The sequence below is a fragment of the Hemiscyllium ocellatum genome, chromosome 35 (genome assembly GCF_020745735.1).
Source record: "Hemiscyllium ocellatum isolate sHemOce1 chromosome 35, sHemOce1.pat.X.cur, whole genome shotgun sequence".
Classification (NCBI taxonomy): domain Eukaryota; kingdom Metazoa; phylum Chordata; class Chondrichthyes; order Orectolobiformes; family Hemiscylliidae; genus Hemiscyllium; species Hemiscyllium ocellatum.
In genome coordinates, this window is record NC_083435.1 from 27,673,607 (window position 1) to 27,817,785 (window position 144,179).

Here is a 144,179-nt window from a genome sequence, read left to right on the forward strand (position 1 = left end):
TGTGATCACTTTCACCAAAGTGTTTTCCCACTGCGCGATCTGGCACCTGTCTTGGCTCATTGCCAAGCACCAGATCCAAAATCGCCTCTCCCCTCGTCAGTCTGTCTATATACTGAATGAGGAAACCCTCCTGAACACACCTGACAAAAACAGCTCCATCCAAATCATCTCTACTTAGGAGGTTCCAGTCGACATTGGGAAAGTTGAAATCACCCATAACAACAACCTTGCTACTTCTGCATTTTTCCAGAATGTGCCCGCCTATGAGATCTTCAATCTCTCCACTGCTGTTAGGTGATATGTAGAAAATCCCTAATGCAGTGGTTGTTCCCTTGCTGTTCCTAACTTCCACCCATACTGACTCAGTAGACAAACCTTCCTCAACAACCTTTGTTTCTGTACCTGTAATGCACTCTCTGATTAGCAATGCTGCACTCCCTCCTCTTTTTCCACCCTCCCTGTTCTTTTTAAACATTCTAAACCCTGGAACATCAAACAACTATTCCTGCCCCAGTGTAACCCACGTCTCCGTTATGGCCACAACATTGTAGCCCCAAGTACTGATCCATGCTGTAGTTTGTCACTCTTATTTCAGATACTCCTTGAATTAAAGCAGACACACTTTAACCAACCCCTTTGTTTCATCGCATGAAAAACCTTCCTGATAGATTCAGTACATCCTGTCACTACCCCATCTGCAACTGACCTCCTCTCTGACATGTGGTTCTGATTACCATCCCCCTGCCAAACTAGTTTAAACACTCCCGAATCACATGAGCTAATCTCCCACCCAGGACATTTAGGCCCCTTAAGTTCAGGTGCAACCCATCCTTCATGTACAGGTTCCACCTTCCCCAGAAGGTATCCCAATGGTCTAGGTATCTGAAGCCCTCCCTCCTGCACCAGCCTAGCAGCCACGTGTTAAGCTGCATTCGCTGACTGTTCCTCATCTCACTATCTTGTGGCACTGGTAGTAAACCTGAGATCACTACTCTACTCATCCAGCTCTTCAGTTTCCAACTTAACTCTCTGTAGTCATTTTCTGATCCTGAATCCCTTTCCTGGCTATATCATTGGTACCAATATGTACCACTTGTTTCGAGGAATAGGGAGGGTTTTAGGGGCTAGAGTAGTTTACAAAGACACAGCAGCAGATTGGTGAAGAGGATTCTGTACTCTTGAACGAGCATTTCAAAATTAAGGTATTGCTGGACTGAGAGCCAAAGACAGAGTGTTGAGTGAATAGAATGTGCTTCTGCGTTTGGAGACTTCAAACCCTGTTATGTAAACCCACTAAATACACGCAGACTTTCAAATCCAACAACCAAAGAGAAATAATTTCCCACAAACAATGACTTCCAGTCCCAGTCAATGTGGGTTATTGCACTCGAAATGGAAAATCATTTGTTCTGAGCAGTAACCAAATGCTAAATCTGTCTAATAAATCTTAAACGAATCTTTTAAACAAGTGTGGAAGGTTAAATTGTGATAAAGGTGCTTGGCGGAGAGTCTCAGAATCTGCTGAGTGATTTTACAAAATGTAATCATCCGAAGTATCAGATAAATGAGTTTTGATGGTAATTCTTTGAAACCAGAAAATATTTGACAGGAGTTCCAACAACAGGTAAGGAGGAGATGCTCTTGAGCAAGAAATAAATGATGATTAATGTCCCTGTCTAAGTCACAATCGACTGGAATATTTTCAGATCAATGTTTTTTTTCTATTTATTGCAGTGAAAGCTTTAAACCCTCAGTGGAAAATAAACTCAGCGCAACGCGACGGCGGATGGAGAAGTGGTTCACAAGCCATTAAATACTTAACAAGTGTAGTCGCTGTTATAATGTGGGAAACATTGCAGCCAGATTGAACAAACCAGGATCCCATGAATAGCAATGATTCATTAATGCTGTTTGCCCCAGCACTCACACAAACTTCTGCTGTTCAGAAGTATGGAAAGCGAGATGGTCAACAAATTCTTACCCGCCAGGTGAAACTGTAGGAAAAAAACCTTTCGTGGCCTCCTAGAATTTGAAACTTGGCCAGACACCTCCCTCTTTCACCCCCATGGGAAAAGCCTCCAAGTACTGCAGAAGCCCTGAGCAGATTCTTCCCAAACACTATCCTTCTCCTTGGGTTTCCAGGCAGGCATTGTCCACAGCAAGGGAAAGACAAGGTATTAGTGAGACAGGGAGAAGGAAGAGCAATAGTTGGAGCAAGGGGGAGGGAAAGAGATAGATAGAGAGAGGCAAGACTGTTGAAAGCAATGAGTGCTGCATCACGTGATCTTTTGTTTTCAGACGAGACATTGAAGCCCTCTAGACTGGATGTCAACTATTGCCACTCTGTCAACAATGAATTGGGGACTTCACCCCAGACATTCTGAGCAATATCTATGCTTCAAACAACAACACAAAGCAGGTTATCTGGTCATTGTCACATTTTTGCTGCTTGTTCCAAAGGTCTTTCAATGTCGACAAGTGCACTTTGCAAATGTCCTGAGGTGGCCAAATCTCGGTTCTTTTTTCTTTGTCCCAAACTACAAACCTGGAATAATCGGCTGACAAGAGAGAGGATGCTGCCCGAATCCCGTGAGGAGACACAGAGTCCAAATTCCCCACTGACTGTCCATTCCTTTCTATGATCCAAATAAACCTGTTGGACTATCACTTGGTGTTGTGTGATTTTTTAACTTTGTACACCCCACTCCAACACCGGCACCTCGGTTAGCCTGGGTGACTGGGCGGGCTCAGACCTCAGCTGCAGTTTTTCTTTCCCTGGAGAGGGGCGGGGAGGGGTTGGGGGATGGGCGGGGAGAGGAGGGGGTTGGAGCGTGTTTGAACGGCGCCGCAGTGTGAAACGCTGCATCTGTCCTGCCGCTCTCCTCAGCTTTCCGGTGGCGCTGGAAGCGGCTCAGAGCAGCGGGCGGCCGTGGGCGGCGGTGAGCAGCGCGGTCAGCCAGAGCAGAGCCCGGTGCAAGGAGGGCTCCCAGGCCGCTTGGGAGACGCAGCCTTCCGCCCCCTTCCTGCACTGGACTTTCTCACACAGCAGCCCGGTGTAGGGAGCGGGGCACCGGCACCTCCCGTTCTCCTCACACACACCTCCGTTCTCACACCGTGTTAGCAAGTTATCGCACACTCCCCCTGCGAGAGAGGAAACAAAAAAAAATACACAATCAGGTCAGGCCGTTGAAAATTTGCCCACATTAAAGACTTACAATTTTACAGCAAGATTTTTATTAACGAGAAGAGAACACACACTGGTGAATATAATAAAGAATAAGCAGTAAACTCCAGCAAATAAGAGAAAGGTCAGGAAGAAGTGGATTGACAAAGGTTGGAAAAAGATGGAATTCTTAAAATACGTCCAGGAGTGTTTTTCTTCAACGCCTACATGTTGAAAGGCCGATAAGAGATGCGTTAACGCTGAACGTAAGTTTTAGGTTAGATTCCCTACAGTGTGGAAACAGGCCCTTCGGCCCAACAAGTCGACACCGACCCTCCAAAGAGTAGCTCAACCCCTTCTGACGAATGCACCTAACAACTATGGACAATATAGCATAGCCAATTCACCTGGCCTGCATATCTTTGGAATGTGGGAGGAAACCAGAGTACCCAGAGTAAACCCACACAGACAAGGGGAGAATGTGCAAACTCCACACAGCCAGTCACCCTAGGCTGGGATTGAACCTAGGACTCTGAGGTAGCCAACTGTAGAAGTGTCTGCAGGGGAGCATTTTGGAGATAGTGACCATAACTCATTATGATGTAAAGTCGTGATGGAAATGGTCAAACATAGACCAGAAGTAAATCTTTTGAATTGAGGGGAGGCTGATTTAATACGATAAAGGAAAATCTCGCTAAAGTGAAATGGGAGCAACAACTTGCAGGAAAATCTACACTGGACCGGTGGCAGTATTTCAAAAAAAAGAAAATATTGAAAGTGCAGGGCCAATTGTGAAGATGAAAAATGGGACCAAAAACTCCAGAGAATCCCTGTAGATGCTGAGGGCTCAGAAAATGGGGAGAGGTTACCCACAACAAAACATTGGAAGTGAAGAAGGAGTGTGAGAAAACATTGGTGGGTAATGTTAAAAATGGCAAAACACCAGGTTTTAGTCCAACAGATTTATTTTGAGACACTAGCTTTCGGAGCACTACTCCTCCGTCAGGTGATTGCGGAAAACACCTTATGATGGAGCAGCCCTCTGAAAACCCGTGCCTCCAAATAAAACTATAACCTGGTGTTGTGTGATTTTTTTACTTTGCCCACCCCAGTCCAACAGCGGCACCTCCAACTCTTGGTGGGTGATATAAAGGAAAATATAAAGGCATTTCATAAGTATATTGGGTAATAGCCTGGGAAAGAATAGTGCCCATTAGGGACCTAAGTGCCAGACAGTGGGTGGAGTAGGTGAGATTTTTAAATAGTTACATCTGTATTCATCTGATAGAGAAGAATGATGTAGATATAGAAATCAGAGAAGAGGACTGTGATATGCTTGATCAACTGGATGCAGGTTTGCTTGCTGGGCTGGAAGGTACATTTTTAGATGTTTCATCACCCTATTAGGTAACACCTTCAATGGGCCTCTGGGCAAAACCCTGCTGCTGATTCCTACTTTCTATTTACATGTTTGGGCTTTCTTTTGGTTGGTGATGTCATTTCCTGTTCTTTGTCTCGGGGGTAGTAGATGGGGTCTAAATCAACGTGTTTGTTGATGAGAATTCCAGTTGGAATGCCATGCTTTTAGGAATTTTCGTGTGTGTCTCTGTTTGGCTTGTCCTCGGATGGATGTGTTGTCCCAGTTGAAATGGTGTCCTTTCTTATCTGTATGCAAGGATACTAGTGAGAGAGGAGCATGTCATTTTGTGGCTAGTTGAAGCTTTTGTATCCTGCTAGCTAGTTTTTTGCTGTTTGTCCAATGTAGTGTTTGTTACAGTGCTTGCACGGTAATTTGTGCTTGTTCTTCTCAAAACTCGCTATGCTTGAACAAATTGCAATTGATAGGAAGGAGGTTATAGCTAGTTTAAGATTGTATAAATTGCCAGGCCCAGATGAAATGTATCCAGGCTGCTGTGGGAGGCAAGGGAAGAATTATATTAGATTTCAGATCCTCTCGGGACACAGGAGAGACACCACAGAACTGGAGGACATCTAATGTGGTACCATTGTAGATAAGCAGGAGGCTGGAAGAACACAGCAAGCCAGGCAGCATCAGGAGAAGTTTATTAGTTTCAGGTGTAACCCTTCTTCAGGACTCCTAAGGAAAGGCTTAGATGACAGTGTGTTAGAGATAGGCTGGTTATATAAAATAAAAAGACTTGTAGATTTAATCCTGAAAAGAAAAGAGATGATGCATTTTGACAGGACTAAAAGCACAAACACACAATGAATGGCAGTACTCCGGGAAGTACAGAGAATTAGCTGTACGGTACCATGAGACAGTTTATTCAGGCAATGAGACAATGGAAGGAAATGTTTATGATGCAAGTGAGATGAAACATTTGTGGTGGTGTCAGTGCAGGAGAGGGCCAATCAGTGGTTTTCAGTGAGTGAGTGGGAAGTGCATGAAGAATAAGTCATTCTGGAGGATGAGGTAAAGTGAGCTGTTGCATTAACATGATGATAACATAGCAGTACAGTACTGAGAGCTGCAGTCTGGGTGAGCATTGGTGACTTGGAAATGCAAAGGCAGAGGCAGTGTTGGCAAGTATGAGGCAGGTTGTGGATATAGGAGTGGATCTTTGTGGTGGTGGCCTGGGAAAAGGACAGGTTCCTTCTCCCTCCATGCCTTAGAGTCATAGAGTCACAAAGTCATGTAACAGACCCTTCATCTCAATTTATCCATTCCAACCACATTTCCTAAACTGGAACCATCCCATTTGCTGCACTTGGCTCATATCCCTCTAAACCCTTCCTAACCATGTGTCTATCCAATGTCTTTCAAATGTCGTAATTACCTGCCACTACCACTTCTTCTAGCTGCTCATTCCATAAATGTACTACCATCTGTCTGAAAAAGTTGCCACTCAAAGTCCCCCTTGAATCTTTTCCCTCTCACCTTAAAACCGTGCCCTGGGGAAAAGACCTTGGCTATTCCAGCTACCATCACCATTGACCATGAAGCAGTCAGACAAACTTTCCCTTCCTCTGGGCCAATAGTCAAAGATTGAAATTGCAATACCCCAGTGCAAGGGGTATAGCTCCTGACTTGCAGTCTCGGAAGTGGTGTTGTTGTTGGGCTTTAAATATAGCATGGAGTAGGGGAAGCCAAAGGTTATGCACAATGATGAGCATTTCCACCCTCTCTGGCTGTGCGATTTACAGAGAAAAGTGCCCAAATGTACAATTGCATAATTAATGCTGCGATGGGCTGAGGATTGCTGTTTTGAATCATGATGGACTGGGTGCCAGGAAGCTCACTGGGCCAACTGCTTTATCGGAAAATGATAGAACTTTGCCAATATTTCTAGATTGAATTATGGCACTGCCCACCAGCTGAAAGAAATCCTCGTTTGATTTGTTGTCATGTATCATACATGCACTACCTTTAAAGCAAATGTTTCAGAAGAAAATGTGCACTATATGTGGAAAATGTTGGTAGATAGAACGCGTTTGGACTTTCCAATTACGTTTGATGAATTACTACTTGGTGGACTCATGACTAAACAGAGTGAAGATTCTGAGGACAGGTCAGACAGACAGCTACTGCAAGGAGACAATAAGATTGGTGACCAAAAAAACCTGGGTTTGAAGAAGCTGAGGTACAAACTGGATGTTTGAAAGCATTCTATTTCTTCTGAAAACTCAATCAAATTTTTGGGAGATCTTACCTTGCTCTGAATTGGTGCCCTCAAGTGATGAAATACTTGGCCTTGTGTGAGTCAGCTTTGGGTCTGCTGCATGTATCAGGAGAAATCAGCAATATCAGTCACAGATGGAGAACAATGCCTGACCTCAGTACAGCATCTCTCACAGAGACAGGCATACCCAAACACACAAGATAGACAGACACACTCATGGACAGACATATTCGCTTACAGACACAAGGACAAAGATGTGCTCACACAGACAAACACAGGCACAGAAAAACAGGCAATGATCAATCAATCAATTAATCAAACTTGACACTGAGGAGTCAGTGGCAATATAGGGCAGATGATCAAAACTCAGTGAAAGAGTGAAATTTGAAAGAATTTCTTTGAGCAGCTGAAGCAGGTGAAGAGATTGTGAAGGTGAAGGAGGGAATTCAAAGGTTTTGTGGCCAGGCCACACAGTTTCTAGATGTATTTCTGATCCCATGTCGTACACTTTGTCGGTGTGATGAGTTAAGGTCATTTGTAGCTATAATTGTTCTCTGTCAGTATGTGAAGTTAGAGCCATCCTCAGTTATTGTGGCTCCTTCATGGTCAGTGTGTGGAGTTATGGTCACTTTGGGTCTAAGTGGAGAGTTATAGTCACTCCAATCAGTATTGGGGAATCAAGGCTAGTGTGGGGAGCTATGGTCACTCTGTCAGTGTGGAGTGTTATCGGTCATTCTCAGCTGGGGTGTTGGTTTGATTGTTGAAGTGATGGATGGTTGCAAACAGGTGAAGCCTGGAAAACCCTTGGAAAAAATGTGAACAGGTAGAATTGATCAATTTTGCAGCCCTGAAGCTGGGATTGTAACAGATTCCTTTTGGTCCTGGTGTCAGACTTTCTACAACAACTCCCCCTACTTCATTTTCACTGTTCTCACTACAATGGTTAAGAAGCCCTTTCTTCTGAGCAGAGACATACATCATATATCACAAATTCACTGCTCCATTACTCGAAGAAATTACATCAGATACAGGGTGGTCTGGTGGCTCAGTGGTTAGTAGTGCTGCCTCACAGTACCACAGTCCTGGATTTGATTCCAGCCTCAGACAAGTGTCTGTGCGGAGTTTGCACATTCTCCCCCTATATCTGCATGGGGGTTAAATGAATTCACCATGCTAAAGTGTCCAGTTGCTCAGGAATGTGTGGGTTAGATGCATTGGTTAGGGTAAACATAGAAAATAGAATAAGGGAATGGGTCTGCGTGGTTTACTCTTTGGAGGGTTCGAGTGGACTTGTTGGGCCAAATAGCCTGTTTCCATACTATAGTGATGCTATGATTGAGATACATCAAATAAAGAGATTTCTGATCCCAGTGTCTATTAAGCTTCTTCGGTTCATCACAATCCCTGTCCACCCCTATACCTGTGACATAATCACTCCCTGTTTATGCCTGTACCCAAAATTGGAGGTGTAGTGGACGGTGAAGAAGGTTACCTCAGAGTACCAAGGATCTTGATCAAATGGGCCAATGGGCTGAGGAGTAGGAAATGGTGTTTTATTTGGACAAAAGTGAGGTGCTGTAGTTTGGAAAGGAAAACCAGGGCAGAACTAATACACTTAATGGTAAAGTAATGATGTTGTCAGGGTTGAAGGGTTAGTAGGCTGGTGCTGTTTTCCCCGGAGCATCGGAGGCTGAGGGATGACCTTGTAGAGGCATGGATCGGACAAATAGACACTTTTCTTTGTGACAGGGAACTCCAGGAATAGAGGGCATAAGTTTAGAGTTAGAGGGAAAAGATTTAAAAGGGACCTAAGGGGCAACTTCTTCATGCAGAGAATGATGTATGTATGGAATGAGTTGCCAGAGGAAGTGGTGGAGCCTGGTACAATTACAACATTTAAAATTCATCTAGTTGGTTATATGAACAAGAAGAGGTTGGAGGCACATGGGCCAAATGCTGGCAGATGGGATTAGATTAGGTTAGGATACATGGTCAGCGTGGATGTGTTAGACCATAGGATCTGTTTCTGTGTTGTACATCTCTATGCTCTATGTCACACAGTCAATCTCTGTTCACCTGTACATTTGTCACAGTGTCACTCCCTGTTCGCCTCTACGCCTGTTACAGAGTCACTTCCTCTTCACTCTTACACCTAGAATCAGAGAATTTTGCAGGACAGGAGGCCATTAAACCCATTGTGTCTATACTGACTGCCAAAAGAGCTATCCATCTCGACCTACTCTCCAGTCCTATCTCTGTAATCCTCTAAATCCATTATATATCCAGTTGTCTTGTGGAATCCACCTCCGTCACTTTCCCAGGCAGTGCTCTCCAAAGGGAGAAAGTGAGGACTGCAAATGCTGAAGATTAGAGTAGACAGTGTGGTGCTAAAAAAGCACAGCCAGTCAGGCAGCATCCGAGGACCAGGAGGATCGATGTTTTGGACACCTTCCTGATGAAGAGCTTATGCCTGAAATGTCGATTCTCCTGCTCCTTAGATGCTGCCTGACTGGCTGTGCTTTGTCAGCACCACATACTCGACAGTGCTTTCCAAATCTCACAACTCTGAGTAAAGAAATTCCTCCATATCTCACTCCTGGCTATCTTGCTGACGATGTTGAAATTGTGACCCCGAGTCCCTGACATACCAATTAGTGGAAACAGAATATCCTTCTTTACTCTGACAAAATTGTTCAAAATTCTGAACACCTCAATAAGGTCACCTCTTAGTCTTCTTTGCTCCAAGGCAAATACATTTGATTTCTCTAATCTTTTCTTGTATCAAAATTCCTCACTCGTGCTGTCATTCTAGTAAATCTCCTTTGTAGTCACTCCTTTGCAGTGCCCAGAACTGAACACAATACTGAAAATATGGTCTGACCAATGATTTGTGGAACTGTAGTATCACTATGCTTCTACTTATAAAGTATCACTATGACTCAATAAAACTTCTTAACTGTTTCAGCTTGACTGGTCACCTTCAGAGAATATGCACGTGAGTCTTTCTACTCCTGTACTTCCCTCAAAGTTATACCATTGAGCGTGTATTTTCTCTAAATGTTTCTTCTATCAAAATGTATTATCTCGCATTTTGTCTGCATTGAATTTCATCTGCTGGGTGTCTGCACATTTGGACAATTTGTCAATGTTTTTTTGAAGTCGCCCAGTGTCATTCTCACTATGCTCCCTCACTTAGCTTCATCTGCAAATTTAAAGATTTTGCCCTCAACCCCCATTTATAAACTTATCATAAAATCAGATTAAGGAAGGGTCTCAACCTGGGTCCCTGGAGAACATCACTTTCAATCTGTCTCCAATCTGAGAAATGCCCAGCTAAAGCTACATGGATTCCCATCATTTAGCTAACTTCTAATCCATGTTGTCAATGACCCATCAATCCTAAACATTTCCAACTTGCTTATCAACCTGCCAAATAGCATGTATCAAATTCTTTCTGTAAATCCAAATGTACAACATCCACAGCACTAGCTTCATCCACGACCTGTGTCACCTTACCAAATAACTCATCTAAATTTGTCTCACATGACCTGCACTTGACAAAGCAATGTTGACTGTCTACTATTAACAGATTTTTCTTGAACTGTATATTTATCTTATCCTGTATTATAACATCCATCAGTTTTCCCATTACGGATGCCAAGCTGACTGCTCTGTAGTATCCTAGGTTAACCTTTGCCTCTTTCTTAAACAACAATCAGACCTTGGGTGCATGGTTCCCTGAATGTAGTGCCACAGGTAGACAGGGTGGTCAGAACAATGAGTGTAGGGGTTCAGATGTCATGTTTCAATTGTGCAGAACATTGTTTAGGCCATATTTAGAATACTGTGTTCAATTCTGTTGCAAAGATGTTGTTAAACTTGAGAAGGTGCAGGAAAGATTAACAAGGATGTTGTGGTTCTGTTCGCCGAGCTGGGAATTTGTGTTGCAGACGTTTCGTCCCTTGTCTAGGTGACATCCTCAGTGCTTGTAAGTCTCCTGTGAGGTGCTTCTGTGATGTTTCCTCCGGCATTTATAGTGGTTTGTCTCTGCCGCTTCTGGTTGTCGGTTCCAGCTGTCTGCTGCAGTGGCCGGTGTATTGGATCCAGGTCGATGTGCTTATTGATTGAATCTGTGGATGAGTTCCATGCTCTAGGAATTCCCTGGCTGTTCTCTGTTTGGCTTGTCCTATAACAGTAGTGTTGTCCCAGTCAAACTCATGTTGCTTTTCATCTGCTTGTGTGGCTACTCAGGATAGCTGGTATGTCATTTCGTGGCTAGTTGGTGTTCATGGATACGGATCATTAGCTGTCTGTTATTTTGACTGGGACAACACTACTATTATAGGACAAGCCAAACAGAGAACAGCCAGGGAATTCCTAGAGGCATGGCACTCATCCACAGATTCTATCAACAAACACATCGACCTGGACCCAATATACTGACAACCGGAAGCAGCAGAGACAAACCACGATAAATGCCAGTGGAAACATCACAGAAGTGCTTCACAGGAGGCTCCCAAGCACTGAGGATGTCACCTAGACAAATGAAACATCTGCAACACAAATTCCCAGCTCAGCGAACAGAACCACAACAACGAGCATCTGAGCTACAAATCTTCTCCCAAAACTTTGATTAACAAGGATGTTGCCTTGACTTGAGGGTTTGAGTTACAGAAAGAGGCTGAATATAAACTGGGGATTTTTTTCCCTGGAGTATCGGAGACTGAGCGATGACCATAAAGAGATTACAAAATCATGAGGGGCATGGATAGAGTGAATAGCTAAAGTTCTTTTCCTAGCATTGACATGTGCAGAACTAGCGGGGATAGGTTTAAGGTAGAAGAGAAAGATTTATAAAAGGACTTGAGACGTAACTTTTTAATGCAAAGGATGGTGCATGTCTGGAACAAGGTACCAGAGGAAGTGGTGGAGGTGGGTACATTTACAATCTGCATGGGGGTATGAATAGGAAGAGTTTAGAGGGATATGAGCCAAATGTTGGCAAATGGGACTAAGTCAGATTGGTACTAAGTCTTGTCAGTATGGATGACTTGAAGTGCAGAGTCTGTTTCCATGCTGTATGACTCTAGGACTCTATAGTGATGTCACATTTGCAATTCTCAAGTCCTCAGGCACTATTCCTGTGTTCGGAGAAGTCTGTTACACCTGTGCAGAGTCACTCCCTGTTCACTTCTATGCCTCTTACACAGTCACTTCCTATTCACTCCTACAACTGTGATACAGTCACTCCCTGCTCACTCCTATACTTCTTACACAATCACACCCTCTCCAATCCTCCACCTATTTCTCAGTCAGTAAGGGATGTGGGAAGTTTGAGGGCATCAGTTTGTTCCTGATACGGAAATGAGCTTGAGATCCAAGTCATATTTACAACTTACAGCCACTGATGTCATTGTCAGGGATACCTGGAGAGTGAAACAGAAACAAAAATAATTAGAAAGTTGAATGGTTAAGAATCTTTATTGATAAATCAAACAAATATAACCAATATTGTAGAGTGTATATGAGGTTGAAGTTGACCTCTCAAATGCCCTGACAACCTCAGAGGGTTCCATGAGGACAGCATGATCAGTTTGGGCCTGTACTGTAGAGTATCGAAGAACGTAAGGTGACCTTCTCGAAACATAAACATTCTTAGAGGACTTGACAGAAGAGATGTGGAGAGGTTGTTTCCCCTTTTGGGAGAGTCTGGAAGCAGAGGGCATTAACCCAGAGTGAGGGGTTGCACATTTAAGAAGTGAGGCGGATTTCATTCTCTGGCAGATGAGTGAATCTGTTGAATTCTACAGAGGGGTGTTGAGGCCGGGGTCATTGAGTATATACTATGGTGAGATAGTTGTTTTTTATGGGGAAATCAAGAGTAATGGAAAAAAGTGGGAAAGTAGTATCAAGGATGATCAGATCATCCACCTCACTGAATGGTGGAACATACTCAATAGGCTGAATGGCCTACCTTTGTCTGATGGCTACTGGTATTCACATGTGAAGCAGCATGCCCTCGGTGAGATGAGGTTGATTGTAAGTGTGAGGTTAGTGGGTAAGCACATTGTCATGAGATATGAATAATGTGTAAGTGCATAAGGTTAGCACTTCAGAGTGTCACATAGAATGCTTGGCTGTGTCATTAGCTTTTTTTACAGATCTCTACATATTTTACAAACAGCTGTCTCTCTGGTGTGTGTGTGTGTGTGTGTTCTCAATAAGATTTCATCCCATTTAACCCATGCAACAATTTTGACCTCACCCTCATAATTTCACTTTGGTCACGATCTCTACATTACACTGACAGAGGGCTTTAAAATCAGGAAGATTCTTAATGAGTAAATCAGGCTAAAATGTTTCCAGTGACAGGAATGGTCATTGGATAAACATATGGATGAGAATGGAATAGTGTAAGTTAGATGGACTTCAGATTGGTTTCACAGGTCGGCGCAATGTCGAGGGCCAAAGGGCCTGTACTTTTCTATGCTCGATGAGAGTTGATAACCAGAGAAGCCAGATTAATTGTAGTTCATTACATAAACATCATTTATTTTGACACAGTGAGTTATGATTGATCTACAATACAAATGTTTGAAAGGGTGTGGAAGGAAATTGGATAATAGCTTTCAGAAGGGATTTAGAAAAATACTTGACAAAGGAAGCAATTGCAAGGCTGTCATGAAAGACCTTATTGAAGTTTATAACATAATAAGGAGTATGGATAGACCTAATGGAAGTTGTCTTTTCCAAAGGATAGGGAATCTCAAGACTAGTGATCACATTTTAAGGTGAGAGGAGAGAGATTTTAAAAAGACATGGGAGGCAACTTTTTCACACAGAGGATGGTTCTGGTGTGGAATGCACTTCCTTAGGAAGTCATGGAGATGGGGACAATTACAACATTTAAAAGACATTTGGGTAAATACATAAATAGGAAAGATTTGGAGGGATAGGGCCGGGGCAGGCAGGTAGGAATAGTTTAATTTGGAATTCTGTTCGGCATGGACTGGTTGGACCGAATGGTCTGTTTCCATGCCGACTCAATGAGGGGACTAGGATTTATTGCTGCCTCACAGCACCTGGGATCCAGGTTCGATTCCAGCTTTGGGTGACTGTCTGTGTGGAGTTTGCAATTTCTCCCTGTGTCTGCGTGAGTTTCCTCTGGGTGCTCTGGTTTCCTCCCACAATCTAAAGATGTGCAGGTCAGGTGAATTGGTAATGCTAAATTGCCTGTAATGTTAGATGCATTAGAGTCAAAAATAGAGGGTGCTGGAAAAGCACTGCAAGTCAGGCAGCATCCGAGGAGCAGGAAAATTGATGTTTCGGGCAAAAGCCCTTAATCAGGAATGAGGCTGGGAGCCTCAGGGCTGGAGACATAAATGGGAACTGGGGGGATAGGACTGGGAAGAAGGTAGCTGAGAATGCAATAAGTGGATGGAGGTGGGGGTAAAGGTGATCGGGTCGGAGGGAAGGGTGGAGTGGATAGGTGGGAAGGAAGATTGACAGGTGGGACAGGTCATGAAGATGGTGCTGAGCTGGAAGGTTGGAATGGAGGTAAGGTGGCGGGGGAGAGGAAATGAGGAAACTGGTGAAGTCCACATTGATGCCATGGGGTTGGAGGGTCCTAAGGCAGAAGATGAGGCGTTCTTCTTCCAGGCGTTGGATGGTGAGGGAGTGGCGATGGAGGAGGCCCAGGACCTGCATATCCTCAGCAGAGTGGGAAGGGGAGTTGAAATGTTCGGCCATGGGGTGGTGGGGTTGATTGGTGCGGGTATCCTGGAAACGTTCTCTGAAGCGCTCTGAGAGAAAGCATCCAGTCTGCCCAGTGTAGAGTAGACCACATCGGGAGCAATGGATACAATAAATGACATGTGTGGAAGTGCAGGTGAAACCTTGATGGATGTGGAAGGCTCTTTTGGTGTCTTGGACAAAAGTGAGGGGGGGGGGAGGTGTTGGCGCAGGTTTTGCTATTCCTGCGGTGACAGGGGAAGGTGCTAGGAGGGGAGGGTGGGTTGTTTGGGGGTGTGGACCTGACCAGGTAGTCACGGAGAGAACACTCTTTACGGAAAGTGGATAAGGGTGAGGACGGAAAATATATGTCTGGTGATGGGGTCTGTTTGGAGGTGGAGGAATTGTTGGCTAATGATGTAATTTATGTGGAGGTTCGTGGGGTGGAAGGTGAGTACCAGGGGGTTTCTGTCCTTGTTGCAGTTGGAGGGGTGGGGTGTGATGGCGGAGGTGCGAGACACGGATGAGATGAGCTGGAGGGCATCTTCAACCACATGGGAGGGGAAATTGTGGTCTTTAAAGAAGGAGGCATCTGATGTGTTCTGTGGTGGAACTGGTCCTCCTAGGAGCAAATGCGGCAGAGCCGGAGGAACTGGGAATACGGGATGGCATTTTTGCAGGAGGTAGGGTGGGAGGAGGTGTAATCCAGGGAGCTGTGGGAGTCAGTGGGTTTGTAAAAAAAGTCAGTGTTGAGTTGGTCATCATTGATGGAGATGGAGAGGTCCAGGAAGGGGAGGGAGGTGTCAGAGATGATCCAGGTGAATTTAAGGTCAGGGTGGAATGTGTTGGTGAAGTTGATGAACTACTCAACCTCCTGGCGGGAGCACGAGGTGGCGCCATTGCAGTCATCAATGTAGTGGAGGAAGAGGTGGGGAGTGGTGCCGGTGTAACTGCGGAAGATGGACTGTTCTACGTAGCCGACAAAGAGACAGGCATAGCTGGGGCCCATACGGGTGCTCATGGCTACCCGTTTGGTTCTGGAGGAATTTGGACGATTCGAAGGAGATCTGGATTGTTTGGTGCACTAGTCAGGGGTAAATATAGGATGGGGGGAATGGGCCTGGGTGGGTTACTCTTCGGAAGGTTGGTATGGACTTGTTGGGCGGAAGGGCCAGTTTCTGTACTGCAGGGAATCTAATCAACTATCAGCATCGTGACGGGCTGAATGGTCTCTGCCTGAGCTTTCTGACTCTGTAATTGTGAAAGTGCACACTCTAAGTCTCCGTTTACACATTAACATAATTACAAATGCCCACCGCATTGTGTTTGGAATTGATGCCTTGCCGGAGGGAAAGGGCTGACAACGCGAAATATGAAGTGAGACTCCCCCTCCCCCACAGGGGCTAGGCTGAGCCGGAGAGACGTTCATTACTCACAGACATTGGCCGTCCCTTTGGGGATGGGGAGGTACGAGCCCGCTCTCCACCGTCGGCCATGAAAACCTTTCTTGCATCGACCACAGTCCGGCCCCGTGGTGTTGTGCTCACACTCACAGGTCAGCTTCCCTTTCTTCATGACACAGTTGTTGGCGTGAAGGTTACACTTGCACCTGACAACACACAACAGCAAAAAGCCACCGGTCAGCTCTGTTTATATAAAAAAAACCCAGAAGTCCGCTCATCCTTCATCGACTTCAGTCTGCAGTCACATTTTTCATCCCGGGTAGCGTGTGTTTGAAATTCGCAGCAAGGACAGGTTGGTTGAGAGCGAGAGATAGAGTTTACAATCAGTTCAGCCATCCTCAGACCTTTAAAGCAATGATCTGCATTTATACAGGGCCTGCAACATCCGCGCTTCGTTGTTGATGATACCCTCAGGTTTTTGGAACTGCCAGGTTATTGTATTTCTCCCTTAAAAATCATCATCACGCTTTGCATTTGTCTAGCACCTTTCATGCAGTAATCCATAGCTTACTGGGAGAGGACAGAACAAGCTCTCATGGAATGCCTACAGCGTGGAAGAGGCCATTCAGCTCATCCCATCTACTGTCCAAGAGTTAAAAATCACACAACACCAGGTTATAGTCCTGTGTATGACTTTGTACACCCCAGTCCAACACCGGCATCTCCAAATCATGACTGTCCAAGAGAGCATGGCACCCAGACCCATCCCACATTTCCCATCGCCTGCACATCTTTGGACTGTGGGAGGAAACCGGAGCACACGGAGGAAACCTACGTGGAGAACGTGCAAACTCCACACAGACAGTCATCCCGAATCAAATCTGGGTTCCTGGTGCCTGAGGCAGTGGTGCTAACCACTGAGCCACCACACCACCCATATGACTATTAGTGGTCATGTGTTCAGCAGTCTGGATCCTAAGATTTGGAATTACCTCTCTCATTCCAAGTCTCCCTCTTCTTTCCTCCGACTGTCAAGACTGTCTTCATTTGGCCAAGCTTTTAGACAATGCCCACTTCTGTGTGTAAAAAGTGAGGTCTGCAGATGCTGGAGATCAGAGCTGAAAATGTGTTGCTGGTTAAAGCACAGCAGGTCAGGCAGCATCCAAGGAACAGGCAAGTCGACGTTTCGGGCCAGAGCCCTTCAAAGGGCTCTGGCCCGAAACGTCGACTTGCCTGTTCCTTGGATGCTGCCTGACCTGCTGTGCTTTAACCAGCAACACATTTTCAGCAATGCGCACTTCTCTGTCTTGGTGTCACATTTTGCCTGGTTAAGATTCCCATGAAGCACTTCATCCCATTTCACTACCACAGGGAAGGTAAGGGCGTTATCTAAATGCTGTTCAGTAAATTTGGAAAGGGTGAACCTTCTGCACAAACTCTCTGCAATGAAATAAGGTACACAGGTGAAGCCTGTTTCCCCTGTTGGGGAGTTCACAAACCAGGGGTCATAGATTCAAGCTGACTGGCGGAAGAATTAGAGGGACATGAGGAAAAGCATTACTTTACAGAGATACTTGGAATTTGCAGCCTCACAGCGCCAGGGACCGGAGTTCGATTCCCGCCTTGTGCGACTGTTTGTGTGGAGTTTGCACATTCTCCCCGAGTCTGCTTGTGATTTCTTTGGGTGTTCCAGTTTCCTCCCACAGTCCAAAGATGTGCAGGTCAGGTAGTCTGGCCATGCTAAATTGCCCATAGTGTTAGGTGCATTAGTCAGAGGGAAATGGGTCTGTGTGAGTTACTCTTCAGAGGGTCAGTGTGGACTTGTTGGGCCGAAGGGCCTGTTTCCACACTGTAGGGAATCTAATATAATTTAATCTCAATTTGATGGTAGAGGCAATGACCCTAAACTCTTTTATAAAAAAAACACCAGATCTGCACTTTACAACGCAATATGCTGCAGGACTATGGGCTGTATGCTGGACGATGGAATGAGAAAGGGCATCTGGATATCTTTGGGTTGGCATTGCCAAGATGAGCTGAATGGATCCCTTCTGTGCTGTATCATTTCTTTTGTTCTGTGGCGCTAAATGTAGGAAAGCTGCCCATGAGTAACTCCAAGTTAGCAGAATCTAGCGAACAATCAAGTCAAGATATTAAAGAAAAAGCTGAAGGTTCTGTATCTGAACATAATTAGCAACCATAACAAAGTAAATCAACTGATAGTGTACATTGAAGTAAATGAATATGATCTGATAGTTATGGAGGCAAGGGACCATAAGACATAGGAGCAAATATATGGGCCATTTTGCACATTGAGTCATCTCAGCCATTGCTGATAAATTGCTCTATCCCATTCTCCCACCTTCTCCCCATAATCTTTCATCTCCTTAACAATCCCCTTATCTATCTCTGTTTTAAATATACTCAATGACCTGGCCCCCATGGCCTTCTGTGCCAGTAAGTTCCAAAGATGGAGAAAGTTCCACTCTCTGGCTGATGGAGTTTCTCCTCATCTCCATTCTCTAGGGTCTTCCCTTTACTCTAAGGCTGTGCCCTTGAGTCCTAGACTCTTAGGCCAATAGAAATATTTTCCCAACATTCACTCTATCCAGACCATTCTGTAAGTTTCAATCAGATACCACCCCCATCCTTCTAAACTCCATTGAGCATAGACCCAGAGTCCTCACATATTCCTGATGAAAGGCTCCTGCCCGGAACGTCAATTTTCCTGCTCCTCGGATGCTGCCTGACCTGCTGTGCATTTCCAGCACCACTCTAATCTCGACTCCTCACATGTTAAGCCTTGAATTCCTGGGATCACTCTCGTGAACCTCCTCTGGCCCCGCTCCTGGGCATGTACATCCCTCCTGACATATGGGACCCAAAATTGCTCATAACATTCTAAATGTGGTCTGACCGGAGCCTTAAAAAGCCCCAGAAGTACATCCCTGCTTTTATACTTTCATCCTCTCAAAACAAATGCCAACATTGTATTTGCTTTCCCAACTACTGACTCAACCTGCAAGTTAACCTTCAGAGAATCCTGCACGAGGACAGCCAAGTCTTATTGCACTTCAGACATTGTTTTGGAAGATGGGAATTGGTTCTTGTTACATTACAGAGAAAGTAGAGCACTGTTTAATGGATCTCTAGTAAGTGTTAAGTTTTGTTCTTACGTTTTTGCATACTATACAAATTGGTGTTAAAGTTAATTAAATATGTAAAATGCAAGTAAGTAAATAATTGAATAATTAGAACCAATTAAAGAAGGCAGGACAGCTGATGCGACAAGACTGAAGCATTTGGGAGCTGCAGGATGCCATTGTGATCCATGGCAAGAACATCTGCAGGAAATGCTTGAAATCCAAGCAGCCTGGCTCAGTGTTTATAATCTGGAGGCTGAACTATGGAACTCCGAAGTATCAGGAAGAGGGAATGTCGCCTGGATGTTTGCACTGGGAGGTAGTCACACCACTGGGGATAAGGACTCCCGATTTGGTCAGGAATAGGAAAGTGTGACCGTGAGTGAGGCAAGTAACAAGAGAGAGGGCAGAGGTACAATCTCTGCAATTGCCCGGTTCTACTTCCTTCCCAAGCACTGACCTCTACAACGCTGAAGCCAAACGCCAACTCGAGGACACCTCTTCCTACCGCCCCCTCGACCGTGATCCCACCTCCCCCCCCATCACCAAACCATCATCTCCCAGACTATATAGAACCTCATCACCTCAGGAGATCTCCCGCCCACAGCTTCCAACCTCATTGTCCGGGAACCCCGCACTGACCAATTCTACCTCCTTCCCAAGATCCACAAGCCTGACCACCCTGGCCGACCCATTGTCTCAGCATGCTCCTACTCCACTGAACAAATTTCTACCTACATCGACACTGTCATATCCCCCCTAGTCCAGGAACTCCCCACAGACGTTCGAGACACCACCCATGCCCTCCACCTTCTCCAAGACTTACGTTTCCCCGGCCCCCAATGCCTCATCTTCACCATGGATATCTAATCCCTCTACACCTCCACCCGCCATGACCAGGGCCTCCAAGCCCTCATTTCTTCCTCTCCCGACGTCTCCAACAGTACCCTTCCACCGAAACTCTCATTCGTTTGGCCGAACTGGTCCTCACCCTTAACAATTTCTCCTTCGAACCTTCCCACTTCCTCCAGACCAAAGGAGTGGCCATGGGCACCTATATGGGCCCCAGCTATGCCTGTCTCTTTGTTGGCTACGTCGAACAGTCGATCTTCCGTAATCACACCGGCACCACTGCCCACCTCTTCCTCCGTTACATTGATGACTGCATTGGCGCCACCTCATGCTCCTGCAAGGAGGTTGAGCAATTCATCAACTTCACCAACACATTCCACTCTGACCTTAAATTTACCTGGACCATCTCTGACACCCCCCTCCCCTTTCTGGACCTCTCCACCTCCATTAATGACAACCGACTTGACACCGACATTTTTTACAAATCCACCGACTCACATAGGTACCTGGATTACACCGCTTCCCACCTTACCTCCTGCAAAAATGCCAACCCGTGTTCCCAATTCCTCTGCCTCCACCGTATCTGCTCCCAGGAGGACCAGTTCCACCACAGAACACACCAGATGGCCTCCTTCTTTAGAGACCACAATTTCCTTTCCCACGTGGTTCAAGATGCCCTCCAACGCATCTCGTCCACATCCCGCACCTCCGCCCTCAAACCCTACCCGCCAACCGTAACAAGGACAGAATTCCCCTGGTGCTCACCTTCCACCCTACCAACCTTCGCATAAACCAAATCATCCATCGACATTTCCGCCACCTCTAAAAACACCCCACCACCAGGGATATATTTCCCTCCCCACTCCTTTCTACCTTCCACAAAGACCATTCTCTCTGTGACTACCTGGTCAGGTCCACGCCCCCCTACAACCCACCCTCCCATCCTGGCACCTTCCCCTGCCACCACAGGAATTGCAAAGCCTGTGCCCACACCTCCATCACCTCTATCCAAGGCCCTAAAGGAGCCTTCCACATCCATCAAAGTTTTACCTGCACATCCATCAATATCATTTATTGTACCCGTTGCTCCCGATGCAGTCTCCTCTACATTGGGGAGACTGGACGCCTCCTAGCAGAGTGCTTTAGGGAACATTTCGGGACACCCGCACCAACCAACCACACCACACTGTGGCCCAACATTTCAACTCCCCCTCCCACTCTGCCGAGGACATGGAGGTCCTGGGCCTCCTTCACCGCTGCTCCCTCACCACCAGACGCCTGGAGGAAGAACGCTTCATCTTCCGCCTCAGAACACTTCAACCCCAGGGCATCAATGTGGACTTCAACAGTTTCCTCATTTCCCCTTCCCCCACCTCACCCCAGTTCCAAACTTCCAGCTCAGCATTGTCCGCATGACTTGTCCTACCTGTCTATCTTCTTTTCCACCTATCCATTCCACCCTCCCCCCGCCCGACCTATCACCTTCATCCCCTCCACCACTCACCTATTGTACTCTATGCTACTTTCTCCCCACCCCCACCCTCCGCTCACTTATCTCTTCAGGCTCTCTGCCTGTATTCCTGATGAAGGGCTTTTGCCCGAAACGTCGATTTTACTGCTCCTCGGATGCTGCCTGAACTGCTGTGCTCTTCCAGCACCACTCTAATCTAGACTCTGGTTTCCAGCATCTGCAGTCATTGTTTTTACCTTTGAGATTCTCTCAGCCTGTTGACTGAGAGTGGGGTTTGTAGTGAATGTGCAAACCGACTATCATGCTGTGGTACAGGATGACATTCAAGTGGAGGGATCAACCAGACCTGTAGTAGATGAGGTAATAACATAATGAGGAACTTGACACCTTTCTATGCAGAGAGAGGAGTCATGATCCATGGAAATACCAGCAACACAGGTAGAATCAGGAAAATGTTTCTGCACAGAAAATATGAGGAGTGAGACACAAAGGAGACCATCAAAAGTTATAATCTCTAAAGTATTGCCTGAGCTATTGCAAATTAGATTGGGGTCCCTAAAAGTAGGGAGATGAATATGTGGCTCAAAGACCAGTGTTGGAAAAATGGGTTCCAGTTTGTAAGCATCTGACACAGTACCAGGGAATCTGGGGGCTTAATCTTTAGATAGGCCAAACCTGCTGGGGCCAATATCACTGTGAACTGCATTACTGGAGAAATGGAGACAATTTCAAATTAAAAATTACGGGCATGGCATAAAATGCAGAAAAATATTAAAGGATAGAACCAAAACAGAAGTTGCTGGAAAAGCTTAGCAGGCCTGGCAGCATCTGTGGAGAGAAATCAGGGTCAACATTTCATATTGAGAGACCCTTCTTCAGAACTGGAGGGATGGAGTGAAGTTATGCAAGGAGAATAGTAATATGGGAAATAAGGATTGGAAAGTGGCAGGAATGGGCACAGAAAAAAAAGCTAAGGAATGCACCACCAACAATCAAAAAAGATATTGCAAAGATGTTACAAGCTCTGCATCTGAATGTAATTAGCAATCATAACAAAGTAAATATATTGTAAGTACACACTGAAGTAAATGAATACTATCTGACAGTTGTGAAGACATGGCTTCTAGATGATGGGAATTGTGTCCTGAATATTGAGAGGTATGTAATATTCAAGGAATGAGGAAGCTAAGTGAAGCTGGAAATGCAGCACTGCAGATGGAGATACCATTAATGGAGATGACCTTGGTTCAGGAGATCATGGTGGAGGATTGGTGTGAGTGGAGATGAGAAAGGGTTGGGGAAAGAATTTGGAGTGGGAGTGATCTACAGGCCACCTAACAGTAACCACAATGCGTGACACAATTCCCAAGAAGAAATAAATGTGAAGCCGCAGGTGGATAGGATCGTGAAGAAGGTGTTGGAATGCTTTCCTTTATTGGTCAGAGCACTGAGTATAGGAGTTGGGAGGTCGTGTTGCAGCTTTACAGGACATTGGTTAGGACACTTCTGCAATAGTGTGTGCAATTATGGTCCCCTTCGCATCAGAAGGATGTTGTGAAACTTGAAAGGTTTCAGAAAAGATTGAGAACATAGAACATAGAAAAGTACAACACAGAACAGGCCCTTTGGCCCACGATGTTGTGCCGAGATTTAATCCTGAAGTAAAATATAGCAACCTAACCTATGCACCCCTCAACTCACTGCTATCCATGTGCACGTACAGCAGTCGCTTAAATGTCCCCAAGGACATTTACAAGGACTTTGCGAGGGTTGAAGGATTCAAGCTACAAGGTGAAGCTGAATAGGCTGGGGCTGTTTTCCCTGGAGCATTGGAGACTGGGGGGTGGCGTTATAGAAATTTATAAAATTATGAGGGGCATAGATAGGGTAACAAGATATTTTCCCTAGGGTGGGGGAGTCCAGAACTAGAGGCCATAGGTTTAGAGTGAGAGGGGAAAGATATAAAAGAGACCTAATGGGCAACCTTTTTCACGCAGAGGGTGGTAAATGAATGGAATGAGCTGCCAGAGAAAGTGGTGGAGGCTGGTACAATTGCAACATTTAAAAGGCATCTGGATGGGTATATGAATAGGAAGGGTTTGGAGGGCTATGGGCTAGTTGCTGGCAGGTGGGACTAGATTGGGTTGGAATATCTGGTTGGCATGGACGAGTTGTACTGAACAGTCTATTTCCGTGCTGTACATCTCTATAACTCTATGACTATGTGGATATGAAAGCTTAACATTTGAAAATGAACTGGCAGTCTAAGCTAGAGGGCAGATCAATAGAGGAAAGAGTGAGGACTACAGATGCTGGAGATCAGAGCTGAAAAATGTGTTGCTGGAAAAGCGCAGCAGGTCAGGCAGCATCCAAGGAGCAGGAGAATCGACGTTTCGGGCATAAGCCCTTCTTCAGGATTCCTTCAGGCTTATGTCCGAAACGTCGATTCTCCTGCTCCTTGGATGCTGCCTGACCTGCTGCGCTTTTCCAGCAACACATTTTTCAGGCAGATCAATAGAGACAGAGTTCAGAGTACTGTTTCAGAAAACTCAGTAAATTCCCACAGTGAAGTAAAGTTCTTCAGATAGGACCCAACATCCTTGGCTGACTAAACAAGTTAAGGAAAGCATCAGTCAGAGGAAAAAGCATATGAGAAGTCAGTTATGATCAGCTGAATTGTCAGAAAATGAAGAGAAGCAGAGAATAGTTGAAGGGTTAATCGGATGGAAGAAATTCCTCTGTGAGAGTAAGTTAGCCAGGAGTGTCAAAATGGACACAAAGACGGAAAAAGATACATAAAGTCTCCTACAGTGTGAAAATGGGATTAGTTGTAGATAATAAGGAAACTTGAGTAAAATTAATAAGTATGTGGTGAACAAGACAGAATGAAATTGCAAATGGATATAGATGAGTTAAGTGAATGGGCACGTATCTGACAAATGATATATAAAGTGGAAAAATATGAAGCTGTTTTCTTTGGCAGGTAGAATGAAATACTAGAGTATCACTTAAATGGAAAATGACTGCAGAATTCTGAGATGCAGAGGGATCTGGGTGTTCTGGTGCATGAATCAGAGAACATTAAGATGCCGGGACAACACATAATAAAACGTGGTAATGGAATGCAGTCCTATATTATGAGAGGAATCAACAAACAAGTCAGGACGTATGCTCCATGGTACAGGAAATTGGTGTGACCACATCCGAAATGCTGTGTGCAGTTTTGGTCTTAGCATTTAAGGAATGATATAAAATATTCAGCCCTGGAGCACGGTGACCAGTCGTGTTCCACAGGGACCTGTTCTGGGACGAAAGTGTGTACTGCAGATGCTGGAGATCAGAGTCAAGATTAGAGTGGTGCTGGAAAAGCACAGCAGGTGAGGCAGCATCCGAGGAGCAGGAAAATCAATGTTTTGGGTAAAAGCCCTTTATCATTCCATGGCCTCATTCCTGATGAAGGGCTTTTGTCCAAAACATCAATTTTCCTGCTCGTCGGATACTGCCTGACTGGCTATGCTTTTCCAGCACCACTCTAATCTTGAATATGTTCTGGGACCTCTGCTCTTTGTGATTTTTATAAATGACTTGGATGAGGAAGTGGAAAGGTGGGCTTGTAAGTTTGCTAATGACATGAAGGTTCATGGAGTTGTGGATAGTGTGGAGAGCTATTGTAGGTTGCAATGGGACATTGACAGGGTGCAGAGCTGTGCTCAGAAATGGCAAATGGAGTTCAACTTGGAAAAGTGTGAGGTGTTTCATTTTGGAAGGTCAAATCTGAATGCAGATTACAGGGTTAATGGCAGGATTCATAGCAGTGTGGAGGAACAAAGGGATCTTGGGGTTAACGTCCGTAGATCCCTCAAATTTGCCACCCAGGTTGATAGGATTATTAAGAAGGCATATAGTGTGTTGGCTTTCATTATGAGGGGGACTGAGTTTAAGAGCAGCGAGATTATGCTGCAGCTCTATAATACCCTGGCTAGACTATACTTGGCCAGTTCTGGTTGTGGAAGCTTTAAACAGGGTGTAGAGGAAATTTACCAGGATGCTGCCTGGACTGGAGGGCCTGTCTTATGAAGAATGGTTGAGGGAGCTAGTGCTTTTCTCATTGGAGTGAAGGAAGCCGAGAGGTGACTTGATCGAGGTGTACAAGATGATGAGAGGCATAGATAGAGTGGACAGCCAAAAACATTTTCCCAAAGCAAGAATGGCTATTATGAGGGGACATAATTTTAAGGTAATTGGAAGAAGGTATAGGGGAGATGGCAGAGGTAGATTCTTTACACAGAGAGTGCTGGATTCATTGAATGCACTGCCAGTGGTGGTAGTAGAGTCTGATACATTAGGGACATTTAAGCGACTCTTGGATAGGCACAAGGACGATTGTAATATGTAGGGTATGTAGGTTAGTTTGATTTTAGAGGAGGATAAAGGGTTGGTACAACATCGAAGGCCGAAGGGCCTGTACTGTGCTATAATATTCTTTGTTCTAAATGGAGGTGGTTCAGAGGAGGTTACCAGATTATACCTGGAATCTTCACATTGTTCTTGGTAGATGGGTTGAATAGGCTGGATTTGTTTCCTCTGGAACTTAGAAGAAGGAAAGGTGACTTGATTGAATTGTACCAGATCATGAATGGGTCTTAAAATGGTGGATGTGGAAAGGTTGTTTCCTCATGTGGGTCAATTCAGAACTGGGGGCAGGTTTCCATTTGAAAATCAGAGGTAGCTCTTTCAGGAAACAGAACGGAGAATTTTGCTTTTTTTCTCTCACCTAGTGCAACTTGAGCACTCTGCTTCAGAAGGCAGTGAAGGTGGGATTAGATTACTTACAGCGTGGAAACAGGCCCTTCAGCCCAACAAGTCCACACTGACCCTCTGAAGAGCAACCCACCCATTCCCATTCATTTACCTAACACTACGGGCAATTTAGCATGGTCGATTTACTTAACCTGCACATTTTTTGGACTGTGGGAGGAAACCGGAGCACCCGGAGGAAACCCACGCAGACACGGGGAGAATATGCAAGCTCCAGACAGACGGTTGCCTGAGGCGGGAATTGAACCCGGGTGTCTGGCACTGGGAGGCAGCAGTGCTAACCACTGTGCCACTGTGCTGCCTGTTAATTGTGTATTTTTAATGCAGAGTGGTAGATTTTTGTTGGGCAGGGAAATCATGGGTTATCGTGGATAGATGGGAATGTGGAATTCAAAATGGATAAACATAATCTTACTGAATGATGAAGCAGTGTTGAGGGGCCCGAATGGCCTACTTCTACTCCTAATTTATTGTTTTGTATGTTCTTGTTAGAGATGGTCATTACCTGACATTTATGTGCACAAACATTACTTGCCGCTTATCAGCCTACGCCTGGATGTTGTGCAGGTAAAACTTCATATGTAAGCAGACTACATCAGTATCTGAGCAGTCACAAACAGTGCTGAACATTGTGCAATCATCAGCGAACATCCCCACCTCTGACATTATCTTCATGTATTCACTTTAAGTTATTGTCAAGGGAAAGCTTCAAATTCTGCAGATTTTACTATGCACATTTCACAATTCCCAGTTCTCCTAACGTTTTACTAAAGTAAGCAAAACCCAGACAGTTCCTTGGAGACACGTGAATGGCAGCGTAAACATTTTCCTGCTCCTGTTCTCTAATTAGTGTCTGAAGATTCACTTGGACTGATAGCTCATGTGAGTCTCCCAGAAGCTGAGTGTAGAATAATCAGGCAACGCCTCCCAGTTATGGAGATTATGAGATGGGCGAATATGACCTCGCTGCATGACAGTGAATAGAGATTGAACAGGAAGGAAGTTTTCAGTCAGAACAGTGCACCATGAATAGTTTTTGACAGAGTAAAGAAGAGAAAAATGTTTCAAGTGGTACGAGGGTCAATTAATCAAGGACACATTTTGAATTTGAATACGAAAGATCGGAGGGAAGATGAGGATAATTGTTTTCATTTGCTTTGAATATGCTGCCTGTCAGGGTGCTGGAAGTGGAGTCAATGGCACCTTTCAAATGGGTATGTCAGATATTTGATGGGAATACGTTGGCTGGGCTGCGCTGAAAGAGAGCAGGGCAGTCGGATGAAATGGATAGATTTTTCAAGAGGTCAGCATTTGACGTGATGAACTGAATGGTCCCATTTCTGTGCTGTCTGATTTTTCTTTAATCATGATGAGACTGGGGGTGACTGTGTTGAGAGGAGAGGGACAGATCTGTTCCCTCCATGTTGGTCAATTGACCGAACACAGAGGAAAATCACCTTGTCATGGTGAACCAGTCAGCAGGAGTCTGATCACTCGCTGATTGTTTAGCATGCGAGTTGATGCCACATTGTGAATTTGGGTGTACGACAAACTGATTGTTGAGAATGCAAAGTTAAGAACTAAGTTCTGGCTTGGATGTCAATGGAACACCATTTATTATTTGTTCATACTAAACACTGCTATGCATGGTTATCATAGATATACCAGGGTCTGAACTTATATTTACATTATGTAAGAATAATTTACTCTTTGTGTTGTCATGTCTATGTGTTGTCAACACTCCTCATTCTATAGTCTTCTACCTTTGCACACATTATAATATTTATTTCCAGGGATGCATAATTTGGCTTTTATTAGTCATGGGGTAAATTATAAGAGCAGAGAAGTTGTGTTCTCTGCAGAGATTTAGATCAGATTCCTGCAGTGTGGAAACAGGCTCTTCGGCCCAACAAGTCCACACCACCCCTCCGAAGAGTAAACCACCCAGGCCCATTTCCCTCTCACTAATGCACCTAACACTACGGGCAATTTAGTATGGCCAATTCACCTGACCTGCACATCTTTGGACTGTGAAAGGAAACCGGAGCACCCAGAGGAAACCCACGCAGACATGGGGAGAATGTGCAATCTCCACACAGACAGTTACCCAAGGCTGGAATCAAACCTGGGACTCTGGTGCTGTGAGGCAGCAGTGCTAACCACTGAGCCACTGTGCCACCATTAAGTTAGGCCACAGCTGGAATACTGTGTGTAGCCTGTTCACCAAATTATACGAAGGATGTGATTGCATTACAGGAGATGCAAAGCAAGTTCAGCTAGATAGTAAAACAAAACAACGAACTGAGGTTGATGGAGATCGGAAACAAAAACAGAAATTGCTGGAGAAACTCAACAGGTCTGGCAGCATATAGAGGATTAATATTTGAGTCTAGTGATTCTTCATCAGAACTGGGGGAGGTGATGGTCTAGTGGTATTATCACTGGAGTGTTTATCCAGAGATGAAAAGTGTGGCACTGGAAAAGCACAACAGGACAGGCAGTATCCAAGGAGCAGTACAGTTGATGTTTTGGACATAAGAGTCCTTCAATCAGAGACACAGGTAATGCTTTGGAGACCTTGTGTTTGAACCCTGTTATGGCAGGTGGTGAAGTTTGAACTCAATAACAATCAGGAATTAAGAGTTTAGTGATGACCATGAAACTATTAGCGATTGTCTTTTAGGGAAGGAAACAGCCTTCTTTACCTGATCTGGCCTACATGTGACTCCAGACCTACAGCAATTTGGTTGACTCTCAACTACCCTCTGGGCAATTAGGGACGTGCAATAACTGTTGACACAGGCAGTGGCACCCTCACCCCGTGAATGAATAAAAAAGTGTTAAAAGGCTAGGAGAAATTGGCATTAGAATGGAAATGGAGCCCAGGGCAGAGAGTTATAAAAGGGAGATGAAAACAAGGATAATGAATAGCAGGCCAGGAAAGAAGTTAAGATCCATAAAGGATAATCAGACCTAACAACAAGAGATTGGGTTAGCTGTGCTGAATGCAACCCATGTAATGTGATCATGGACCTAGGAGTACATGAGAATGGGTGCCTCTGCTTAAAGCAACCCATGTCATAACAGGGCCAGGTATGGGGTGGTTAAAATACATGGAAGGATGGAATCTATCGCTATTGTTATTGAACTTGATGCTGAGTCCTAGAGACTGCTGGGTTCCTGATTGGAAAATGAGATATTGATCTTTGAACTCATGCTGAGGTTCGCTGGAACACTGCAGCACAACTGAGACAGAGACGTTGGCCATGGCGGTGTGTTGAAGTGGCAGGCAACCGGTCATTTTTACAGACAGAGTGTAGGTGTTCCGCAAAGCGGTATCCCAGTCTCTGTTTCATCTCCCCAATGTAGAGGAGAACCATGTTGTAAATTGGGTGAATAGAAAGCAGCTGTTCCCCTTGGGTGAAGGGGACAGTAGGTTTAAGTGAAAGGCGGGAGATCAGAGTGGATTTGAGGAAAACCTTTTTTCACCCAGAGGGTACAGGGGGTCTGGAAGGCACTGCCTAGGAGGCTAGCTGAGATCGGAAACCTCACTATCTTTAATATTCCTGGGTGAGAACTGGAAATGTCATAACATTCAAGGCAGCCGGTCTAGTTCAGGAAAGTGGATCTAGTGTTAGTCATACTATATTGGTATGGGTGTAGATATGGTGGGCACTGTATTATATGTTTCTATTATTCTATGATTCTATTGCAAAGTTGCTCCAGGATCCTGAATCTCTTGCACACTAACACACACACTCATCACCAAGGACAGGGGGAGCTCTCACAGGGCTGGTCTACACACATGGTTATGTAGCCTTTCAGAGAAGGTTTCTCAGCTTGAGCAGGAGCAGCTGACAGTGTTGAGCTGGTCAGGTGGAGGGATCCTCATCTATTGCTGCTGAACTGCTGCGTCACTGAGTATTCACATCAATGTGTCAAAGAAGTATCGAGGGATGGGAGGCACAGTGGCAAAGTGCTTAGCACTGCTGCATCATAGCACCAGGGACCCAGGTTCAATTCCACCCTTGGGCTGTGTGGAGTTTGCACATTGTCTGTTTGTGATTCCTCCCACAGTCCAAAGATATGCGGGTTAGGTGGAATGGCCATGTCAAATTGGCCACAGTATCCAGGGGTTTGCAGGCTAGGTGGATTAGCGTTGGGGATGCAGAGTTATAGGGATTGGGTAGGTGGGTGAGTCTGGGTGGGATGCTGTTCGGAGGGTCAATGGTGCAAGTAGCCTGCTTCTGCATGGTAGCATTTCCATAACCATTAGTGTCCAGCTATCTCCTGAGAGATGAGCAGGCACTTTGACCCCAGATGGCAAAGTGTTTGCATGGAAAAATTTAGCTCCAGTGCTTTACTTTACTATTTGTTAATGGCATGTGGATATCACTGGCTGGATCAGCATTTATTGCCCATCACTAAATGCCCAAAGGGCAGTTAAGAGTCAACTACATTGCTGTGGGTCTGGAGTCACATGTGGGTCAGACCAAGTAAAGACAGCAGATTTCCTTGCTTAAAGGGCCTCAGTAAACCCAGGTGGATTGAAGGTGGTTACATGTTCAACATGTGACAAGCTATTAGTTACAGATTCTTAATTTATAATTCATTTGCCTGGGTAGGATTTGGACCCATGTCCCAAGACCATGAGATCTGGGATTGGGATTACGAGCCCTGCAATATTGTCATTACATTACCGCCTCCTCCCAAAGGTGTTCCCCAGATGCCCTCCTTGCTAGTTCACCTCTAGATGTTGGCACTTTGGCTGCTCCCCAGATGTGGACCCTGACCCCGTGCTCCCTGGATGTGAACGTGGGCTGTGACCCTGCCCAGGAAGGGCTGTGGAGCTCTCACCGGCCACGGATGTCCAGGTTGGAGATGGCGTAGAAGTACTTGGAGAGATTGTGGGGGTCGACGCTGGTGGGTCCAGTGGCTGGCCGCAGCAGCTGGAGCCGCAGGTCAGTCAGGGTGAAGAAATCTCTCAGCTCCTTGGTGGTGTCCAGTTGGCCGTACAGTGAGGCCATGTCCCCAAAGCGGGGACCCCCAAACAGAGCCAGACGCTGCTGGATCTCGAAGCGGACCATCTTGTCCACCTTCCACACGTAGCCCCTGGAGTACTCCTCAGTGCAGATGATATCCAGCACCGAGGCAGCCCTCAGATCCCGGGCCCTTCTCGGCTCCATCCCGAAGGAGTTGAGGCAGTCAGCTGCATAGAACTGGTAGGGCTGCCAGCTCCGCCCATGGTCCAGGGACTTCTCCAGGACCATCTGCTCCGGCCGGCCAGACTCAAAGGTGATGATGATGTCTTCGGTCAGCTCGATGCTCTTCCCCCAGGACAGTGTGATGTTGACCACCAGGGGCTTGGGAAAGCTCCTCCAGGACACACTTTGCCAAAAGCTGGTGGGAATCCTGCCTTCATCATCCAGCATCAGCTCGGGAGGGTGGGCCAACTCAGGCGTGTGAGCATCACACTCATTGTTGCACATGTACGGGTTCTCCTGGAACAGAGAGGGGAACGGCATGGGTTAGACACAGAGTAAAACTCCTCTACATTGTTCCTATTAAATACTCCCAGGACAGTTACAGTCCAGGATTGGGTACAGAGTAAAGCTCCCTCTACAATGTCCCTATCAAATGCACCCAGAGCAGTTACAGGGTTAGAGAAAGAGTAAAGTTCTCTTGACATTGTCCTATTAAATACACCTGGGCAGTTACAGTCCAGAGTTAGAAATGGAATAAAGCTGCCTCTGCATTGTTCCTATCAAATACTCCGGGACAGACACAGCACGGGGTCAAATATAGAGTAAAGCTTTGTCTACATTGTTCCTCTCCAATACTGCTGGGACAGGTATGCGCAGGGTTAGATGTAGAGCAAAGCTCCCTCTACACTCTCCCTATCAAATACTCCCAGAGCAGGTACAGCACAGGGCTAGATACAGAGTAGGCCTTCCTCCACATTGTCCCCATCAGGTACAGGGTTAGATAAACAGTAAAGCTCCCTTTACACTGTTCAGAACAGGTACAGCATGGTTAGATACAGAGTAAAGCTTTCTCTATTCTTTTGAACTGAAAGTAAAACTCCCCGAACACTGCCCCTATTTTCAAATAAGGAATATCCACAAACTTTAATAATCTCAGGGAGAAGTTTTTAATAAATCTGTCAGCGCTCCATCACACTGCACTCTGTGCAGGCCAGTCAGACAGCTGGATAATTATATCACTGTTGTGCTGAAGAATGATGTTCACTGTCTAACTAAAAATAGCTTCACATCACTAAAATATTTAAAGACATGAGTTATAAAACAGCACAAGATTTGGGAAACACATGATACTTGCTGAGAAGGCTGCAGGCAACTGGAGAAATAGCAGGAATAATCGGACTAATGCGATCGGTCTTTTAAACAGCGCATGAATTGTGGACTGAGTGATATTCTTGGGATCCCCACAGTGTGGACACAGGCTATTCAGTCCATTGCATCCAACTGACACTCCAAAGAGCATCACACCAGATCAACCCTATCCCTGGGACCCTACATATCCTATGGCTAACCCACCTAGCCTGAGGGGCAGCATGGTGGCTCAGTGGGCGGCACTGCTGCCTCACAGCACCATGGGCCCGGGTTTGAGTCCTAACTTGGGTGACTGTCTGTGTGGAGTTTGCACGTTCTCACCGTGTCTGCATGGGTTTCCTCCTAATGCTCCGGTTTCCTCCCACAATCCAAAGATGTGCAGTTCAGGTGAATCGGCCATGTTAAATTGCCCATAGTGTTAGTCAGGGGTAAATATAAGGTAGGGGCATGGATCTGGGTGGGTTACTCTTCAGAGGGTCAGTGTGGACTTGTTGGGCTGAAGGGCTTCTTTCCATACTGTCGGGAATCTAGTCTTACAATGGGGCAATTAAGCATGGCCAATCTACCTAACCCGCACATCTTAGGACTGTGAAGGGAAATTGGAGCACCTAATGGAAACATGTGCAGTCATGTGCAAACTCCACGCAAACAATCGCCCAAGGAATTGAACCCAGGTCCTTGGCACTGGGAGGCAGCTGTGTTAACTATTGAGCCACCATGCCGTCCACTGTATTGTCTCATTCTTTGATTATGTGAGTATAATTTAGGGTAGTTTGTGACTCAGAAGGGAATTTGCACCTGCTCCTCTTGTAGTTTCAGGTTCAGAAGGGAGTACATTTGGGATGTCCTGTTGAAGGTTAGTTGTTGTTGTGAATCCCTGTAGATGGGACACACTGCAATCACAATGCGCTGGCAATGGGAGTGGATTAGGAGGGAGTCTGTTGTACAGGGTACTTGCAGAATTGCTGCATGGATCCTGGTGACTGAAGACACAGCTGCTCTCCCCCATATCAGCAATATTGAATAGGAATAACAACTCATTGCCACTTGTATTGATGAAAATACAGCGGGATGTGCACGAGTTGCCACAATTGGTTGGCATTTTAATTGCAAATATTGAAATAAGGAGTAATTTAGACCAAGTTAGGAGAAAGTTCATCTTTTGTTCCCTCCATGGCTCCTGGGTTTCTGGCGTGGCTATGGGATGTCACCACTGATGTTGCTCCTGAGGATGCCAGGGCAAGGATTTCTGGACTGGATCCACCACACTGCTGCAGGCAGGCTCTTGCAAACACCTTCCTTCACCACAGTAAAGAAGGAAAGGTGAACTTTGATTAAAAAAAAGATAAATAAAGAAACGAACCAAAACATAAATAATGCGACCGGTCAGGTGAGTGGATGTGTACATGTACAGAGCCCGAATACCTCCTGCCCAGTCGCCACCGCCATCTTAGAATTCCAAATCATCCCCACCTCCTTTGGCAAAAGATCACACAACTCGTGCTGTTCAGGTAGAATCACAGAATCCCTACAGTGTAGAAGCACACCATTTGGTCCAATAAGGAATGTGTATAAAGTGGACGTTTCCAGGCAATCACACTTCCAGGTTTGCTGAGGTGTCTTAATGGCAAACCTGGTCAAATACTGCTTTGCTATCAGGACAAGTCACTCTTACTGGTGTCTCACGAAAGGTGGGAATTATCCGCAGGTTTGAGCCCCATACCTCAGGAAAGATGCACTACCCCTGAAACATGTTCAGTGGAGGTTCACGAGAATGGTCCCAGGAATGAAAAGCTTAACATATGAGGAATGCTTGAGGGTTCTGGGTCTATAGTGTCATGGAAAATTAAGAAATTTTACATTTACTGTGAAATTTGAAAGAGAATGCCGTTCTAAAATTTAATGCTGTGCAGAGCTTTGTAAACAATACTTTGATGAGGTTTGCAGCCAGCTTGTCTCTGTTTGAATTTTGTAAACATTCAACTCGACCTTGTGACAGTCGAACTCAGCGAAAGCTGAAGAACTGTCATGTCCAAGACCAGGGGATGAGAGAATAACAACTTGAGTTTTCCCAGTCTTTACCCTTGAGAGCATGATAAGAAACAGTACAAGACGAGTATCTGAACAATGCTCAGGTACCCCTTACATTGAGACATCTAGCTGAATGTACTGGGTCAATTCTGCAGAATTTAAATAAAACTCCTTTATTTGCTCTTGCTAACAGTTGTGTCAAGTTGATTTAATTTCCACGACAATAGTCAATGGAGTTTAGGAGATTGAGGGGGTATCTAATTGAAACCTACAGAATACTGAATGGCCCGGACCAAGTGGATGTCAGGAAGATGTTTCCATTGGTAGGAGAGATGAGAACCTGAGGGCACAGCCTTAGAATAAAGGGAAGATACTTTAGAATAGTGATAAGGAGAAATTTCATCAGCCTGAGAGTGGTGAATCTATGGGATTCATTGCCACAGAAAGCTGCAGAGGTCATGTCACTGATATAGACAGATTCTTGATTGTCAAGGGGATCAAGAGTTACAGGGAGAAAGCAGGAGAATGGGGTTGAGAAACTTATCAGACAATATTGAATAGCAGAGCAGACTCGATGGGCAGAACGGCCTATATCTGCACCTATATCTTATGGTCTTATGGTACAAATATGGCAATGAACTGAGAGAGAAAGTCAAGATGAATGAATCTACAATTGTCAGTGCATTGATTGAAGGCATTAACAAAAGCTGCTTAATGAGATCGGTTCCTGTTAATTCACTATGCTGATCGAATCGCATGAATTGTAGTCACCTAATCCTCGAGCTGTGTAAGGTATGACAGAAGACTTGAACAGTACTGCTGTTATTTGCTCCAAAATTGCTGTCTTCTTGGTACATCATTAACAGCACTGTGCCCCAGCTCTAAGACTGCAGCTTCTAGATAATGATGCTTTTTAAGCAGTGCAGAATATTGAGGGCCAATCATTGGTGCGATGTCAGTGTGAAACTGCAGCGGGGGTGAAGTGAGACAGAGAGTGCTTCACTCTAACAACCCCTTGAGATTTTTTCTTATTTTCAACCAAATCGAGACACATTTCTCTGCAAGATTTCTTGTTTCTGGCTGCCTTAGCACCGAACATCTGTCTTGGTACCTCCAGAATCAACCATTCCAGCACTCTGCTGGAGCTATTCAGGGCTATTTATCACCTCAATGGTCTGTATTCTCTCTTTTCAAGTCCTGTACCTCAACACCTCTTGTACTCACTGACCTACACTGGATCTCAGTCTGGCAACAGTTCAACTTTGAATTTTTTTTGTCCTTGTTTCTCAAATCCTTCCCTCACTCTCTCCTTCATCTCCCTCAACCTACAACCCTCCGAGAATTTTATGGCCTCTACTTTAGAGTCTGTAGGTTTCCCTGATTTAATTTGCTCCATCTCTAGTGGCTCTGCCTTCAGTTGTCTCAGGCCGAAGCACTGAAAGTTCCACCTTAGATCTCTCACTCCCACTGTCACATGGGAAAGTGTGGGGTCATGTCCTTTGGTAGGACTGTTTTCTAAATGGGGAGAAAATTCAGAAGTCTGAAGTGCAAAGAGACTTGGGAGTTCTAGTCCAGGATTCTCTCAACTTGCAGTTGAGTCATTTGTTAGGAAGGCAAATATAATGTTGGTGTTTGTAATGACAGGACTTGAGTATAAAAGCTGAGATGTACTTCTGAGGCTCTATAAAGCTCTGGTCAGGCCACATTTGGAATAGGGCTCCATATCTCAGGAAGAATGTACTGTTCCTGGAGGTTCACAAGAATGCCCCAGGAATCAAAAGCTTAACATATGAGGAACATTTGAGGACTCAGAGTCTATACTTGATGGCAATTAGAAGGATGAGGGGTGACTTAATTGAAACTTACAAAATACTGAATGGCCTGGACAGCGTAGATGCTGGGAAGATGTTTCCATTGGTAGGTGGGATGAGGACCAGATGGCACAGTCTTCAAGTAAAGGGAAGACCTTTTAGATTGGAGATAAGGAGAAACTTCTTCAGCCAGATAGTGGGGAATCTATGGAATTCAATGCCACAGAAGGCTGTGGAGACCAAGTTACTGAGTGTATTTAAGATGCCAATAGATAAGTTCTTGATTGTCAAGGAAATCAAAGGTTAAGGGAAGAAAGCGGGAGAATGGGGTTGAGAAAATTATCAGCCATGATTGAATGGCTGAGAATACTCAATGGGCTGAATGGCCTAATTTCTGCTCCTATGTCTTATGGTCTCTCCCTCCATCCTTTGCTTTCAGACACTTCCTAATGACTGTGCCTTAGACAGATTTTTGAGCACTGTCCTAAATTCGCCTTGTGCGATTCGGCATCAAAGGTTCGTTGGATTTATTGACCAATGTCGCCCCTTGGGATGCTTCATTAGGTTAAACGTGGAATAGAAATGTATGTTGTTGTTGTTGCAACTTTAACCAAAGATTACAACACAGCACAGGGAGAGAGACACAACAGGTACCTGCTTTGTGGGAGACTTTATCAACTTGGGAATGGATGACACATAGTAATGGATCACACATTCCAGAGGCTGCTCCTGTCACTTTGAAGTCTTTAGCACACTATTTTTTCTCCCCCATTCTTGGTACCATCCACTCAGTCCTTGATGTTTATTTCAAAACTTTTAAGTGCTGTTATCTTGGATTTACAATTTGTCACCTGCCTGAGATCCTGTCATTCTCAAGAAGTCAACATTGCTGTCAGCATGGTTCATTCCCCCGGCTAACAATATTCACCAGCAGATTATTCAGGACAGATGAGAGAGCCTGCATAAAATTCAATCCCCCACAGAACCCTTTCACTTCCCAGCAGCAGGGAATCTAGCCCTTTGTCTGAGTTAGATCAAGTAAATACCTCGGATAAGTCCCAAGCCACTTCACAGGAAACAACCGGCAATGAGCCACTCGATATTAAGATAGCTGACCCAAAGGAGGGGATTATGAAGGAGGTTTTACGAGGGTCGGGTCAGGAGGGGGCAAGGCCAGGGTTGGTGGAGCTGGGGTTTGGAGGGGTGGCTGGTAATGCAAAGCTGGAATCATCCTGGGCTGCGAAGGCAACGAATTTCTTCCTAACCTTGCGTGAAATTGAAAAACTTATTGCTTGAAGTTAAACAATAAACAGCCTCCTCATGAGACATTTGGACTCAGATTTCTGTCATGGCTGAGACACTCTCTGACCTGGCGAAAATAACAGGATCGAGTCAAAGTTTAAAGTCAAGCGTAATGCTTCCCACCTTTGCAGAGGTGGGGGGATTCCGTAGATTCAGGCATGCTTGGGATGTCAAGCAGCTTTTAGAATAGAATTCCTACAGTTCAGGAACAGGCCTTTCGGCCCATCAATTCTACACTGGCCCTCTGAAGAGCAGCCCACCCAGATCCATCCCATTCCAGTAACCTTGCCATTTCCCATGACCCATTCACCTAGCCTGCACAATCCTAGACATTTTAGACTGGCCAATCCACCGTAACCTGCACATCTTCAGATTGTGGGAGCAAACCAGAACAAGATATCCACGCAAACACAGGGAGAACCTGCAAACTCCACACAAACAGTTGTCCAAGCGTGGAATTGAGCCCAGGTCCCTGGCGCTGTGCCACAGTCATGCTACCCACTGAGCCACTGTTCCACATTTCTCATGGAATTACTCAGCAGGTTTGACAGCAATAGTGGAGAGAAAGCAGAGTTAATATCTTGGGTATCAGGGACCCTTCTTTATGTTCTGAAGAAGGGTCACGGGACCTGAACCATATACTCTGCTTTCTCTCCACAGGTGCTGCCAGACCTTCTGATTTTACTTTTCAGCAATTTCTGTTTTTGTTTCTGGTTTCCAGCATCCACAATTCTTTGTTTTTGTTTGGTTTCCGTTTCTCATGAGCCGCTCAACAATCAAGTCCCTGACCGTGATGATGAGTCTGTGCTTGCGAAAAGTTCAACATAGTCTCCAGTATGAGGACTGATTATGCAATTGGATAGCATTGGATAGATAATCCTGATTGTGACGCTGGTAACTAGCTTTTGGATTCATTTCCTAGGGGACTGACCTGATCAACAAGAGTCAACACTCTGATTTAAAATTTCAACAAACCAGTGTTAAATATCAGTGGTCATTAATTGGCAATTCCTTACTAATCAAAGCTTTCTTTTCAATCCCCTCAGGCAGTATAATTGCTGGTTTTGCTTTTGGAATGTTTTTCTCACAAAATGTCCTTATGCATGCAATACAAAATCAAAATAAAAATCGTCTTTCTTTTCTCAGCAATATTCAAAGTTTATTCTGCGATTTTATTTATTGAACAGACTGGTGAAACCCTGAAGCATGCTTTCTTGTCATCATTCCTCAGTAACTAGTAAGCTTCCTCCGCCCTTTCCATGTGAACTCACCCGTTTCCCAATCTGGCCTGAGCACCGGACTGAAAATGGGGAGTTTGTGGTGTCATTTTTAAAGGAGCTATCTGGGCATTTCACTGTGAATGGAAATCAGGACCTTGTTACTTCTGAAGTCTACGTTGAATGACACTGAGTTTACAACACAGAAACAGACCATTTGGCCCAACTGGTCCATGCCAGTATTCATGATCCACACAAGAGTGGCACGGTGGCTCAGTGGTTTAGTCAATGCTGCTTCACAATGCCAGGGACCCGAGTTTGATTCCAGCCGCGGGTGACTGCCTGTGTGGAGTTTGCATACTCTCCCCGTGTCTGGGTGGGCTTCCTCTGGGTGCTCCAGTTTCCTTCCACAGTCCAAAGATGTGCAGGTTTGGGTGGATTAGCCATGCTAAATTGCCCCATAGTGTTCAAGGATGTGTAGGTTAGATGCATTAGTTAGGGGAAAGTAGAGTAATATGGGAATGGGTCTGGGTGTGATACTTTTTGGCGGGTTTGTCTGGACTGATTGGGCTCAATGGCCAGTTTCCACACTATCGGGATTCTTTTCCATGAAGTCTCCCCCAAACAGACCTCTGATCATATCAGTAAATCCTACTCTTTGTTTCTCCTCCATGTCTTTAACTACATGCTTATTAATTGTATCTCTATTGCTGCCTCTATCACTTGCTCTGATAACGAGTTTCATGTTAATATCACTCTCCAGGAAAATAATCTTGTTCTAATTTTCTGTTGCTTTAATGAGTGGCTATCTTATAATATCCTAGCTTTGGCCTTGTCCACAAATGGGAATTCTACATCTACCTAATCAAACTCTTTCATAACTTTTTAACCTTCAATTTATTACACCACCTCAGCCTCTCCAGCCTGTATTTGTCAAACCTTCCCTGAGCTGATTTCAAGTCAGTGTAAGCCAGTCAGATACAGCAGCAGAGTATGCGTGAGATTGTTGCTGGATCAATCAGCCAGACATCTGTAGTTCAAATGCCGTTTGGGGAAGTTTTGCAATTCCATCTTGGATTTAAAAGTCTGTAAATGCCTGTCGATTCCCAAATGGTTCATTCATGTCTTTTAGGAATGGAAACTTTTTGAAGACTTTTGTTTTGTCAGGCAAAAGGCAAGCCTATCAGTCTGACATTTTCTTTGGCCTGACTCTCAGTGATAGAAATGTGATCTAATCCCTTTACGTTTTGACAGGTCCCTTGCATAGGTCAGTGATGATTAACTACTGTCATCTTTCAATTGACACTGAGCTTGAAAATTCACATTGGAATTTATCTCTCATTTTTATATATGAGAATATGAGTATATAGGAGGCATGGTAAGTGAGTTTGTCTCTAACACCAAAATTGGTAAAATGGACAGTGAAGAAGGGTATCTAAGATGATCAATTGGGTCAATGGGCTGAGAAGGGGCAGATGGAGTTTAATTTGGATAAATGTAAAGTTTTCGCATTTTGGTAAGATAAACAAGGACAAGACTGATACAATTAATGGTAGGGCTCTGAGTAATGTTGTAGAACAGAGACACCTCAGAGTTCCGGCACATAATTCTTTGAAATTTGCATCACAGGTAGACAGGGTGGTTAAGAAGTCATTTAGCACACTTCCCTTCATTGCTCAGATCTTTGAGTAGACAATAGACAATAGGTGCAGGAGTAGGCCATTCAGCCCTTCAAACCTGCACCGCCATTCAATATGATCATGGCTGATCATTCCTAATCAGTATCCTCTTCCTGCCTTATCTCCATAACCCTTGATTCCACTATCCTTGAGAGCTCTATCCAACTCTTTCTTAAATGAATCCAGAGACTGGGCCTCCACTGCCCTCTGGGGCAGTGCATTCCATACAGCCACCACTCTCTGGGCGAAGAAGTTTCTCCTCATCTCTGTCCTAAATGGTCTACCCCATATTTTTAAGCTGTAGAGAAGTTGCGACATCATGTTGAGGTTGTACGGGATGTTGGTGAGGCCTCCTCTGGAATGCTGTGTGGTCACCCTGTTAGAGGAAGAGTATTATTAAACTGGGGAGGGTTCAGAAAAGATTTACCAGGATGTTGCTGGGAATGGAGGGTTTGAGATATGAAAATAAACTGGAAAGACTGACATTTTCTTTTCACTGGAGACTAAGGGGTAACCTTATTTATGAAATCGTGAAGGGCAAAAATAAGGTGAATGAAAAGGATCGTTTCCCTCTGATGGGGGAGTTCAAAACTGTGGGGCATATTTCTAAAGTGAGAGGGGGAAGATTTAAAAAGGACATGAGAGGCAACCTTTTTACACAGAGAGTGGCTCATGTATGGAATGAACTGCCAGAAAAAGTAGTGGATGCAGATGCAGTTTAAAAGCCATTTGGATAAGTACATGAACTTGAAAGGTTTAAAGGAGTACAGGCAGGTGGGACTAGTTTAGTTTGGGATTACATTCAGTGTGGACTGGTTGGACCAAAGGATCTGCTTCTATGCTGGCTGACTCTATAACTCTATGCACATGTCTCCACCTTCCATCAATACCATTGATCCTTAATTCCCTTTTGAGGTGATCCAAAGAGAGATTCCATTGTATCAAACCCATCACCAGTGTTTCAAGACAAACTTCTCACAACACCTTCTCAGGATAACTGTGGACACAGGAATAAATGCCACTGAGAGCTCATGTCCTGAGAATGATTTTACTATTGGTAAGAGCCTTTATGTCAACATCTTGTGAGGGAGCTTGATGAGATTCTCCGTGCTGGAATTTAATTAGAAGGAAAATGAGCTGACAGATATGAATGCTTGTTTGAATTAATGAAACCCAGAGCTCTGCACCTGATATTTATGTCTAAACATTTCAGGAATGAGAAGACCAGAGGGATATTTCAAATCCAAGAGCAGACTGGAGAAAGAATTCAGTACATCCCCACTCCCCATGCAAGCAGTGTCTTAAATCCTACGTTATTATCTGGACTCCATGTAAGATCAGTCCCAATAGGCCTTTCATTAAACACTGAACTCGCCAATTTATTGCTTCCCCAATGGGTGACCTCTTGTAATTAAATGGCTCCAAGAAAGGGTATCCTTCCCAAGCTAATCTCCCCTGTAGATCAATCCCACTGATATTCACAGCTGTGAGCCGGGGCTCAGATAGCCTGAAACTAGATTGAAACAAACACTAATCTCAATATCATTTCTGCTCCATCGCTAAGGCGTTGGGGAGCGTTTGGGATGTGTGGGTGGCAAATAAAACAGAAGCTCATAATGAGAAATAAAATCCATCAATGATAGAACACAAGGAGTGTTTCTGAGGAATGAGTGAACGACATGTGTAGGAAAAAGAAAGCAGGAAAGAAAGAAAGAGAAACCAAAGGGGACGATAAGAGAGGGACAGAGTGAGAAAGGAAATGGCAGATGGAAAGAGGAACAGGAGTCATGAGAAGATAAAAGAATGAGAGGAATGGTTGACTTTTCTTGCATCTTTCAGTGCCTCACCATGTCTCAAAATGCTTCACAGCCTGTGCAGTATTTTTCAATACAGTCATGATGTTGAAAACATGCCAGCGAGTTTCCGCACAGCAAACCAATTTGCTAATATTCAAATCATCCATTTTAGAAACTCAGAAAATAGGAGCAGAAGGAGGCCATTTGGCCCACTCTGCAATTCAACAACGTCATGGCTGATCATCCATCTCAGTGCTGTCCTCTCTCTCCCTGTACTCCCGATGTCTTTTGCCTCTAGAAATCCACCTAATTTCTTTCCTAAATGTAGTAAGTGACTTGGCCTCCAATGTCATCTATAGTAGAGAATTACATAAGGTTCACCAACCTCTGAGTGAAGAAATCTCTTTTTATCTCAGTCTGAAACGGTCCATCTGATATGCTGAGAGTGTGATCACCTAGCCTCAGGAAATATCAGACTGCATCCAGTCTGTCCAACCTTAACACAACTTTATACAATCCGATGCGGTCCCTTCTGATTGTGCTGAAATCTACTGAATGCAGGTTCAGTCAATCCAATCTCTCTTCATATGACATCCCTGCCATTCCAGCTAGCAGTCTACTGAACTATCACTGAACTCCTTCGATGACAAAAATATATTTTCTTGGACCAAAATTGCACACAATATCTTGGGAACCAAGAACAGAAATTCATGGAAAAGCTCAGCAAGTCTGGCGAGAAATCAGTTTGGATTTTGTCTGGAGTGCACCTTCCACAGAACTGGATGCAAAATGTTAACTCTGACAGTGTGGCACTTCCCCAGTACTGATCCTCTGACAGTGCAGCACTTCCTAAGAACTGACCCTCTGACAGCGTTGCATTCCCTCAGTACTGATCGCCTGACAGTACGGCACTCCCTCAGTACTGCCCCTCTGACAGTGCGGCACTCCCTCAGTACAAACCCTCTGACAGTGCAGCACTCTCTCAGTACTGAACCTCTTACAGTGTGGCACTCCCTCAGTACTGACCCTCTGATAGTACAGCATTACCTCAGTACTGACCCTGTGAGAGTGCAGCACGCCCTCAGGACTGACCCTCTGACAGTGCGGCACTCCCTCAGTACTGACCTTCTGACAGTGCAGCACTCCCTCTGTACTGACCCTCTGACAGTACGGCACTCTCACAGTGCTGACCCTCTGACAGTGCAGCACCCTCAGTACTGACTCTCTGACAGTGCTGCACTCCCTCAGTACTGACCCTTTGACGGTACGGCACTCCCTCAGTACTGAGCATCTGATGGTACAGCAGTCCCTCAGTATTGACTCTCTGACAGTGCGGCACTCCCTCAGTACTGCCCCTCTTACAGTGCAGGACTCCCTCAGTACTGAACCTCTTGAAGTGCAGCACTCCTTCAGTACAAACCCTCTGACAGTGCAGCAGTCTCTCAGTACTGACCCTCTTACAGTGTGGCACTCCACAGTACTGACCCTCTGATAGTACAGCGTTACTTCAGTACTGACCCTGTGAGAGTGCAGCACGCCCTCAGGACTGACCCTCTGACAGTGCGGCACTCCCTCTGTACTGACCCTCTGACAGTGCGGCACTCCCTCAGTACTGACCTTCTGACAGTGCAGCACTCCCTCAGTACTGACCCTCTGACAGTCCGGCACTCCCACAGTGCTGACCCTCTGACAGTGCAGCACCCTCAGTACTGACTCTCTGACAGTGCGGCACTCCCTCAGTACAGACCCTCTGACAGTGCGGCACTCTCTCAGTACTGGCCCTTTTACAGTGTGGCACTCCCTCAGTATTGACCCTCTGATAGTACAGCATTCCCTCAGCACTGACCCTTTGAGAATGCAGTACTCCCTCAGTACTGACCCTCTGACAGTGCGGCACTCCCACAGTGCTGACTCTCTGACAGTGCAGCACCCTCAGTACTGACTCTCTGACAGTGCGGCACTCCCTCAGTACTGACCCATTGACAGTGCGGCACTCCCTCAGTAATGACCCTCTGACAGTACAGCACTCCCTCAGTACTGACCCTCTGACAGTGCAGCACTCCCTCAGGACTGACCCTCTGACAGTACAGCACTCCCTCAGTACTGACCCTCTGACAGTGCAGCACTCCCACAGTGCTGACCCTCTAACAGTGCAGCACCCTCAGTACTGACCCTTTGACAGTACAGCACTCCTTTATTAGTGACAGTCTGATTGTATCGAACTCCTGTTGATTGTTACGAGGTCAGCCAAGTGAACTTCATAGAGGTCCATGATTGGGGCTGTTAATCTGGTCTGATCAGGGAGCCCTGGCTGACAGGTAAGAATAGAGGTGTCACACATCACGTTCACTCTGACAGCCGGCTCTGAGGGAGCTTGATCAGAGACATGCAGTTTCCAGTTTAAATGAAGTGTGACTTGTTGACATGAAACCGATGTCTGTGGAGTTATTTCAATAGATGTGTGAGGAAAAACATGCTCCTGAAGAAGTCACATGCAACATTGGTGGTTGAATTGAGGTAAGCGTTTCTAGCATCCTGCCTTTATTTTGAAAGTTTGACTTGTTCAGTCCTGCCATGGAAGACTGTGTCTGGTATGTGGAAAGAGCGTATTATTATTTTCCCTGGACAAATGACATTAGAGCAGATGAAAAGCAATGAGTAATTCTCCTGATAGTGTATATACCTGCAGCTTTTTTGGTTATTTGGAACCTAACGTTCTCTGAGGTATCAGGTAATAAAACCTTTTAAGAGTTGACCATTCAGTTAAGGAATACTATTATACCCACACCCCCAAGCGTCCTCTAATTCTGAGAAATTGTCAGTTTTACTCGGCAATTTGAGAAACAGGGAAATCCCTCCTGGTATTTTTGATTAGGTTCAGATGATGGGTAGAGGGATGTGATTTTGGTTTAACCTCTTAATGAGATGCCGAGAGACCATTTGGTCTGTGGGATTAAAGATGTACCACTATCTGAAGCCCAATTGTACACCAAACTAGACTCCAAAGAGGCTTTATCATGGAAAATGCAGCAGGTGGAGTGTATGAGTTGCAGGGTCTCCCTAAGGAAGTGGTCACCCTTGCCAGGCTGATGGAACTTGAGGAACACCACTTGAGTGAAGGTAATTTACGTAGCCTCACTCAGGACATACCTTGAATAGGAGGACGCTCAGTCAGCCCACAGCAAAACCTCAAAACAAAACCTCAGGCAAACAGTAAAAATTTTCTTCAGGATCTGGGCTGGTAAGCCAGTGTAGTTGCTGCCGGTGTGTGGACTTGAGACAGCAGTTGAGATGAAATTGAATAAGAGCATTCATAGACAGGTATCCGGGAAAGTGCACACTCTGGAAAGTCCACCAATACCTTTACGGAAGTAAAATTGTAATAATAGTGGACAAAGAATGCCTGCTGGGTCAAGGCAGAGAAGGCAGTGCCACCCAAAGCTTCAGACTAAATTCAGTGGTGCACTGTAATTCTAAATACGTATAATTATAAGTTGGAACACCACCTAGGAGGCCAAGGGGCAAATGCGAATGCATTGTGCCACCTCTCGCTGGAACAGTCCACAGCGGTTTTAAATTTTCTGGACATCCTTCCAGTCACAGCTGACAGATCCAGTCCTTGTAAAACTGAAACAGCTGGTGGTGATGGGAAAACCAAACGGCATCACAACCAGAATTGAAACCTTTCTGGACCCGGGGAGGCCAGATCACCGTAAAGGACAGCCCTTTATTATGGGGACGATGAGTGTTTGTCCCGAGCACAGGTCACTGCAGGCACTGGCTGAACTCCACCAGGGACATCCAAGAGCTTTCAAAATGAAAATGTTGAGGAGTTACGTCTGGTAGCCAGGACTGGATGCAGACATAGTGCAAAAGTACCCAGAGGGCCAACAAGGAGAAAGATTACCACTGACAGTTCCTCCACATTTGTGAGAACGGTCGACTACGCGGGTGCTTTTATGGGCTCAATGTCCTTAGTCATTGTGGAGCCCACTAAAGCATTCATTCATCAAACACAGGGATGATGATGGAAAAACTGTACACATCTTTCGAAATACACAGACTCCTGGAAGTGTTGCTCACAGATAATGGGCCATCATTTACTAGCAGAGAATTTCCTGAAGCCAAATGGTATTTGACATATCAGGACAGCTCCATACCACGCATCATCCAATGGTCTGGCAGAAAGAGCCTTCCAAACTTTGAAGGCAGGTTGGAAGAAACAGACTTCACTTCACTCAATACCAAACTGTCCCAGTTCCTATTTGATTATAGGATCGTCCCTCACCCAAATATAAGCATAGTTCCAGCTGATTTACAAATGGGGAGAAGACTCTGCATCAGGTTAAAACTGATCTTCCTATACCTGGCGGGGTGGGGTGGGGGCGCGGGCACATGACAGTGAAATGGCTTCAGGACCACCAATGCTGAATACAAGACTCTGCAAAGCGAGAGAGACAGTTAACTTTGGGGGACAAAGTATATTGTGGGACCCACAGGAATGGCCCTGTGGGTCCTACAATATAATTTGTAGGTAAAAGGTGTTTTCGATGCAAGGTCAGATCCAGTGATGTATAAAGTTCAGATCAGTGCGATGTTAGTGATCAAGCACATAGACCATGTGCTGCAAACTAGCAAAACATACTTGACTGTTCAGAAACATGTGGAGTCTATCTCTCTGTCAAGCACTGAAGAAACCTCAGAATCTGAGATGGACACAGTGGAATGCCGCTGCCTGAAGAAGAGAATAAATTTCTTCGAAGACTCATCCAAGAGGAGAGATATTTTGCCTTACACACCATTTGTATCTGAGGCAGAATTGGTGCTAAAACACCCCACCAGGAACCAAAAAACAAAACACTGGTGTGTGTCCTCAGGCTCAGAGGGGGAGGGATGCAATGTTTGTTATGAGGTCAGCCTGATTTGATCTCATACAATATGAGTTCCCTGATTGGGCCATTAATCTGGTCTAATCAGGGCAACGTGGCTAACAGATAGGAAGAGGAGTGTCTGAGGTTCCGTTCACTCTGATGGAGCTGTGATCATTGTCAAAGACCCAGTAAACAAAGAGTGATTTGGTGAAAAGGTACCAGCCTCTGCAGAGTTATGTCGACTCCCTCAGAATTGACCTTCTAACAGCGCGGCACTCCCTCAGTACTGACCCTGTGACAGCACAGCACTCCCTGAGTTCTGACCCTCTGACAGTGCGTCACTCCCTGAGTACTGACCCTCTATCTGTGTGGCACTCCCTCAGTACTGACCCTCAGATAGTGCATCACTCCCTGAGTACTGACCCTCTAACAGTGTGGCACTCCCTCAGTACTGACCCTGTGACTGCACAGCACTCCCTGAGTTCTGACCCTCAGATAGTGCATCACTCCCTCAGTACTGATCCTCTGACAGTGTGTAGCTCCCTCAGTACTGATCCTCTGACAGTGTTACCCTCAATAATGTGCCGCAGCCTTTGCAGCGTAAAACTGAAAATTGATAAATGAACCTTGCCTGTATGTTTCTATCTGTGTTTACCATTTAAAATATATGTAAGTATCACAGTGAATGGAAAACAAAGAGTGGTAGAAGAAGGAACCAAGACTCCTCATCAGTCAAACTGGTCGATAAAAAAAAATCTATCCCTGATGACAGGGTCTGAGGTCAGTCAGTCACTGTCACATCAGCCAATAAATAATTCTTGAAAAATTCTCTGACTAATTTGCTCAAGTGAACTGAACATTCCCATAGGGAACAGTGCAGTGAGGGAGGTCTGATCCAGGAATGAAGAGGTTTGTAGATTTGAAATGCAGCTCGGCTAACTGGGGACTGTGGTCAGTGAGTGAGAGGTTGGTGAGAATGCGTATCAATGGGGCGGGGGGAAGATGTGTGGTCTCTGATTTACTCTACTTAAAGCTGCCCGTTCCAAACCTTCCACTTTCCAGCTGAGTATCAAAATCTTAGTCACAGAAGAACAGACTGCGATATTACTGAGCAAATGTTTGGCTTGATCTGACTGACAATCCGTCTGCTCTTCAAACCTGCTTCAAACACAAATTCCTTCAAATGGGGGAAAATAATTGTACTGCACTGCATTAAAAGGAAAAAACAACCAGTCCACCCGGCTGTTGGCTCTACAAAGTGCTAGTCGAATCTTTTTAAAATGATGTCCCTTGAAAGGGGAAAAGATATCATTAAAAGGAAACTGAAATTGCTGTTATGGGGAGAGGTTTGGACAATTGGCAACTCTATTAAAAGCATGTGCGAAATCATCTCCAACATGCTGAGACTCTCTCAGTATCTGACAGAGGAATGTGTATTGGTATGAATAATTCTGAGAGGACCTGGTTACTATCTCACCTGCTTGAGGATCTTGGTCTGCTTAAACTGACTGCCGCTTTTCCTCCATTTCAACTGAAACCAGATTTGAAAAGCGTTTAATTGGCTGTGAATAGCACTGGGACATTGTGAGGCTGTGAAAGGCTCGATAGAAATGCAAGTCTTTATTTTTAAAGTTGAGACCCAGAAACTCAACATTAACATTCACCAGCTGTCACGACTCACTTGGATTTTTATAATTGGTGCCGGGATTCAGAAATAATTGGCTGTCAGACCTTTAGCCGAGCAAGTCACAGACTGTGTTTCGACAGAAGTAGTGATGATCCTCCCTTTAAGTTGACAATGTGAGCAAACCTCACAACACATGTACTGAGTTCACTGAAACAAGGCTCAAACAATTGCAAACGGTTTCAAAGGAGATTTACTCAGTGTTCTGAAGATTCAACACAAATCACAGAAGATTCAAAAATGAGAAATCTGATTCCTTTGGGAAAGGAACACTGAATTCAACTGTGGACCCAGAGATTTTATTTCCACTGAGTACCCAGGTATAATTTGCTGCCTTGGGAAAACTGTCCGGCAATTTGAGATCATGGTAATGAGTAGGAATATGGCAACAATTTCAAATAGGTTAATAGTCATAGGATCATAGAGAAACTATGTACAGCACAGAAACTGACCCTTTTGTCCAATTTGTCCATGCTGACTAGATATCCTAACCTAACCTGGTCCCATTTGCCAGCACTTGCCCATATCCCTCTAAACCCTTCCTATTCATATACCCATCCAGATTCCTTTTAAATGTTGTAATTGTATTAGCCTTCATTACTTCCTCTGGCAGCTCATTCCATACGCTCACCATCCTCTGATTGAAAAAGTTGCTTTGGTCGATTTTATGTCTTTCTCCTCTCGTCCTAAAACTATACCCTCTAGACTCCCCCAAACCAAGGGATAAGACCTTGTCTATTTACCCTATCCATGCCTCTCATAATTTTACAAACCTCCATAAGGTCACCCCTCAGCCTCCAACACTCTAGGGAAAACAGCCCCAGCCGGTTCAGCCTCTCTTGATAGCTCAAATCCTCCAACCCTGGCAAGATCCTTGTAAATCTTTTCTGAACTCTTTCAAGTTTCCAATAGGAGGGACACGAGAATTGCACACGATATTCTCAAAGTGGCCAAGCCAATGTCCTGCACAACTGCAACATAATCTCCGAACTCCTATACTCAATGCTCTGTTCAATGAAGGAAAGCATACCAAATGCCTTCTTCACTATCTTATCAAGCTGCGACTCCACTTTCAATGAACTATGAACCTGCACTCCAAGGTCTCTTTGTTCACAACACTCTTCAGGATCTTACCGTTAAATGTATAAGTCCTGCTCTGATTTGTCTTTCCAAAATGCAGCACTGCACATCTATCTAAACTCCATCTGTCACTTTTTGGCCCATTGACCTATCTGATCAAGACCCCATTGTAATCTGAGGTAACCTTCTTCGCTGTCCACTACACCTCCAATTTTGGTGTCACTGGCAAATGTATTAACTATATCTCCTATGTTCACATCCAAGTCACTTATATAAATGACGAAAAGTAGTGGATCCAGCACTGAACCTTGTGGCACACTTCTGTTCACAGGCCTCCAGTCTGAAAAGCAATCCTCCACCACCACCCTCTGTCTTCTACCTTCAAGCCAGTTCTGTACGCAATAGGCTTGTTCTCCCGTGTTCCATGAGATTGAACCTTGCTAACCAGTCTATCATGAGGAACCTTGTCAAATCACCTTACTGAAGTTAATTCAATAAGAAACATAGAAAATAGAAGCAGTATTAGGCCATTCAGCCCTTCTGGTCTCCTCCGCCATTCGATATGACCATAGCTGATCACCCTGTTCTGATTTTCTCCGTGTTACCTTTGTTCCCTTTCATACTAAGAACTATACATATCTCCGTGAACGCATTCAATGTTTTGACCTCAGCCACTTTCTTGTGGCACAGATTTCCACAGGCTCACCACAGTATAGTTGAAGAAATCTTCCCTGATCTCAGTTCTAAATGGCCTACCCCCATAGCCTTAGACTGTGACCCCTGGTTCTGGAACTCTGCAGTCATTTGTGTTTGCCCAACCTAGTCTTGTTAGAATTTTAGAGAGTTCTATGAAACCCCATCTCGTTCTTCTAAATTTCAGTGAAAAATAATCTCAACTGATCCAATCTCTATTCATGCATCAATCTTTCCATGCCAGGAATCGATCAAAAATCACACGACAGTAGGTTATAATCTGATGGGTATATTTGAAGACACGAGCTTTCAGAACACTGCATCTTCATCAGATCCTAGTGAAAGCAGAAGACCTTAAACGGGTCATACAACTCATGTGAACGAATTGAACACACCTAAGATGGCTCTTAAATTTTTAAACACACACACACACACACACACACACACACACACACACACACACACACACACACACACACACACACACACACCTCCCCTGCCCCCTCTCACACACACTCATGTACATATAAATCTGTGGGTGAATGTGTTTTTGCAGATATGTCATTCAAAAAGCACACAATTTGTAGACAGGCAGGCAATGTGGTATTTTCTAAATTCCTACCTTAGAAATGAAACCAGTCTGACTCCATGTTAAGACACAGATAGGCTCCAGACAAATCCTCATGCCTAAAATACATTATCTGACTGGAGATGTCAAAGAACAAAAAACAAAGAAAATTTACAGCCCAGGACAGGCCCTTCGGCCCTCCAAGCCTGAGCCGATCCAAATGCATGTCTAAACCTGTCGGTCAATTCCTAAGCATCTGTATCCCTCTGCTCCTCACCTACTCTTGCATCTGTCCAGATGCATCTTAAATGAATCTACTATGCCTGCTTCTACCAGCTCTGCTGGCAATGCGTTCCAAACACCCAACACCCTCTGTGTGAAGTACTTACTGCGTGTATCCCCCTTAAACTTTCCAACTCTCACCTTGAAAGCATGGCCTGTCTTTATTGAATCCTTCATCCTGGGAAAAAGCTTGTCTCTATCCACCCTATCTATACCCTTCACGATTTTGTAAATCTCTATCAGGTCCCCCTTCGATCTCCTTTTTTCAAGTGAAAATAAACCTAACCTACTCAACCTCTTTTCATAGCTAGCACCTTCCATACCAGGCAACATCCTCGTAAACCTTCTCTGCACCCTCTCCAAAGCGTCCACTTCGTTTTGGTCATGTGGCACCCAGAAATGTACACAGTATTCTAAATGCAGCTGAACTAATATCTTGTACAATTTTAACATGACCTCCCAGCTCTTATACTCAATACCCCGCCCGATGAAGGCAAGTATACTATATGCCTTCTTTACCACTCTATCCACCTGTGCAGCAACCTTCAGGGTACAATGGACCTGCACTCCCAGATCTCTCTACCCATCAACTTTTCCCAAGGTTTTTCCATTCATTGTATAATTCGCTCTAGAATTAGACTTGCCTAAATGCATCACCTCACATTTGTCTGGATTGAAAGCCATCTGCCACTTTTCCGCCCAACTCTCCAGTCTATGTATATCCTCCTGTATTCTCTGACAGTCCCTTATGCTTTCTGCCACACCACCAATCTTTGTGTTATCTGTAAACTTGCTGATCATACCAAAAGTGCCCTGTTCTAGATCATTTATGTATATTACAAACAGTAGTGCCCCCAATACTGACCCCTGTGGAACACCACTGGTCACCTTTCTCCATTTCGAGAAACTCCCTTCAACTACTACTCTCTGTCTCCTGTTGCTTAACCAGTTCTTTATCCATCTAGCTAGAACACCCTGCAAACAATGTAACTTCACTTTCTCCATTAGTCTACCATGGGGAACCTTATCAAACACCTTAAAGTCCATGTATATGACATCAATAGCCCTTCCTTCATCTAACAACTTGGTCACTTCCTCAAAGAATTCTATCAAGTTGGTAAGGCACAATCTCCCTGGCACAAAACCATGTTGCTCATCACCGATAAACTCATTCTTTTCCAAATATAAATAGATCCTACCTCTCAGTATCCTCTCCAGCAACATCCCCCCCAACGACATCAGGCTCACGGGTCTGTAGTTACCCTGAACATACCTACTACCCTTCTTGTACAGGGGGACAACATGAGCAACCTTCCAGTCTTCCAGCAACTCACCTGTATTTAAGGATGCCACAAAGATATCTGTCAGGACCTCAGCTATTTTCTCTCTCACCTCCTTCATCAACCTGATGATTGAATCTGTGGATGAGTGCCATGCCTCTAGGAATTCCCTGGCTTTTCTTTGTTTAGCTTGTCCTATAATAGTAGTGTTGTCCCAGTCAGATTCATGTTGCTTGTCATCCGCGTGTGTGGCCACTCAGGAAAGCTGGTTGTGTCGTTTCATGGCTAGTTGGTGTTCATGGATGCGGATCGTTAGCATCCCATGCAAGGACTGCACAAAACACTGCATAGAACAAACAGGAAGACAGCTAATGATCCGCATCCATGAACACCAACTAATCACGAAACGACACAACCAGCTATCCTTAGTAGCCACGCACGCAGATGACAAGCAAAATGAATTCGACTGGGACAACACTACTATTGTAGGACAAGCCAAACAGAAAACAGCCAGGGAATTTCTAGAGGCATGGCACTCATCCACAGGTTCAATCAATAAGCACATCGACCTGGACCCAATATACTGACCACTGCGACGGACAGCTGGAACTGACAACCGGAAGCGGCAGATTCAAACCACTACAAATGGCGGAGGAAAGACACAGAAGCGCTTCACAAGAGGCTCCCAAGCACTGAGGGTGTCACCTAGACAAGGGACGAAACATCTGCAACACAACTTCTATCTCTAATCTCAAGATTCATCATGTTCCTCTCCTCAGTGAACACAGATGCAAAGTAATCATTCAAAATCTTACCCATTCTCTCAGGTTCGGCACACAGCCTTCCTTCATCAACTTTTAGTGGATCAATCCTTTCTCTAGTTACCCTCTTGCTTCTTATATAAGAATAAAATGCTTTGGGATTTTCCTTAATTCTGCTAGCTAACGCTATTTCATGACCCCTTTCAGCCCACTTGATTCCTTGTTTAAGACTTGTCCTACTCTTCCGATATTCCTCCATGGCCCGTTCTGTTCTTAGCTGCCTAGACCTTATGTATGCTTCCCTTTTCCTCTTGGCTAGTCGTACAATTTCTCTTGTCATCCACGGTCCACGAATCTTGCCCTTCCTATCCTTTGTCTTCAACGGGACATGCCTATCCTGCACTGCCATTAACCTATCTTTGAAAGCTTCCCGCATCTCAAATGTGGACTTCCCTTCAAATAGCTGTGTCCAATCCACATTTCCCAGCTCCTGCCTAATTTCGATGTAATTGGCCTTGGCCCAGTTTACCACTCTTCCCTTAGAACCACTCTCTTCTTTATCTATGAGTATTGTAAAACTTACAGAATTGTGGTCATTGTTCCCAAAGAAATCCCCCAACGCAACTTCTACCACTTGTCCTGGCTCGTCCCCCAGTACCAGGTCCAATATGGTCCCTTCCCTCATCAGACTATTGGCATACTGCTCTAGGAAACTCTCCTGGATGCTTCGTACAAATTCTACTCCATCCATATCTCTGACTCTAAATGTATACCAGTAAAAAATTAAAATCTCCCATCACCACTACCCTATTGCCTCTACATCTACATAACTTGTTTACTTATTTGTTCTTCTACCTCACACTAACTGTTGGGAGGTCTGTAATACAGCCCCAACAATGTAATTGTACCCTTCTTAATTCTCAGCTCCACCCATAATGCCTCACTACCAAAGACCGCCATTGTGTCCTCATTTAGCACAGCCATGATATCGTCCCTGACCAGCAATGCAACTCCACCCCCTCTTTTACTTCCCTCCTTGACCTGTCGGAAACATCTATATCCTGGAACATTCAGTTGCCAATTATCACGCCCTTCCTTCAACCAAGTCTCTGTGATGGCAATAATTTCATACTCCCAGGCACCAATCCACCCTAGGTTCATCCGCCTTACACACTATAGTCTTTGCATTAAAGTAGATCCATTTCAGGCCACCAGTTGTTTTGCACTCATCTGCTCTCTGCCTATTCTTCTCTTTATTAGTGCTATCTTCATAATTCTTACAGTCTCCACCTCGCTGCCTACTTGTTTTTTTCTTCTGGTTCCCAGTCCCCTGCCACATTAGTTTAAAAGCTCCCCAACAGCAGGAGCAAAAACTTCCCCAAGGACGTTGGTTCTGGTCTGGTTCAGATGTACACCATCTCTTTTGTAATAGTCCCACCTCCCCCAGAACCGGTCCCTATGTCCAACAAATCTGAACCCCTCCCTCCCTCCTACACCATCTCTCAAGCCATGTGTTCATCCTGCCTATTCTTTCATTTCTACCCTGGCTAGCACGTGGCACTGGTAGCAATCCTGAGATCACTACCTTTGAGGTCCTCCCCTTTTAACTTCTCTCCTAGCTCCCTGAATTCTGCTTTCAGGACCTCATTTCGGTTTCTACTTATATCGTTGGTGTCTTTACGCACCAGGACAACTGTGGCTGTTCACTGTCCCCTTTTAGAATGCTCTGCAGCCGATCAGTGACATCCCCAACCCGAGCACCTGGCAGGCAACAAACCATCTGGGAGTCCCATTTTCTGCCACAGAACCGCTTATCTACTCCCCTCACTATGGAATCCCCTATGACTATGGCCCTGCGACTCTTTTGCCCGCCCTTCTGAACAGCAGAGCCCATCATGGTGCCATGATCCTGGCAACTGCTGCCTACCCTTGGTGAGCCATCTCCCCGAACAGTATACAAAACAGTATACTTGTTTTGGAGGGAGATGACTGCAGGGGTCACCTGCACTGCCTTCCTACTCTTTTTCTGTCTTTTGGTCACCCATTCACTGTCTCCCTCAGCAATTTTAACCTGCGGTGTGACCAGTTCACTAAACGTGCTATCCACGACCTCCTCAGCATTGCAGATGCTCCACAGTGAGTCCATCCGCAGCTCCAGAGCCGTCATGCGGTCAGACAGCTGCAGCTGGACATACTTCTTGCAAGTGTAAGAGTCAGGACCATCAGCCAAGTTCCTAAGCTCCCACATCAAGTAAGAGTCAAATGCTATGGGTCTGATGTCCCCCGCCATTGGAAGCTTAGCTTTATATGAACTAACTAAAACAAACAATGCGCTTAAATAAATGAAAAAGAAAAATAAGAAATAAAGGCCTTACCTTACAGAGTCTTTTTCTTCCAGTTAAAGGGGGGGGAGGGGGGGGGCACAGGAGGGAGATACTACACGTGTAGTATCTCGTGTTTAGCCACCGACAAAATATAAATTAATCCCTTACCTTCCCAGCAGCTTCACTTCCTCCTTCTCTCCTCGCCGCTCTGGCAAAATGGAGGCCCGACTCCTGAGGTAAGTCCCTTTTTATGCAGGAAAATTCACCCTTCCCGGCAGCCCTCGCTTCACTCCTCCTTCTCTCCTTGCTGCCTCCTTTATACTGATGGCACTTTAAATTATCTCAGGGCAGTGACTTGAAAGAAATTCTGGAATTTGCACATTAATTGATCAAAGCCTGCACCTCCATGCTAGTTGACTGAAAATTTAAGAGCCATCTTAGGTATGTTTGTTTTGTTTGCAATGAGTTGTATGACCCTTTGATCTTTTCTTTATGAATTCTGTGTCTAATATTTTCTCTCTAGCACCTGGTGAAGGAGCAGTGCTCTGAAAGCTAGTGTTTTCAAATAAACCTGTTGGACTATAACCCGGTATTGTGTGAGTTTTGACCTTATCCAACCCAAACAATGCCCGCACCTTCATATTGTCCCAGGAATCAGTTCGGTAAACCTTCACTGCATTTCCCCCACAGTTTGACCATCCTTCCTCAGATAAGGAGACGAAAACTGCACATAATACTGAGGTGTGGTCTCACCAAAGCCCTGTACAACTGCAGAAGACATTCCTCCTGCTGGAATTGAATCCTCTCACTCTGAAGGCAAACATGCCATTTCCCTTCTTTCCCACTTGCTGTGCCCTCAGCTTACTTTCAGCTATCGGTGTATGAGGTCTCGTTACACCACCCCTTTCCAAATTCAAGTATTAATCTCCTTTCCTGTTGTTGCCACCAAAGTGGATAACCTCACATTTGTCTGCTTTATACTGAAACTGCTGGACATTTCCCCAATTACTCAGCTTGTCCAAATCACACTGAAGCATTTCTGCATCCTCCTAACATTGCAGATTCAGTGTCGGCTCCAAACTTGGAAATACAGTTCCTGCATATAAATTATTAATGTAAACTGTGAATAGCTGAGGTGCTTGGACCATTCCCTGCAGTACCCCAGTAGTCGCTGCTTATCACACAGGTCAAATTAGTTGTAGCCCCACCAAAATGTACTGGGTCACGGGTAAAACTTGACCCATAACTGTCACAAAACCAGACAAACAAAGACTTCCATGGTACTGGGTACAGTGAGACACATTGTGGCCCCGAAATGAGTCACTATGACTTAAACTGTGATGCACACAGATGGGACACATGAGTACAGTAATGCAGAATGTGACACTAAGTGACAGAGAGGGAGAGAGAGAATTGGAACACTGGTCAGTGAGACACAGGATGGAATATACTTTGTGCAGAGACTGTGGCTCGATTTGGTTGGAGAGCAGGAGTAGAAATCGTGGCTGGGGGCATTTTGTTCTACAAGGACCTTCCAAGGCAAGCCACATTGATAGTCATTCAGTGTATTGGATGCCTCCTGAAAGCCAGCGCTATACCCATCTTCTATCTAACCTAATTCCCCAAACTTAGTGGTAACCATTCTCCACCCTACTCACTGAAAATTCTCCTTTCCACCTATGGCAGGAATACACCTTCCCCATGAACACCATCCTGCTTACTTACCTAAGTCCAGGAGTCCAACACGTTTCGGTGGTGAGGGTTATGGAGCATTTCTGGCATGAGCCACTGCTCCCAATAACCCCCACTGCTGGCATTGGACAGCTGCTAGTTCCATCTATTTGGAGCTCCTTTGGACTGGAATTTCCACCAGACCGGCTGTTGATCAGGTGGAAGGCTGGTCTACCCAGCTGACTGCATTTAAATAGCAGCAGAGTGGCGTAACTTGGGTTTTTCACTTGTTCTCCAACTGGTTAGAGTAAGACCCCTTGCACAAACTGTATTTGTGCAGATTTTCTTTGAACAATGACATTGTCCCAGCAGATAAGGATTTGGATGAGGAATGAAAGGGGAAATAAGTCACTGTGGGAAGTAGTCAACAGGAGGGCATAGCTTCCACCATGTTGGAATATTTATGCAAGAATAAATATTAGGTCCTTGTGATGATGGGAAGGAAATAATCAACGGTGTACAAATCAAATGAAAATATATCAGACTGCCAGTAACAGTCTGCATATGGAGCGCATAGAATGCTTTCAAGTCAGTTTTTTTTAAGAGTACTATACTCTGAAAGAGAGAAGATTATACTATGTTGATATTGTTTAATGAAACAGGATTAATTAATGGTCTCAGAGTAAAGGCACCCCTCAGTAAAAATGGCTACAATGTGATTGAGTTTTGCATCCAGTTTGAAAGGGGCAATGGAGGGTTTAAGATTAGTATTTTAAGCTTAAATGAGGGCAACCATCTGGAAATGAACGCTGTGCCAGCTGAAGTGAGGCTTGGGGGGCAGGTCAGTACATACACAGTGGCATATATTTAAGGAGATATTGCAGAGAAAGTATATTTCTATTGTAATGAACAGTTACAAAGGGAGAAGCTCCCACATGTGGTTAAATAGAGGAGTTAGGGAAAGCATCAATTTTGAGATAGCAACTGACACAGTGAGTAGTCAGGGTATGGACCACACTGCTTGGAAATGTGGTGGAAGCAGATTCAATCGAGGCATTTAGGAGGGCACTGGACAGTGTTTGGATAGTGATAGTGTGAAGGAAGATGGGGAAAAGACAAGAGATGAGCATTAGATAGTAGATCCAGTGCAAACATGATAGGCTGGATGCATCCTAGCAATTCTGTAATTCTTAGAATCCCTACAGTGTGGAAGCAGGCCATTTGGCCCATTGAATCCACACTGCCCCTCTGAAGAGCATCCCACTCAGACCCACCTCCCCAACCAATTCCTGTAACCTTGCATTTCCTGTGGCTAATCCGCACATCTTTGGACTGTGGGAGGAAACACAGACAGTAGTCCGAGCTTGGAGTCGAACCTGGGTCCCTGTCACTATGAAATAGCAATGCTGACCACTGAACCACCGTGCCACCCATTCTGAGTTACAACCACACAATAATGAGTGGCAAGTCAGCTAATTGCTCAGAATATAAAGGATGGTAGACAGTGCAAGTTAAATCAGGAAGAAGCAGATATAAAGGAAATTAGCTAGGAGCTTTAAAAAAATTACAGATAGCAAAAGGTTCTGCTGGTTTTTAAAAATAAGTGTAAATTGGTCCTCCAGAAAGCAAGACTGGGGAGTTAATAATAGATAATAAGGAAAGGTTGGATGAATTGAGCAGATATTTTGCACTTGGAGTTCACTATAGTGGATCTAAAAACACTCCAGTAATAGCTTTCAAGCAGGATTTGGAAGGAAGAACAGAGGCTAAAATCAGGAATATATAGTCCACAATTAGCTTGATATCAGTCGTGGGAAGAACCCATTATTAAAGAGGTTATAGCTCTGCATTTAGAAAATCTCAAGATAATCAGGAAATATTGGCATAGTTTTGTGGAATGAAAATGTTGTTTAAACAATTCATTAGCATTCTTTGAAGGAGTAGCATTGCTTTTTATAGAGACGAAGTGATAAGGTGCCACATCAAAAGGTTTTGTGGAAATTAAAAGCTCATGGTGCAGGGGGTAACATATTGAAAAGAAGGTTGACTGGTTGGCAGAAAACAGTGAGAACGGATCTGGATCCCTGTCAGATCGGCAATCCCTCAGGGCCTAAGCTGTGGCTTCAACTTTTTCTACTTTCTGCCAACGAGGAGTCGATGACATGGTAGCTAAATTTACAGATGACGCCAAGATGAGAAAGAAAGAGGGTTGTGAACAAAATATAAGGAGTCTGCAGACAGATGATGGATATGTCAAGTGAGCACATATCAAACAAATACAGTGTAACGTTAGGAGATTTGTGAAGTTTTCACCTTGGCAAGAGGAGTGGGGCAGCAAAGTATTAATTGAAGGGAGAACAGCTGCCGAATTTTGAGCTCCAGACAGGTCTTGTTGTTCTAGTGCATGTGCCAGAAAAAAATTAGTATGCAGGTTCAGTACCTAATCAAGGAGGCTAATAGAATCCTAACCTTTATTACTGGAGCAGTTGTATTTAAAAGTAAGCGTGTTATGCTCCGGTAATACAGAGCATCTGTGAGACCACATCTTGAATATTGCTCCTTATTTAAAAAATGATGTCAGTATGTTGGTGGTTCAGAGGAAGTTTATTAGATTGATAACTGGAATGAGTGGATTGTTTTCTGAAAATAATTTGGACAGGCTAGTTTTTTTTCCAACTGGAATTTAGAAGATTGAGGGATGACTCGATTGAAGTGTTTAAGATCCTGATAGGTCTTGACAAGTTGGACCTGGAAAGGATGTTTCTCTTGTGGATGAGTCCTGAAGTAGGAAGTTAGAGCTTTAACATTAGGGATCAGTCTTTTTGGACTGAAATGGGGAGATTTCATTCTTCAAAGAGATTTGCAGACTTTGGAACTTCCTACCTCAGAAGGCAGGGGAAGCTGGGTGATAGAATAATTTTAAGGCAGAGGTAAATAGACTTGGAGAAAGTGAGGACTGCAGATCTAACAAAAGTAGACTCTTGTTAGATAAGGGAATCAAAGGCCACTGTGGTGGATGTGGTGGATTTCAAAATGTAACAGATCAGCCAAAATCCTATTCAATGACAGGGCAGGCTCAAGGAGCTGAATGGTCTCATTATGCTTCTATTTCTTTGATCATATGTTCCACACTGTGTTGTACTGTACCCAGTTTACCATCTGTCTCTAGGTCGCACCGTGTTGCACTTGCTGAGTGCTCCATCTCTCTCTCTCTCTCTCAAACAGATTTTGTGGCATTGGACCCAGTGTTCCATCTGTCTCTGGATCACACTGTGTCTCACTGTATTCAGTGTCCTAACTCTCTCTGTGTCACATTGTAGCCAGTGTTCCATCTCTCTTTGCGTGACATCATGTTTCACTGTATCCAGTGCCCTATATCTCTCTCTGGGTCACACTGTCAACAATGTTCCATCTCTTTCTGGGCTACACTATGTCTCACTGTATCCAAATGTTCTATCTCTCACTGGCTCAGACTAAGTGACTTGATAATCTTTTAAATGACAAGTAAATGGAAATCAAACTCTTGAGTATCTTTATATCCAGTGTTCTATCTCTTTCTGGGTCACATTACGCATCTCGATGTGCAATTTTTCATCTATCTCTGGGTCACATTACATCTGTGTCATTACATCCAGTGTCCCATTTCCTTTGTACAGTGAGGAATCCATTCTGTACACTGTATTCCAGATGTTGCCGATCTATCATTTTATGCAGAGTCACAGTGAGTTTGATTACTATCCTGAGATACACTCAGATCAATGAACAAATTGACACTAGGGTGGAATTGGATGTGAATAATTTGAACTAGTGCCAGAGATTAATCAAATTGGAGATTACAGAATCAGCAGAATATTCCACTTACAATGTTGAGATCGATGGGAATTAAGTGACGCCTTTTAGTCTGGAAGCAAAAAAAGAAAATGATCATCTCCTCTCCATCAGCAAAACTGTCCACTTCCACCACCACAGCATTCGCAAGTGTCTTCCCCTGTGTTAGCTGATCCCCTGCTGACATCTTCCCCTCTACTTTTCACTATTCCAATTCTTTCCTGGTTGATCTCTCTGAATATGGAGCTTCTCAATATTCAAATTTATATCTTTGGGTTCACATTTTATCATACTTCTTTGTCCCTGTATTCTCAATTTCCAAAATCTCTGTAAGGCATTCCTGCTGATTTTGTTTTGCTTTCTTGAACATCTCCAGAACTGTATGGTGAATAGATCTATCCTGAAATATCCCCACATTTTCTCTGAGTTCTCCTCGTTCAAGACTCTGTACAACACTGACTTCTTTAACCAGGTTATTGCTCATACATCATAATATCTCACGGGGTTCAATGGAAAATCTCTATCTGGTTCACTCCTATATTATTAGATGTCTTGCTATGTTGAAAGTATTATTGGAAATGATTATTGATGATGTCAGAGCGACAGTGTGAATTCATACAGTCCTGCATCACTCTTTCCCATTTATCTACTTACTCGATACTCCCAGCATCTTTTAACTAAAGTGAAAAAAAGGCAAACTCTGACCACAAAATGAACAAGAAGCAAAACCGTGAAAGATTAAAGAACTGCAACGGCACAAAGAAGAAAACAGCAGGCAGCACCAGAGCTCAATACAACACTGCTGACCCACAGGGAAATTAACTCTATTCATAAACCATCATCTCTGCTTCAAATCCATTTACAAATCATCCCTCCTTTATTCAATTCACAAACTATTTCTCTCCTCACTCAAAGAACTGCAGGAGCTGAACTGAAACACACAAAAACGCAAATTGCTGGAGAAGCACAGCAGATCTGGTAGCATCTGTGGAGAGAAAGCAGAGTTAACATTTCGAGTCCAGTGACCTTTTATTGTGTCTCTCTCAATCCATACGGTCCATCCCTAATTGCCCTTATTCAGGTAACAGCAAACCACCTCTTTGATCATTGAGTATCTCATTTCAGTCAGTTGAGAGGGCAGTTCAGAGTGAACTATATTGCTGTGCACCTGGGTTTACATATAGCCCAGAGTGAGTAAGGATTGTGAAATAGATTTTGCTTTATGACAATCTGGTAGTTCCGTGATCACCGTCACTGATATTAAGCTTTCATTCCAGGGTTATTTAAATAGCTGAAATTAAACTCCCCGGCTGCTCCATGGAATTTGAACTCATGTCTGTGGTCATTAGACAAGATGTCTGGATTATTAGCTCCAAAGCATAACCACTATGCTACCATTACTGATCTCTAATTTATATTTATATTTCATCTAATTTGCAGTTAGAAAAATCTATTGAAATGTAAAGTAGATTAAGTTCATTCCATTTCATTCTGACTCAAACATTCAATTGATAAATTAATCTGCGGTTTTGCTGTTTTCATGAAAAGCTGAGAGGGGCAACAACACTAACATTCGATTTTGTTTATTAAACGGTAATAGTGACTGGCTCCTTGTTTCTTTCCTTGTATTTGTGAGTGAGTGAGTGTACTGGAATTGTGTTGAAGGGAATGAGAGATAAGAGCAGTGTGACAGGTTGATAACTCGATCTGTGAACTTTTGCCAGTACTAACAAGGGAACAAGCAGAGTTTCTGTTGAAATGTGCTGCCTGTTGAGATAAGGTGGTAAAAAGGAGATCAATAATGGAACTGGTCAACAGCAAGACTCACAATATCTCCCTCAGTCCAGCTCAAAAGTCATTGTGAGACTGGAACATTCTCTCTGATTACTGCTCCAGTAAAATAATTCTTACACCACTGTACCTACCCCCAGCATATTATATCATCACAGCATCTCTACAGGAATTAGCATCTTTGAACTGACGTCACAGCCACAGTCTGAATGCATTCTCACCCTGGAGTCTTTCCGTCTCACTCACCCACTCACACTGAATACGGAATCAGAAACGCAAAATTCAGGAGATGGAACAGATTGGGAAAGAAGGAAAAAGGGTATGTGTCAAAAAACAGCTACAGAATTTTTAAAAAATACTATGGGATTAAGATCTCGAAATTTGGATAAGTCTTTCAGTCACTAACTGGCCTATTAAACCCCAAAGGGGCAGACAGAATGCCAGTATGTCACCCTCAAGAAATATCATTTTGAACAGATGATCTGAACATTACATTGTTGCTCTCTGTGAGATTGTGCTGTGTGTGCACTGGTTGACGGGTGTGTTTTGTGCATTACAAAGTGACCACAGCTCAAGGAGTATGTAATTGACTGCGAAGTACTTTGATACCCTGAAACAGTAACAGAGAGTCTGGTCTCCCTGGATCCAGCCAATGTTTCAGACCCATTTTTGACACTGCAATATATAGAACAGTTGTAAGCTTTACTTCAAAGACCTACATTATAGTTACACCAGATTACTAATTAGCCTGCATAAGAATTCCCTCTGACAAACTACACAACCTGTACTAAAAGATCCAGTTCAACTAGGGCTGAAACATGTGGCTGATTATTAATTCAGGGCTTTTCCCCTCTAACCGTAATGACAGAACCAATTATCCGGAGGAAATTATTAAAGTAACGACAGGAAAATTATTACTTAGAAACAATTGTGAATTTACATCTCAATGACTTTATTGCAGGATAGTTTATAGGGCTGAAACCCCATCAAATCATTTGGTCAGACACTGTGAGATTGCAACATCTACAAGAATCCAGTAGCATGTGTTTTGGCTGATGTCTGAACTTCATCAAATGAAATGTTTCACAGAAGCCCTGAAGAGAGTGCACATTATAAACATCAGTGAGCAGAAACAGAATTGGTCTGATTCCCCACTCGAGACATCATTTTAGTCTCTTCAGACTCTCCACACAAACTGAATGTCCTCATCCTTGGAACTATTACAGTAACGTGGCCTCAGTAACCTCTTCAAGACCATAAGACTATAAGCCACAGCAACAGATCTCGACCATTCTGCCCATCATGTCTGCTCCTTTATTCAATTAGATCATTACTGACCTGAAAATTCTTCGTGCTTTTTCTCCCATAGCCTTGAATTCCCATACTGATTAACAGTCTGTCCGTCTCAACCTTGAATATACTTAATCACTCTAAGAGGTTGTGGTAAAACATTCCACACATTTGGCATGAAAGAATTCTCCTAATCTCGGGATTAATTAGGCAACCCCTTAATCTGAGATTACTTTCTCTGTTCCCAACTCTCCCAGAAGGTGTAGTAACTTCTCCACATCTGCTGTGAAAAACCTCCTAAAAATTCATAGATTTCAATAAGGTCTCCTCTGATTCTTCAAAGCACAAGTGTACAAGTATAAGAAAATCCCCTAATACTGGGAATCAACTGAGTGAACCTTCTCTGAACTGCCTGCCATGTCATTATCTTTCTTTAGCAAGTGACCAAAGGTGTTCACAGTGTTGTAGATGTGATCAGATTCATGCCTTGCACAGTTTCAGAAAGACCTCCCTCCTGTTGCACTCCATTCCCTATTAAATAAAGGCCAACCTTTTATTTGCTTTCCCTAATGCCTGCTGAACTTAGACATTGTCTTTTTGTAATTCAAGGATGAGAACCCACATGTCCCTCTGTGCTGTGCTTTCTGCAGTTCCTACCTCCCTTTAAGTAAAAAGTGAGGTCTGCAGATGCTGGAGATCTGCAGAATGTGTTGCTGGTTAAAGCACAGCAGGTCAGGCAGCATCCAAGGAACAGGAAATTCGACGTTTCGGGCCAGAGCCCTTCATCAGGAATGAGGAGAGTGTGCCAGGCAGGCTAAGATAAAAGGTAGGGAGGAGGGACTTGGGGGAGGGGCGATGGAGATGTGATAGGTGGAAGGAGGTCAAGGTGAGGGTGATAGGCTGGAGTGGGGTGGGGGCAGAGAGGTCAGGAAGAATATTGCAGGTTAGGAGGGTGGTGCTGAGTTCGAGGGAATCGACTGAGACAAGGTGGGGGGGAGGGGAAATGAGGAAACTGGAGAAATCTGAGTTCATCCCTTGTGGTTGGAGGGTTCCCAGGTGGAAGATGAGGCGCTCTTCCTCCAACCATCGTGTTGTTATGTTCTGGCGATGGAGGAGTCCAAGGACCTGCATGTCCTCAGTGGAGTAGGAGGGAGAGTTAAAGTGTTGAGCTACGGGGTGGTTGGGTTGGTTGGTCGCCACGGGGTGGTTGGCTCAACACTTTAACTCTCCCTCCCACTCCACCAAGGACATGCAGGTCCTTGGACTCCTCCATCGGCAGAACATAACAACATGACGGTTGGAGGAAGAGCGCCTCATCTTCCACCTGGGAACCCTCCAACCTCAAGGGATGAACTCAGATTTCTCCAGTTTCCTCATTTCCCCTCCCCCCACCTTGTCTCAGTCGATTCCCTCGAACTCAGTACCGCCCTTCTAACCTGCAATCTTCTTTCTGACCTCTCTGCTCCCACCCCACTCCAGCCTATCACCCTCACCTTGACCTCCTTCCACCTATCACATCTCCATCGCCCCTCCCCCAAGTCCCTCCTCCCTACCTTTTATCTTAGCCTGCCTGGCACACTCTCCTCATTCCTGATGAAGGGCTCTGGCCCGAAAAGTCGAATTTCCTGTTCCTTGGATGCTGCTTGACCTGTTGTGCTTTAACCAGCAACACATTTTCAGCTCTACCTCCCTTTAACTAATGTTCAGTTTTTCTCGTACTCCTGACAAAATGTATAACCTCATAATAACTCACATAATACTTAATCTGCCAAGTGTGTTTTCACTCACTTAACTATGTCCCTCCATGGAGTCTTTGTATCATCTAAACTGCTTACCCTCCCAACTAATTTTATGTCATCCATAAACTTGAAAATAGTACATTCACTTCGACCATCTAAGTAATTGTTATTTATTGCGGAAAATAAGAGCCTTAGTGCTGATCTTTGTGGCACTCCATTAGTTATAGCTTGCTATTCTTAGATTAACTCTGTCTTCTGTTAGTTAGGCACTCTTCTCTTCACGCTATTGTGCTACACCCAATACAGTGGATTATGTTATTAAGTACCCTCATGCGTGATACTTTCCCAAGCACCTTGTGGAAATCCAACTCTTTTATAATACTGATTCCCCTTTATCTATCCTGTTTATTACCTCCTCAAATAATTCAAACCAATGAGTTCCCCTTCAAACAGCCATGCTGACTCTGCCTGATTATGTTATGTGGTTCTGAATATGGTGCTATTGCATCCTTTATAATAGACTCCAATATTTTTCCAATGGCAGATGTTAAGCTAATTCCCTCCCTCCCTTTTCAAATAAGGACAGTCTGCGATGGCAGTTTTCCAGTCATCTGGGACTTTTTCAAAATATTAGGATTCTCACAATATTATTACCAACACATTCATTATCTCTGTAGCTGCTTCCTTTGAAATCCTATTATGCCAACCCTCAGGTCCAGGGAGCTTATTGACATTTCAACCTTTAGTTCCTCTATATTCCCCTCATACTTCTATGATTCTATTTTTGTCATCTTTTGTTGGCTTTTAAAACTTTCCCAATTCTTCTGTTCATTGCTAATCTTTGCCAAATTCACTTTTGTTCCTTAACTTTCTTTCCTTATGAATTTTCACTTTCTCAGTTAGTAACAGTTGGTTTATCGACTTCCTGAATCCTGCTTCCTCGCTCAGCTATTTCTATGCGACGAGCCATGAGCTACTTTAATAAATGTCTGCCACTGTCCCTCAACTGTCTTTTCAGCTGCACAATTTTCCTCATCCTTACGTAATTAACTTTTGTGAAGCTCAGCACCATGTTTTCAACCCAAATTTCTCATTCTCAGACTGAGTGCTAAATTCCACCATGTTATGCTCACTGTTCCCAAGGGGGGAAATGCTTACCTCTGAGATAATTGATTAAACCTCCCTCATTACACACCACTACATCCAAATGTTTGGATACACAATGTATTGTTTGAGGAAATTGTGATGAATACACTTTATCAACTCTTGTGTAGCTCTCTCTGCAATTTGATTTTCCCAATCTACAATAAGATTAAAGTCAATCATAATTAATGCCTTGCCTCTTTGCATCCCCTAGTAATACTGTACCAAAGTTTTAACATATTTTACATACTTTGTCTTGGGTCTATCTACTGATTAAAGGTTTTTAAATCACTGATTCCTTGATTTTGTACTCCATGCATCTGGTAATGAATCCAATGTCAGAGTGCAAACAAAATTCAGTTTGACAGAGGCCATTCAATGAGCCTCTGTTGACAGTGCCACACAACAGAGGCTGCTTCAGAAAAGGTTGTACTCACCAGAGTGCAGTACATCTCGGGGGTCTCTCCACATGTGCTGTTGGGGGGATCCAGACTGATCTTCAGGAACCTGGTGAGCAGGGTGGTCTCAGGTTGGCAGGCCATGTAATCCCAACTCATCCCTTGGTCCCAGTGGACCCGGGTCTTACACAGGTCATAGTGTCCCCAGGATGGGAAGTGCTGTGCAGAGAGAGACAGGGTCACATAGAGGGCATGAAGGGGCAGCAGGCTGGATAGATGCATCACTCCGACTGGACCCCACCTAGAGACAGGGGAGTCTCAGTCGTTCTGGGGGGGGGGGGGGTGATTCAGGATGTAACCACTCTCACTGAGTCCTCTATTAGAAAGGGGTGACCTCAATCCATTGGGGAGTAATTTAGGAGACCATTTAATAAGTTCACTTAGACAAGAGCTTAGTTCAGTCTGTCCATATATTCCAAGAGTTCAAATTCCAGTTGTTTTTCCTTATGTTTGCATTAAAGTCTGATTTTTGGATTCCAACTGTTATTCCCCAGTGTTGGTGTCAATATCCTGGATGTTAGAAAATTGGTTGCTTTTCTCAGTGTTGATTTATGTATTCCAGTTGCTTGGTTTCTAGCTGTTGTTTTCTCCCCCAACATTGGTGTTAGTCATCCACATGTTCAGAATCCAGTTATTAATTTCAGTCGCTGCTGCTGATATTCCAGGTGTTACAATTCCAGCCAAACATACCAGTATTAGTGCAGATGTTCTGGGACTTGAGATTCGGGCTGTCTTTCCCAGCTGTTTACTGTGTCAGGCAGATGATCAGTCAGTACTTGAAACCAAGGTGGTGACTGCTGCCTGACCAGACACTGTTTCCCATAGATCATCTCTTCCTCTGTTCCCTGTTAGGAAAGAAATCAAATCAATGGATTTCAGAACAGGTATCGCAGACCGTTGACCTTTACTTAATCAACCTCAGACTTCGTCTCCCAGTAGCAGTGGCGTTGCACAGAAATAATATGATTCACAGCAGCCAGTGAGTGGAGACTGAAAGACATAGATCAAGATCCCAAATGAGACAAAAGGCCAATATGTCTGTTTTATTCAATGATATTGATTTGGACTAAATTCTGTTGCTCTTCAACATACTGGCTGGGGTATCATTTACATCAGCTTGAGAGAGAAAGAAGTTTTAGTCTCTGCTGAAAGATTTCACAGTTGACAATGCAATTCTCCCTCAATTCTACGTCTAACAGTGCAGTGCCTGCTCAGCACTGACCACTTGAATTTGCATCGATTTTCCGGAGAAACATAGAGTATAGGAGAAGGAGAAGGTCATTCTGCCCCCTGGGCCGACTTGGTCATTCAATATGATCATGACTGACCATTCATGTCAGCACCCTGATGCCACTTTCTTCCCAACCCCTTTGCTCCATTTAGTCCTAAGAACTACATCTACGTCCTTGCCCACAGTCTTTAATGTTTTGACCTCAACAGATTCCTGAAGCAATTTCCAGAGGCCTGCTGACAGTGGCACTCCCTCAGATCTGATTCACTGACTGTACCACATTCCCTCAGCAGTGATAATCTGACAGTGTGGCACTCCATCAGTACTGACCCTCTGACAGTGCGGCACTCCCTCAGTAACGACTCTCTGACAGTGCGGTACTCCCTCACAACTGACCCTCTGACAGTGCACTCCCTCAGTACTGACTCTCTGACAGTGCACTCCCTCAGTACTGACCTTCTGACAGTGCAGCACTCCCTCAGTACTGACCCTCTGACAGTGCGGCACTCCCTCAGAACTGATTCACTGACTGTACCGCACTCCCTCAGCACTGATGGCCTGACAGTGCCGCACTCACTCAGTACTGTACTCCCGCATATTGACCCTCTGAGGATGTACTCCATCCATACTGATCTTCTGACAGTGCAGCACTCCCTCAGTACTGACCCTCTGACAGTGCATCCCCTCAGTCCTGACCCTCAGATAGAGTAGCACTCCCTCAGTACAGACCGGAGGAGAAAGTGAGGACTGCAGATGCTGGAGATCAGAGCTGAAAATGTGTTGCTGGAAATGCGCAGCAGGTCAGGCAGCATCCAAGTAACAGGAGAATCGACGTTTCGGGCATAAGCCTTTCTTCAGGAATGAGGAAAGTGTGTCCAGCAGGCTAAGATAAAAGGTAGGGAGGAGGGACTTGGGCGAGGGGCGTTGGAGATGCGATAGGTGGAAGGAGGTCAAGGTGAGGGTGATAGGCCAGAGTGGGGTGGGGAGCGGAGAGGTCAGGAAGAAGATTGCAGGTTAGGAAGGTGGTGCTGAGTTCGAGGGATTTGACTGAGACAAGGTGGGGAAGGGGAAATGAGGAAACTGGAGAAATCTGAGTTCATCCCTTGTGGTTGGAGGGTTCCTAGGCGGAAGATGAGTCGCTCTTCCTCCAACAGTCGTGTTGTTATGGTCTGACGATGGAGGAGTCCAGGAGTCCAAGGACCTGCATCTCCTTGGTGGAGTGGGAGGGAAAGATGAAGAGTTGAGCCACGGGGTGGTTGGGTTGGTTGGTCCGGGTGTCCCAGAGGTGTTCTCTGAAACATTCCACAAGTAGGCGTCCTGTCACCCCAATATATTTCTTCAAAGACCGCAAATCTCCCCCAGACATGATCGACGATGCCCTCCACCGCATCTCCTCCACTTCCCACTTCTCCGCCCTTGAGCCCTGCCCCTCCAACTGCCACCAGATCAGAACCCCACTGGTTCTCACCTACCACCCCACCAACCTCCATATACAGCGTATCATCCGCCGTCATTTCCGCCACCTTCAAATGGACCCCACCACCAGGGGTATATTTCCCTCCCCTCCCCTATCAGCATTCCGAAAAGACCACTCCCTCCGTGACTCCCTCGTCAGGTCCACACCCCCCCACCAACCCAACCTCCACTCCTGGCACCGTTCCCTCCAACAGCAAGAAATGCAAAACTTGCGCCCACAATTCCTCCTTTACTTCTCTCCAAGGCCCCAAGAGATCCTTCCATATCCGCCACAAATTCACCTGCACCTCCACACACATCATTTATTGCATCCGCTGCACCCGATGTGGCCTCCTCTATATTGGGGAGACAGGCTGCCTACTTGCAGAACGTTTCAGAGAACACCTCTGGGACACCCGGACCAACCAACCCAACCACCCCGTGGCTCAACACTTCAACTCCCCTCCCACTCCACCAAAGACATGCAGGTCCTTGGACTCCTCCATCGCCAGACCATAACAACATGATGGTTGGAGGAAGAGCGTCTCATCTTCCGTCTAGGAACCCTCCAACCACAAGGGATGAACTCAGATTTCTCCAGTTTCCTCATTTCCCCTCCCCCACCTTGTCTCAGTCAAATCCCTCAAACTCAGCACCGCCTTTCTAACCTGCAATCTTCTTCCTGACCTCTCCACCCCCACCCCACTCTGGCCTATCACCCTCACCTTGACCTCCTTCCACCTATTGCATCTCCAACGCCCCTCCCCCAAGTCCCTCCTCCCTACCTTTTATCTTAGCCTGCTGGACACACTTTCCTCATTCCTGAAGAAGGGCTTATGCCTGAAACGTCGATTCTCCTGTTCCTTGGATGCTGACTGACCTGCTGTGCATTTCCAGCAACACATTTCACCTCAGTACAGACCCCCTGGCAGAGCAGCACTCCCTCAATACTGACCCTCAGATAGTGCACTCCCTCTGTAGCGACCATCTGATGGTGCAGCATTACTTGGTCCAGGCCACCTAATAGTGTTTCTGTACACTGCTGATAGTACACTCCCTCAGCACTGATCCCCTGACAGTGTGACACTATCTTGGTACAGACCTTCTGACAGTGCAGCTCCCTCAGTATGCACTCAGTACTGACCCTCAATCAGTGTGGTACTCCCTCAGTACTGACCCTCTGATAGTGCAACACTCCCTCAATACTTACCCTCTATCAGAGTCATAGAGAAGTACAGCATGGAAACAGACCCTTTGGTCCAACTCATCCATGCCAACTAGATATTCACAACCCAATCTAGTCCCACTTGCCAGCACCTGGCCCATATCCCTCCAAACCCTTCCTTTTCATATACCCATGTAAATGACTTTTAAATGTTGCAACTGTTCCATCCTCCACTACTTTCTCTGGCAGCTCATTCCATACATGTACTACCCTCTATGTGAAAGAGTTCCCCTTAGGTCACTTTTGTACCTTTCCACTCTCACGCTAACCCATGCCCTCTCATTCTCGACTCTCCCACCCCAGGGAAAAGATCTTGTCTACTTACCCTATCCATGCCCCTCATGATTCTATAAACCTCAAGAAGGTCACCCCTAAGCCTCTGACATTCCAGTTAAAAATGCCCTAGCCTATTCAACCTCTCTCTATAGCCCAAATCCTCCATCCCTGGCAACATCCTTGTAAATCTTCTCTGAACCCTTTCAAGTTTCACAATATCAGAATTGCATACAATATTCCAAAGGTGGCCTAATTAATGTCCTGTAAGCTGCAAAATGACCTCCCAACTTCTGTACTCAATGCTCTGACCAATAAAAGAAAGCATACCAAATGCCTTCTTCACTATCCTATCGACGTCTCTTTGTTCAGGAACGCTCCCTGCGACCTTACCATTAAGTGTATAAATCCTGCTAAGATTTCCTTTCCCAAAATGCAGCACCTCACATTTATCTAAATTAAACCCCATCTACCATTCTCAGCCTACGTACTGACCCTCTGACAGTGCACCACTCCCTCAGTACTGACCCTCTGACAATGCAGCACTCCCTCTGTATTGACCCTCTGACAGTGCACCACTCCCTCAGTACTGACCCTCTGACAATGCAGCACTCCCTCTGTATTGACCCTCTGACAGTGCACCACTCCCTCAGTATCGACCCTCTGACAATGCAGCACTCCCTCTGTATTGACCCTCTGACAGTTCACCACTCCCTCAGTACTGACCCTCTGACAATGCAGCACTCCCTCAGTATCGACCCTCTGACAGTTCAGCACTTCCTGAGTTTGATCTCTTTGACACTGCAACAATCACTGTCTCTCTTTCCCTCTTAGTGCAGCACTTCCTCAGTACTGTCAGCTTGGATTTTGCCTTTGAATTAAAAAAAACAAATACTCTTCTCTTTCCTCAATCAATTCCCCTCAATGTCAGCAATAATCCACACTGGAATAGAAAAATTCTCAGTTTGATTTGAAAAATGTTTGGGGACCCAACCCACAGCCTATTTTGCAACATAAGGTGTTACTCTGAGCTGTGAATAATATGCAGATTAGTAACTCAGATATTTATACCACATTCTTGAGAATAATACTCCAAGATATGATAAATTTCTTCACCATAAGCAGAAATAGTCTCTGAATTTCTCATTTCCTCCAGCGCAATTCTACTCCCCTTCGGCATAACCGTCACAACCCACAGTCACTGTCTGTCTCACGACGTCACTGCTGCAGACCCCCACAACACACACGCTCAACCTTCTCCAGTCAAACTGCTCTCACACACTCCCTATTTCCAAATAACTTCAACATGTACCCAACATCTCCAAAGTTTTGCATATATTCTTACCATCTCCACTCAAACCGCTGGCACCCACTCACCATCTCCAGTTAAACACCTCAACACGCTCTCACCATCTACACGCCAACCCCAACACACACTCGGTATCTCTCGCTTAAATATCCAACATCAGCTCGTGTTTAAATAGCATCTTTAACATAATGAAAAGGTCTCAAGGCTCCTCCCGCCAGGGCGATCAGACAATAATCGAGCCTTCGACGGAGATATCAGGATGTAGCCCAAATGTGCCTTTTCTGGAATGTTTCTTGGAGTTGTCACAGCTTTAGAGACATCAGGCGTGAGGAGGACATTCCAGGGTTTCGTGCTGAGTCTGCTGCAAGCAGAACCTCAAAGAGTGGAGAGAAATGAATGAACATGGAAAGGCAGACAGCAGAACCTAGAGATTGGGAGGGGAGTAGGCCAAGAGGAGTTTACTGATATAGGACTGAGAGCAGGTAACGGTAGATGTGACTAAAATAAAGAGAGTCATAGGTGCTGGAGGAGGTTGAAGAGATACAGCGTGGTACAGGCAATGGAGCGGGATGGGGGGGGGGGGGGGGGGTCAAGGTATTGGTCCTGGTTTAAGCTGATGGGGAGCAGTGTACTGTCTAAAGGCAGGGAGGGTTGAAGGGCTGGAGATGGTTGCAAGGATGGGGTGTAGGTTTGAAAGAGCAGGGGCGGAGGGGATGTAAATGCTGAAGCAGTCTGCAGAAATGGGAGAACGTTGGGCCTAGATATTGTCGATTCCAGACATCATTGGTGTTTGATGTGGTGGTGATGTTTTCTGCCTCGTTTAGTGGAGATTTCTTATTAGTTTCACCTTAACTTCACAGAGTGCCGATCAATATAAATAATTTCACCTTCAGAGCAGGCTAATTGGATTTGACGTTATAGACAGTTTCAAGCTGAGGGCCGTTTTAATCTTGCCCGGTTTGTGCTTCGGCAATGTCCGCTTATTTAATGCCCTCACACTGGAAACTCTATGACTTCAACATTAAATGAAATGTTGGGGCGAGTTAATTTGATGCCAGACAGGAGCATTAAATACCCGACAGCAAAGCTGAACAATTCCAAAATCTGGCTGTTCATCAAAAACTCATTTCCAGTAACGCTGATTTATGGCTTGTGTAATTCGGCTGTTTGTGTTTCCAGGGATATTTCATTATTAACCGTCAAATGGAGAAAGTTTCTCCAGGGTCTGGAATTAGTTCTCCAAGTTGGACAACGAATGACTGAGTGAACGTCAGCACTGTCCAAGACTGGGTGCGGTTCCAGAGTAAGACTGGGCTGCATCGGCAGGAGGCGCTGTTATGTTCCAGCTCCCACTGGGAGAGGCGAGTAGGCGGTACTTTTCAGTGTCCTCACCTCATAGGAATGTGAGGTGTTGAGTTTTGGAAAAAGTCAGTATTGGGGAAGCAGCATAAATCAGCCTGCATTGCACATGCGCTCATATACAACACATCTGCACAGACTGCATTCACCTGGTATTACATAAGCAGAAATTTCCTTTGGAAAATTAGTATCGGTAAGATGAAAGCTGTTACTTGTGACCGACCCTGCCACAAACTCATTCCATCGCCTTGAACCCATCTCTCCCGAATAACTGTCTGAGCTTCAACCAAGCTCCCAACAAACTTTGCCTCCTAGTTGACTCTATAATAAGCTTCACACCCCCGTTCCTTGCAGTTGGTTAGCTTAGGTTGGTGCGATGCAGGGGTAACTGCATGGATTAATCACTCCACAACCCAAACTCTGGGACTGTGCTTTGCAAATCCCGCTGGGCCCGCTCGTAGATTTTACATCAATCAATTAATTTCAGGGTTTTTTTAAAAGAAAAAAAAGCTGACCTCAGTGAAAATTGCTTTGGAGCCGTCAGCAATCGCTTCAATAAGCAATCTGTTTCACTACTGTTTTGGAAATCTGCCATCCTTACCAGGCATGAGCCGTTTGTGACTCCAGACCACATAGTAATGTGGTTGCTCTGAAATGCTGAGCAAGCCACTTAATTCAGAAGAAATGAAGGACTGGCCTGATTAATAGTGTTTGTGTCCCATGGAATGATATTTTCAAAAAAAAAGACCAGCAGGTTGTTGTATAACAACATTGTCCATCGATAAGTTATTGCAGGATATTCCTTACCCTACCGTAAAATCTCCATATCCACACCAGTGTTTTCCGGTTGTCGGAGTCGTTAAGGGGGTTGGCTAGAGGTGGAAACGGGATTTGAAAGCTGAGGAAGAGGTATGGAAAAGACAGGCTTTTCAGCTTCAGTTCTAACTGGGCCCCAGGGAGTGGTCCAGTCGGTCACACCCCTCAATGGGTGGAGGGGAGGGGTAACCCTGAGATAGAAGGGGTCTTTTGAGACGTCACCATTCTATCCAAAACTTACCACAACGTCATGGATAGCAGAACCCAGATATTCAATGGGAGTTAGGGCGTGCAGTTTGGAAGCTTTGACCTTCATAATTCTTCAAGGTCAGTTATTGGATTTATCACACCCCTCAAATGTCATGAACCAGGGTGAAAGGTCGAAAAAAAAGACCTTCGATTGCGGAAGGCATCTCCCTATAATTCTCAAATCTTCCATACAATTCCCAAATATCCTGTACAGTACAATTCTCAAATCTCCTATTCGATTCCCAGTCTCCCATAGAATATTCATCTCTCCACTCAATTCCCAAATCTGCCATACAATTCCCAAATCTGCCATACAATTCCCAAACCTCCCCTCCAGCTCTCGACTCTCCCAACATTTCCGAAACCAGCCCCACAATTCCCAACCCTTCTGTACAACTCCCAAGTCTCCCATACGATTCCCCAAATCCCCATACAATTCTTAAGTATCCCGCACGACTTTCAACTCTCCACCCCACCCCCTCCCCCCCAAATAAAAATGCAAAGAACTGTGAATGCTGGAAGTCAGAAACAAAATCAGAAATGGCTGGAAAATTCAGCAGGTCCGGCACCATCTGTGGAAAGGGAGCAGAGTTCAAGTTTCGGTTCCAGTGACTTCTTCAGAACTGGACCCGAAACATTAACTCTGCTTTCTATCCACAGATACTCCCAAACCTGCTGAGTTTGCCCTGCAATTTCTAATCTTGTTCTCAATTCTGCCCTACAGTTCTCAACTCTCGAATACAATTCCGAAATCTCCCATACGCTTCTCAGATCTTCTGCACAATTTTAAAATCTCCCATACGATTCAGGAATCTCCTGTGCAGTACCTGTTATCCTCAGACTCAATGGTTTAGACGCCTCTCCTTCAGTCGGCGCGTCGCTGCTAAACTACAATCTTGCTCTCCCAATCTGCCAGCCTCCAGTCGAATCCACTCGGGAATTTGCCACTGCTCCCACTGGGACAAGTGTCTTCATGCCAGGGCAGTCGGGGGAGAGCAGAGCTCCGGGGACAGGAGGAGAGAGTGAATGGGGTGGGGGGCGTGTAGCGCAGAGATAGTAAAGAGTTTGGGAAGGATGTTATCCTGGGACAGACTTTTATCCCGGCACAGCTCCGGATGCTCAGATATCGAGTTTGGGGATCTCTTTAGCGGCATCCGAGGGGATTTGGCGGAGGAAGGGGCTTTTGTGGACAGTGAGGCGGGGTCGCCTCATCGTGGGGTGGGGGGGACTGGATCCCGGGTCCACAGAAGGGATCAAGGGAGGAGAATTCAAGTCCTAGGAAATTACAACGTTATGGGAGAGTTTTGGGCAGAGACAGAGGGGGAGAGACGGGGTTGGGGGAGGGAAAGAACGCGGGGTGGGAGGGGAGGGAAGGAGAGAGATACAGAGAGATACAATGAAGTGGAGGCTGGGCGAGGGAGTGGGGAGGGGAAAGGTGGGAAATAAGGAGAAAGGGGAAAGAGGGAGGAATATTCGAGGAGGCAGGAGGAGGGAGGGATTGATAGAGTTGAGGGGGCGTGAAGGAAGAGGGAGGAGGAGGGGACGGAAGGAAGGAAAGGGGAGAGGGACAGCTGAGGGAAGAAGGGATGAGAGAAACGAGGGGTATGGGGAGAGTGTGAGGATGAAATAGAGAGAATAAGCAACGAAAGGAGAAAGGAGTTGAAGAGAAACGCGGGGATAGAGTTATCAATAAGAGGAAGAAGTCCAAAAAGAGAAAACAAAGTAATGTGGGACGGACAGTTGGGGATAGTGAGAGAAAAGAGCGTGAAATGGAATAAAGCGAGAGAAAGCGAGAGACGGGATCGGGGGATTCGGGAGGAAGAGATGGAAATAGAGAACAAAGGGAGTTAAAGGGATTTGGAAAGGAATTAGGGAGATGAGGAACTGGCCCTGAAGCCGGAGATTTACGGATTGGGCAGTAAAATGTGAATCCCAGAGAGTTTCAGGAGCAACCCCAACTGAGGATTCCGCATGGTCCTAAAGGCTGGCCCTTTACCTATAATCGCTCAGCACCTCTGCCCGAATCACTAATCTTTACCGCCCAGTGTGCGTTCCACAGTGATTTACACAAGAAAACAGCACACGAAATGAGAAGTAATTACAGTCTGAGCAGTACGGGAGCTCCACCTCCCGTCATTTGATTGGAGTTGTGAAGGCAAGGCCGGAAATTTAAACAGAGGGGGTGGGGAGGAGGGGAATCTGGTCACTGAACCCGAGTCAGTGACTCTGCTTTCTCTCTGCACAGATATTGCCAGACCTGCTGTGTTTCTGCAGCACTCTCTGCGCGCGATTGCCTTTTTCTAGGTCACGTTGAATTACGATGAAGAACAGTGGATTGACCATCTCCAGTCCGCGCAGAGTCAGACACAAGTCTGTGCACTGAGAACAAAGTAGACAGGCAGGAGGCTGGAAGAACACAGCAAGCCAAGCAGCATCAGGAGGCGGAGAAGTGGGCGTTTCGGGCGTAACCCTTCTTCGGGGGACTGTTTAAGAACAAAGTGGCGCGAATGTTGGAATGTCTCATCTCGAGCTGAAAATGTGTTGCTGGAAAAGCGCAGCAGGTCAGGCAGCATCCAAGGAGCAGGAGATTCGACGTTTCGGGCGTGAGCCCTTCTTCAGGAGATACTTTCTCCTAGAAGCTACTGATCTCCAGCATCTGCAGTCCTCACTTTCTCCATGTCTGATCTAGATAAAGGAGAAGGAGCCGGAGAAACTCTGGAAACCGTGGAGAGAGAGAAACAGAGTGAACGTTTCGAGAAACCATTGTCGATTGTCGTGGGGGTGGGAGGGAGCTCAACTGGTTCACAAATATCCTTTAGGGAAGGAAACTTACCCGGTCTGGCCTACACGTGACTCCAGACCCACATCCATGCGGCTGACTCTTAACTGCCCTCTGGGCCATCAGAGACGGACAATAAATGCTGGCAGAGCCAGCGATACCCCCACCCTGTGAATGAACGAATTAATAAGTCCCGAATGTCTCTTTTCAGGACAAGAGATGCTGGACTGGTTCAATTCCGTTTCTCTCCACCCCCTTCATCCCACAGAGAGTGTCTGGTACATGCTTAGCACGACTCTGTACAGTCCAGTTTAATTCATTGAGAGACAGAGGAAAACAAAGACCAACCAAGGAGAGACAGACACAGTGACATGGAAGTAAATAAAAACAAAACAGAAGAGGTTAGAAAAGCCGAGAGGCAATATTTCATCCCGAGGTCAGGCAGCGTCTGAGGAAGCTGTTTTCTTGGAAGGCAGTTAAAAGAAATTTGTAATCGCGGGATGTAAAAGGTCCGAGCGGTACTCTGCTCACCACGCTCTTTACAATGTACAGGAGACAGCCGTAAATCTGTCAACTTTTAGAAACCCCAGCACCACCAGCAGCAATGATTCAGGATTTATTGGAATGGTAGAAAGAGCTCTGTGGACCTATTTTGGATTCAATGTTTAAAACAAAAAGATATCCGAAGACAAAGAAAGCGATTTGAGCTTGGAAATGGTTCGCTGCACTGTCACTGAAAGCAAACGGAAAAGGTTTCCGAGCTCCGCCAACGCCTCGGGGCAGATTTGCTCGTTAAAGGACGCTATATCAATGCAATGTCTTGCTGTGCACGCGGACTGACTACATATTTTGGAGATGCGGGTGTTGGAATGGGATGGACAAAATTAAAAATGGCACAACACCAGGTTATAGTCCAAACCTGATATAAACCTGTTGTACTATAAACTGGTGTTATGTGATTTTTAACTTTGTTCACCGATTGTGATGCTTCACTGATCTTGGGCTGCAGGAGTCTCTAGTCACTAGAAACTATCCCCAACCACCTCTCCCTCCCTCCCTCCCTCCCTCTCTCTGTCGCTCTGTCTCTCACTCACCGGCTGTTCCTGAAGGGGGTTTCCTACCCCGGGTTACTGCAATCTCCGATTGAACAGAGCCAGTTCCATTTTGAAGCTCCCAATTGGAGGTCGCCTTGATGCGCTGAGAGCCCGTGTGTGTGTGTGTGTGTGTCACTGGAGACGGGCCGAAAGTTCCCTCCTCCCCAGAGCTCGGCGCGTCCACACCTCCCAGATCCAGAGCAACAGCAGCGTCGGCGCTGAGTGAATCACATGAAGGCAGCGCTCCCCGGCAGGTTGGGGAGAGGACATCACTTTCGCTCCGTGGAAATGCTGAGGCTGGGGAAATCTCTGCACGCACACACACACACACACACACACACCTTGGGGTTGTGGGGAATGCAGGAGACAGGGATCCGGGCAGTGTGGAGAAGTGAATAAATCAGCAACTCAGACTCCCTACAACTGTGGAAACAGGCCATTCGGCCCACCAAGTCCACACCGACCAGTCTGGTCTCCCAACCAGACTCACCCTTTCCCAGTAACTCTGCATTGCCCATGACTCAGCCACCTGACCCCCCCCCCCCAACGCATCCCTGAACACAGCAGGACAATTTAGCATGGACCAATCGGCCTAACCTTTGGACTGAGGGAGGAAACCGGAGCGCCGAGAGGAAACACAGGGGAGAATGTGCAAACTCTACACAGACAGTCGCCCGAGGCTGGAATCGAACCTGCGAGGCAGCTGCGCTCACCACTGAGCTACCGCGCAGCCCCAAACTCCCCCTCCCACTCACCGCCCCTCTCACTGACGCCTGGAGAGCTTTTTTGTTGCAATGTGCCTTCCTTCAGTGATGGGTGAGAGACAGAGTGTGTGTGTGTGTGTGTGGGGGGGGGGGGGGGGGGGGGAAGCAAAGGAGGCGGAGATGGCCTATCCTCCCAGATACTCGTGTGGTGTGTGTACGTTTGATTATAGGGTCGCGTACATCAATCCTCGCCCACCTCACCCCCGCTTCTTTTTAAACATCCCAGGATTCTGTGAGCACTTTTTAAAAAGTTTAATCGGTTGCTTGGACTGAAGGAATTGGTTCCGTCTGTGATTCTATCTTGATGAAGGGTTGTGCCCGAACCGGCGACTTCTCTTGATCCTGAGAAGCTGTGATTTTTCCAGTCCCACACTTCAACGACTCTGACTTCTTCTGCAGCTGCAGTCCTCACGATCTCCGCCTGTGATTCCCCTCAAGGTCGAATATCCAGGTGCAGTCTGACGGGTGAATGATGTCCATCGTCGCAACGGAATTTGAAGTCAGCTTCGCTTAATGGCCCGCTTCCAGGTCACATAGAGTTTCACTCTGAGCGGGAGGCAGATGTGAGACCTGCCCGTCTCTCTTATTGTCGTGAAAGACAGAGAGAACTTTCATTTATCTAGCGCCTTTCGTGCACCCGCAGGACCGGCCCAAGCATTCACAAACAGTGAAGCATAATTGAAGCGCAGTTGTTGTTGCACGCGTGCTATCTCTCCGGTGCATTACACCATCCCTTACTCACTGTGGGGTACTGTCCGTTCTTGCCCTCAGTTATGTAAGAGTCCAGTTTCATTTTCCTGATTGCCTTAACTCTACCATTCACTTTATCTCTGATTTCATTCCCCACAGTCCCACTGGACTCAAAGTCTATAATGGTGAATTTATATTCCGGAATATATCAAATCACATCATTATCCGGTCTGCTACATTTATCTCAACCATAATATTTTAACCTTACACTAATTGCTCAGGGAACACCATACTGTCGATTGGTTGAGTAACATTTAAGTCTAAAGGTAACTGTTAGCGAGATGCCAAATGGGAGATAAATATTGGTCTGAGGACACAGCAGAGACCTTTGCTGCTCATTATCAAAATAGTGACAATGGAATATTTAACACGTTTGAAATGGTCGATGGGGTATTGATCTAACGCTCATCCAAATGATTGTAAAGTGTAGCATACCCTCAGTACTCACTGTCCGACAGTGCAACATTCCCCCAATACTGACGCTCTGACAGAGCGGCACTGCCTCAGCACTGACCCTCTCATCGTGCAGCACTCCCTCAGTACAGACCTCTGACAATACAACGATCCCCCAGTAGTGAGCCTTTGACAGTGTAAAAGGGTCAGTTAGACTCGAAACGTCAGCTCTTGTCTTTCCCTACAGATACTGCCAGACTTGCTGAGATTTTCCGGCATTTACTGTTGTGGTTTTGACTGTCCCTCAATACTGACTCTCTGACAGTGCGGCACTGTCTCAGTAGTGACCAATTGGTAGTGCAATACTCCCTCAGCGCTGACCGTCTGAAATTGCGGCACTCCCTCACTACTAACCATCTGACTGCAACACTTCCTCAGTACTTACTCTCTGACAGCGCAACACTCCCCCAATAGTGAAACCTCTGATGGTGTGGCACTCCATCAGTAATGACTCTGTCAATGCTGCACCCCCTCAGTACTGATCCTCTAACAGTGCAACATTCACTCAGTACTGAGCATCTGACAGTGCAACACTTCCCCAGTACTGACCTTCTGATAGTGCAGCACTCCCTCAGTACTGATCCTCTGACAATGCGGCATTCTCCCAATAGTAACTCTCAGTTCACCACTCCCTCAGTTCTGACACTCTGACAGTGCAACACTCCTCCAGTACTGACCCTCTGACAGTGCAACTTTCTCCCAGTACTGACCATCTGACAATGCAGCACTCCCTCATTGCTTCACTTGGAATGATGGCTGAGGCCTATGAATTGGGACTTGAACTCACAGTCTTTACATTCTGAGATAAGACTGCTACATGTACTAAGGCAAGGCTAATACCTTCAACACATACCCATTAAACTGAACATTGGATTTGTGTGTAAAATATTTGTGATTAGATTCCCTACAGTGTGGAAACAGGCCCTTCGGCCCAACCAGTCCACACCAACCCTCTGAAGAGTAACCCACCCAGACCCATTTCCCTCTGACTAACTCACCTAACACCATGGCAATTTACCTGACCTGCACATCTTTGGACTGTGGGAAGAAACCGGAGCACCTGGAGGAAACCCACACAGACATGGGGAGAATGTGCAAACTCCGCACAGACAGTCTCCTGAGGCTGGAATGAAACCTGGGACCCTGGTGCTATGAGGCAGCAGTACTGACCACTGAGCCACCGTGCCGCTCCTGTAGACTGATCAAAGATTCTCACACACTCCCTCCCTTGACGTTGGAATATAGAGTCAATTTATCTGGTGTTAGTAGAATCATTTCCATATTCATCGTCACTTGGGAATCAGAACCAATTATTTCTTACCAACGCTCTCAATGTTTTTTTCAATGTTTTGAGCACTTTAAGCATTCATTCATGGAACCCAAGCATCACTGGCCAGGATAGTGTCACTAGACTTCCTTTATTCATCTGTGGGATGTCGGCATTGCTGGCAGGCTGGCATTTATTCCCGTCCCTAGTTGCCCCTTTGAGAAGATGGTGGTGAGCTGCCTTCTTGAACCACTGTAGTCCACCTGCTGGGGATTGGTCCACAATGCGCTTAGAGAGGGAATTCCAGGATTTTGACCCAGTGACAGTGAAGGAACAGCAATATATTTCCAAGTGAGGATGGTGAGTGGCTTGGAGGGGAACTTGCAGGTAGTGGTGTTCCCATGTATCTGCTGCCCTTGTCCTTCTAGATGGGAGTGGGTGTGGGTTTGCAAGGGGCTGCCTCAGGATCTTTGCTGATTTTCTGCAGTGCATCTTTTATGAGGGTCAATGGTGGAGGATGTCAATGCTTGTCGATGCTTGTGGCTGTTTGCATCACCATTTTCTCTTGATTGATACTGCTGGACCTGGTGAGTTTTCCAGCAACTTGTATTTGTATTCCCGACAGTGTTGACCACTCTTTGACATGACATGATTGTTCATTCCTTCAACTGGACTAAGTTTGCTGATCATTATCCCCCGAGATGGTGGTGGTGGGGAGGGGGGTGGTGGTGTTGGGGGGTGGGGGTGGTTGCTGATGATGCTAGAATTTCCCAAAGTACTTCACAGGTGTATTAATGTCATAAGGTAGAAACCACTGACGGCCAGTGTGTGAACAATGAGGTACCATCAACATCAATGATTTAAAGATCATTAATCTGATTTTGGTGGCTTTTGAAATACCTTGGAATCAGTGGACACAGAATGGTATGGTTTTCGCTTTATCCTGTGACAGGAAATGGGGCAAGTCAGGCTTTCCTACCTCTGGGTACATTGTAACATCACCAGCCAAGAGACTGGATGGGGGAGGGGCAACTGAGGGAATGGACCCCTGATGACATTGTCTCCCAGTGAAGCAAGGGAGGTGCCATAGAATTAGGGATGTGGCTCTTCCACACCAGTAGAGAGGATGATCACTCGAGGCAGTGGTGAATGTTGGCAGCTAAATGCCACCAATCACAAACTGACAGCAGTTTGCAGAGTCCTCTCTGCATTGCTTGCCTTCTCAATCTACATTTATGCCTCTCATTCAGTCTTCATCTTTTTTTTCTGCTCTGCCTCTCTGTCCACACTTACCTTTCTTCTTCTATTTCCATCTATCTCTCGCTCTCACCCTTCCCCTCGCCCCGCTGCCTTACTCTGTCCCTCTCTTTGTTTCCTCAACTCTCCCCCTATTTTTGCTCAGTCACTGTCTGTCTCCCATTCTAATTTTTCCTCTATCCTTCTCTCTTCTTCCTCATTGTAAAAATAATCAATTTATTCTTGTATTTTGTGTAAACTAAATAAAGTGGTGGTTTGAAGTTGCCTGCTGCCTCGTAATGGACAATTTCAGTTCCTCCCTTTTAAAAATGGATCCATTCGCCTGTTGTCATCTCTTCTCCAGCACAAGGCTCTGCTGTTCATTCAATTCAATGTTCAGCAGAACACTGCCCTCAGATCAGTAGGGGGCAGCGATGCCACTCAGGGGACAGTACCACCACTGAAACAGACAGTATTTTTGTGTCAAAAAAAACCCCTAAACTGTGACAGGCGCAATTACAGAAATCATTCATCAACTGCTCACTGATGTGACGATTATGTGGAGACTGAAAATCACAGAACTATGCAGGACAGAAGCCGTTCAGTCCATTATGTTAGAATGTTGAAGCAATCAGTACTGCGTCCCATCCTTCCCCATTTTCACACATCCCTGCAAATCCTTTCCTCTCTGAGTATTTGTTCGACTCCCTTTTGGACGATAATGTTAAGTGAGCTTTCAAGGATGTGTTCATCTGCGGGAAGAGTTCCCCTTTCATTAAAATACTTCAACAAGTTGATTACATCTCCTTCATATCTATTCTACTCTTGTTTGTCAGATTATCAGATAACTGTTTCTGGGAGCATTTATGTTGTATCTTATGCCCGGATTAATCTGTCATTGTTGGCTCCTGATGACTTTTAATATTTGGATCAACCCTTCGCAAAAACACTAGACCTAACTCAGGTAGAGACAAAAGAAACTGCAGATGCTGTAATCCAAGCTAGACAAGCAGCAGGCTGGAAGCCAGGCAGCATCAGGAGGTGGAAAAGTCAATGTTTCGGGTGTGACCCTTCTTCAGAACTGGTTGTGGGTGTAAGGGGAGCTGCAGATAAAGGTGATGGGGTGGCAGCGTGGTGAAGTGGGGATAGGTGAAAACAGCTAGAGGGTACAACCTGTTGGATGATGGGAAGAATGAATCTGGTTGGTCACCAGAAGTAAGGGTCAATGAGAGCAATAGAAGGGAGTGGAGGGGCTGGGAAGGGAGTCGGGAGATGGGAAGGGAGGTTACTTCAAATTGGACAACTCAATGTTGAGTCCTTCGTGCTGTCCGCTGCCCAGGTGGAAGATGAGCTATTGTTCATCTGATTTTTAGTTTGATTCATCATGGCATGAAGGAGGACTAATTCCTCCCATCGACCAACCAGGTCATACTGTTCTGAAGTTGAAGGCGTGTACTGTACCTTTAGGAGAGAGTGAATGCTGTTTTGCATGAGGGCTTACTAGCACCTGTCATATGCCTAGCTAACAGTCTCAGAGTGTACTGGAAAATTGAAAATATATAGTATTTGGCTGTGAAATAGATGCCTGAATTGGTTCATGTTTTGACAACAATTTGAATTTAGCCAATCAGTTTAACTTATGCCCCAGGATACTAAAACCCAATTGTATTGAATTTATTATTTTACAATACAAGGTAAATTCCCCCTGCTAATTTAAACTCTTGACATGAAAAATAGATTGGTTTTCATTTTCCACCAATTTGTCCTGAAATAAGGACATAGAGGCATACAAAATTATAAGGGGCATGGATAGGATAAATAGACCAAGCCTTTTCCTTGGGGTCGGGGAGTCCACAACTAGAGGGCATAGGTTTAGGGTGAGAGGGGAAAGATATAAAAGAGACCTAAGGGGCAACTTTTTCACACAGAGGATGGTACGTGTATGGAATAAGCTGCCAGAGGATGAGGTGGAGGCTGGTACAATTGCAACATTTAAGAGGCTTTTGGATGGGTATATGAATAGGAAGGGTTTGGAGGGATATGAGCCAGGTGCTGGCAGGTGGGACTAGATTGGGTTGGGATATCTGGTCGGCATGGACAGGTGGGACCGAAGGGTCTGTTTCCGTGATATACATCTCTATGACTCTATCTCTTTGTCCTGTGGATGATGCATCTTTGGTTCCTACATGCAGTGAATAAGACTGGATTGTGTGACAACTTAGGGAACCCCCTGCTAAGTTAAACCAGAAACACTGAAAAGATTTAACCTGTGCTACAATCTGTGAAAATTTGAGAGGCAAAGAACTATTCCAAAAGTCACTATTTAAAGTAAAAATTAACAACTTTATTTTTTTAAAGTCTAACAGAGAACAATTAACTAGTAACTATTCGCAACTCTTTTCTTGAACATATCTTTTACTTACCCCTCTATAATAATTGTTTAATAAAACCCTGATTAAGATTTACCAAAAAATTCAAACTTCAAAATCACTCGTATCTTCTCTTTGTCTCTTCCTCTGTAAATTTGCTCTCCAACTCGGTGCCGATGCTTTCTTTCTGTGCAAACCCCTCCTCCAGACAGGTACTTCTCAGAGAGTTCTTACGAGAAGCTTACAGCTATTGGTCTTTTGGCAGTTTTCTCTCAACTGTTCAATTTTTTTTCCAGTTTTATACCCGGAAACATTGGATCGTTTCATTGGTTTTCAATATTGTCAAAATACCAAATTCAAACTTGGTTAGAGGTCGGTCTCATGAGGCATAATTTGAACTGATTGGCCGAATTTGAATTGTTTTTGTCTCATAGCAACCCAGCCAGTGCTAGATTCTGACCAAGCATTTCATTGTTACCTTGTTCCATACACTCTGTGCCTCTTTAAGTCCTTGCTAGCTTTCAATTCTCTTAAAGGTACAGTACCCCCTACACCTTCATAACAATTGTTTTTGCCAGCCTTGAACCAATTAGGTAACTCGATGTTTGGGGTATAAAAAAACACAGGCATTTTGAAAGTCAGACAGAGAGTAACTGCCATCAAGAAAGACTGCCATTCAAAAACACTCTCTATTAAACATATCTTTTTCATATGACACATCTTCGCAGTCAAAGACAGCAGATGACCCGGAGAGATCTTCAGCTGAAAGAAGAAGGATACCAGAGATGACAGCCGTTGTGTGGCTTTGAAATTAAGTTGATTTAATTTTAATATGGGTTTCTATTGGAACAGTACATTTTTATACAGCTGGAGGCAGATAACAAGCAGTTAAGAGAAAATGGGGCTTAGAGTTGTGAATAGAGTTGTTTAATTTTAACTTTTTAAGTGAAAGAGTAAATTGATACTATTTTTCCTTAAACAGTGGAATTTGGGATTTCTCTATCACTCATACTTTAACATACTATGGGGCGAGTTGAACTTTTCTGGGCATTTGATTTAATTAGCAGACGGGCTCACTGACGTGTCGTAACAGTGCCCACTCCCTATCCCCACCTCACCACCCTGCTTCCCCCTGTCCCTGTTATCTGCAGCTTCCCTTACATCCATCCCCAATCCTGAAGAAAGGTCACACTTGAAACATTGACTTCTCCACCACCTGAGGCTGCCTGGCTTGCTGTGTTCTTCCAACCTCCTACTCTGTGGCCAAGTTGAACCTGTGACATTTTGGTCCAGGAGAGAGTGAGGTCTGCAGGTGCTGAAGAGTTGAAAAGTGTGGTGCTGGTAACGCACAGCAGGTCAGGCAGCATCCGAGGAGCTGGAGAATTGATGCTTCAGACCTAAGCCCTTTATCAGGAATGTGGTGGGGTGGGGTGGGGGGCAGGGGGGAGCGGTGGTGGGGGAAGGGGGCTGAAAGATAACTATTTTGCACCAGGCATGTGAACAATCTGACTGCATGCTACGTTCCTAAAAATGTGCAGGGTCGCTGTTACCAAGTTGCCACTCAACTGACTACTAATTAGGCCTGAACCGGCTTTGTTTCCGTGCTCAAATATTTGCCGATTAGTAAAGTCACAGGCTTGATAGCTGGTGTTGACTTGATCTGTAATCTGTGTTTATTGAAACATTCCAGACAAAACAGGGAGAATGTCTCCTGAAGCATTGTGAGGATTAAATTAACCGATTCACACGTTGCGTATACAGAGAACAGACAGCACAGTCTGAGGGGATGGATCTCACCCTGTGTATAGTGGGGACAGACAGTTCAAACCGAGGGAATGAATCTCACTCAAAACAACACAGCAAACAGCAAAACATTCCCCAGGCACAATAACAGGAGTGGAGACAAACTTGACTCTGAGAGAGCTTTATTAGATTCGGGGGAGTGTTTAACAATATTATCACAAGTGTTCCAGTATCCATAGCGACAAACAATTCAACACTGCTCCATTGAATTCAACTGATGATATTTTTCCCAGCATAGGGACTAGGAGCTGCAACCTAATTCACACCCTTCAGGTATGCAAAGTGAGCTCTTCAGCCTTACTTGCATGTTGGAAGATGAGCCCCTGATGTTAATAGCATCCTGCCAGAACAAAAAGGAGCCATTAGGCACATTGAGTCTGCACCAATTCTTTGAAGTCCATCCTGCCCAGATTCACTCCACATTTTCCATGGTTAACCCACCTGGCCTGCACACCACGGGCAATTTGGCATGGCCAATCCACCTAACTTGTTCATCTTTGGACTGTGGGAGGAAACCAGAGTGCCTGAAACAAGCCCCCGCAGACATGGTGGGGAATGTGCAAATTCCACACAACCAGTCAGCCAAGGCAAGAATCAAACCCAGGTCCCTGGTGCTGTGAGGCTGCAGTGCTAACCACTGAGCCACCCAAATGCTTTGTTCAGTTTCAAGAACTCAGTGTTAACAGGATTTTAAAATATCACACTGCCACAGCAACCAATTCAACAATTACTGCTCTTTCTCCACAGTCTGTTTAATAATTCAATTACATTACAAAAATATTATCATGGAATCATTGAATGACAGAGCTCGAAGGAGATCATTTGATGATCCTGCCTATGCCAGTTAGAAAGGCTGAAATTAGTCCCACATTCTGTAGTTTTAACTATAACTTAAAAAAAATATAGTTTTATAAATTGTCCCATTCCATTTTGAAAGTTACAACTGATCTCCTTACACTGCCTTTTCAGGCAGCCTGATACAAATTATGGCAATTCACTGTGCAGAAACAGTTCTTAGTCTCTCACTCTGGAGCAGAGAGTTTGAGTTGTAAGGAGAAGCTGGGACTTTAGTCGCTGGATCTTAGGAGGTTGAGAGATGACTTTATAAATCATGAGAAGTATGGCTAAGATGAATAGCAGGTCTCATGTCCCTAAAATGGTGGACTTCAAGACTAGCAGGCATATTTTTAAGGTGAGAGGAGAAAGATTTTTAAAAAGCCATGAGAAGCAATTTTTTTTACACAGAGCGTAGCTCGTATGGGAATAAACGTCCAGAGGCAATGGTGGATGCAGATACAGTTAAAGCATTTACTAGATATATACTTGAATAATAACTGTTTGGAGGGATAATTTATTTCTCTCAGTGGGTGGTGAACTCAATGCCTGAAGGAATGCTTGAGTCAGAAACACTCATAATTTTTAAGCAGTGTTTACTAATTAACTTGCAATGCCATAGCCTCCAGGGCTATGGGCCATAAGTAGCAGGTGGGACTAGTTTAGTTTGGGATTATGGTCAGCATGGATTGGTTGGACTGAAGAGACTGTTTCTGCACTGTATGGCTCTATGAATTTGTGACTCTAATTTTTATTTTGTCAATCATCTTTAATCTGTGCCCCCTGGCAACTGGCCCTCTGCCACTGGAAACTGTTTCTACTTATTTTTGCTCTGTACCTTAAAACTAGATGAGATTATAAATCAACAGTTAGTTGTCAGGTGGATGATTCTGTCCAACCCTGGGAGCTGCACTTTATGAAGAGGCTACAAATGAGATTTATAAGAATGGCACCAGGAATATGGGACTTCAATTAGTATAGAAAGACTGAAAACGCTGAGCTGATGTCTGAGAAACCCAACAGTATGGGATCAGGCCATTCAGTCCAGACCAACCCTCTAAAGACCATCCCTTAACCCTGCATTTCCTATGTCTAATTCACCTTATTTACACATTCCCCGGACACTGTGGGCAATTTAACATGGCCAGTCCACCTGAACTACACATTGTTGGACTGTGGGAGGAAACCGGAACACCTGGAGGGGATCCACAAGGAGAATATGCAAACCCCACAGCCCAGTGCAGTAGAGAGGTTGCGCTCATGGATGGGGTCCCTTACTGTATGAAGCACTGAGCCACAATGCCATCCACTGAGCAGAGAAGGTAAAGAAGAGATTTAACAGAGGTATTCAAAATCATGAGGAATTCTTTGTAAAAGTCAAGAAAAACAATGTGTAGCAGCACAAGAGTCAGTAAGCAAAGGACACCGCGATGAATACTCCCCTAATATGCTGTATCAGTCTAAGATTCTAAGTTTCCATTACAATTGTATCACCTTACAATTACATTATGTAACATTTTACCAACTTGCAAACCTAAAAGGTTACAATGGAGACAAAAACCAATTTTGCTTATAAGCAGAATTATAAATAAAAAGTTCTTTCCTGTGAGTGGCCGATTCCAATCATTAGAAGTAATGCTGAGATCTTACTCAGAAAATAAACCCAGGCAAGCGATTTCATATTTCTCAATGCAGTTAACATTACAGTAAATTCATGCACAGAGTAACTGTGGGCTTCATCTCTGGCTCACTTCAAACTTCTGCTCTTCTGTGGCAATTGTTTTATCCTTTATACAAAGCTTCCTATTGAGGTCCATTGGTTAAACATGAAGATTCTGGACAGAGCTGGAAATGGTAGGCATCCCTCAAGCCTCTGGCCTAGACTATGGGTGAAATAAGATCGAGAAGTAAGGTTCTTATTGGGCCTGTCACTGTGACTCTGAGACCCTTATCTGAACAAGTCAGTTTGGTTTTATAAGATTCAAAGGAAATCATCACGGTAAAACTGATCAGATGACTCTCACATCAGTAAGAAAGAAAACAACACTCTATAAAGTCATGTTAAGAGAGAGAGGTCTTTGAGATTCCATTGGAAATTTGCTTTTGATAAACTATCATACGCAAAGGATTGTTACACAAAATTTAGAATTGGATACCCTTACACAGTGAAATGGAGCAAAAACTCTCAGGGCAATGAATACAGATACCCATAGGCCCGAGTTACTCCAGACTAATACTGTACGGTGAAGGTACCAGTGTTGGCTAAAAGAAAAAGATAAAGCATAGCAGCAGCAAGAGATAAATTCTTGAAATTCAAGATGGCAGCAATGGAGTAGGCAGCATCCAGGCTTTTGAGCCAGGGGGCTTGTTCATTCATAGGATCCCTACAGTGTGGAAATAGGCTATTTGGCCCAACAAGTTCACACCGACCCTCTGAAGAGAAACCCATCCAGAACCATTCTCCTACCCTATTACTCCACATTTACCCCTGACTAAAGTATCTGACCTATACATCCCTGAACAGCATGGACAGTTTAGCATGGCCAATTCACCTAAAATGCACATCTTTGGACTGTCGGAGGATACAGGAGCCCCCAGAGGAAACCCATGCAGGGAATGTGCAAACTCCACACAGAGAGTCACCCTAGACTGGAATCAAACCCAGGTTGCTGGTGCTGTGAGGTAGCAGTGTTAACCATTGAGCCACCGTGCCACGCTGTCTAATTTCCTTTTTTTTTCACAATTCTTTCAGGATATTTCCTTTTTTCAAAATTTTTTAGGACTTTTTTCCAATCCCTTCTGGAGAGAGCTCAGTGGTAGAGGTAGTGGAGATGATGCCATTAAGATACAGGGTGTGGCAGTGACTGGGGTGAGCAAGACTTTGACACATGGCAGCAAGGCAGCTGGAGACTCTGGACAGATAGTCTGGAGGGTGGGTGTTGGCAAATGGCTGGTGACCCCGGATGGCTTTGAGGGCCACAGCGGTGGAGACAGTGGACCCGTGGAGAGTGCAGGCCTAGTGTGGGGGAAAGGGTGCTTTCATGGGGAGGGCAGGACCAGTGATAGGGGAGAGAGTGCTCTTGTGGGGAGTGCAGGCCCAGTGTCGGGGGAGGGGAGAGTGCTCTCATGAGGAGTGTAAGCCCAGTGTGGGGGAAGAGGCTGCTCTCATGGGGTGTGCATGCCCAGTGTGGGGGCAAGAGTGTCCTCTAATGAGGGAGTGCTGGCCCAGTGTTGGGGAGGAATATGCTCTCATGGGGAGTGCAAGACCACTATGGGGGAAGATGGTGTTCTCGTGGAGTGCATGCCCAGTGTGAGGGAGAAAGAGGGCTGTAATGGGGGATTGCAGGCCGAGTGTTTGGGGAGAGGTGCTCTAATGGGGGTTTGCAGGCCCAGTGAGACTGCACTCATGGGGGAGTGCAGGTGCAGTATTGGGGAAGAGTGCTCTCATGAGGAGTGCAGGCCCAGTGTTAGGGGAGATTTGGGAAGGCAATAGTTTCAAATTGAGGCCAGAATTGGGAGTTCTCAAAACTGCAAATTGAGTGCTATAGAACAGTTCCAGGCTTATCAATGAAGGGGCAACACCATAAAGTCAATCTGTTTTGATGTGCTTTATGTCCAGTAACTGAAGTTGCTCATGTACGATAAATCATGAAAGGAATTACTAAGTAGAATGATGCACTCAATGCATACATTACCACCAAAAGTAATTCTTGATAGAATAGGCGAGAATTGATCAATGATATCAGCACTCAGGAAAATAATGGAAGATGTTGTAATGGTTTTGCATTATCATGCAGGATGCTTTGGGTGCAGAGCTTTGAAGATAAATTATTTAGAATCTGTATAATTTTTGATGTGAACGCTGGGGATGCATTTGACATTTTTCAATGCAAATACGATGCAATGACAGAACAGGGAATTGCTGAGCTGGCAGAAATGATGGCTCCAAATCAATCAGTTCTGTGTGGAAATATCTGGGATTCCTCTGACACAGTTGGATGGGTAGATGTCAAAGTGTGACCCACCCGAGAGGTGGACCAAATGCCGAACAAATTGGAATCATTGCAATTGAACAAATTAGGTTATACCTGATGTATGATATACCCTAAACAGAATCATGAGGGAGGAAGCTGAGTGGTCTAAGTGTGGCCAGGTAGGGCAATTTGGAAAATATATTACATCAACAGTGCATTCACTGCCTCAAAAACAATGACAAGGTCTTGCAAAAGGCAACTTTTCAGAGAAATGATATTCACACAACTGAGGGAAAGCACAACCATTTAAAAATCCAGAACAAAATGTGAATTCTGCATTCACAATTGAGTTCAAAACCAGTTAAAAATATTCTAGACTATCATCACGAAGGTACACCGCTTTAACATAGAACTTAAACTCGACATTGCAGGAGCTGTTTCCATGCTGTCAAATATTTTGCAATGGCTGAGGTCTGTGGAGTTAAACCAGCAAGTATAAAACTCCAAGATTTGGGGGAGGGTTCAAGTAATGTGGGCAAATTAACACAAAAGCTTCAGGATAGAGGATAAAATGCCATCGAAACATGGCATCTGCCAAGAAATCAGAAGACCTCACTATTGAGCAGAAGTACATGTATTTCTTTCTGTCTCATCGAGAGAGTGAATACAATACTTCAGAATGAAAATAATAGAGAAAATTCAGCAAGAATTTCCAAAACTGTTCAAAGGATTAGGCAACTTGAAGCAGGAGTATCATATTAACCTGAAAGAAGATCTAAACTCATTCACTAGACTGCTCCCAGGAAGATTCTAATCCTTTGATAGGAAAAGTAAAACCCTAGTTAGAAAGAAATGGGATGATAATACCAGTGATAGAGCTGACACAATGGTGCTGAGGCCTCATAACTGTTCCCAAGATAAATAGAGAATTAATGTGGATTCCTCAGATTAAGATTAGATTACGTACTGTGTTGGAATAGGCCCTTCAGCCCAACAAGTCCATACCGACCCTTTGAAGAGCAACCCACCCAAACCCATTCCACATTCTCCCCTGACTAATGCACCTAACACGACAGGTAATTTAGCACTGCCAATTCACCTAAGCAGCACGTCTTTGGACTGTGGGAAGGAACTGGAGCACCCAGAGAAAACCCATGCAGACACAAGGAGAACGTGCAAACTCCACACAGATAGTTGCCCGAGGTGGGAATTGATCCCAGCTCTCTGGCGCTGAGGCAGCAGTGCTAACCACTCAGCCACCATGCCACCCCTTTATACTAAAGAATTAGCAGGGAAATCCATTCAATTTGATCAGTCAATGATAGCTTTGCAAAATTGGCAAGATGGATTTCCTTTCTCAAAACTAAATGCAACTAAGGTGTTCTGGCATATACACCTACCCCTAGGCTGAGATTGTTGAATAAATCTAATACGCGATTTGTATGTATCGTTTCAACCATCCACCATGGAAGTCACCTCTCAACCAGGAGAGTTTCCAAAGGACAATGTCGAGATATCTGGAAGGGAAACTGTCAACCATTCATCATATGAGCAACATCCTAAATTATGACAAAGTAAAGAAGGAATATGACCAGAGCATCAGTGATCTTTTAAAGGCTTGGCAACACCTTACATGAAATGTTAAATATCAATTCTCGCGAATGACCATTACATTTCTAAAATACATGATGCAAGAACAATGAATTGAAAAGAGTCTAAATAACAGAAGGCCACTAATGAATGTCTGGCATCAAAGTGTGTAAATGATGTACAGCATTTCTTAGGAATGCGAGTCAAGTGGAAATTTTTAACTTGACCTATCATGTAGTACATGACCTGTAGGAGACATTTTGAAGAAAGAATAACAACTGTACTGGAGTCAAGAACAGACTGCAGCTTTGAAAATGATCACTGAGAAGTTACTTTCTACAATGTTTTAGCACATGACAATCCAGGCTTATTCACTGCAGGTAGAAGCCAAAGATGTATCATCCACAGGACAAAGAGATGTCCTTATTTGAGGACAAATTGGTGGAACATGAAAACCAATCTATTTTATGTCAAGGTTTTTGATGGAGACTGAGTATAAATATGAAACCATGGAGAAAGAAAGCTTCACAGACAAACAGAAATACTGAATCAAGACGGAACACAAGCCTTGCCCAATATTATTTACATTGAATAAAAAATGTCTAAAAAAGATTCAAGCTTAAAATAATGACACATGACTGTAGAGCAGTTTATATTCTGTGAAAGGTACAAGCAGATACACTCTTGAGGCAGCAATGATTTGAGCAGAGTAAAAATATTTCATTCTCAACAAGGAAGCAAAGTTCTATCCACGGTTACAATCGACACTTCCTCAGCAAAGTTTGTGCAACATAAAAATCTGACAAGGAGCTCACAAAGGACAGACAACTCTCTCCTGTTGGAATATAACCTAGCAGGCCAAGTCTTGATAAAGCACCACAGAATAAAACCAGGACAGCATAGCGGCTCAGTGGCTCACTGCTGCCTCACAGTGCCAGGGACTTGGGTTCAATTCCACCTTGGGTGACTGTCTGTGTAGAGTTTGCACATTCTCCCTGTATCTGTGTGGATTTCCTCCCACAGTCTGAAGATGAACAGGTTAGGTGGTTTGGCCATGCTAAACTGCCCACAGTGCCCAGGGATGTGCAGGCAAGGTGGATTAGCTATGGAAAATGTGGAGTTATTGGGAAATGGTAGGGGTGTGGGTGGGATGCTCCTCAGAGGGTTGGTGTGGATGTGATCGGCCAAATGGCCTTTTTCCACACTTTATTGATTCTATAAAACTATACTTGACAGTCATGGAGGATGTAGTGGTTCACAATCTTAGGCTATTTATACTAAGGTTGGTGAAAAGAAATGTTGTACAAACTTCATCTTGATATTAGGAAATACATAACAAATGGTCAATGGTAAGTATGGTGGGCATGTATTTTGAAATGCATACATAGTTATATTTTGTCATACCTAATGGTTACAAAGTCCATAAGACCATAAGAAATAGAAACAGGAGGAGGCCACTCAGTCACTTGAGCCTGCTGTACCATTCATTAAGATAATGGCTGATCTGACATTCCTCATACCACTTTCCTGTGTTTTCCCCTTTGCCCTTGCTCCCCCTTCTTCAATTGTGTCATTGAGATTTCTGGAAAGGTCATAGGAAAGGCTACCAACAGATTTCTTTGATTTTAGAGGGAAAATTAATTTGTGCCCAAGTGACTATTATCCATGATGGATTGAACTGGGGACACTTCATCCAAGCACAGCAGATTCAGTGGCCTGAATGATGAGAAGAATCTTTGCAAGGTACCATTTTCCTGAAGAATTAACAACAGACGAAGGACTTCAATTCATGAATGAAGATTTGATGAGGCTCAGTTTGGCAGTAAGTGAATCAAATAAATGTCAAGATCTTCAATTCATCCTCATCTGAATGGACAGGCAGAAAAAGGCAAGACTGTGAAGTCACTCACGCACACTATTCCAGCCTGGGAGTGAGCTCTGCTATTTCCTGGGCAATATCATTGACTAGTGGGTGCTTGCCAGTGGGGTGGAAGGGAAACAAGTTGAGAACACAGCCAGAAGCCAAAAATAACTTCTCAAGACCACAGAAGATAAAACTCTGAAAGGAGCACCACAGCAAACATCTGCAGAGTTGGTCCAATTCTAGATGAAGGGAGAGAATTCTGTTGCCTTGAAGCCTGGATACACTGTCTGGCTGAGGGACATGAAGTCATGAAACTGCAGTCATCAGCCAAAACTGATCAGCTGAGATCTTATGTTGCCAGAGTGCCTGAAAGGATATTTCAGAGGAACAGGAAGGTTATGATCTTACTGAAGCCAAGAAATGATGGAGTGTGGGGCTACCGTATTTACACAACATGACACAGTTTACAGAGTCAGTCCAACTATTCCAGATCTCATCACTCTGATGTTGAACTCAAGTGAACCAAAATTAGGGTGCCCAGTCAGAATTCTAGACTGCTTTCAGCTGTGTGATTCAGACGCGGGGGAGTGGGGGTTAGGAGGGGAATGGGTGATCGTAATATTGATAAATGTGATGATAAAGTTTGTGGTGATTTTAATGGCGACAAAGCTATTGAAGTAAATAGAAGGAAAATAGATCAAGTGGAGAGAAACTTGGGGGGAAATGCAGGTTCATGAAGTTTGTGTAAAGCATGATGCTGCATTAACCATTTGATTTTCACATCTGTAAGATAAACTATCCATCTTGAATAAATATGTGAAGGGAGAGTTATTAGATACTACACTAGAGAGCTATATTTGATAACCTACTGAGTATATACATAAATAAAGGAATGTCACTGTACATAAGAAGTTGAGGAGTCTTACTTCATGATAAAGAACAAGTAGCATTAGCGACAGTGTATAAGCAGATATACACAGCTGAGATACGACAGACTGGTATCTCAAGATGCAGGTAGCAACATTGGCTTCAAGTACAAGATAAAGTATCTTGGAGTGCAGTTTAAAACACTATTTTATCCATTAAAATGAACCATGTAATAACACTGACAGGATAATGTTACATGGCTGAGCACTGATTAGAGGCTGCAGAGCGTGTCTAGAGTTTAGAATGAACATACTTTGCACAATCTTTCTTCCCCCAGTTGACGTATGATTCCATTTTCTCCTGTGAATATATTTCAATGTTCAGCCGCTTTTTGTGTGAGCTGATTACATTCTCCAGTCTGGTTTATGAATAAATCCACTTCCAATCATCATTCCGTGGCTGATTGTAGACACCTTAGGGAATGAGTGGTGTGCTGGAATCATTCAAATATACAGAACTGAAATTACGGAAAAGAAACAGGCCATTCAGCACAAGTGGCTTATGCTCCTCATGAATGCCCTCCCATCCCTCTTTATTTCACCCATCAGCATATCCTTTTATTCCTTTGCCCCTCATGATTTTTTAATACAGCTTCCCCTTAAGTATTTCTATTTTACTCATGCAAGCTAGTCCCTGTGGTAATGAATTCTGCATTCTGTCTGCTCTCTAAGTAAGATGTGTCACCTAAAATCTAGTTTGGCTTATTAGCAATTGCTATATTCTTAATAGGTTTGGCTTTTTCCAGTTCCTATTGTTCCCATAAATGGTGGAACAGGCTTGAGGGGCCAAATGACCTCTACAAGACCATAAGACATAGGAGCAGAAAATAGGCCGCTCAGCCCATCGAGTCAGCTCCACCAATCAATCACAGCTGATACGCCTCCTGATATTCCTGTGTTGGAAGGAGCTAGTACCTGGAGGTTTGATGTTGTTGAAAGAGTCAGTAAGTGCCTTGTGCTGCCTCAATAAAGCAACAATTAATGGGGCTGAGCGCATTGTTGATGAAATATGTCATGAGCAGCTTCAGTCTGAGACAGACTCACAGATGTGTAGAAATCCTAAGATGAAGGTTACTGGAGCTTTCTCTCCTTTTGTGTGTGTGTGTGTGTGTGGGTGCCCATGTGTGATTATATAATGGTTCACAGACACCGAATCGATCAGTAAAAGACAATGTTGTTTCTGACAATGCCTGATCCACGGCTCATTAGTGAATATTGATTTACAACCAGTGCCTTGGGTGATTGCACTGCTCCAGTTAGAATTAATAATGATGGTTAATGTCTACTTCCGTTTTTGTTACATGCTATGAATTCATTGTTAGAGTTACTATTCAGTATCTTTCTCTTACATGCCATTAATCATTAGTACAGACCAGCTGGAAGATTATGTCCAATGCCACAGACCAGTGTACAAAGGATAGCAGAATTTTTGAGAGGGTGAAGAGGTAACTGGGAGCAGGCAGTTCAGTTAATGTGGAGAGACTGGAGAAGCTGGGATAGCTTTCTTGACAGCAGAGATATTTAAGGGAAGATTTAATTGAGATGTTCAAAATTATTAAGGAGTAAATATGGAGAAATTGTTTCCGGATAGTAACAGGCTCAGTAACCAGAGGATAAAGATTGAATCTAATTAGCAAAAGGAGCAGAAGAGACACAAAGCATACAGTGAGCTATTGTGATCAGCTGAAAAGGATGCCAAACACAGTCTGATGATGACATTTTGAAAGCAAATGTGAGGGGCTGTTGTGGCGCACTGGTAGTGTCCCTACCTCTGATCCAGAAGAAACTGGGTTCAAGTCTCATCTACTCCAGCTGTGTCTAATGCTGTTTCTAAATATGATTATTGAAAGAGAATTAGAGAGGTTTTTGTGGGGCAGTGGTCGTGTCCCTATCTCTGAGCCAAGAAGCACAGGTTCAAATCTTACCTGCTCCAGCGTTGTGTTGTAACCTCTTTAAACAAGTTGATTGCAAAATATCTGAAAGAGAACAGGGGTTGAGGAGAGGGGTGCAGTGGTGGTATCCCTACTTCTGAACTGGGACGCCTCAGCTTAGCTTCAGAAGTGTGTCATAACATCTCTGGGCTGGATTAACATAGAAAATACCTGAAAGACAAGTCAGGTAAATTTTGGAAAAGACCAGGACTTGAGAAGAAGGATCTGAAGGGCAAGTGGTTAGGATCAAATGGATAGCTGTTTCAAACAGGAACAATGGGCCGAGCTGCCTGTACCTCTGCTGTCTGAGCCCATGTTTCTATTAAACTACCCAGATGCTGACAGCAGTAAGGCGATGATTGTGAGTCAAATCATTGATAATTCAATTTCTCCTGCGATCGACCTTTTATTTTCCTCAGTGAGTGAGTGCAAGATCTTTAATATTTTTGTCACAACTTTCCCTTTAATAATTGGGAGAAATTATTGCTGGTTTCTGCCTTCTTTCACAGTTTCTAATGACCCTTTCCATTATTTAACAGCCAGCATGAGTTTTGCGGTTTATTTACGGGAGACTGTTATCTCAGGCTGGTATTATGGTCTGGGCGACGATTACCTGCTCAGGGACTGTGTCAGCCCAGGATTAATAGCTTCACAGATTCCATTCGGTCTCTTAGGTTTCCTAACACAAGAGTCACCGTGCAGAAAAAGTGCAATAAATATGACAAAGAGCTATCTGACATTTTAACCACAGATACATTTCTATTCACTTGAGTGTCAGAAAGTGAAGGGTTTCAGCTGAAAACGACAGACTGGGGAATTTTGTGAAGTTTGTGAATTTAAGGCAATCCTCTCTCATTTAAAAAAAGTGAAAGGCTTGCATTTTCTTTATACAGAGCCATGTAGCGATGACGAGGAAACAAAATGCTATTGGTGTGGTGATATGGGAAGCATGGCAGGTAAAAACAATGACTGCAGATGCTGGATACCAGATTCTGGATTAGTGGTGCTGGAAGAGCACAGCAGTTCAGGCAGCATCCAAGGAGCAGCGAAATCGATGTTTCGGGCAAAAGCCCTTCATCAGGAATAAAGGCAGAGAGCCTGAAGTGTGGAGAGATAAGATAGAGGAGGGTGGGGGTGGGGAGAAAGTAGCATAGAGTGCAATAGGTGAGTGGGGGAGGGGATGAAGGTGATTGGTTAGGGAGGAGAGGGTGGAGTGAATAGGTGGAAAAGGAGATAGGCAGGTAGGACAAGTCCAGACAAATCATGGGGACAGTGCTGAGCTGGAAGTTTGGAACTAGGGTGGGGTGGGGGAAGGGGAAACGAGGAAACTGTTGAAGTCCACATTGATGCTCTGGGGTTGAAGTGTTCTGAGGCGGAAGGTGAGGCGTTCTTCCTCCAAGCATCTGGTGGTGAGGGAGCGGCGGTGAAGGAGGCCCAGGACCTGCATGTTCTTGACAGAGTGGGAGGGGAGTTGAAATGTTGGGCCACGGGGTGGTGTGGTTGATTGGTGCTGGTGTCCTGGAGATGTTCCCTAAAGTGCTCTGCTAGGAGGCGTCCAGTCTCCCCAATGGAGAGGAGACTGCATCGGGAGCAATGAATACATTAAATGATATTAGTGGATGTGCAGGTAAAACTTTGATGGATGTGGAAGGCTCCTTTAGGGCCTTGGAAAGAGGTGAGGGAGGAGAGGTGGGCGCAGGTTTTACAGTTCCTGCAGTGGCAGGGGAAGGTGCCAGGATGGGAGGGTGGGTTGGAGGGGGGCGTGCACCTGACCAGGTAGTCACGGAGGGAATGGTCTTTGCGGAAGGTGGAAAGGGGTGTGGAGGGAAATATATCCCTGGTGGTGGGGTCTTTTTGGAGGTCGCGGAAATGTCGGCGGACGATTTGGTTTATGCGAAGGTTGGTAGGGTGGAAGGTGAGCACCAAGGGCATTTTGTCCTTGTTACGGTTGGAGGGGTGGGGTCAGAGCGCGGAGGGTGCGGGATGTAGACGAGATGCGTTGGAGGGCATCTTTAACCACATGGGAAGGGAAATAGCGGTCTCGAAAGAAGGAGGCCATCTGGGTGTATTCTGTGGTGGAACCGGTCCTCCTGGGAGCAGATACGGCAGAGGCGGAGGAATTGGGAATACAGGATGGCATTTTTGCAAGAGGTAGGGTGGGAAGAGGTGTAATCCAGGTAGCTGTGGGAGTCGGTAGGTTTGAGTCAATTTGTGCACAGCAAGATCCCACTAACAACACCAGAGCATGGGAATAGGGGGAGGCCATTCATCTCTGATGCAATTTGTTTTACTCATGCACAGGATGAAACTGTCACAGCCAAAGCCAGTAATTATTGACAATTACTAATTGACCAGAGGGCAGTTGAGAGTCAACCGCACATTGCTGTGGGTCTGGAGTTACATCCAGGTCAGAGCAGGTAAGGATGGCAGTTTCCTTCCCTCAAGGATATGAGCAAACCAGATGGGGTTTACTGACAATTGGCAATGGATTCATGGTCATCATTAGACTCTAAATTCCAGATTTTTATTGAATTCAAATTTCACCATCTGCTATGGTAGGATGTGAAACTAGGTCCCCAGAACATGACTTGGGACTCTTGATTAACTGTCCAGTGATAAAGCCATTACCTCCCCTTAGCAATTTGTTCATTGCTGACCTGCAGTCTAATTCCATTTAATTAAACTTTGTTCTGTAATGCATAAAATACACAGAAAATAAGATGGTATCAGTCTTGGTTTTGAATTGTCCAATTGACTCCAAATATTTAGCTTTCTCTGTTCCTAAGACTGGCCTTAAAACCTATATATGAATATATGAAATAGAATCAGAAGTAGACCAAATTTAAAAAAAAGAGTGACTTCAGATGCTGGAAATCAGAAACAATAACTAAAATTGCTAAAAAAGCTCAGTATCACCCGTGCAGGGAAACCCAAGTTAACGTTAACCTGGTGCAGTGTCTTCTCCCCATCAGCACCTCTGCTGGAGCTATCCCTGTAGTTGCATGAGGGGCAGTCCTATAATCAACAGGGCAGTTTGGTATTGAGAGAAAGGAAGGACAGCAAATGTGGGTGCTCAGAGTCGAGAGCGTAGTGCTGGAAAAGCACAGCAGGTCAGGCAGCATCCGAGGAGCAGGTGTATCGACGTTTAAGGCATAAGCCCTTCATCAGGCTTATGCCTGAAAAGTTGATTTTCCTGCTCCTCGGATGCTGCCTGACTTGCTGTGCTTTTCCAGCACTACACTCTCGAGCTCGGTATTGAGTGAAGCTTGTAAACTGCTTCTTTTTGGCTCTCTCCCACTAGACCATTGGACAATGGATGGTATGGAGCTGTCCTTATATGCCAAATGCCATTTGACTTTAGGAAATACTCAAACTCATTGCAGGTAGGTAATTCCCATTATTTGTGACCAATTGTTCCGGGAATCTGCTTATTGCAAGTGAACATTCTGGCTTTTCAATCATCATCCCTGCACCTGACAAATGAACTCTGTGTTCGTCCATCCACAATGCCTGGGAACACAGAGCCCATGAACGGACTTGCATACTCGACATTTAACTGAGTCCAGGGCCATTCCCATGAATGTGGGGAGCTGCTGGTGGTAAGTCTTGCCCTTGTTGGTACTTTGGGGACTGTCCCACTAATACAACTATGTTGGTACCCAATCCTGGCCACCAGACATACCTTCTCACCAACGTCTTCATTTTTGAAATCCCTGAATGACCCTGATGGAATTAAGTCAGTATCTGGCAATGAACTTTACTTAGGACCATCACACTTGCTCCCCATCCTCTACAGTGATCTGGTCTCACCAGGTATGTAAAGGTTTCAATTCTGTTTGTGAATACTCTTTTATTTTCCCCATCACCACCTGCTGTTTTAGTTTTGTCAGGATGGTATCCTTTTGTTCCCACAGTTGGATATTGTCAGCGGTGACTGGAAGGATGTCCAGAAAGTTTAAAACCAGAATGATTCTTCCAGGGGTTGTACGACGGATGGTTCAGTGGTTAGCACTGAATGCGAGGGACTCGAGTTTGATTCCAGCCTCAGACGACTGTCTGTGTGGAGTTTGCACATTCTCTTTGTGTCTGCGTGGGTTTCCTCCAGGCACTCCAGATTCCTTCTCCAGTCCAAACATGTGCAGGTCAGGGTGAATTGTCCATGCTAAAGTACCTGTAGTGTTCAGGGATGTGTAAGGTTAGATGCATTAATCAGGGTAAATGTGGAGGAATAGTGTAGGGGAATGGGCCTGGCTGGGATACTCTTCAGAGGGTCGGTGTTAACTTGTTGGGCCCAGGGCCTGTTTCCACATTGTAGGGATTCTATTTTTGGCAGTGAGGGAAGGGGGTGCAGTTCAAGGCCACATGCCTTCGTCAACAGTGTTCCAACTTGTAATTGTATGCATTGAAAATAAGGGCCCACTGTCAAATTCAACCTGAAACTACAGGCAGTATGGCCTTGTCTTCGTTAAGTAATTCTAAAAGGGGTTTATGGTCCACGACTGTTGGCATTGGTGGAAATTTCTCACACCAAAAATGACCACCAAATCTTCCTTGTGACACTGGGTGTATTTGTATTCAGCATCAGCTAAAGTCTAGGAAGCATATGCTGTTGGAAATTCGTTTCCTTTGGGCCACTGATCAGCCAACGCTAACCGGATTGGGGAGGAATCGCATGTCAGGACTACATCACACTTGGTGTCATAGTGGTCCAATACCTTCGATGATGATAGTTGCTTTTTCACTTTCCTAAAGGCTATTCTTGGTGACACGACTATTTCCACGTCTGAGCCTTTTTCAGCATTAGTGTAAGGGTTGTAATATGGAGGCCAGGTTACGTATGAATTTTCCATAATAATTCACCAATCCAAGGAAGGACCTAAACTCCAGCATGGACATGGGACTGGGGCACATGTGAACATCCTCAGTTTATCTTCCAACAGACGTAAGCCCAATCTCCTCTACGCTGGGGAGACTGGACATCTCCTCGCAGAGTGCTTCAGAGAACATCTCCGGGATACCCACAACAATCGCCCCACCGCCCGTGGCCCAACATTTCAACTCCCCCTCCCACTCTGACGAGGACATGCAGGTCCTAGGCCTCCTCCACCATCGCTCCCTGACCACCCGACGCCTGGAGGAAGAACGCCTCATCTTCCGCCTTGGAACACTTCAACCCTAGGGCATCAATGTAGATTTCACCAGTTTCCTCATTTCCCCTCCCCCCACCTTACCCCAGTTCCAACCTTCCAGCTCAGCACTGTCCTCATGACCTATCCTACCTGCCAATCTCCCTTCCAACCTATCTGTTACATCTTCCTCTCTAACCTATCACCTGCATCCCCACCCCATTCACCTATTGTACTCTTTGCTACCTTGTCCCCCCCCAATTATCTCTCCACCATGGAGGCTTCCTGCCTCTATTCCTGATGAAGGGATTTTGCCCGAAACGTCAATTTTCCTGCTCCTCGGATGCTGCCTGACCTGCTGTGCTTTTCCAGCACCACTCTGATGTAAGCCCAATCTTGTTGACTCTGTTGACCAAGTAGGTCAGTTGGGGTGGCTGTATGATACGTTGTCCCCATCTAAGGTGACTGCCCAACTGGGGGAAACATTTAAGCACTATGTCCAAGCCTTCCATGTGTTTATTGGTCTTCCCTGTTGTTAGCATGTCATCCGGATAAATGGCAAACCAGGGTAAAAGGCTGCTGGTAAAAGGTGCAGACCGAAGGTGTCCCGAATGGTTGTCTTGTATTGGTATAAACTCTTATAGGTAGGTGTGGCTCATATCCAGCTTCGTGAAGGACAGGCTGCCTGTCAGCATTGCATGCAAGTCCTCTATGCAAGGTATTGCGTATTCATCCAGCAGTGAGAAGCTGGATTACTGTTGCTTCAAATCCCTAAAAAGGAGAACTAACCCGTCAGGCTTCACAATCAATATGACCAGTGCTGCTCATTCCGCAAGGTTCTTTCGCTTTCCAGCCTCCTGATTTCTGCCTCTACTTTTGTCTGTAAGGCATATGGCATTGGGCAGGCCTTGCAGAATTGCAGCATTGCTTCCTGGTCAACATATAAGTTTGCCTTGGCTCCTTTGCTCGTCCGGAGACCTTCCTAAAAAGCTTCCAGGACATCACTCAGGCAGCCATTTTGTAATTGATCAATGTTGAGCCAATGAAGGTGAATCATTCTCAACCAATTCAGGCCCAATAGGCTTCGGCTCGAGCATTTTACTACAATAAGTGGTAACTGCATTAAACTTCTTTTAGAATCACAGAGTCACAGAGCTCATAAGATATCCTAAATTAATGTAGTGCCATTTGCCAGCATTTGACCCAGATCCCTTTAAGCCCTTCTTATTCATATACCCATCCCGGTGTTCTTTTAATGTTGTAATTGTACCAGGCTGCATCACATCTTCTATCAGCTCGTCCAATACACACACACCACCCTCTGGGTGAAAAAGTTGCCCACTTTTAATCTTTCTGCTCTCACCTAAAATCTCTGCCCTTTAGTTTTTGACTTCCCCACCCAGGGAAAGACCTTGTCTATTCATCCAATCCATGTTCCTCATGATTTTTTTAATCTCAATAAGTTCATCCCTCAACTTCCGATGCTGCATGGAAAACAGCTCCAGACTGCTCAGCTTCCCCTTATAGCTCAAACCCTCCAACCTTGGCAACATCCTTGAAAATCTTTTCTGGACCCTTTCAAATTTCACAACATTCTTCCCATAGCAAGGAGACCAGAATTACACGCAGTATTCCAAAAGTGGCCTCGCCAATGCTCTTTGCATAGGAGACTGGAACAGAAGTCATATCCTTAATTTGTAACGGTTCCCCTGCATATGTTTTCAGTCTAGCTGAGGCCTTGCACAAACTTAAAGATTAGAATCAAGAGCGCCTCTTGTTAAAGAAACGTTCTGAAATCACTAATACAGCTGCACAGGTAATGACCTCCATGGGAACAGGGTGACCATTTAAGCAGACATTTATTTTGATGAGTTCTGGTTTGGATGTTGTTAAGCAATGTAACTGTTCCAAATCATTTGTAGGTGGGACTTTCCAGGATGTGTATTCTCCTGAATGTCAGCCTGTGAGTTCTCTCACTCAAATCAGACGCCACAGGACTTCATTCCTGTCTCGAGTCCACATTCTGGCAGCAGCTGCAGTGACTTGCTGGCCCAGAACTTGAAGAAGATTATGACCATTTGACTAAGACTTGGCTTTGCTTTGGGGTTTTGCTGTGGCCTGACCTAGAGGCCCCCCGTTCAGGTTATGTTATGTATGAGCTATATGGTTGCCTACATTCAAGGTGCTCCCCTCACTCAGTTGGACAGATGAGGCTGTCCACTTCCATTGATATACCCTGTAACTCATAAACTCCACTTGCCGCACTTTCTGATGATAAAGATAGTTGTAGTGCCTGTTTGAAGGCCAATTAGGCTTCAGCTAATCGGTGCTTTTGCATGGTCTAGATTAGACTAGATTAGATTACTTACAGTGTGGAAACAGACCCTTCGGCCCAACAACTCCACACCGACCCTCCGAAGCGTAACCCACCCAGACCCATTTTCCTACATTTATCCCTTCACCTAACACTACGGGCAATGTAGCATGGCCAATTCACCTAACCTGCACATTTTTGGATTGTGGGAGGAAACCAGAACATCCGGAGGAAACCCACGCAGACACGGGGAGAATATTATGTCATTAATCTCATATACCAAATGGTTGCTTGGAATCTCATTCAGGATAATCCAAAATCACAAGCCTCTGCCAGTTACCTTAACCTCGTCAAAAGTTTCAATATGGATTCCCTCATTTTTCAAACAGATGAATAAAATTGATAGCATCTCAGAATTAGAGGAGGCCCGGTGTTGTAGTAATTCTTCAATAAATCCATCAGCTCTTGAACAGTTTTAGTATCTGATGCCTCAGAGAAAGTTAGGCTCCAAATAACCAGCATGATGGCTCAATGGTTAGCATTGCTGCCTCACAGTGCCATGAATCCAGGTTCAATTCCAGCCTTAGGTGACTGATATATGAAGTTTGGACGTTCTTCCCATGCCTGCATGGGTTTCTTCCGGGTGCTCTGGTTTCCTCCCACAGTTCAAAAAGCCTTCAGTTTAGGTGACTTGGCTATGCTAAATTGCCCATAGTGATCAGTAATATGTTGGTTAGGTGCATAAGTCAGGGGCAATAGGTCTGGGTGGGTTTTCTGTGGAGGGCTGGATGTGGGCCTGTTCCCACAATGCAGGAATTCTAATTCTAAGAACCAAAACCACTGTGAGTCTGGACGCAGGCAGAAAAATCAATCATTGCTTTTCATCTGTTCCAGTGTCATTTGCCCAGGAAAAAGTAATACATTCTTTCCACATGCTGGGCCCAGCTATTGATGGCAGGGTCAAATGATTCAATCTTCCCAAATAAAGGCATTATGCCAAAAATGCTTGCCCCAACTCAAAGATGACAGATGACTGTTGTGAACAAAGTTTCTTCAGGAGTGGACTGTTCACTACTGAAATAACTCAGTGGAGGCTGGAATCCCATCACCAAGTCACCCTTTATTTACACATGCTGAGTGCGTGGACTTTGACCAGTCAGTGGGCGGCACAGTGGTTAACACTGCTGCCTCACAGCATCAGAGTCCCGTGTTCAATTCCCGACTCAGACGACTGATTGTGTGGAGTTTGCACATTCTCCCTGTGTCTGCGTGGGTTTCCTCGGGGTGCTCCGGTTTCCTCCCACAGGCCAAAGATGTGCAGGTCAGGTGAATTGGCTGTGCTAAATTGCCCGTAGTGTTAAATAAGGGATAAATGTAGGGGTATGGGTGGGTTGCATTTCAATGGTTCGGTGTGGACTTGTTGGGCCAAAGGGCTTGTTTCCACATTGTAAGTAATCTAATCTAATCTTAGCTCAGAGCCAATCTCCTTGAGTGAGGAGAATCCTTTTTGTGTATCTGTCAGCCAGGGCTCCCATCACGAAGGAATCCACCTCCATCCCCCATCACGAAGGACTCAAAGCCCTCCGCTTCTTCCTTTCCCGCCGCACCAACCAGTACCCTTCCACTGACACCCTCCTTCGACTGACTGAACTGGTCCTCACCCTGAATAACTTCTCTTTTCAATCCTCCCACTTCCTCCAAACTAAAGGAGTTGCCATGGGCACCCGCATGGGCCCCAGCTATGCCTGCCTCTTCGTAGGATATGTGGAACAGTCCATCTTCCGCAACTACACTGGCACCACCCCCCCACCTTTTCCTCCGCTACATCGATGACTGTATCGGCGCTGCCTCGTGCTCCCACGAGGAGGTTGAACAGTTCATCAACTTTACTAACACCTTCCATCCCGACCTGAAATTCACCTGGACTGTCTCAGACTCCTCCCTCCCCTTCCTAGACCTTTCCATTTCTATATCGGGCGACCGACTCAACACAGACATCTATTATAAACCGACTGACTCCCACAGCTACCTGGACTACACCTCCTCCCACCCTGCCCCCTGTAAAAACGCCATCCCATATTCCCAATTCCTTCGTCTCCGCCGCATCTGCTCCCAGGAGGACCAATTCCAACACCGCACAGCCCAGATGGCCTCCTTCTTCAAGGACAGCAGATTCCCCCCAGCCGTGATCGACGATGCCCTCCACCGCATCTCCTCCACTTCCCGCTCCTCCGTCCTTGAGCCCCGCTCCTCCAACCGCCACCAAGACAGAACCCCACTGGTTCTCACCTACCACCCCACCAACCTCCGCATACAACGTATCATCCGCCGCCATTTCTGCCACCTCCAAACGGACCCCACCACCAAGGATATATTTCCCTCCCCTCCCCTATCAGCATTCCGCAAGGACCACTCCCTTCGTGACTCCCTCGTCAGATCCACACCCCCCACCAACCCAACCTCCACCCCCGGCACCTTCCCCTGCAACCGCAGGAAATGTAAAACTTGCGCCCACACCTCCACACTCACTTCCCTCTAAGGCCCCAAGGGATCCTTCCATATCCGCCACAAGTTCACCTGTACCTCCACACACATCATCTATTGCATCCGCTGCACCCGATGTGGCCTCCTCTATATTGGTGAGACAGGCCGCTTACTTGCGGAACGCTTCAGAGAACACCTCCGGGCCGCCCGAACCAACCAACCCAATCACCCCGTGGCTCAACACTTTAACTCTCCCTCCCACTGCACCGAGGACATGCAGGTCCTTGGACTCCTCCACCGGCAGAACACAACTACACGACAGCTGGAGGAGGAGCGCCTTATCTTCCGCCTGGGAACCCTCCAACCACAAGGTATGAATTCAGATTTCTCCAGTTTCCTCATTTCCCCTCCCCCCACCTTGTCTCAGTCGGTTCCCTCAACTCAGCACCGCCCTCCTAACCTGCAATCCTCTTCCTGACCTCTCCGCCCCCACCCCACTCCGGCCTATCACCCTCACCTTGACCTCCTTCCACCTATCCCACCTCCATCGCCCTCCCCCCAGTCCCTCCTCCCTACCTTTTATCTTAGCCTGCTTGGCTCTCTCTCTCTTATTCCTGATGAAGGGCTTATGCTCGAAACGTCGAATTCTCTATTCCTGAGATGCTGCCTGACCTGCTGTGCTTTGACCAGCAACACATTTGCAGCTGTGATCTCCAGCATCTGCAGACCTCATTTCTTACTCCCAGATAGGTCCAGATTAACAGTCCCCATCTGGGAATTGGTACCCAATGACATCCACCTAGTTAACCTTGTTCTATTCACAACAGGAATGAAAAGAGTTATAAGAAAACCACAGAATAAAGGTAATTGAGGAAAAAGAAAAGCAGATGAAAATGGAAAATGAGGAGGCAGAAAAAAAACAATTGGGGAGGGAGAGAAAAAGGAAGTTTACTTGAAGAAACTTGAAATTCAAAGAGATAGGAAGCTCAGGGAACATCAGAGAACATTAAAAAAAACTGAATTAAGGAGGAAAGCAGAGATGACATCTCGGTCAATTACTCTGATTCCAATGAGGATTTGATTTAACCAAGAAACTACGTTTGCCGCCTGATTTAATGAAGATGAGGTTGACATGTACTTTACCTCATTTGAGAAGGTAGCTGGACAGATGAAGTGTCCAATAGATGTTTGGACTTTATTGTAACAGAATATTTTGACAGGTATAGCCCTGACTGCATACTCCATTTTGTCAGAAGAATGATCAACAGAAGGCAAAGCTTTCGAAAAGGTCATGCACATTTGGGGAATTGCGGCATGGAGAAGCTGTAGCAAGAGCATTAGAATCAGAGAGGAAGATAAGGAGACTAAGAAACAAACAGATGGTTTGTAGATACAGTTATTTGGTACAGTATTCTAAACAGTAACTGAAAAGGTCCCATCTTATTATTGGAACAAACTTTTACAATTGTCTCACAAAATTGTCAGATTACTTAAGAATTAACAAAATCCAGTTTAGAATATTAAAATATGTGTATTGTACAGGATTGTGTAAAGTTGTGGTTAGGTTTTGCCAGGCATGTGACACGGTTCAAAGCCATCTAGCAAACCTGTACCTTTAATATCTATACCATTTTTTGAAGAACCATTGAGCAGGGCCATAACTGATTGCACAGCGTCCCTATCTAAAACAATTCCAGATGTTTCCACAAGATTTCATTGAAGTTATGCCTGCAGATAAGGAGTATTGTAAATGTGGCAACGAAAAACGTCATTGAATTGTTTACAACACATGGATTCCCCAAAAAAATACAACAGCCCAAGCATCCAATATTATGCCACATTTGTTCAAAGAAATTATGTCCTGTTTGTGAATAAAACAATTTACAACTTCGGCTTATCACTCTCAATCTCAAGGTATATTGGAACACCGGCAACAAACTTTGAGGAACGTAATGAGAACTCATTATCAAGACCATCCCAGTAATTGGGATCAAGAATTTCTTTTGTTATTATTTCAGAATGTTTCAGATGAGTCCACAAGAATTTGTCCTTTTGAACTAAATTATGGACAAAAGGCGAGAGGGCTACTTACATCAATTAAAGGGAAATTGATAAATCAAAGTTCCAGAACTTCAGCAAGAAGCATGTACGGTCAATAAAAAACATTTGAAGGGTGGATAACAAATAATAAAAACCAGACCAGAAAAGATGGCCTAGGATTTTGTTGCTAGCAACAAAGTATTAGTGTTGTTACCTGTTTCCATGGAACTATTGAAAACAAGGTACACTGATTGTATCAACCTAGAAAGAAACTCAATTCTATGCATTATGAGATCAGTACATCTGACACAAAAATGCTTTGGTCAATCACAATGGTTTTAACCATGAGTGTGTCAAGTTAATATGAAAAAGAGATATTATGTCAGGGATAGTCAGGACAGACAGAAGTGTACTTCTGGTAGTGAAAACAATCAGGAATGAAATCAAATTATCAGAACACTTGGAGAATGAATTTGAAATGATAATTACAAAAGGATACACTCCAGCAATTAAACTGGATAATACAGGTGTGCAAAAAATTTACACAGCATCTATTTTATATTCCAGAAAACTTTTGAAATGAATTACAAAGGTTATTAGAGAATCATAAATCAATTTGTCTGAAGTGGTCAGGAAAACAGTTTTGGCTACTCGAGATGTAAATGTAGGGGTTGCATTACTGATAAAACAATCTCATTACAGACTCAATCCAGAAAGAGTAGCTCAAAGGAAGAAAGAGATTAAGTTCATGATGGACAATGACAGTATTGAACCGAGTCATTGTAACTGGAGCTAACGATCATGAAGGTGCCAAAATGGGATGGTTGGCAAAATTCTGGATTGATTATTGCAAAGTCAACATGGTAACAAAAGTGGACACATATCTGATTCCAAGATTGGAGTTTTATATTGAACAAATTGGACACGCATGACTTGTCAAAAAAAATTGACTTGCTAAAAGGATATTGGCAAACTCTGTTGACTGAGAGAGCTAAAGAAATATCGGCTTTTGTAATAATGTATGGTCTTTAGTAATGCTAAGGCACACTGCATGCAATGAAAAATGCATCAGCAATTTTCCAATGATTAACCAAGAAAGATATTGAATGGCTATCTGACTCTTGTTTAGATCTACAGTTTGATTTCTATTTTTAGCCAAACTTGGGAAGAACAATTACACCACAGAATAATTTTATCAGCTGCAAAAAGCCAACTGAATAATAAATCTAGCTAAGAGTGAATTTACCAAAGCCAAATTGATATATTTGGGCTATACTCCTAGACAAGAACAAGTAGCAATGACAGAAGGGTAAGTAAGGTCCATTTTGGACTTGTCCATGCCCAACACATTGTGTGGTAAGTTGGCATGAGTGGATTTTACTGCAAAATTATTTTAGATTTCAGTGATGTTTGCAGATGATACCAACACTCGTAGTGTAGTGGACAGCGAAGAAGGCTATCTCAAAGTACAACAGGACCTTGATCAGATGGGCCGATGGCTGATGGGCTGAGGAGTGGCAGATGGAGTTAATTTAGATAAATGTGAGGTGTTGCATTTTGGTGAGGCAAATCAGGGCAAGACTTGTACACTTAATGTAAGGTCCTGGGAAGTGTTGTTGAACAAAGAGACCTAAGGGTGCAGGTTCACCACCCCTTGAATGTAGAGTCACAGGTGAACAGGTTAGTGAAAAGAGTATTTGGTACACTTGCCTTTACTGGTTTGTGCATTGAAGAGAGGAGTTAGGAAGTCATATTGGAGCTGTACAGGACATTGGTGAGACCACTTTTGGAATTCCGCATTTAGTTCTGGTCTCCCTGTTATAGGAAGATGCTGATAAACTTGAGAAGGGGCAGAAAATATTTACAAGAATATTATCAGGGTTGGAGGGTTTGAGCTGTAGGGAGAGGCTGAATAGGTTGAGGCTATTTTCCCTGGAGTGTCAGAGACAGAGGGATGATCTTATTGGGGTTAATTAAAAAATCATGAGGGGTATGGATAGGGTAAGTAGCCAAGATCATTTTCTCAGAGTGGGGGATCCAAAACTAGATGGCAGAGGTTTAAGGTGAGAGGGAAAAGATTTAAAAGGGACGTAAGGGACAATGTTTTTACACAGAGCGTGGTGTGTGAATGGAATGAAATGCCAGAGGAAGTGGTGGAGGCTGGTACAATTGCAACATTGAAATGCCACCTGGATGGGTACATGATTAGGAAAGTTGAAAGGAAAAAAGGCCAAATGCTGGCAAATGCGACTGGATTAATTTGGTTGGCATGGACAAGTTGAACCAATAGCTCTGCTTCCATGCTGTAAAACACTATGACTCTAATACTATAACTTAAACTAACTTGCTGAAATACAGTGGAACATTTGAATGAATGCAGGAGAGCAAGAATGCCTGTGAAAGCCTGGAAGCTGTGCTAAAAACCGCACCAGTTTTAGCTGATCTGAATTACGAGAAGCCATTCGAATAAGCTGTCAGTGCCATCGACATTGGCATGGGGACTGGTTTACCAATGAGATTCAGACTAAACAGCATGTCAGTTCTTTATCACTCTTCAGAGAAGCTGACCACATGTCAGCAAGAATATTCGATGGTTGAAAAGGCATCATTGGGCTGAACATTATGCTTTTCTGCCTTAATGTAAGCTGCTTCAAGTCTTTGTGAGCAAATCTTGATACACTGAAAATATAGAGAAAAGTAGCCATTTGGCCCTTTGAGCTTGTTCCACCATTCAATGCTTCAAGAAATCCTTTTTTTAATCACATCCATAATATTTATTGATCTCCACCTTTTCTTTACAACCTAGAAAAAAATAGGAGCCAGAATAGGCCATTTTGCCCTGCTTTTGCAATTTAATATGATAGTGGCTAATTATTCAATTGTTCCCACTTCCCCCTTATACCCATTGATCCCATTTGCATGAAGAAGCACATTTTTCTCTTTCCTGAAACAGTCAATGTTTTGGTCTCAGTCACTTTCTGTGGCAGAGAATTCCAAAGGGTCACCACTCTCTGGATGAAGACATTTCTCCTCATTACAATCCTAAATAGCTGACCTCACATCCTTTCGACTGTGACCCCTAGTTTTGAACATCAGGAATGCCCTTCCTGCATTTACCTTGTCTAGTGCTGCTAGAAATTTAAGGGTTTCTTTGAGGTCCTCCCTCATTCTTCTAAACCTCCGTGTCCATAGTCTGAACCAATCCAGTCTCTGTTCCAATCTCAGTCTTGCCCTCCCAGAGGTCAGTCTGGTAAACCTCCACTGCACTTCTTCTGTAGCCAGAACATCCTGCACACAATATTCCAGGTGTGGTCTCACCAATATTTCTCATTGCATCTTACCAAACCCACCTCATTTATTAACAACTCTCATCTCTATGGCATTCCCCATGTCCACCTTCATCTTTCCACGTGCTATTCCTGGAATAACCCATTATTATGCTGTATCCATGGAAAGACCCTCATCCCTTGACATGCACACCATATTTAAAGAGTGCAGACAAGCATTGGTTGCTCCAGGAGCGTCCCTCACTGGTAGCATAATGGCACAGCAGTCACAAAGTCATACTGCTCAAAGCACATAGCCAGCATGCTTGACTCTCCCTCACACATGCAACACCTTTTTGTCACCCTAGATGGTCTTGAATCACCAGGCCACATAGTTTACTTGTCCCCAGCTTTCACACGACTCCCCACCTTACAAGGATTATGAGTTATAAGGAGAGGCTGGATGGGTTGGAATTTATTTTCCCTGGAGTGTAGGAGGCTGAAGGGATGACTTTAGTGAAGTTTATAAAACCATGAGGGGCATGAGTAGGATGAATAGCCAAGATCTTTTCCCCAGAATGGGGCTGTGCAAGACTAGCGGGTATAGGTTTAGGGTGAGAGGGGAGAGATTTAAAAGGAAACTGAAGGGCACTATTTTTACGCAGAGGATGCTGCGTATATGGAATGAGCTGCCAAAGGAAGTGTTAGCAGAGTGTACAATTCCAACTTTAAAAGACATTTGGACAGTTATATTGAGAAGAAAGGTTTAGAGAGATAAGGGCCAAATGCAGGCAAGTGGGACTAGTTCAGTTTAGGAAATTTGGTTGGTATGGACCAGTGATCTGAAGGGCCTGTTTCTGTGCTTATAACTCTACGGTATCTTCTTATTTTCCAGTGGAGGACCATCACAAATAGGTAAGCCATTGAATTAGTCTCTCGTGTCACCCTCATCTTTAAAATCCCGATGGATGACCAGACAGGTGCTGACAGTCTGGTGCTGCTGTTCTCTGTTCTTAATTTTTGCCCAGGGCATTTAGGACAGGAAGATATCAATGCACCACTGTATGGGCACAGACCTGGAAGTCTTGCTGAGGGGAGTGGTACAAATATGAGACGCTCTCTTTCCCCCTAGGACCAGCAGTGGAGAGCACCACGCCAGACCTTGCCAGCTTGGTCCGAGTTTGCCACACTGATTAGAGCCATTCAGTCAGCATTAGTGACATGATCTTATCTCTGTTATCTCTCATTCACTCTGTCTCTGCTTCCCTACCCACTTCCCAATAAGTGGTAGAAGTGAATATAATTACAGCATTTAAAAGACATTTGGACAGGTACATAGATGAGGAAAGGTTTTTAAGGATATGAGCCAAACACAGGCAAATAGGAACTATTCAATTTGTGAAATTTATTTGGCATGGACGAGTTGTGCTGAAGGGTCTGTTTCTGTGCTGTATGTCTCACAGCCTCTATGTTCCCCTTGACTGAGACCCGATGTCAATGACGACATGCTTCCATCGTTTGTATCCGTTTTAAATGGCCAGGCAGCACATACTCGAAATGAGCCTCTTATTTCTGCCTGAGAGTGAAACATGAAAACAGCAAGGCCATGTAAGGGAGGGATTCCGTTAGATTCCAGGTAGGGTCAAAGGAAGTGAGTTGTATCATTTTGAGAGAATAATCTGTAGATGTAGTCCAGTGCAGTCCAGTGCTGGGCGTGTGCCCTTGAGTGCGAAGCATCTTTGTTGCAGAATTACAACAAAGTGCTGCCAATTGCACAGTGTGGAAAATTGTCCTGAAAGTGGACAGGAGATGTGCCACGAGTGTTCTTCCAGGCTTGCATACATTAGATTCCAGTGCCTTGTCAATGTGAGAAGTATGAGGCTGGTGCCTGTAGAACATGCCCTGGGAAATGGGTGCCAGGTGTCCAACACAGAGGTCATTCAGTGTAGGCAGTGAGTTCAGTTCGCCAAGTTGCCAGATTGTGTTTTCTCCCTACCTCACTTGCTTGGTGTGGTTGAGAAGCTAGAAAGCTGAATATTAGTCAGAAAAATTAGGATATTAACCAGGTTTAACAAACAATAAAACCACCTTAATCGGCAACTAGCCACTGGTGAATGCTTATTACTCTATCGCTTATGGAAAGCATGAAACTTGGTGTGAGATGTTCCTGGGCCTTGCTGAACTTCTTGTCTGATTCTGTCGCACTTCTTGCCATCGACCATGTCTCTCAGACACCTGCAAAATGATATTTTATGAAGCTTACCACCACTTCCTGTCCGATGTTGAACATTCAAGATGGAACTTATCTGAATCTTATTTACAAGATAATGACAGAACAACAAGCTTCTTCTCCCATGGCAGAGTAAGAAATAACTCCTAATGAAGAAAATATTTAGGAAAGGCAGACATTTACCTCAGTGGTCAGGCTTCCACTCCCCGCCCTCATATCTCTGTGGCTCAGTTTGCATCTGACACTCTCCCTGTGAAGTACCTTGGGTCAATTTTCCAGGATAAAGGCACAAATCATTTTTGCTTTACCTTATCTTTCAATTGAATTCTGCTCAGAAACAATATAATCTGCGAGAGATGGTAATAAACAGACCAAAAACTACCTGAGTCGAAAATTCCTGGGCCAAGGTTATATGTGATTCATCCTCTTTTTCCGTTCAATCTTTCAGCAGAGATATTCATTTCATTCCTTCTTTATTTCAATCTGCTCGAGGATTGGGGCTCAGATTATGTTCGCATAACCCTGCGTTCCATTTCATTTCCTTTAATCCTTATTATACGTTATCCCAGACTCACTGAAGAAATATCAAATGACAATAAACCTGGCAGACTGTCAGTATCCATCGTTGCAGAGTGACAAGACGAGACTGCGCATTCTCCCGAAAATGGTCAACATTCATCGGAAAAGGGAGTTATTCAGCCTCTCAAAACTGTTCCATACTTAAATGAGCATATGTGCAGGACAGCATCAGTAATTTCCTTTAAACTTTTCCAGCATTCAGCCTTTTTATCATGGCTGACCTGTGTTCTAACTCCACTATTTTGGCTGGCCAGCCCTTAAGTCTGTTTGGATACAGAAACTGCAACACCTTAAGATTTGGTATTATGAATTGAGCTGACATACTGTTCCTGGTGGGAAAGATGTCCATTTTTCTACCATTCTTCATGAGAAGAAGCATTTCTGAACTCCTCCCCCACCTTGAGTGGCCTGGCCCTGATTTTCTGGTTCTGTCCCCTATGTCCCAGACCCTGTCACACAGTGACTGCTGTTTCTCTCTAGCAGCACGATCATTGTAAAGTGCTGCTGGAGACTTATGTTAGCTCCCAGTCTCCCTGCTGACTCTGTTTGTGAAGATCTCCTTGTTAGTGAGTTCTCAAATCACTGGCATGCAATCCTTTAGTTTCATCAATTCCATGAATAGAATCAGCAGAGGATGGATTTTTCTCTGAGAGATCGGACAGGCTGAACGAGCACACATTTGTGTCCCAGTCACTGAGACTGGTTTCATTTATTAGCCTCATTTACGCTACGCTGACCCTCGATCCTGACTCTTGGCTAATTAAGCTGTGAGGACAAAATAGCAGCTTCCAGATAACAGAAACATTAAACTCTGTGTCCGGAACATTTACAGGAATAAATAGCCGAGTTTCCTCCGTGACCGAAGTATTAAATTGTCATCACTTCTGAATATGCGTTCTGTAATCTGAGCAGACACTGGAGAGAGGAGAGAGCTTTGTTTCTGTGTGTACAAAGAACGTTATCATCCTCAGTGTACAAACCTTGACAATGGGAGCCTTTGTACTGAGATTGATGCAGCATCGATTGTTGGAGAGGGAGAGGTTTTGATCTCAGGCAGTTTGTTGAAAGGGGTCCCTGCAGAATCAGAATCTGAAGCGAAAAAAGAAACAAAACATTTGCATTTCCATAACACCTTTCACCACCTCAAGATATTTTGCAGCCGATGATGGGCTTTTGAAGTATAGTTACTCCAATCAATTGAGAAACAGTGGACCATATTAAGTTCAAATTTGAGACGCATTCAGGATGGGTCTGAACTTGCCCCAAGCACCACCCCACTGTCAGTGCTCACTAACCAACTTTGGTCCCATTTTAAATTCAGTCTTGATTTTCGAATTCTCATTCCTCTGTTCAAATTGCTGGAATGGCCTCATGACAGCGCTATCTCAATCTCCTCCAACCCATTACCCTCTGAGACCTCTATTGTGGAGAAGCCAAAGGAAGACCAGGGAACTGAGGAGTTAAAAGAAAAATATCCTGGATTCTTTTTAATGGTTCCATCATTAGTGAATTTGTCTTCAGTTGCCTGAAACTGAAGATCCAGAGTTTCCTAAGGAATGGTGCTTCCTGCATCTCCTTTACGCTATTCCTTCAAGCCTCCTACTTTAGTTAAACTCCTGCCCAGTGTTAAGGTGAAGGTCATTGCTTCAGTACTGGAGGTCAACGTGCCAAGTGGGGAGGAGCCCAGTCTTCATCATCCACAATTACATCAATGGAACCAGAAAGAGAGATTCTTTTGAAAGATTTTGAGCATTTAGGAGCCGGACTGAAAGCAAAACTCTCAGGTGATACACTCTGAATCAATGCCTAAGCCACGGGTAAACGGGATCCGGGTAAATTATAGAAGTGTATTGTTGGAAAAGCACAACTGGGTAGGCAGTATCTGAGGAGCAGGAGAGTCGACATTTCGAACATAAACTCTTCATCAGGAATGCCTGTTGAAGAGCTTATGCTCAAAGCGTCACCTCCCTGTTCCTTGGATGCTGACTGGCTGGCTGTGCTTGTCCAGCACCACACTTTTTGACTCTGATCTTCAGCATCTGTAGCCCTCACTTTCTCCTCAGGATAAATTATGTTAAGGAGTTAAATGTGTGACTTAAAGATCAGAGTGGGGAGATTTGAATATCAGTTCATGGGACACTGATGCCAATACTGGGCTGGAAGGGTGCTGATCCAATTAGGCAGGCTTCACTTGATCGACGCTTGGAGCCAGTGGTCCATTGCCAGACCATGGCAACATGACGCCTGGAGGAAGAGCGACTCATCTTCCGCCTAGGAACCCTCCAACCTCAAGGGATGAATGCAGGTTTCTCCAGCTTCCTCATTTCCCCTCCCCCCACCTTATCTCAGTCCCAACCCTCAGACTCAGCACCGCCTTCTTGACCTGCAATCTTCTTCCCGACCTCTCCGCCCCCACCCCCTCTCCGGCCTATCACCCTCACCTTGACCTCCTTCCACCTATCGCATTCCCAACGTCCCTCCCCCAAGTCCCTCCTCCCTACCTTTTATCTTAGCCTGCTGGGCACACCCTCCTCATTCCTGAAGAAGGGCTTATGCCCGAAACGTCAATTCTCCTTCTCCTTTGACGCTGCCTGACCTGCTGCGCTTTTCCAGCAACACATTTTTAAACCAGTGGTCTTGGCAAATTGAATAATGTAGGCGGCACCGTGGCACAGTGGTTTGCACTGCTGCCTCACAGCACCAGAGACCTGGGTTCAATTCCCGCCTCAGGCGACTCTCTGTGTGGAGTTTGCATGTTCTCCCCGTGTCTGCGTGGGTTTCCTCCGGGTGCTCTGGTTTCCTCCCACAGTCCAAAAATGTGCGGGTCAGGCGAATTGGCCATGCTAAATTGCCCATAGTGTTAGGTAAGGGGCAAATGTAGAGGTATGGGTGGGTCACGCTTTGGCGGGTCAGTGTGGACTTGTTGGGCCGAAGGGCCTGTTTCCACACTGTATGTAAGTAATCTAATTCAGCCTGTGGAGAGGACTTTAAATAAATTGGGTGAAGGGAGGTGCTCAGGAATGGTGTACATATCGACTTACAAAATAAAAGGATTGTGGGCAACTGCTTTGATTGTGATATGTAAGGAAGGACATCGCATCCAAGTCTAAGAAAGCAGCAACAAATAGGGTAAACAGGGATAAAGAATGGCAGAAAGGCAAGCCGAATAGTCCTTTGCTTGTCGATGTGCAATATTGTCCATAAAATAAAGGAATTAATGACGCAAATAAAGGTTAATGGATGCAGTCTTATCGTCATGATGGAGATGTGGTCATAAGGAGATCAAAACTGAACATTCATGTATTTGAAAGGGCAGGTGGTGGGTTGGATATGTCAGTGCAGGTTGGAATCATACAATAGCAAAAAAATGATTGAGGATCAGGCAATGTAGTGTCTATACGTGTGTAAATAAGCAATATCAAGAAGAAGACACAGTTGGGTGTATTTAAAGGCCCCTTAACAGTAGGTGCACAGTGGAACCGAGAATTAATCACACATAATAAGAGTATGTAAAAAAAGCAGCACATTAATCTTCATGTAAAGGGGGAAATTAAATTGACAAAGGCAGTATGAGAAAAAAAATTATAGAACCAATTTGGGCAGTTTTCTGGAATTATAGATCCAACAAGGGATCAGGCTATTGTGTATCTGGTAAGGTGTAAAAAAGGCAGGTTTGATAAATGATCTCAAAGTACGATATCCTCGAGAGAAGAGTGACCATAGCATAGTAGAAATTAGCATTCAAGTTGAGAGTCAGAACTTTGAGTTGAAAAAAACTGAACAAAATATAAAGAAATATAGTTACACATCGGGACAATGGTTGAGTTGGCTGGAGTGGACTGGGAAAAACGTTGAATTGGAAAGATGGTTGAGGAACAAGGGCAGATTTTCAAAAGAAAGTTTATGGCTCACAGCAAAGCTACACCCCAGTGAGGAAGAAGGACTCAAAGAAGGGGATCAACAGAACAGGGTGAACTAAGTAAGTTAAAGATAATGTGGGGCTGGAAAAGCACAGCAGGTCAGGCAGCATCCGAGGAGCAGAAGAATCGACATTTCAGGCAAGAGCCCTTCATCAGGAAAGGGTGACATGTTGGGTCAGTGGTCAGTGGTTAGCACTGCTGCCTCACAGTGCCAGGGACCCAGGTTCGATACCAGCATCGGGTGACTGTCTGTGTGGAGTTTGCACATTTTCCTTGCGTTTGCGTGGGTTTCCTCAGGGTGGTCCGGTTTCTTCCCACAATCCAAAGATGTGCCGATTAGGGTGGATTGGCTATGCTAAATTGCCCATAGTGTTAGTTTGTATGCTAGCATAGTGTTAAGTGCATTAGTCAGGGGAAAATAGGTCTGGGTGGAATACTCTTCGGAGGGTCAATGTGGTCAAGCTGGGCCAAAGGGACTGTTGGCTGAAAATATGTTGCTGGAACAGCACAGCAGGTCAGGCAGCATCCAAGGAACAGGAAACCCTTCAAAAAACCTGAAGAAGGGCTTATGCCCGAAACGTCGAATCTCCTGTTCCTTGGATGCTGCCTGGCCTGCTGCGCTTTTCCAGCAACACCTTTTCAGCTCTGATCTCCAGCATCTGCAGACCTCACTTTCTCCTCAAAGGGACTGTTTCCACACTGTAGGGAATCTAATCTAATCAATTTAAAAGAAACAGAAAAGATGAATGGAACAGCGTTTGGAGGGCTGAACAGCCTGCTCCCAATCCCACACATTCCTCCCTGCTTGTTGCCTTGGTTATATTGTGATTGGATATAGGGATGAAAGGGAAAAAACATTACAGGGGTATGGGTAACTACATAAGGGTTGTATTGATTCTTTAAAACACAGGGAAAATGGACTGAATGGCCCACTTCAGTGCTGCAGAATTCCATGACGTTTTGTCCTGACCTTTAAACACTTGTACCTGCTCATCCCTCAGAATGCATCGTTCGAGTGAAAATGAGTTCATTCTCATTTATATCTTCCCTCAGTATTTTCCATACATGAATCAGTTTTGTGTTAAGTGAGAGAGTACGATGTGGGCAAATCTCACCGGGAGCCACCTTTAAAGAGCAGGAACGGAGATAAACGATACCAGAGGTGAGGAGCTGCTCATTATTTGTCTCTGTCTCTGTGACAGAGCTGAATTATTCATCGGGTACCTGGTTCACGCTGAGAGTCACATTGAAACTGGTTCAGATCTTTCACAAAGCATTGATAATCCTCCAGCAGTGGAAGGCTTCATTCGATATCATTTAAATAATGAATAATCGACTGGATTTTGTGCCCGAAACAAAGAGGAAAGAATTAATCAGGGCAGAAATGTAACTCGACATCCAGGTTAGAATCATAGAAAGTTGTTGCACAGTAGGAAGCCATATGACCCATCCTGTCAGTACTGGTTGGCTGAAAGAGCTCTTCAATTAGCCCTATTTGCCCATACTTATGCCACATTTAGTATTTATGCAATTGCTGGTTGAAAATTATTATCAAACATGTACTCATCATTCTTTCAAGCAACATATTTGAGATCATATTACTCACTGGGTAAAGAAAAAATGTTTTGCTTGTATTGCCTTTGGGTCCTCTGACAATTACCTAAATCTGTGTTCTCTAATTCCTTCAGACAGTTGATGCTTATTTACTCTATTGAACCTCTTCTGATTATGAAAATCCCCACCAGACTTCCACTTCAACTTCTCTGTTCTAAGGTGGAATATTGTAGATTCTTGTCACATTAACTGAAGTCCCTCATTCCTGGCACCATTTTTGTAAATCTCCTCTGCACCTTCTCCAAGAACTGATATTTTGTCTAAAATGCAGTGACGAGACTCCTCCAGCTGGGATCTAAACAGGTTCATGTGCCTCGGTCTTGCATCTGGAGGGTTTAAACACTTGCCATAGCGTTCTTGTACTATTAAAACACAATTATCGAACACCACTGAAATACCTGGATTCCATTTACTCGAAGAAAACTGCTGTATTTATTTACAGTTAGACAAACATATACAGATATAGTAATCTCCAGACACAGCCTGTGCCTAGACCCCAACAGTGCAGAATGCTCACTTCCATTTTGATCTCCTTGAGTTACATCACTGTCAAGGTGGTAAATCAAAAGGTGTGGTTCCACCACTGTTACTTGACAAAGTCACCTTTAAAGACTGCATCCTCTTTGAGCTTAAAATGATAACTCCAAGAATGAGAGAGACCTTGTTTTTAAACGAGATACTGCACAGCCCCAGGATAGCATGGCTCAAAGGGGAATTTGGAAGCAATGGTGTTTTCTCATATATCTACAGTCCCTATCATTCCAGGACGGTGGTAGGGGTGCGTTTGGGAGGTGTAATCAAATGAACTGTATCCACTGCCAAGTGAATGCTGTAAAAGGGATGTACTTCAGACACATAATGTTACTGATGGAAGAATGGCTGTTTAAAATGGTGGATAGGCTATCAATCACAGAGATTGCAGAGAGGATGTCATCACCTCGCAAACACATGTAAACATTTTCCCTTCGAATTGGGCTTTGACTAGTGACTGAGTCACTTCATATTCACCAATGAGATTCACTTGACTTCTCAGAGAAACAAATGCTGAAGCTCATACGTTTTTATCTTCCAGTTAGGTTTTGACAAAGAGAATCTATTTCCGGACACAAACTATGGAGGCTGAAAGTTAAGCCTGCAATGTGTAGTGATTTAGTGAAGGTAATTGTGAGCTGATCTCTCTCTGAGACAGGCCAGTGATGCTTAATTTAAGATACTTACAGATTATGTTCACAACACAAATTGATCAGACCAGAGCTCGGTCAAGGCATTGATGGGAAATGTTTTCAGTGGAAGGGAAAATGACCACCGTCTTTGTTTGAGACTCTGACAATATAGAAGGCAAGCTGATGAGAAATCTCTCAGATGTTTTGTCCAAATTGTGTTACCCAGATGGGAATTTCATTGCTGAAACTCTGGGTCAAACAAAATTGCACTGAGTGAATGATCTGCGCCTCATTTCATTCTTTCAGTCCACCTGCATCACGAGTGATTTTACAAAAGTACAAATGCAACTACAACCACATGCCTTCTGGAGACCTAAGGTCATAATCCAGAACAACAGAGCTGGATTGCAGCATTAGGTTTAGAAGTTTAGTTTGTGATTTAAATTATATTGTCACAGGAACAGGAATGCCAGAGTACAGTGAAAAGGGGACAGAGTCAACATGCTCTGATGCCATCTGAATACACAAGGGATAGGATTGAAAACAGAAGCAGAAATAAAACAACCAACCAAAAGGACAGGAAACACCTAGATCCCTTCACTGTAATGTCATTGCCTTCACCTTCAAGTACATCCTGGAACCTCACGGCCATCACTGAAACAGTGTCAATGTTATTCAACAAAATCTTGCCTGAACTGACATCGTCACTGCCATGAGGCTGCTCTGGGCCAATTTCGGGAATGCATTTGGCACTGAGGATACGGGGTTCCAATTTGGGATTTGACTCGACGTTGGGCTCACCACACCGAGGCAGCCGATGCGTCGTTCTGGCTTACATTGCTACTGCTGCCACCTCCTGTGACTGCCGTTTTAGCGCAGGAATGCGCCACTGCTGGCACTCAGGAAGTGGGACCTTCCTGCTGCTGCCGGCACTCTGGCAAGGGGCCGCTGCCACCACAGCCTATACTGCAGGAAGGGAACCCTTCCTCATGCTGCCGAGACTCAGGACAGGGTCTGCTGCAGTTGAAAAAATGTCAAGGATGCACAGTCCTGACAGGGGCACTGTAACTACTGGAGTGCCAACATTGAGGGAGTGCTGCCCTGTCAGAGGATCAGTACTGAGGGCATGCAGCACTTTCAGAGGATCAGTAGTGAGGGAGTGCCACACTGTTAGAATATTAGCAATGGGGGAGTGCCGCACTGTCAGAGGGTCAGTAATGAGGGAGGTCCACAATGTTAGATAGTCAGTGCTGAGGGAATGCCACACTGTCAGAGGGTCACTGTTGAAGGAGTGCCACACTGTCAGAGGATCAGGACAGACAGAGTTTTGCACAGTCAGACAGTCAGTACTGAGGGGGTTTCGCATGAATAGAGGGTCAGTATGGAAGGAGTGCTGCACTGTCAGATAGTCAATACAGAGAGAGTACAGCACTGTCGTTGTGTGTCAGTACTGAGGGAATGCTAGACCATCAGAGGGTCAATACTGAGGGAGTGCTGCACTGTCAGGGGGTCAGTACTGAGGGAGTGCTGCACTGTCAGGGGGTCAGTACTGAGGGAGTGCTGCACTGTCAGGGGGTCAGTACTGAGGGAATACTGCACTGTTAGAGGGTCAGCACTGAGGGAGGACTGCACTGTGAGAGGGTTAGTATTGAGGGGAAGCCACACTGTCAGAGCGTCAGTACTGAGGGAGTGCCGCACTGTCAAAGGGTCAATACAGACATTGCGCCACACTGTCAGAGGATCAGTATTGAGGGAGTGCTGCTCTGTCAGAGAGTCAGTACAGAGGGAGTGTTGCACTATCAGAGGTTCAGCACTGACGAAGTGCCACACTGTCAGAGGGTCAGTGCTGAGGGAGCATTGCACTGTCAGGGGGTCAGTACTGAGGGAATGGCGTACACTTAGAGGGTCAGCACTGAGGGAGGACTGCACTGTGAGAGGGTCAGAACTGAGGGGGAGCCACACTGTCAGGGGGTCAGTACTACGGGAGTGTTGCACTGTCAGAGGGTCAGTACAGATAGAGAGTCACACTGTCAGAGGGTCAGTACTGAGGGAGTGCTGTCCTGTCAGAGAATCAGTACCGAGGAAGTGTTCCACTGTCAGATGGTCAGTACTGAGGGAGTGCCGCACTGAAAGGGTCATTACTAAGGGAGTGATGCACTGATGGAGGGTCAGTACTGAGGGAGTGCAGCACTGTCAGAGGGTCAATACTGAGGAAGTGCCGTGCTGTGGAAGGATCAGTACTGTGGGATGCAGCCATGATAGAGGGTCAGTACTGAGGGAACGTTGCACTGTCAGAAGGTCAGTGCTGAGGGAATGCAACCCTGTCCGAGGGTCAGAACTGAGGGAACATCACACTGTCAGATGGTCAGTATTGAAGAGAGTGCCGCACTGTCAGATGTTCAATTCTGAGGGAGTGCCACACTGTGAGAGGTTCAGTATTGAGGGAGTGCTGCACTCTCAGAATGTCAGTATTGATGGAATGCTGCATTGTTAGAGGGTCAGTACTAAGGGAGTGCTGCACTGTCAGTCATCAATACTAAGGGAATGTGGCACTGTATTTGCGTCAGTACTGGAGGGTTTGCTGCACTGTCAGAGGGTCAGTTCTGAGTAAGTATTGCACTACCAGAGTGTCAGTACGGAGGAAGTGCTGCACTGTCAGATGGTCAGTACTGAGGGAGTGTTGCAGTTTCAAAGTGTCAGAATTGAGGGAGTGCAGCTCCGATGAAGGGTCAGTACTGAGGGAATGGCATACTGTCAGAGGGTCAGTACTGAGGGAGTGTCTCGCTGTCAAGGGGTCAGTACTGATGGAGTGTCTCACTGTCAGAGGGTCAGTACTGAGGCAGTGTCTCGCTGTCAAGGGGTCAGTACTGAGGGAGTGTCTCACTGTCAGAGGGTCATTGCTGAGGTAGTATCTCACTTTCAGAATTTCATTGCTGAGGAAGTGCTGGAATGTCAGAGAGTCAGTACTGAGTCTGTTCAGCATGGTCAGAGGGTCAGCACTGAGGGAGTGCAGCACTGTCAGATGGTCAGTAATGATGTGTATCTCACTCTCAGATGGTCAGTGTTGAGGAAGTGCTGCACTGTCGGAGGGATAGTATAGATGTAGTGTTGCACTATTAAAGGGTCAGAACTGAGGTAGTGTTGCACTGTCAGACAGCCAATATTGAGGGAATGTGGCTCTGTCGTTGTGTCAGTACTGTGGGAGTACTGCATCATCAGAGGGTCAGTGCTGCATGAGTGTTGCACTGTTAGAAAGTCAGTACTGAGGGAATGTCGCACTATCAGAGGGTCTGAACTGAAGAAGTGCCACACTGTTGGAGGGTCTGAACTGAGGGAGTGCTGCATTGTCAGAGATCAGTATTGAGGGAGTGTTGCACTGTGAGAGGTTCAGTATTGAGAGAGTGCCTCTCTGTCAGTCGGTCAGTACTGAGGGAGTGCCACACTATGTGAGGGTCAGTAAGTGTCAGTGCCGCACTGTCAGACAATCAGTACTGAGGGAGTGCTGCACTGTCAGAGAGTCAGTACTGAGCGTGTGCAGCACTGTCAGAGGGTCAGTACTGAGGGAGTGGCAAACTGTCAGATGGTCAGTGCTGAGGGAGTACCGCACTGTCAGAGGGTCAGTCCTGAGGAAGTACCACACTGTCAAAGGATCAATATCAGGGGAGCGTCAGAGGGTCAGTACTGAGAGTCTGTTGCACTGTCACAGGTTCAGAACTGAGGGAATGTAGCTGTGTCAGAGTGTCAGTACTGAGGCAGTGCCGATCTGTCAGAGGGTCAGTACTGAAGGACTGCCTCATTGTCAGAGTGTCATTACTGAGGGAGTGCCGCACTTTCAGAGAATCAGGAGAGAGTGTCGCATCGTCAGAGGCTCCGAACTGATGGACTGTAGCGCTATCAGATAGTCAGCAATGAGGCAATGCCACACAGTGAAAGGATCAGTAATGAGAGAATGCAGCACTGTCAGAGGGTCAGTACTGAGGGAGTGCCTCACTGTCAAAGGGTTGTACTGAGGGAGTGTTGCACTGACAGAGTATCAGTCCCGAGAGAGTGTCGCACTGTCAGAGTGTCAGTACTGAGTAAGTGCTGCACTGTCAGAGAGTCATAGAGTCATAGAGTCAGAGAGGTGTATAGCACTGAAACAGACCCTTCGGTCCAACTTATCCATGCCGACCAGATATCCCAACCCCATCTAGTCCCACCTGCCAGCACCCGGCCCATATCCCTCTAAACCCTTTCTATTCATATACCCATCCAAATATCTTTTAAATGTTGCAATTGTACCAGCCCCAGCCCATTCCACACATGCACCACCCTCTGTGCAAAACACTTGCCCCTTAGATCTCTTTTATATCTTTCCCCTCTCACCCTAAATCTATGCCTTCTAGTTCTGGACTCCCCCACCTCAGGGAAAAGCCCTTGTCTATTTAACCTATCCATGCTCCTCATGATTTTAGATAACTCTGTAAGGTCACCCCTCAGTGTCCGATGCTCCAGGGTGAAAGCCCCAGCCTATTCAACCTCTTCTGATAGCTCAAATCCTCCAACCCTGGCAACATCCTTGTAAATCTTTTCTGAACCCTTTCAAGTTTCACAACATCCTTCAGATAGGAGAGAGACCAGAAATGCATGCAGTATTCCAAAAATGGCCTAACCAATGCCCTGTGCAGCCACAACATGACCTCCCACTGTACTCAATACATTGACCAGTAAAGGAAAGCATACCAAATGCCTTGTTCACTATCCTGTCTACCTGTGACTCTACTTTCAAGGAGCTATGAACTTGCACTCCAAGGTCTCTTTGTTCAGCAGGACCATGCCATTAAGTGTATAGATCCTGCTAAGATTTGCTTTCCCAAAATGCACCACCTTGCATTTATCTAAACTAAACTCCATCTGCCACTCCTGACCTATTGGCTCATCTGATCAAGATTCCATTGTAATCCGAAGTAATCTTCTTCGCTGTCCACTACACCTCGAATTTTAAATGCAACACTATCTGAGGGTCAGTACTGAGGGATTACCTCACTATTAGAGGGTCTATTGAATGAGTGCAGCTCTTTCAGACGGTTGGTTCAGAGAGAGTGGCACACTGTCAGGTGGTCAGCGCTGAGGGTGTACCTCACTGTCAGAGGATCAGTCCTGAGGGAGTGCTGCACTGTCAGAAGGTCAGTACTGAGGGAGTGCTGCACTGTCAGAAGGTCAGTACTGAGGGAGTGTTGTACTGTCAGAGGGTCCGCTCTGAGAGAATATTGCACTGTCAGTGTGTCCATAATGAGGGAGTGCTACACTGTCGGAGGGTCAGTCCTGAGGGAGTGTTGCACGTCAGCGTGTCAGTACTGAGGATGTGCTGCTCTGTCAGATTGTCAGTACTGAGGGAGTGCAGCAATGTCAGAACGTTAGTACTGTGGGAGTGCCTCACTCTCAGCGAGTTGTTCTGAGTGAGTATCATACTTTCACATGTTTAGCACTGAGAGAGAGTCGAGCTGTTAGAGGGACAGTGCCGAATGCATGTCGCATTGACAGGGGGCCAGCGCTGAAGGACTGCCACATTGTCAGAGGGTCAGTACTGAGAGAGCGTCGCAATGTCAGAGGGTTAATAATGAGGGACTGCCCGCATCTTCGAGGGCCACTGCTGAAAGGTGCCACAATGCTGATGGTTCAGTACTGAGGGAATGCTTCACTGTCAGAGCATCAGGACTGAGGGAATGGTGCACTGTCGGACGGTCAGAACTGAGTAAATGCAACACTGTCAGAGGGTCAGTACTGAGGGAGTTGGGCGCTGTCAGAGTGCAAGTACTGAGGGAGTGCAGCACTATCAGCGGTTCAGTGCTGATGAAGTTCCACACTGTAAGACTGTTAGTAGAGAGGGATTTCAGCAGTGTCAGAGGGTTAGTGCTGAAGTAGTGTTGCACTGTCAGAGGGTCAGTACTGAGGGAGTGCTGCATTGTCATGGTTTAGAACTAGAGAGTGCTGTACAGTCAGAGAGTCAGTACTGAAGAAATGTTGCACTGATGGAGGATCAGTGCTGAAGGAGTATTGCACTGTCAGAGGGTCAGGATTGAAAGAATGCAATACTGTTAGTGGGTCAGTACTGAGGGAGTGCCGCTCTGTCAGTGTCAGTACTGAGGGAGTACCGCACTGTCAGAGGGTCAGTACTGTGGGAGTGCCTCATTCTAAGAGGGTTAGTTCTGAGAGAGTATTGCACTGTCAGAGGTTTAACACTGAGGGAATGTCGAACTGTTAGAGTGTCAGTATCAAGGAAGTGTTGCACTGTCAGAGGGCCAGTGCTAAAGGACTGCCGCACTGATAGAGGGCCAGTACTGAGGGAGTGCCACACTGTCGGATGGTCAGCACTGAGGGAATGCAACACTGTCACAGGGTCAGTACCAAGAGAGTGCTGCGCTGTCAGAGGTCAGTGCTCAAGGAGAACTGCACTGTCAGAGATTCAGTGCTGAGGGATTTCAGCACTGTCAGAGGGTTCATACTGTGGAGGTGTCGCACAGTCACAGGGTCAGTACTGAGGGAGTGTTGCACTCTCAGATGGTCAGTGCTGAAGTATTGTTGCACTGTCAGAGTGTCATTGCTGAGGGACTGTCATCATGTCAGAGGTTCAGTACTGTGGGCGTGCTTCACTGGCAGAGGTTTAGCACTGAGGAAGTGTCGCACAAAGTGTCAGTACTGTGGGAATGTCGCACTGTCAGATGGTCAGTGCTGAGGGTGTACCGCACTCAGAGAACCAGTGTTGAACTAGTACTGCACTAGAATAGGGTCAGTTCTGAGGGAGTGTTGCAATATCAGTGGGTCAGTATTGAGTAACTGCTGCATTTATAGAGAGCCAGTACTGAGGGGGTGCTGCAATTTTGGAGATTCAGTACTGAGGGATTGCTTCACTATCAGAGGGTCCTTACTAAGGGAGTGTTGCGCTGTCATTGTGTCAGTACTGAGGAAGTGCTGCACTCTTGGGGGGGTCAGTGCTGAGGGAGGATTGCACTGTCAGATAGGTCAGTACTGAGGAAGTGTCACACTGTCAGAAGTTCAGTATTGAGAGAGTGCCACACTGTCACTTGGTCAGTACTGAGTGAGTGCCACATTATTGGAGAGTCAGAACTGAGGGAGTGCTGCACTGTCAGAGATTCAGTGTTTCAGGAGTGCCACACAGTCAGCGGGTCAGTACTGATGGACTGTTGCACTATCAGAGGTTCAGTACTAAGGAGCAGCAATGTCAGAGGGTAGGTGCTGTGGGAGTGCCTCACTCTCAGAGGGCTAGTTGGGAGGGAGTGCTGCACTGTCAGAGGTTTAACTGTTGAGTGAGTGTCAAACTGTCAGAGTGTCAGTATTGAGGAAGTGCTGCACTGTTGGAAGGTCAGTGCTAAGGTAGTGTTGGATTGTCAGAGGGTCAGTACTGAGGGAATGCAACACTGTTAGAGTGCCAGTAGTGAGGATGTGTTGCTCCGTCAGAATGTCAGTACTGAGGGAGCACAGCAATGTTAGAGGGTCAGTACAGTGGGAATGCCTTACATTCAGAGGTTTAATGCTGAGGCAGTATTGCACTGTCAGTGGTTTAACACTGAGAGAGTGTCGAACTGTCAGAGTGTGAATACTGAGGGAGTGCTGCACTGTCAAAGGGTCAGTACTGAGGGAGTGTCGCAATGCCAGTGAGTCAGAGCTCAGTGAGCGATGCACTTATAGAGGGCCAGTACGAGGAGGTGCGACAAGATTGCAGGTTCGATACTGAGGGAGTGCCTCACTGTCATTGTGTCAGTACTGAGGGAGTGTTGCACTGTCAAAGCTTCAGTGCTGAGGGAGTGTTGCTCTGTCAGAGGGTCAGTACTGAGGGAATGTTGCACTGTCAGAGATTCAGCACTGAGAGAGTGCTGCATTGTCAGTTGGTTAGTACTGAGGGAGTGCTGCACTACTGGAGGGTCATAACTGAGAGAGTGCTGCACTGTCAGAGATTCAGTGTTTCAGGAGTGCCACACAGTCAGCGGGTCAGTGCTGATGGACTGTTGCACTGTCAGAGGTTCTATACTTAAGGAGCATTGCTATGTCAGAGGATCAGTACCAAGAAAGTGCAGCAATGTCAGAGGGTCGGTGCTGTGGGAGTGCCTCACTCTCAGAGGGTTAGTTCGGAGGGAGTGCTGATCAGTCAGAGGTTTAATGCTGAGGGAGTGTCGAACTGTCAGAGTGTCAATACTGAGGATGTGCTGCACTGTCGGAAGGTCAGTGTGAGGGAGTGCCGCACTGTCAGAGCGTCGATACTGAGGAAGTGCTGCACTGTCGGAATGTCAGTATTGAGGGAGTGTTGCGCTGTCAGAGGATTCGTACTGAGGGAATGGAACACTGTCAGAGGGTCAGGATTGAGGGAGTGCAGCAATGTTAGAGCATCAATACTCTGGGAGTGCCTCACCCTCAGAGGGAGTATCGCACTGTCAGTGGTTTAACACTGAGGGAGTGTCAAACTGTCAGAGGGGCAGTGCTGAATGACTGTCACACTGATCGAGGGCCAAGACTGAAGGAGTGCCGCAATGTCAGAATGTAAGCATTGAGGGAGTGCAGTACTGTCAAAGGTTCAGTGCTGACAGAGAACTGCACTGTCAGAGGGTCAGTACTGAGGGAGTGTTGCACTGTCAGAGGGTTAGTATTGAGGTGTCCCACTGTCAGAGGATCAGCACTGAGGGAGTGTTGCACTGTCAGAATGTCATTGCTGAGGGAGTGCCGTTATGTCAGAGGGTGAGTACTGTGAGAAGTGCGTCACTGGCAGAGGTTTGACACTGAGGAAGTGTCAGAGTGTTAGTACTGTAGGAGTGTTGCACTCTCAGAGCGTCAGTGTTGAGGATGTGCCTCACTGTCAGAGGGCCAGTGCTGAAGGGGTACTGTACTGTAAGAGGGTCAGTACTGAGGGAGTGTCGCAATGCCAGTGGGTCAGTACTGTCTGACTGCTGCACTTATAGAGGGCCAGTACTGAGTGGGTGCCACAAGGTTCAATACTGAGCGAGTTTTGCACTCCCAGAAGGTCAGTACTGAGGGAGTACCACACTGTCAGAGGTTCGGTATTGAGGGAGTGCCACACTGTCAGAGAGTCAGTACTGAGGGAGTGCCACACTGTCAGAGGGTCAGTACTGAGGGAGTGTTGCACTGCCAGAGTGTTAGTACTAAGGGAGTGTTGCACTATCAGAGGTTCAGTATTGAGGGAGTGCCACACTGTCGGTTGGTCAGTACTGAGGGAATGCAACACTGCCACAGGGTCAGCGCTGAGGGATTGCCGTGCTGTCAGAGTGTAAGTGCTGAGGAATGCATCACTGTCAGAGATTCAGTGTTGATGTAGATCTGCACTGTCAGTCAGTACTGAGGGATTTCAGCACTGTCAGAGGGTTTGTACTGAGGAGGTGTCGCATTGTCAGATGGTCAGTTCTGAGGTATTATTGCACTGTCAGAGTGTCATTGCTGAGGGAGTGCTGACATGTCAGAAGTTCAGTACTGAGGGAGTGCCTGAAAGACAAAGGTTTAGCACTGAGAAAGTATCGCACATTCGGAGTGTCAGTACTGGCGGAGTGTTGCACTTTCAGAGGCTCAGTGCTGAGGGTTTGCTGCACTGTCAGAGAGCCAGTGTTAAAGGACTACTGCACTGTAAGTGGGTCAGTGTTGAGGGAATGTTGCAATGTCAGTGGGTTAGTACTGAGTGATTGCCACAGTTATAGAGGGCCAGTACTGAGGGGGTGCCACAATGTTGAAGGTTCAATACTGAGGGAGTACTGCAGTCATTCTGTCAGTACTGCTGCACTGTTGTTGTGTCAGTATTGAGTGCTGCATTGTCAGACCATCAGTGCTGAGGGAGTGTTGCACTGTCAGAGGATCAGTACTGAGGGAGTGCCGCACTGTCAGAGGGTCAGTACTGAGGGAACTTTGCACTGTCAGAGGTTCAGTATTGATGGAGTGCCGCACTGTCACTTGGTCAGTACTGAATGAGTGCAACATTATTGGAGAGTCAGAACTGAGAGAGTGCTGCACTGTCAGAGATTCAGTACTGAGGGAGCACCACACTGTCAGAGGGTCAGTACTGTGGGAGTGCATCACTGGTAGAGGTTTAGCACTGAGGAAGTGTTGCAATGTTAGGGTGTCAGTGCTGAAGGATTATTGTGCTGTAAGAGGGTCAGTACTGAGGAGGTGTCACAATGTTGAAGGTTCAATACTGAAAGAGTGTTGCACTGTTGTTGTGTCAGTACTGAGGGAGTGTTGCACTGTCGGAGGGTCAGTGCTGAGGGAGTGTTGCACTGTCAGAGGTTCAGTACTGAGGGAGTGCCTCAATGTCAGAGGATCAGTCCTGAGTGAGTGCTGAACAATTGGAGGGCAGAACTGAGGGAGTGCTGCACTGTCAGAGATTCAGTACTGAGGGAGCACCGCACTGTCAGAGGGTCAGTTCTGAGGTAGTGTCGCAATGTCAGTGAGTCAGAACTCAGTGAGTGACACACTTATAGAGGGCCAGTACTGAGGGGGTGCGGCAAGATTGGAGGTTCAATACTGAGGGAGTGCCTCACTGACATTGTATCAGTTCTGAGGGAGTGTTGCATTGTCAAAGAGTCAGTGCTGAGGAAGTGTTGTTCTATCAGAGGGTCAGTACTGAGGGAATGTTACACTGTCAGAGATGAGCACTGAGAATGTGCCGCACTGTCAGTTGGTTAGTACTGAGGGAGTGCTGCACTGTCAGAGATTCAGTGTTTCAGGATTGCCACACAGTCAGCGGGTCAGTGCTGATGGACTGTTGCACTGTCAGAGGTTCTATACTTAAGGAGCATTGCTATGTCAGAGGATCAGTACCAAGAGAGTGCAGCAATGCCAGAGGGTCGGTACTGTGGGAGTGCCTCACTCTCAGAGGGTTAGTTCGGAGGGAGTGCTGATTGGTCAGAGGTTTAATGCTGAGGGAGTGTCGAACTGTCAGAGCGTCAATACTGAGGAAGTGCTGCACTGTCGGAAGGTCAGTATTGAGGGAGTGTTGCGCTGTCAGAGGATTAGTACTGAGGGAATGGAACACTGTCAGAGGGTCAGGATTGAGGGAGTGCAGCAATGTTAGAGCGTCAATACTCTGGGAGTGCCTCACCCTCAGAGGGAGTATCGCACTGTCAGAGGTTTAACACTGAGGGAGTGTCAAACTGTCAGAGGGCCAGTGCTGAATGACTGTCACACTGATCGAGGGCCAAGACTGAAGGAGTGCCGCAATGTCAGAATGTAAGCATTGAGGGAGTGCCGCACTGTCAGAGTGTAAGTATTGAGGGAGTGCAGCACTGTCAAAGGTTCAGTGCTGACAGAGAACCGCAATGCCAGACAGTACTGAGGGATTTCAGCACTGTCAGAAGATTTGTACTGAGGAGGTGTTGCACTGTCAGTGCTGAGGGAGTGCTGCACTGTCAGAATGTCATTGCTGAGGGAGTGCCATCATGTCAGAGGGTCAGTACTATGGGAGTGCCTCAGTGGCAGAGTTTTAGCCCTGAGGAAGTGTTGCACTGTCAGGGTATCAGTACTATGGGAATGCCGTACTGTCAGAGGGCTAGTGCTGAAGGAGTACTGCACTACAAGAAGGTCAGTACTGAAAGAGTGTCACCATGTCAGTGGATCAGTACTGAGGCATCACAGTACTGTAAACGGTTCAGGAATGAGGAAATGCAGGACTGTAATATGGTTAGTAGTGAGGGACTGTAGCATGCCAGAGTTAGTCCTGAGGGAGTGTTGGACTGTCAGAGGGTCAGGATTGAGAGAGCGCTGCACTGTGAGAGGGTCAGTACTGAGGGAGTGCCGCACTGTCAGAAGGTCAGTACTAAGGGAGTGCCGCACTGTTACAGGATTAGAATTGAGGGAGTGTCCTACTGTTAGACAGTCAGTACTGAGAAAGTGCTGCGTCATCAGAGGGTCAGTGCTGAGGGTGCATTGCACTGTTGGGGGTCAGTACTGAGGGAATGCCGTACTTTTAGAAAATCAGCACCGAGGGAGGACTACGCCGTTAGAGGGTCAGTATTGAGTGAGTGCCTTACTGTCAGAGGGTCAGTACTGAGGGAGTACAGCACTTTGAGAGGATCAGTACCAAGGAAGTGCCGCTCTGTCAGAGGGCCAATACTGAGGAAATATTGCATTGTCAGAGGGTCAATTCTGAGAGAGTGCAGCAGTGTGAGAGGGTCAATACTGAAGGAGTGCCGTACTGTCAGATGGTGAATTCTGAGGGAGTGCTGTACTGTTTGAGGGTCGGTACTGTGGACTGTTGTACTGTCAGAGGGTCAGTACTGATGGAGTGCTGCACTCCCAGAGGGTCACTACTGATAGAGTTTCGCGCTGACGGTGTCCTGGATTGTCAGAATGTCAGTACTGAGGGAGTGCTGCACTGCCATAGGGTTAGTCCTGAGGGAGCGCCGTATTGTGAGCAGGTTAGCACTGTCGGACATTCAGTATTGAGGGTGTGCCGCACTGTCAACCGTTAGTACTGAGTGAGTGGCACACTGTCAGAGGAGCAGCACTGAGGGAGTGTCATACTGTCAGATGGTCAGTGCTGAGGGAATGCCGCACTGTCAGAGGGTGAGCACTGAGGGACTCCTGCATTGTCAAAGCATCAGTACTGAGGGTGTGCTGCATTGTCATAAGGTTAGTACTGAGGGTGTGCCGCACTGTTGAATGGTCACTACTGAGGGATTGCTGCATTGTCAGAGAGTCAATGCTGTGGGAATGCCGCACTGTCATTGTGTCAGTACTGAGGGAGTGTTGCACTGTCAGAGAGTTAGTACTGAGGGAGTGCCGCACTGTCAGAGGGTCAGTACTGAGGGAGTGCGATACTGTCAGAGGGTCAGTACTGAGGGAGTGCGATACTGTCAGAGGGTCAGTACTGAGGGAGTGCAGCACTGTCAGAGGGTCAGTACTGAGGGAGTGCTGCATGGTTAGGTGGAGATTTCTGATTGGAGGATGTATTGTTGGCTTTCCAACAAAGAGATATTGTCGTACGGACAGAGAGACTTCAATACCGAGTTGCTGCACTGGGGTTGTTTTATATTGTTGGAGAGACTGTGCTGAGGGTATGTTGCATTGACAGAGGTCTGCATTGATGAAGGGCAGCACTGAGGGATTGCTGCTTTACCAGATGAATAACACTGAGTGAGTGCTGCACTGAGGAAGTGTAATGTTGTCAGAGGGGCACTGCTGAGTGAATGCTGTACTGAAGGAGTGCTGCATTTTTGAGAGATCAGTAATGAGGGAATGCTGTGCTCTTGATCCGTCAGCTCTCAAGAGGAGCTGCACTCAATGAAGAGCAGAAATATTTACCCCTCAACTAAATAACAATGACATCGGCGTTGCTGAAGTTTATTCTCCACCCCAAGAAGCTGGTCCTGGGTTGTCTGCTTGAACTAATGGTCGATAGTTCAACAGAACTGAGTGTCTCACTTGACCATGTCACAGGATAGTTAAGGGTCAACTGCATTGGGGTTGTTTTGGAGTGATATTGACTGGGCAAGAACTGCTGGTTTCCGTTACTGAAGGATATTAATGAAGCAATTGAGCTGTTACGACAATCCCAGAGGTCCACCGTCACTTGTGCTGAAACCTAATTTTTATTTCCAGCGTTTTTAATCTGAATTCTAAATTCTCAAATGGCCCAAGGGAGATTTGAAGTCTTATTCTCTGTATTTATTAAATCCTGCCGTAGATTACTCGCCCGTTATACGTGACTGTCCTTGATAGTAAAATACAATTGCAAAGCCTTATGAAATCTTGGCCTTTATTGTAGGGGTTGATCTGTAAAATGGGGGAATTTAGGATTCACTTCTACCGAATGGCTTTCTCTGTAATTTCTCTTGTTGCTGTGCAGACCCCTGCGGTCAGTGTGTGGCAGAAGCTTCTGGAAGCAACATCTAGAGACGCTGATTGACTTCTATGGGAGTTCGCAGCATCTGTGTCGGAGGGCTGCATATCTCAGAGAGGACATTGGTACAGAGTCAATATCAAACTCAGCTTGGACTAGTTGCATTCAGTCCTGGACAATACACCTTAGGAAGGCGAGACTGGCCTTGATATCTCACATTGCATATTCACTAGAAAGGCTTAAATTATTAGGACATACCATCTATTTGTGCTCAAATAGGCAGCAGACTTAGAACTTTTCCGATGGGATATAGATCAGTTGCAGATATGGAGAAATGGCAAGTGGAGTTTAATCCAGGAAAGTGTGAGGTGCTGCACTTTTGGAGATCAAATGTTAAGAAATAATGTACAGTTAATAGCAGAACCTGGAAAAGTATTGATGTACAGATAGATCATAGGGTTCAAGTCCATAGTTCCCTGAAAGTGGCCACTAAAGTAGACAGTGTGGTGAAGAAGGCATATGGCATGTTTGCTTTTATTAGTTGAGTGCAAGAGTCAGGATGTCACGTTCCAGCTTTATAAGATTTTGGTTAGGCCACACTTTGAATGTTGTGTTCAATTCTGGTCACCACTCGACAGGAAGGATATGGAAACTTTGGAGAGGGTGCGAAAGAGGTTCACCAGGATGCTGCTTAGATTAGAGGCTAAGAGTTATAAGGCGAGACTAGAAAAACTCAGGTTGTTTTCTCTAGAGCAGTGGAGGGCAGACTTGATAGAAGTGCATAAAATTATGAGATGCATAGATAGTGTTGCCGGTCAGAATATTTTTCCCAAAGTTGAAATGTATACTACAAGGGGGCATACATTTAAGGTGAGAGGGGGGAAAGTTCAAAGGAGATATGAGAGGCAAGTTTTTTTACACAGAGAGTGGTAGGAGCCTGGAACTGAATGCCAGGGATGGTGGTAGAGGCAGATACAATAAGGGCATTTAGATAAACACATGCATATGCAAGGAATAGAGCGATATGGACCAAGGGCAGGTAGAAGGGATTAGCTTAATTTGGGGTCATGTTTGGCGAAACATCGTGGACTGAAGGACCTATTCCTGTGCTGTACTGTTCTATATTCTATGCTCTATATTCTGTGTTCTATCAAACTTTCTAAGACAGAGGTAGATAGATTCTTGATCACTAAGGGGATAAAGCATTATCGAGAGTTATGCAGGAATTTGAGATTAAAATCAGAACCAGCCATGATCATATTGAATATTCAAGGAGACTCGAAGGGCTGAATGGCCCACTCCTTTGCATTCGCAAGATAACAGAGAGAAACAGACTGCTTTCCCTAGTGGGCGGAGTCTGGAACAAGGGAAGGTAACTTGAAATGAAAGCTTGGCTTATTCAGTGGGTGATTTCCACAAACAACAGGGCAATGGAAATCTAGAAGTCTCGCTATAAGTTTGAAGCAACGGAGCTTTAGTTTTCGAGACTGAGATCGATCAGGTTTTATTGATGAAGTGTTTTGAGGAGTCTGGCTAAAGCTGGGCGAATGGAAATGAGATTCCTCAGTCAGATTTATCGGTGTGGGAGCTATTAGCAGGGAGGGGGAGGCTATGGCTCTGTGGTAACATCTCTTGGTTACTAACTCAGGGAGATCAGACTAATATTCCGAGGGTCTGGGCTCAAATCCTTCTACGATAGACGATGAGTTTTGAATTCAGTTAAATACGTTGAAAAAAAAATCAATATTTGGAAGTATAAAAGTCGTCTAACGATGGCTGTCAATTTCTGCAGCTACCAAATCTGCCACCCGTACTTGATCTGACTCCAGCCATACAGCTATATGTTTGACTTGAGCTTCTCACTGAAATAGTCCAGCAAGTCACTCAGTTCAAGGGCAGAAAATGCTGTCCCCGCCGGTGACAGCAACGTCTCATGAATTAATTAAATAACAAGATTGGTGATGCAGACTAAATGGCCTTCTCCTGTCCCTTTGGTTTCTGTCTCCGTTGCCATCTCTCTGCATCTGAAGTAGGGTCAAGCTTTCTATTTATTTTCAAAAAAAAAATTCACAAACAGTTTGCGTTCAGTGGCTGTCTGCTGCTGTGTGAGCCTTGAAGGGTCACGCTGAGTGTAATTAATTCTTCCTAACAGTGAGGTGAATTTTTAATTAACAGACTCATTAAAACAATTCTGACCTCTCCGGAGTTACGTCAAGTCAGCACAATGGGTCCAGCAGACAATCCCCCCACCACCCCACCAACTTTAAACCGTTTTGTATGAAACCAAGAAACTAGGCAAATAAAAAAGCAATCACAAATCCAATACAGTCTTCACTTCAGGACAATGGCTTGAAATCAGACACCTCACTGGAGAAATGGCTCTAATTATACACAGGAGTGGATAATGAGAGTGTTGGCAGATTGTGAGCTCCACATATTCCTCTGGGCACTCGCTGAATAATTACTGGGACAGGATTAAATGAGGAAGATTACAAGGATGTCACAGGCACCAGGATTGAAGGGAAATGGAGCGTCCTCAACAAGACATGACTCAGAGAGGAACGTGGGGGTGAATTTGTTCCCATGCCCCTGCTGCAGGTGGGGTTGGGGAAGGTGCTGTCCAAGGAGACGTGGAGGTTGCTGCAGTGTCGACTGTAGATGTTTCATGCTACAGTCACAGTGCGTCAACAGTGGAAACAGTTGGGGACTAAGATTGGGGGAGGGAGCAAGAGGCAGGGCTAGTCAGTGTTGAAAGTGGTGGATGGAACAGATCGGGCCACAGAGAGGCAGGGGCTCGCTAACTCCCTGAGCCTAGCCTTTTATGATGTCCTGCCGCCCTGTACAATTTTGTTCTGGGTGGTGGATTGGTTCGGCATTGGCTCGGGTGACACCCTCCCTGTCCGATGGTGCTGCCTGGGTTGTCATTTGCTGTGTTTGGCAGAGCTGAAAGCCTGCTTTGAAGCTCCAGCACCATGAAAATGTAATGCCACTTGACTCCCTCCACCGAACACCCCACCCCCGCATGCCACAAACCCCCACTCACTCCCTGTGCCCCATCGATGCCAACCTATGACAACTGCTGCCCTCCAGCCATTTGTCATGTCCCTCATTCCAACATGCTACCTACTTTAATCCATCAACCACTCAACCCTTCTTAGTCACCTGCTCTGAACCGATCAGTTCTGTGCACTCCGGGCACCAGGCAAAAGAGTCACCAAGATAGGATTTAAATGAAGTCAGCACCTCACTTAATTGGCCAGTCTCCATTGTGAAGTTGCACTCAGAGAAAGTTCTAATCTTTGGCCATCCCAGAATGGGCAGCATGATGGCTTGGTGGTCAGCACTGCTGCCTCACTGTGCCTGGGACCCGGTTTTGATTCCAGCCTCGGGCGACTGTCTGTGCGGAGTTTGCACATTCTCCCCGTGTCTGGGTGGGCTTCCTCCAGGTGCTCCCGTTTCCTCCCACAGTCCAAAGATGTACAAATTAGGGTAGATTGGCCATGCTAAATTTTGCATAATATGTTGGTTAGGTGCATCAGTCAGGGGAAATGTGGAGAAATAACGTAGAGGGAATTGGTCTAGGTGGGTTAGTCTGCGGTGGGTTGCTGTAGACTTGTTGGGTCAAATGGCCTGTTTCCATACTGTAGGAATTCTCTGAAATGGGAAGTGCTCTGTCAAGGGAGGAACCACTAGTCCAGGCTACTTCTGTGATTGTCACCAAGTCAGACAGTACTGGCAGGTTGAAACTCTGGGGTAAGATGTTTACAGTAGGACTAGGTGTGTCTGTCGAATGTGGGACTGGGAAGGAGTGTTTGACACCTGGTTGAAGGTCAACATTTCATGTGAATTTGGAAGGTTTTGTTCTAATGTGCAGTGGGAGTGGGTGTTTATGCTGGGATTGGGAGTGAATATTTAATATTAAGGGTGGAAGTGGATTTTTAAGGCAGCTGAGGGAGTCAGTGCTAAATCCAGAGATTGGAGCTTTTGTGTATTGTGGTTATTTTAATTTGGGATAATATTTATTGTTTCAGGTGGTAGAGGGTGGAGGGTCTTTAATGTGGGACTGGGTGTTTGGTGTTTAATGAGGAGCTAATATTGAAATTTACCAACCTTACTAGCTTAAAATTTAAACAAAATCTATCAGTTAGTTGTCAATGATTCTTATTTATTTGTGTCTTCTCCATGACAATACCTCTATGAATCCAATAGTCCAGCTGCAAATAAATGTGCATTTCCTATAATTGTCGGGTTTCTTGCGAATTGCTATTCTTGTGAACCGTCCTGATAAGTGCAAGCCAAATAAATTCAACTAGTCTTTATTTTCAGCAAAATGGCGATATTGTTCTGAGTCAGAAGGCTATGAGGTTGGCAGAGAAGCCTGTCAGTGGTTGTCTTGCACTCTGTCTGCTTCCCTTTTTTGAATGGACCTCTTATGTTAGTGCTGGTCTGTCTCTCTCTCTCTACACTTTCTATGCAGCTGTAGCACTGCATTTTACACTCTATTCTGCTACACTGATGCACTTTACATGTTAGGATCTGCCTGTCTAACACACAAAACAACACTTTTCATTGTATCTTGGTATATGTGAGAACAATAAATCAAACTCAAACTCAGACTTCTATTGGTTAGTAAATATCAAGAATTGATGAGCTGCTGCTTTGAATCCTGTGGATCTTCAGTTTATTGCCTGAGGATGCCTGAGCTATCTCTGCTATCTGCATTACCTATTGTTTATTGGGACTGCTTCTCCAGTATTGGAAACTCTTCCAGCTTTTCCAACCACATCCTGGCATAGAATAAATCCATGTTTGTTCTGGAATTGCTCCATGTTCACTGATTCCAGATAATGAGCATCGGGGTTGGGAGGTCATGTTGAGGCCGTACAGGACATTGGTCAGGGCATTTTTAGAGTCCTGCACGCAATTCTGATTTCACTGCTGTAAGAAGGATGTTGTGGAACTTGAAAGTGTTCAGAAAAGGTTTACAAGGATGTTGCCAGTATTAAAGAGTTTGAGCTATAAGGAGAGACTGGATAGATTAGGGCTATTTTCCCTGGAGCATTGGAGCCTGAGGGCTGACCTTGTAGAGGTTTGTAAAATCATGAGGCAGCATTTAAAAGGCATCTAGATGGCTGAATGAATAGGAAGGTTATAGAGGGATATGGATCAAATGCTGGCAAATGGGACTAGATTAATTTAGTTGGCATTAATCTGGTTGGCATGGATGAATTGGACCAAAGGATTTGTTTCAGTGTTGTACATCTCTATGACTCTATATTAGTGGCTTGGGGTTTTAGATTAGATTAAATTCTCTACAGTGTGGAAACAGGAACTTCAGCCCAACTAGTCCACACCGACCCTCCGAAGAGTAACCCACCCAGACCCGCTTTCCTCTGACTAATGCACCTAGCACTATGGGCAATTTAGCATGGCCAATTCACCTGACCTGCACATCGTTGGACTGTGGGAGGAAACTGGAGCACCCAGAGGAAACCCATGCAGGCTTGGGGAGAATATGCAAACTCCACACAGACAGTCACCCAAGGCTGGAATTGTACCTGGGAGCCTGGTGCTGTGAGGCAACTGTGCTAACCACTGAGCCACCGTGCCACCAAACCGCTTTGCACAAGTTAGTTGACATCATTTCACAATAAATTACAATACTGACCCCACTCCAGTTATACTCTCTTTCATCCTCTTCCATCAGGCAGAAGATAAAAAGTTTGACAGATAAAAAAAAAGTCTTCCCCACTGTCAACAGACAAGTGAATGGACCTCTCATATATTAGAGTTGATCTTTCTATGCACATTTCTCTTTTACGGTAACACTATATTCTGCATTCTATTCTTTTAGCCTGATGTACTTGTTTAAGGTATGATTTGTCTGAATAGCATGCAATACAATACTTTTCATTGTATCTCAGTACATGTAACAAGAATAAATCAAATCAAAAATCAAACTTTGAAAATTCTCCATTCTCTGGGAGGCATTTTAGGGTGTCCTCAGGTTGCGAAAGATGCAATCATTATTCTGTGCATTTTTTGTCTTCCCCACCTTCAGTTACAAGGATGAATCTCTATGATTAAGTCTCAGACTGATCCAGACATGAGGTGCGGGGCACTTTGGGAACCATGAGCCCAAAATTGCTCTCAAACACAATCTACTCACCATTTAATTTTGATT

General features: G+C 45.2%; 1 protein-coding gene across 1 annotated transcript; it reads right to left on the reverse strand.

The window, feature by feature from the left end:
* Positions 1–2,911: 2,911 nt before the first annotated feature.
* Positions 2,912–68,096, reverse strand: LOC132832590 (netrin-G1-like). Its single transcript, XM_060850676.1, has 5 exons — positions 67,854–68,096; positions 31,080–31,723; positions 15,968–16,144; positions 6,835–6,875; positions 2,912–3,135 (listed from the first exon to the last, which is right to left on the reverse strand). The coding sequence occupies exons 1-5, from the start codon at positions 68,094–68,096 to the stop codon at positions 2,912–2,914; spliced, it is 1,329 nt and encodes a 442-aa protein (XP_060706659.1).
* Positions 68,097–144,179: the final 76,083 nt, after the last annotated feature.

Bases quoted from the DNA above. Each gene is read 5' to 3' on its own strand.
- LOC132832590 (XM_060850676.1), bottom strand. From the start codon at position 68,096: ATGCATCTATCCAGCCTGCTGCCCCTTCATGCCCTCTATGTGACCCTG. The intron at 16,145-31,079 runs GTGAGAGCTCCA...GTGTGTTGTCAG, and splicing joins AACCTGGACATCCGTGGCCG to GTGCAAGTGTAACCTTCACG. The intron at 3,136-6,834 runs GTAAGATCTCCC...TCGCAGGGGGAG, and splicing joins GGGCACCAATTCAGAGCAAG to TGTGCGATAACTTGCTAACA.